This window comes from Ciconia boyciana, chromosome 19 (assembly GCF_034638445.1).
Source record: "Ciconia boyciana chromosome 19, ASM3463844v1, whole genome shotgun sequence".
NCBI classification, from domain to species: Eukaryota; Metazoa; Chordata; class Aves; order Ciconiiformes; family Ciconiidae; genus Ciconia; species Ciconia boyciana.
The window spans coordinates 1,610,856-1,717,347 of record NC_132952.1 but is presented as its reverse complement, the minus strand read 5'-3'; the positions used below and the strand labels follow the sequence as shown (position 1 = coordinate 1,717,347).

Sequence of the window (106,492 nt, the reverse complement as noted above, 5' to 3'; positions counted from 1 at the left end):
GCAGCAAGCTCTTTTGGGGCTTATTCTCAACCTTTTATTCCCTTATAGCTCCATATAAGGACTCCAAAGCTTAATGCATTAAACATTTCAACTCCTCCTCTTGTGCAACGTGGTTGTTTAGGGTTATTACAATACACAGTATCATTAAAATAAAGCATTTTCTTTAAAACGACCCAAATTTTTCATCTAGCCTCTCCGCTGGTGACTCATGGCCTCGGCTACCCCATTAGGGCAATGCCCAAATAAAGCCTAACAAGAGGAAATGTTTGTTCAGGTCGGTCCTTCCCATCATAACAACTCCCGAGGAGTGCAACGGGCAGAAATGGGTGCAGGGAAAACTGGTTATTTGGCAGGCAGGGAAGGGGAAAAAACACAAACAACAACAAAACAACAAGAGGCTTTCAGTGGAAATTAAAAGTTCTCGGTGTTTTGCTTGGACCTTGTGTTCCAGGAGAACTGGGGGGTTTTGGGCATGCAGCAAAGCTCCCACGGGAAACATTCCTATTGCTGGAAGATGTCGTCCACCAGAGAGAGCCAGCTCTCTCCGGGCCATCCCAGGAGGCTTCGCCTGCCTGCGAAGAGGGAAATTGGGTGAGATTAATCCTGCTGAACCTGGGCAGGAGGTCTCTGCCATGCTTGGGGATGGAGGCGGCAGCTAAGATGGAGGAAAAAGGCAGCACAGGGATGGAGAGCGCATCGACAGCCCCGTTGCCGCAAGGTTCATCCTCATAGCAAGGGGGACATGGGGTGACGTGGTCACGTTAGCGATGCAATGGGCAGGAGAGGGCTGGAGCCAGGAGAAGCCCAGTTTTGCGAGCGGCAGGAGCCCTTGCAAGCCAAAAATGTCAAAGCAAGCTCGGTGGAGCTAGAAGGACTGGTCCCCACCGCTGTACCGAGCTGCACGTCCTCAGCCAGAGGAGCAGCAACCTTCCCCTGCAAGATCAAACCAGCTGCTTTAAACATCTCCCAGCCAGTCTACATTAAAGGGCTGCTTCCGACTTTAATTGCAGCAGAAAAAAAACCAACAGCACCGTGTCTCGTACGCGAACACGGCTTTAATAAGATCGTGAGAGCCTGCCGGGGCAGCCAGGGTGCTCGAGTGGGGAATGCTAGCAGCATTTCCAGGCTCTCCAGGACCTCACCTTGCTTGAGATTTTAGATAAAATCCTGTTTCCCGAAACCCAGCATGAGCCAAACTCCTGATGTTCACAGATGTGAATTTTGTTGGTTCTCAAGCCTTCCCGGGGGAGCACAAGCCTTCACGCACCCCTAAAACCCTTTGAGCTGGGGCGAAGCAGAGCTGGCACAGGGGGTGAGGAGCTCATTGCATCCTCCGAGGAAGAGTCTTGGCCACGGCAGCATCTCTAGCGAAGAGAGCTGCAAGTTGGATTTCCCACTCGTGGCTGCTGGTCACACTGGTTTGGACTGGGCACGGTGCTGAGCTTGCCGCCTGCTGTGATTTTAGCATCGCATCCTGCTTGGCTGGTTTGAGCCCTGTGCCGGACAGGGAACACACCTTAATCCCCACGGGGTCAGGTTGGTACAGTCTGTAATCTGGAGGGAGGTGGAGGATGGTGGTTTCAGGCTCCCAGCAAGCATGAGGGCTTCAGCAGAGGGTTTGAGAGCACGTGCTTCTCCAAACCCACCCAGGATCACACCTATCCAGAAAGGATGGAGACACGGTGCTGAAACCTCATCTTCATTTTGGGTTTGGGGTGGTTTTTTTCAGCAAGTTTAGTCACGGCACATTTTGAGCCGCCACGGTCACTGTGGATGCTCGCTCAAGCCCTAAACACCTCGTCTTCATTGGGTGGTACCTACACTCACCTCTTCTTCCTCCTCCACCTGCTATTAGCACCGACATGCCCGTGCACAGGGAGAATGACAATTTTAAGTCATCTAGCCCATTCAGAGCTGAGTGTTTCTTCCTAATAACACCTTGTCCCAAGAAGTTGCTATTAAGATCCCTGGTACACGACAGATGGGATCCTGCCTCTCCATCAGATTGAGTGAGCTTGGTCAGCCTTGTTTTTTAGGGCTCACTTCATCTTTTTCCCCAATTTCAGCCTGTTTCTAGCCATGATGGAGCAAGACCCAACTCCTCAGTGCTTCCCCAGGAAACCCACTAATAGCCCAGACTCCCTCGGGATGTTTCTTCTCACCCATCCTGCACCACCATTCTGTCAAGGAAAGTTTGATAATCTCTCTAAGCCAATAATTACGCCTTATTTATTACTCTGCATACGTAGTTGCAGGCAGGAACTTTTAAGAGCCATGCCAGCCTAATTACTTGCAAGAAGGCAAGGCATCGAGCCAGTTATCAAGTCCCGCTCGGGATTACATGAGGGTTTATTTTCTTTAGGTGCGTAGCTGTAACAACATGGCAGGAGCATCCCAGGCGGGCACCAAGTCTCCTCCCAGGGACCTGCCTTACCCGTCCCGCTTGGAAGCCAGGGAAGAAGGGCAGGAAAATGGTTTGGTCCAGTAAAAAAATGCTTTTAAAGCCAGTAAAACCTGAGAGAGGTTTTACTGGCTTTACAAAACAGCACTTGTCAGAGCTGGCTTTGCAACCCCCTTCTCTTAGGCGAGAAGGCATCAAGAATCCCCCTCCATCCTTTCTTCTCCCCAAAATAAAGGTGTCTGCCTGCTGGGACTTCATACCTGGCAATCCAAGAGCAAAGCACATCATAAAACTGCTTTTTCCTCTGGGGCTGGAGCCACGCACGCACCCCACGCTCACCCTGCCCACACTCTCCCCCAGCTTTGCATTAAATTTGCTGCCCTATAAATATCTCCCTCACTGGGGGTGCTGGATGCCTCCCCCAGGAGAGCAATAAAGCCACGAGTGGGCTCAGCTTCACCCAAGCTCCTTCATCCTTGCCGGTGGGTTGGTTTCACCTCCTCGAAGCTGCCTACCTCTTCCAAAATAAAGCCAGCACAGGCAGGAATGGGCAGGAATGGGCAGCGCCTCGTGGCTCGATTGGGACGGGCACCTGTTTGCACCTCCTAAACGCGAAAGGTCAGCTTGAAAGGACTCCGTGAGGGGAACATTTCCCTCCTACTCTTCGCAATAAGGCACATGCCTGCAGGAAGAGAGCTGCAAAACCACCCCAAAACCCCTCACCAAGCACCCATGGAGCTTAAAACCCCCTTGTACCCACCGGCTCGGTCCTCCTCGGGGAGGAGATGCTGGGCGATGCGCACGTGAAAACCCTCAGGAATCAGCTCGCCGAGGTTGTTTGCAAGCTCCAGCGCTGGGATCTGTTCCCAGGTCCTCGAAATTAGGGCAGGCAGAGATCCATCAGCAGCAGGGAAGTTTATGCAGAGCAGCTCCTAATCCAGCAGATCTGATTTTAAAAAAAACAGAGAACTCCTCTGACCAGATTGACTATAGCAATGAAACCACAAGCCTCCAGACATCTGCATGTGTGTATACTTGTATATCTATATCTATATACACGTCCTGTGATGGTTTACCATGTCTGATCTTCCACCTGATAGCACAGAGCAGAGCCTGCATCGTGAATAGCACTTTTGCCTCCTGAAAAATCCCATTCTTGCAGCCTAAACCAAGGTTTATTTAGCAACTGGTGGGGGGAATCGCCCAGGCTTTTGCTGCGACGGTGACAGACAGGTCCTCACACTTGTCCCCAGCACTGGACACAGATACGGAGAGGGTGCCTCAGCCACCTCTCCACAGTGCAATTGCCCCTCTCCTTCCTCCCCAAATGAGACATCGCAACGGGTGGGTGCTTTGCCAAAGCCTCTGCAAGAAGGATTTAGTATTTTCCTCACTGCCAGCATAGCTGCAGGTCCATGAAGACCTCCAGAGGCTTGCAAAGGCCCCAAGAAGCTTTGAAAGACCTCTAAGGCTTGCAAAGAACCAGGAAGCTTACAAGGACCCTGCATGGCTTGCAAAGAACCCCAAAGTTTTTCAGAGTCTCCAAGAAGCTTGCAAAGACTCCGAGAAGCTTTGAGAGACCCCAGAAGGCTTGCAAAGATCCCCAAAGGCTTGCAAAGACCCTGCATGGCTTGCAAAGACCAAACTTGGTTTCCAAAAACCCTAGGAAGCTTGCAAAGGCCCCATCCTCCTTCCATGCCAATCCTTCAAAGACAGGGACCTGTGCAGTGGTGGGAAAATGGGCTCTGCCAGCCCCCTGGGCAGCCAGGGCCACCCAAAAAAACCCCACAGCCACCCAAAAATCCTCAAAGCCACCAGGCTTTCAATCCTATATTTGCTAGCGGGTAACACCTGCTCCTAAGGGTCCACAGGTTTCCATCTGCCTGGTAAGCGCCAGGGGCTTTTACCTATACCAGCACCATCACGTCAGCTGGACCATAGGGGTTATAAATATATTTGCATATAGATGTATAAAACAAAACCTGTGACCAGCCAGAAACACTCCAGCTGATTTTAAAAAACACAAGCGATGTGGTGACCTTGGGGTCTTTCTGTAAGATGGGAGCGATTTGGGGTTGGGGGTTTTTTTTGAAGAAAAGGAGGATTTAAATAGCACGTGTTTTCCCTACTGATAACTAAATTACTAAATCCTCAGGTGCGGGAATTGAGAAGTGACAACGGTAAAAGAGAAGCTGCTTTTTGCTCATTTTCTTCCAAGCTGATGGGTTTACACCTCTATTTCCCCAGCCCACAGGTCTCAGGAGAGCACAGGGAGGTGAGGCCACGTGGCCCATGCAATGCCAGCTGCTGGCTCTGCTTTGGGGTAAAAAGAGGGAAAAGAAGTCACAAACAGTGAGAACTGTTCTGGAGAACAGAGCCTGCTTGTGCAAACACAATGTAGTTTTGGTTTCGGGGGGGTTTTTTTCTTCTTTTTAAATTACTCCACTTTCTGGTTCCTCTTTCACCAGTGTTTCTTACTACTGGTGGTTTAGACAGGGGTTAAACAGAACCGTGATGCTTCTCAGAAGAAGGAACATTCTCCGGTTGCCAGCAGGTCAGCTCCTGGGTTGGGGTGTCTAATCCGGGGGTCATTTAACCAAGCCCCCGGCATGTTTCACACAGCAGCGGTGCCACCCTGACCACGATGCTCTACGAAAGGCACAGTCTGGGAGCAAAGTGGTTTATATTTTCTTATATTCCTCAGGGAGAACGTATACAGCCTTTAATAAAATCTCCCCAGTGCCACAAATCTCATTTTTGCACGTGCACAAAAGCAGCAAAATTGCCTTTTTTGTGTGTGTGTTCCCAAGTGGTTGCTCAGCAACACAAAGTCCTCGCTCGCATTTGCTCAGGTCATGGCAAAAAACAAAACAAAACAAAACAGGGTCTACTTCAGATGGGAAACTGGATTTGAGCTTATTTCCTATGCCCCAGCCACAGAGGAAAGAGCGCACTAAAAAAGAAAAGCCCGAAAGGGATATAAATAGGGAACATCAACCTGAACGTTTCTGCTCCTCACTAATTGCTTGTGGCTTCCAAAATCTGGGGCAGAAGTTTGGTTTTTAAAATGAATATTTAGCTTGATGTTAATAAATAATGCAAATGCCTGCGTGGGCAGCAATTGCTACTGACGTGCTCCGCTGCAGCGCGGTGTGGCAAGTGGCAGGTTCACCATGCAAAACCACCTCTGATTTCCCCTCATGGCAACTCGCTCCACAGCTTCCCTCTGAAAATAAGCAGGGGAAAAAAAAAAAGGAGTGTCCTGCTCTAGCCTAAGGGCTGGCAAATTGTATTTCTTCCTCCCAAGAGCAGCCAGAGCTTTCCCCTAGAGAGCAAAAACGAGAGGATACCCCACAGATGCAAACGCCGGCCGAAACCCAAAGCGCTGCAAAATCACCTCCCCGTTGGGCTGCTCGTCCCCGTTGGGGGTCAGGGAGCTGCTGGAGGGACGGGGAGTTGGGGACAGCTGGGGGAGCTCCTTGCATAGGGCTGGGAGCCGGCTGGGCTTCGGGCCAGCCACCCCCCCTCTCCATCCCTTCCCTCGGAGATCATTTTCATGGAGGTTTAGAGGGTCCAATCCAACCGCCGCCTCCCTTCGGACTGGGGTGGGGGCTGCAAATTTGTCATCCCAAACTTTGCAAGCTCCAGAAGCTGATTGATTTGCTCTAGGCCCAGTCGAGGAGGAGGGAGGCGTGCCGGGGAGGAAGGAGAAGCAGCTGGGTGCTGCTGGGGGGCTCAGTGCCACCTGGAGCGGCGAGGAAGGGCACGCGTGCCCATCGTCGGGGCGTCGGGGCTGCTGCGCGGGGAGATGCCAGGGGACCGCACGCTCCGGCTGCAGCATGGGAACCGCATCGAGGCCCTGTGTGTGCTGGGAACCCGCATCTCTGCCGACGTCTACGGGTGAGTGCGGCACCCCAACGCTCCCCTTCCTCCCTCCATTTCTGCGCTTCCACCTTTCTCCTCGCCTTTACCCCCCTGTCTCTCCTTTTGCAAATCCCCCCTCCTCATTTTTCCTTCTGCTCCCCCAAAACCTACAGCCCCCACGCTGTGATTTAATGCAATTTGTGGGCAAAATCCTCCCTGGGCTTTGCAAATCTGCACAAGTCCCAGGAAAGCTTTGAGCATCCACGTTAGCACGATATGGTTATTTACCCCGGGTCTGCAACGGCGATGGATTCAATCCATTTGCGGTCAACAGACCCAGTGTCATCTCAGAAAGCTGCTGGAGAGCGGAGGGGTGAGCAGGAGCCACGGGGATGGACTGCAAAGAAGGGGATGCAAGTGGGAGAGGGAAGGAAAACAAAACCTAGTGACCAAGAAGTGTCCTGGGAAAGCATGCAAGTCCCCACAACACCAGCCCTGCACTCCTAAAGCCAACCTGACGCTGCACCGCACGATAATTATTCCCCCAAAGGAAAAAGTTTAAAAGCTCATTTCATGGTTAATTCTGGTCTTTGCTGCTTTTGCACATCTCGCCCTCAATATTCAAGCCAAGCAGCGCAGTTACAACTCATCTGGCATCTCTCCGGGTCAAATATCCTCCCGGTGGGATTCCCAAAACCCAGAAACAAGGAAACCAAACCAGTTTTTCCATGCATAATTAAATGTAATTTAACAATTTAAGAAACACCCAGGCAGCAGCAAACAAGTGTTCAGATTTCCTCTCCCCCACCCCATGTGGGTTTGGCCGGGCTACCAGCTTCCAGAAACCCAATAAATGATGCTGTAACAGTGATATGGGTGTCGGGAGCACGCATGCTCAAAGGGAGCCTGCACCTTGGGAGCTGTAAGCATCCCAAAAATAATAACCCTGGAAAGATGGGGAAATTAGGGACGAGGAGCCAGGAGAAGGGAAGGGGATACAGGGAGCAGCTGGAGAAAAGCAAGGGTACATAATACTGGGAGCAGTGCAACACCAGCTGCTTCAGGGTTGGAGAAAATCACCGTGAAAATTAGAGTTTCCCATGGTAAAGTCTCTCAGCTGGGTTGCCACACCATTAGGATGAGCTGTTAAATACTGGGTTTGCCTCAGCTGGAAAATAAACAGGGATTCCTCCATTGAAGTGCAAGCCCGAGTTGGGTTCCAGTGGTGCTGAGTGCTTTGGCTGTGATTATTGTAGATCGTAATCTGCACCAATAGCTACAAAATAGACTCATTTTGCTAAAATAGCATGTTCTGTTCTAAAAAAAAAAAATTAAAAAAAGACACTTCAAGTGCTCCCAGGCAGGGAGGAAAAGGCAGAAAGGTGAGCATGGAGACGCCAGCGTGCCCAGTCTTGGCTGTGCTTTGGGCAGTGAAATTAATTACAGTGAGAACCGGGTGTTTTCGGTGCAAACCTCTAAAAATACAGCGTATTTTTGGCAGGGCGGCCCCGGCCGGGGCAGTCTCCTTTGGTGTGAAGCACACAGAGGGGGTGAGTGTGGAGGTGGCGTGCCGGGGCCAAGCAGAGGTCGCATCAGCTCCCACCAGCGGGACGCGGTGGCCGCTGGACGAGGGGACGGTCCTGAGGTTCAGCATGAGCCGGGCCAGCGTCGAGGTCAACGATAACAAGGTAAGAAGTGGGGTCCTGGGGTGTGGGACCTCCATGGGGGGAGAGCATTCTTCCCCAACCAGGGATCTGGGGGTTTGCAGGTAACAGTCAGCTTCTACACAGAGGGAGGGCAGCCCATCAACCAAGCCGGGGTCTTCCTCACCGGCATCGGTGAGTACGGAGGCTTCTGCAACGCAGCAGTCCCTCTTCAACCCTTCGGTCCCTTGGAGTGGGGTGTTTTGATGTGGGAGCAGAGATGGACCCAGGTTTGCTGGGTCTGGGGGGCTTCTGCACCCACCCAACCCTGCCGTACCCTGGCTGATGGTGGGGTCTGTCCATCCAGGGATCTCTCTGGACGTCGATGCAGATCGGGATGGCGTGGTGGAGAAGAACAACCCCAACAAGGTAATTCAGCCTCTTCCACTGCACAGAAAGTCCACAGGCTTGCAAGAGCCTGAGCTTGCTAAGCCCCAGCGGGGTGTTTTAGGCAAGCTGGACCTGGGGTCCTGAGGGACATGGGGCCATCCTGCTCGTCAGCTGCGACAAGGAGAGCCCCTTCACTCCAGCATTGGACTGCAACGACGAAAGGGTATTCAGCAAAGAAGGTAACACAGCTTCAAAAAAAATCATATAAAGCAAAAAATGCTCCGTTATTCCCTCTCTTTAACCTTTTTGGAGGTGAAATTTTGCTTGGGAACCGGCTGCCCATGAGCTGCTCTCCACCAAGCTGCTGAGTAAGCTTCCCACATGGGAATTTTCTTTTTTAATACCATGCAAACTAATTGCGGTCAAGCAGGGGCATGAAGCATGGCCAGAAAAATAGCAGAGGTGCCACTGACAGCAGAGCTTGGCCCAGGGATTCTTCACACGGGTGAGAGGAGCTCAGGGCAAGGCATGCGGCCGGCAGCCAGGAATACACCCGCCTGTTCCTGGAAAACTAAAACCACACGGAGCCGATGCCCATCAGCTTTTTGAGGCCAAGGACCAGCTGTGCAGGAAAAAAAAAGGCATTTGTTTCAAGGCACAAGCCACAAGCTTTGCTAGCAGGACTGCACGTTGTTTTTCCAGCTTGCAAAGGCTGATAGCAAGGGAAGAGCAGATTTCTTGGCGTGGGAGATGCAAATCCCAGGAGGGAGCATGCAAGCCGGTCAGAGCTGCATGGTGCAATCACCCATCACCCAATATTTTTTTTTTGTTTACACCCCAGATTTGCTGGACATGTCTCGGATGGTCTTGAGGACCGAAGGGCCACAGCACCTGCCCCGGGGGTATGAAATCGTTCTCTATATTCCTGTCTCGGATGCCGACAAAATTGGGGTCTTTTATATGCAGAGTAAGTCCTTCCCCACCTTCTCCTCTGCCCCTTCCTCCTCATTTGTGGTGCTTGCGAGATCCCTGCAAGCTCTTTTCTTTCCGTCTCTGACCTTGTCCTTTCCATGCTCTTCGAATAGAGCTCCTGAAGCAAATCATGCCCTCAGCATCCCTTCTCCAAATTTTTCCAGCATTGAATATTCTCTCTTCTCAATCAATTGGAAAACTTTGGAGACTAACAAGCAGAGGCACAGGACCATAAAGCCATTTATCCAAGGTCATCGAGCAAAGGAGTAGCAAAAAGAAAGCAAGCCACATGTCCTGACACCCAGATGCTTTATACATGATGGCAACATGCTCTACAACACATTTTCCCCTCCTTGTTCCTTGCTGTGGGCACAGTGATTTATTCCCCGGGACCAAAAGCCCTCAGCCAGCCCAGAAACGTGCCATTAAGTAGCTTGGTCTTGTCCCTCCATGCAGAGGCAGTCTGTCAGCAGGAGGGTTGGTGGCATTGTCATCCCACGGCAGGTCAGAGGGGGCTGCAAGGGCAGAAACCCCATGAAAACATCTTCTCAATGACTGCTCCATCCAAGGAAAGGCTGAGACATTTTCCCCCACCCTTTTTGTGTACGACTGCAAAACTGCAAGCCCCTCAGCTCCTGTTTTAAGGTACTTCTGTCAGACGAAGTCGTATCTACCCACAGAAGCAGAGAAGCTGCAGCACAGAGGGGTTGTGGTACCTCCTTGCACGCAAGCAAAATAGGTTAGAAACCACCACAGAAACTTTGGAAATTGCCCACCTTCCCCCTTCTCTTCTTGCAGACCCCTTCTTCGGACAGCGCTACGTCCACGTGCTGGGCCGGAGGAAGCTGTACCACACTGTGCAGTACACCGGTGGGGCTGCTGAGCTCGACTTCTTCATCGAGGGGCTCCGCTTTCCTGATGACACCTTCTCTGGGCTGGTCTCCATCCATATCAGCCTCCTGGAGACCCTGGCTGAGGTCTGGGGGCTCCAGGGAAAGGGTGCAGGTGGGAGGTACAACAAGGGGTGCAACAGCCTGAGGGGCATGGAGAAGGGGATGGGGATTGAATGGAGAGCAGTCCCCATTAATTTACTCCCAAAGTGACCTCAAGGGTAGGGTATTTGGGGAAAATAGTGGTGAACAGTGTGTAGAAAGTCCCCAATTTCTGCTTGCCTCCCCCAGGGTATCCCCCATACACCAATCTTCACCGACACAGTCGTGTTCAGGGTAGCACCGTGGATCATGACCCCCAACACTTTGGCACCAGTGAACGTCTTCGTCTGCAGGTAAAGGCCAAGGGATGATGCCTTCCCAGCCAAATCAACATCAGCCCCACAGTCTCCTCGGAGGTCACCAAGACAGGCTGGGGAGGTGATGGGCAGAGGGAAAGGCAGCTGCCTGGGGGGGATATCCGTCCTCCAGCAGCCCTTCAGCCCCTTCCCTCCTGCCATCTGCTTTCCCAGCATGAAGGACAACTACCTCTTCATCAAGGAGATAAAAAACCTGGTGAACAAGGCAGGCTGTGAGCTGAAGGTCTGCTTCGGTTACACCAACCGAGGGGACCGCTGGATGCAGGTAGGTGGGCACTGGAGAGGGGGGCGAAGCTTTCCTTCCCTGCTGATGTGCCCCATGTGGGTTTTTCTCACTTCTTTAGGACGAGATTGAGTTTGGCTACACCCATGCTCCCCACAAAAGCTTCCCAGTGGTGCTGGACTCCCCTCGAGATGGAGGGCTGGAGCAATTCCCCATCAAGGAGCTGCTGGTAAGAGCAGGACAGTCACTTGCATTGCCTGAGGAGCAGCTTGCAGGTTTTTATGCTTAGCCTATTTCACCGCTCCTAAAACCCTACTTGCACTTGGCTCCTTGGAAGCCCTACAATGAATTGCCTGAAAAATGAGATTCTAACATATCTGCATGCAACTGCATGGAGATATTAACCCATCCACTTCCAGCTGGGAGGACACCAACAGCCTCACCCCCCTCAAACCAAGGATCAGATTTTAAAACACATCCCAGCCATCTGGAAAACCTTTTATCCAGAAGGTGCTGGATGAGAGGGGCAAGGAGGACCTCATGCCTCTGGGAACGAAGGACTCCTGCCAAGCTCTGGGACAGGAGTGAATTTCTTCACCCTGGATATCCGAGCAATGGGTTGTTTTTTCATTTCCTCCTCTGCGCCTGTGAATGCACAGCAGTTCCCGAGCAGGAGAGGAAAGGAAAGCGAGAGGGGGCAATTTACTTGCTCAGAAGAGAGCAAGATGCAGCCAGCTGCCAAAGCCATCCCTGTGAGGCTTCCCTGCCAAGGCAAAGGGCCAGCCACATGCAGGGTGTGCAAAGAAAGCTGCCTGGGAGAGCAGTGACCCTGGCCAGGGCGTTTTGGGAGAGCCCAGCAAAGACAAGCATGGGAAAAAAGATGGACTGAATGATCCCTTTGAGATATCACCATGCAAAAAGGGCAGGACCATCCCCAGGTGGCCACCAAATCTCTGCCCATACACCCAGCCAGGCCCTGGCAGCAGCCTCAGCCCTGGTCTTCTCCCCCACAGTAATGGGAGAAGAGGACAGTTCACTTTTTGGCTGCACGTCACTTTGGGGAAGGTTAAGAGCTTTCAAAAGCATTGAAATACATCATTTCTCATGCCTGGAATGAGTACATGCAGTCCCAGGTTCATCAGGCAGGATGGGAATAGCACACTGATCTGCTCCTTCGCAAATACGCCAGGCAACCGCTCCTATCTGCCCTCTTTAGGAATCGCTTTGCCTCATATTTAGAGAAGCAATTTCAGCCTTTGGAGCTGCTAACACATTATACTCCAATTTCTACTTTGAAGCTCCCCTAATCCCCACTCCTATCTTTCCAATCTCATTTTCCAGCTAGGAAAATTTAGCCAAACGCAACACGCACAGGTCCTCCTCTGACCCCCAGCCAAGCCCTAAGCCCCTGGAACCCCACGCCAGGGAAAAAGGAGATGAGAGGGAATTAGCCCCTCAAAATCACTCTGGAACTGATAGGACTTGGATGCGACCCGCAAACCTGGGATGAGCCAGCGCCTTGACAGCTGAAACCGTACCGGCTCCGTGGTTTATTAAACTGAAATAAGCTGAGAGCAGGTGTCTCATGCTCAATCCCTCCCGCAGCACCCAGGGAAAGGATCTTTAGATCTCCAGATATGCACCTCAAAAATGCATGGGGAGCCTTGGGGAAAGGCAGCAGCAGCTCCCTGCTTCTCCAAACACCCTCAATTTAAAAAAGCAACTTCTAGATCATAACCATGCACCCTCAGGTCTCCCTGCTCATTTTTACTGACCTGTATAAACATACAGGTTTACCCCTAAGGAAACCCAACACTAATGAGTGATTGGCATTTAATGCAAACCCAACAGATACCTGATCTTGTTCCAGGGGCTGTCATGAGCTCCAAGCCCATGTTGACTTGAACCAGAGAGCGAGGACAGGTTCAAGGCAGGATTTTTGTCCCACCACTGCCATTTTTGCCCTGTTTTTAACATTGCAATCTCTCCCTTGGGCATTTGACCCTGGCACATCATAACCAAGGGTTAATTACCCCTGCATGCACAACACCTTAAACCCCAGATATATTAAGTCCTGAAAATCAGGGCTTAAATAGGATTTAAGTGAAGTACAGCCCTTTGGGTTTACCCTCAGGGGCTGAAGTTCATCTCACTCAACAAGAGCCATCCAGAAACTCAGCTTCGGGGCTATCCCAGCACTTAATTAGCTTAATGTGGACACTTAAACATTGGCTGCAGGATAGCAGAGGAGATCTCTCCCCAGCTCAGTGCCCCGGCACTTGCCATTTCTTATGGAGCCCAGATGACCGAGAGACCTTTATCCCCCTGCCTTTCCTTTAGCCTCTCCCCATCCATGGACAGGCTTCACTCTTGATATTTTTACCCACTGGAGCAGGTCTGAGCCCAGCAGGAGGGATAAAACCAAAGGCACAGAGGCAGGCGGCACTCGGGGCAAAGCCCACAGTGATTTCTCTTTCCCCAGGGCCCCGACTTTGGCTATGTGAGCAGAGAGCCCCTCTCCGAAGCCATCACCAGTCTCGACTCCTTCGGCAACCTGGAGGTCAGCCCACCTGTGACCGTGGCAGGGAAGGAATATCCTCTGGGGAGGATCCTCATCGGCAGCAGCTTCCCCATGTAAGAAATGGGAAACCCATGTGTATGGGAGCAAAGGAACCACAATTACCCCTAAATATCATTTTAAAAAATCACATTAAGGGCCTTACTAGCCATTCCCTGGCCAGCTGCAAATCTGGTACTCTACAGAGTGGGTACACCCAATCTCTGCCTTCACATTTGCACCCTCCTTTCTTTCCTCCACCTTGATAGCAATTTATGTATATGTACATATTGCTGCAGAAATACTTATCGCCTTTATTCCCTCTCTCGGGGTACTCTGCCCCCAGATCTGCAGGGAGGAGGATGACCAGAATGGTGCGGGATTTCCTCTACGCCCAGCGAGTGCAGGCTCCCGTGGAGCTCTACTCCGACTGGCTGTCCGTGGGCCACGTCAATGAGTTCATCACTTTTGTGCCCACCTCTGACGCAAAGGTACCCCAAAACCCCATGCTGCTCCGAGGTTTCTCTTCTGAGAAGAGCTAATCCCATTAGGGCAGCTGTAGGGAAAACCCCAAAGCTCCTTTTCTTGACGGTCCCAGCCAGTTATTTGCTTGGGTTCTCACCCCGTCCCCAAAATGAGGGCTCTGAACACAAAAAGGGACTTTCTTAGCTAATAATCAATACAGATAGAAGAAAAAAAGATGCCTGCAAAGGTAGTCCACGAAATTTAAACCTCAATATGGACATAGGCTGTCCAGGGCTCACAGCTGCTCAGCATCTCCCAGATGTTTTCAGAAGCTAGCTCGCTCTTCTATCCTGGTTTTTACTGCTTCTGACACAAGACTTTTCACCCCAGGAAACCATGTCTTGACCTGGATGGTTGAGAAAAGGAGTACTTATGCACACACACACACCACAAACCCTCCACACAGTGCTTTTGCCCCCCCTGGGGCTGGGCTAAGCCCTCCTAAGAGATGCCATCAAGACTGCAGCAAGCAGCCTCCTACACTCCACCGAGGAGACCATTTCTCCAAGCCAGGACACACGTAGGGCTCAGACCTTAGAAATTCACAGTTCCCAGTTTTCCATAGCATTAGCTGAATGCTGATTTTTGGCCTTTTCTGGGAAAGTCAGAGCATGATTATTCACTTGCTCCATCCTCCCCGCTACATCGCAACACCAGCCCAGAAACAAAAAATAGCAGCCTAGCTAGCAGCACTGCATTAAAGAAGGCACTAAATAACAGCAAAGATGTCTAATTTTAAGCGTTTAAGCTCAGGTTTCTTGCAAAAATAAGCCCCTGAGGTCCTCCAAGGCTTCAGATAAGCCACTTTCTGTGACCGCTCTCCCTCGTGTCTTGCCCCAGCGATTTCGGATGCTGATGGCCAGCCCCGCGGCGTGCTACAGGCTCTTTCGGGAGAAGCAGAAGGAGGGCCAGGGCGAAGCCACCATGTTCAAAGGCAAGGGGACAGCGGGCAGCTTCAGCCGAGCTTTGATGTCGGCTGAGACAGCCGGAGCCGCCCCACAGAGCAGCCGGCCCGAGGGCGGCAGCACCTGACCGACATGCGGGTATCGGGGGGACGTGGGGACCTTTTCCCACCCGGTTGCCCTTCACGGCTGGCAAGCGGGATGCCTGCCCACCATACCCAGCCTCCTCAAGCCCTATTTTGGGAAAGCGAGTGGGACGGGAGGGATAAAGCCCTCTGCACGGAGAGGATGCTTGCTTGGTGGGATGGAGCATCCCCGTGAATGCCAGCAGAGCTCCAGCACGGAGTGGGGACAACTGGGGGGGGCTCTTGTGTCACCCCAAATTAGCACTGTTTTTTCTCGCTTGCCCTTCCCTCCCTGAAGCAATGACGTTTGGGCACCCTTTAATTGTGGTTTTGAACATCATCCATCCACAATGGGGTTGGGGGAAGATCTCCATACCTCCACAGGTCCCTCTGGGTCACTGCCGCCTGCCCGGGACCCCGCCATCCCAAAACAAGGGGTGGAGGTGGTAGCTCTGGTTTTATGGAGCTGAGTGGAAAAATTTAGGAGCTAACAACTCCTGTGGGCAGGAGGGTGGATGATAGGACCTTTCCAATGCTCTTTCCAACGGGCAGAGGTTTTCCTCCCACCCAGTTTCCCAATAAACTAAGAATTGGGACTCCCAGCAATCTGAACCTCAGGGAATCAGGATTTGGGTTGGGTTTTTTTCCCATCTCTGTGCCCTGTTTTAAGCCGGGCTCCTACCAGTGCCGCTTCATTTTGACAAGGGTTTGCATTTGCAGGGTACTCGGGGACAGACACAAAACGGGTCACCATTAACAAGGTCCTTTCCAACAACATCCTGGTGCAGCAGAACCAGTATGTGCAGGTAATAACCAATATTTCTGGTAATAATCCATATTTCTTGCAATAACCACCCCAGGGTGGTGCAAACCCTTAAGGGGAGGTGTTGCATTTCGGCTCTCCTCCTGCGTGAGATGGTTTTGGGGACCGTGCCCACCTGTGTCCCCCCTCAACCTGCTCTTCTCCATCCCCTCCAGTGCTGCATCGACTGGAACAGGGATGTCCTCAAGAAGGAGCTGGGGTTGATGGAGGAGGACATTGTCGACCTGCCGGCCCTCTTCAAGCTTGACAAGCAGGGCAAAGCCGTGCCATACTTCCCCAACATGGTGAGAGGGGTCCCCGCTCCTTGGGTCCTCCCCAAAAAACAGCTTATTCAGCCCGGATGAGTCCCCAGAGTTGTCCCAAAAAAGCACAGTATTTACAGCTGCCCAGAAAAAGAAAGTATCTCCAGCCAGGCTCAGATAAGCCTGGGTCTATCACAACTTTGTGGCTTCATGTTGCTTGCGGTTGGGTTAAACAACGCCGTTTTGAGGTGAACACTTTTCAAAGCAGTGAAATTGCAAGGCGTGGGGCACATTTTAATGATAAAAGGGGGAAAATGATGATGGATGTGGAGGCCTGGGGGAGGGCAGCTCCAAAAAGCAGTGTCAATGCTTCATTTTGGGGTGAGGCTGGTGGAGGAGGGTGACCGGCGGCTTTCCTTCGGCTTTATCGATCGGAGAAGCCTGTCCTGACGCTACCGGGTTCCCCTTGTGTCACCCCACAGGTCACCATGATCGTCCTGGCCAAGGACCTGGGCATCCCCAAACCCTTCGGCCCCTTGGTGGGGGGCGAATGCTGCCTGGAGCGGCAGACCCGCTCCCTCCTGGAGCCGCTGGGCCTGCGCTGCCGCTTCCTCGAGGACGTGGCCTCCTACCACGGCAGGCTCGGGGAGGTCCGCTGCGGCACCAACGTCCAGCGGCGGCCCTTTGCCTTCAGATGGTGGAACGTAACGCCATAGCAGGGCCCCCGTCCCCCTCCGCCCCCGGCGGCTTTCTCGGCGTGTGTTGCTTGCGATTCAGTTAATAAATGAATTTGCTGTGAGGAAAGAGGCGGGAAGTTCAATAATAAGGTGTGATAATCGTGAGAGAAAGGGAGAGAAGCCCTCGGGGATGGTGAGGTGGGGGGGGGACGCCATTTCGGCCCTCAGCACCTGCCATTTTGCCTTGACCAGTGTTGGGGCAGGCGGGAGGGCCTGGGCACCTCCCCTGCAGAAAGAATTTGTCTGGGAATTAATGGGGAGGGCCGCACTGGTCTCCCCTCTCCCCAAAAAGGGGGGGGGGAATCCAGGCGGATGGCCCCGCCATCCCACCTTGTGCCGCAGAGCCTACCACTCTCAACATGGCTCCTCCCCTGCGGCCGCCGCCACACTCAAGATGGCGTCCTGCAGAGCCCCGCCCCTCCTTCCTCTTCAAGCTGCGCTCTATGGTCGCGCTGGGGGCTCCTTCCGCTTCCGGGGGGGAGCGGTGTCGGAACTGCGCAACGCCAAGATGGCGGCGGCCGTAGTGGGAGTCTCCTTGAGGCGCGGCGTCCCCGCGCAGTTCCTGCGGGCCGGCCCGCGGCCGGTGAGGGGTCTGGAGCCGCCCCGGTCGGACAGCTGGGCGGGGGGCCCTCGGGGGAGGCGTGGTGCGAGGGGTTGAGGGCTTCGGGGGGAGATGGTGGGCTGGAGGGGGTGTAAAGGGAGTTGGGGGGTGAGGAGGGCTGAGATGGGGGGCCTGGTGGGCAGGAGAGGCTGTGTGAGATTTGGGGTGGGCAAGATGGGAGGGGGCTGGGGGGCAGGAGGGGGTGCAGAAGGGCCTGGGGGGCAGGAGAGGGTCCAGGGTGCAGTACAGGATGGGAAGAGGCTTCAGAGTGGGTAAGAGAAGGGGAGGTGGGCTGGGGGGGTAAGGGGATGTGTGAGAGGGATGCTGGGGAGGGTTTGAGAGCAAAAAGGAGAGGAAAGGTGTCTGGGACAGGTTTAGGGGGAGATAGGGGTTGACAGGAGACTCTGGGGTGCAGGAGATCCAAAAGGGGGCTGCAAAGAGATGTGGGAACAGGAGGAATAGGGATGCGGGGTAATTTGAGGAGAGGTGAGTAGGGGCAGGTGGTCTGGAGGGGGAAGAAGCTGCTGGGGGAATACTGGGAGGATGTGGTTTGTTGGCCTGGAGCTGGGTAGAGATGTGGCTGGGAGCTTCTGAGGGGAGTTTTGGGACAGGAGGAGTCTTCAGGGCTGTGGAGGAAGGAGTGTCAGCAGACACTGCAGGAGCACCTGGGGGTTTCTCCTTAGTTTTAGGATTATCTCCTCTGCCTTGTGGAGGAGGGAGCCCCAGGACAGAGATGGTTGCATGCGCCAGGGTACACTGCTGGGAGGATTTTCCAAAACCTGTACGAGTGCCCCAGTATAAAGCAGTGATGGGTCCTGCAGCTCTCAGCCTGAAGCATGCGGCTTCAGCTCATTTTGTTGCCTGGCTAAAAGCCACCCGAAGGGACCTAAGGGCTGTCCTGCTGTTGTTCGAATACAGATGTGTCGGGGAGCGCAGACGGCAGCTGCGGCAGCACCCCGTATCAAGAAGTTTGCTATCTACAGATGGGATCCCGATAAGCCTGGGGATAAGCCCCGCATGCAGACGTATGAAGTGGATTTGAATAAGTGAGTATGCCCCATTAGGGAGAGGCTTTGCTGCCAGGCAGGTGTGCTGGGGCTGCGTGTGCACACAGGTTATCTGACAAGTGATAACAGGGGGTGGTTGAGGAGCACTTGAGCTGACAGCTAAAGGTGTCAGCAGTCTCCTTAAGCTCCAGGAACTGTTAAAACCTTGTTGGAGTGGCCAGGAATGTGGTGCCTCCGCTGTGCTACAGAGCACCTTGTCCTCAGCACAGGTGAAATCAGTGTTATTTCCTGATAAAGCAAATCTTACTATGATCACATAGGATTATTTTCCCCTTCCTCACCTGTCGGTGCTAAGTGTGGTAAATAAAGGCAAATAAAACCGTACTGTGAATGCCCGTGTCTCAATAGCTGTCAGCAGTAAAATGGTCACTTTGTTTTGTGACTTCCGTGAGGTTTTACCTGGGCCCCTGAGTTGTATTGAAGACTTGAATGTGTTTGTGGCTTTAATAAGCTTTATTTATGTGCTAAATTTTGGGGCGTGTTCCAAAAGCAAACTGTTTTACCTGTAGCTCATGGTCCCAGGCCTGGGAGATAAGGTGGAAGCTTTATTCACTCTTCTCATAGTTTTCTTAACACTTAGTTACTTCTGGTTTTTAGGTCATGTTAAACTTCTAGTAACCGCCTGCACACTTTGGTGTAGCTATCACCAAGAAAGCTCTTACTTCTCCGTGATTCTTTGGAGGGGTGCAGTCTTCCCTCTGGTGCAGAAACCTTCATGTGGGCACGTGTGCCTTGACTTCCCTGAGCTCCAGTTGCTGCTGTGATCTTGCCAGAGGAATTCACCTCGAGCCCTTTCTGAAAGCTTCAGATACAAAGACACGCAGCTCCCTACTTAAGAAGCACATGACAGAGAACTCCAATTTTTGTGTGACTTGCACCAGTTAGTAATTTTTGGGTGTTGCCTTGTCTGCCGTGTCTAAAATTACATAAGTTGTCCAAGACTGTTTGTTTTTGTGTGCAGCACTGTCTCTTGTGACTAATGAGGACAGGCAGACTTGTTAAAACCTGACCCAAAAGGAGAGAACCGGTGGCAAGGCATTCAGTTTTCAGTTGTGCTGTCTGAACCCTCTCTGGCTGAGCCAAACCTTCAAGGTATCAGCAAAAGAAAGGGCTTCTGTCCCACCCTGACCCTGGGGTGTGCTGAGGTGAATGGGTTGTGCTGCTGATCAAGATATCTCTATCTTGTTGCCTAGAATTGGCAAAAAAAAGTATATTTTTAATGGTAGTTGACCAAAGTCCTTTTAGGTGCTGCTTAGTTGGAGTGCCAGAGATCAAGCACTGAGGCTGGGGGTGAATTACACAGGTTCACTGACTTTTTCTGTTATAGATGTGGGCCCATGGTGCTCGATGCTCTGATCAAGATTAAAAATGAGTTGGACTCCACTCTGACCTTCCGCAGATCATGTAGGGAAGGTAAGAAGGATTTTCCAGCCTGCTAAACTGAAGATTGCCCTCAAAGACTGTTCGTTGCTGACAGTGTTTGTGTAACTACTAGAAAACTTCAGGGTAGATGGCAGTGTACCGCTCTCCTCTGCCAGCTGCTGCATATGAAGTACCTCAATGAATCAAGTAGTAAAGTTAAAGCTCATATTCACAGGGCGTAATCGCACAACACGGAGCTATGAGCAATATGCTTAAACAGCCCCAGTCCTTCCTGTTTCTGTCCTAATCTTGTTCATCTTGCTGCCCTCCAGTGATGGACTGCGTAGGGAAATCTAGCAAGAGGGATTGCAACAGCAAAATTGAGGGGGCAGACGTGGCGAATGGGAATGAATTGCAGGGGCTGCTTTGTCTAGTGCTGCTGTGGAAATAAGAAAGGGTGTAACTGGAAGAGTACTTAGGACTTCTAGGAATAGCTTCAGGAATCTTTTTTTTGGCCCTTTGACTAAGCTAAATGATTGATTGAGGAAAAGGCCATCTGGTGGTTTTACATTGCAGAGCTACTGGCTGGTTCTCGTACAGGTACAAATCAGCATGTCTGTTTAACTGCATTAAAACTTCCCTGTCCAGGTGACTTTCCCTGTAAAAAATCCTAATTCCTGGGTAATGTTGGGAGGCTGAGCTTAAAATGATAGTTGTGGAAATACGGGAAGGGAGGATGCCTTTGTGGAATGACTTTTGATTTAATTAGGTGGGTTTGCAAGTATGAGAAATTTAGGTGCAATTGATGCCTAAAGATGTTTTGACTTGGATCTAAATGAAAAGCACGCTTTAATGCAGCTGTTTCCTGAAGAATCTGCATAGCAGGCAGAGGAATTTCATATGGTGTGGTTGTTCTCAGTGTCTGATATTTAGATAGCCAACACTGTTCCCAACCTGCTGGAATTAATTGCCCTGAATACTTTTCTTTGAGAACCTGAAGACAGATTTTCAAGCTGGACTGGTTCAATCTTGCCCCTTTTTCTACCACGCGGCAGCAAAAAAAATCCAATCGCGCGTTCCTGTTGCATGCTCGTGTGCCTTTGTCTGCAGTCCTGGTTCCCTCTCCAGTTGACTGGAAAATACGTGTAACCATTTCTCGAGTGGGAGGAATAACCTTGTTCAAGTGCCAGCCTTTATCTGGCAGCGAGGGGAAGAATTGCCAATGCATCAGGCGCTGGGGCGGGCTAGCTCGCCAGCATGAGGAGCAGTGGCATTTCTCTGACTCATATCAGTTGATATGTGTCAAATCCTCTGAAATTAGAGTTTTGCCCTTTCAACATTTGTCTTCTTTCTAATATGATGTTTTAGGCATCAGCCTGAATTGGATACCCGAGCTCCTGACCTGAGCAGTATCTATGACAGTTCTGCGGTGGTTTTTCTTGTAAACCTTGGCCTTTCCTGGGCTACATCTGATCCTTCTATTACTGGGAGATCATCAGTGGTGTCATTTAATCCATTTGTTAAGCTATTTATATGCTGTTTGTTCTGGTGAGTGTCTGTCCTCTCACCTTTGGCAGTTAATGAATGCAGTTTATGGCACCACTCTACCCTGCTGCAGAAGGCTCAGAAAGAAGCTTCTGTCTTGGGGACTTTGTTTTATGTTCCTGACCTTCAGGGATGCTTTTGACTGTAACTGTAGGGCTGATGAAGGGATGTGCCTGGTTCCCATGTTACAATCTTGGCGTTAGCTGCTTCGCATCAATACGAGCTTGTGCTTCAAACTTGTGAACAAAGCCGAATGTTTTCCCCACCCTAAGTAGCATGTAAAACTAATGAATGATGCGAAAGAGATGAAGTGTCCAAGCCACTTGTTTTTTGCTGTGGAAGAAAGTTCAACACTGAGAATGTGTTTAGGCTTTAATGAAAGTGACTCCTGTGTTTGTTCTTTATTTAAATAGCAACATGTTTGGCCCAATGGCAACTTCTGGCGTTTTCCTTGTCACGTACAGAGTTTCTTGAAGACAGCCTGGGGGCATGTTTGGGGCCAAGAGGATCTTCCTCAAGTAGGATAAGAGGGTAAATATCTAATGCTTTGTTCTTTTTTTTTCCCACTCAGGCATCTGCGGCTCTTGTGCTATGAACATTGCTGGCGGAAACACGCTGGCCTGTATCAAAAGAATTGACCCCGATCTCAACAAGATCACTAAAATCTACCCTCTCCCCCACATGTACGTGGTGAAGGACCTTGTTCCAGTGAGTATCTGCCTCTTGTCAGCTTGTGACCAAGGGTGACACCGTTCCAGGCAGTGTGGGCTTCAGATTGGGCTGGAAAGGATAACGTTGGGAGGTGCCAACAAGATCAGGTCTCCCAATTCACATGTTACACCTGCTGGTGTTTTCTGGCTTGGGTGGGTCTGAGCTTCACAGCGGTGAGTAAATCTGTCCCCATTTGGAGGAATGCGGCAGGTTGAGGTACAAAATGCCGCCTTCTGTTGGAGTGATAGCAGATACTCAATCTCTCGTGCATCGATTCAGCTTAGATGTGACCTTTTTACCTTTTGACTCCTAGGACTTGAGTAACTTCTATGCACAGTACAAATCCATCGAGCCTTACCTGAAGAAGAAGGATGAGTCAAAACAAGGCAAGGAGCAGTACCTGCAGTCCATAGAAGACCGTCAGAAACTGGTTACTGCTTCTTTTCTACCGTTTAAATCCCTTCCAGATAAGACCAGGGTTAAACATTAACATGCAGTAGCTTCTAGTTCCTTTAATGACAAAGCTGTCTGGTGCAAAACCCGACGTGGGTGGAATCTGCTCGCTGAAATGCAGTGTCATGGCATGCCTGTATTGCTAGGGGTAACGTTTGCTAATGAAATGCATTCGCGGTTGCGATGGGGACTCTGATCTCATTTCCACTGTCCGCACTGCGAAACTGTGTGTGTTTGTAAAAACATTGTGAAGGCCACAGGCTTGTAATATTCCAGTGGAGATAAGGCACTGCAGTTTCTGCTGGCATGTAGGCTGTCGGGCTCAGCGCTGGCTGTCTTGTCTAGCTGCAGCATGCTAAGCAACGCTCTCTTGTTGCTGCTTGCTGGGTTTTATGGCCCTAAAAACTAATGGCAAGAGCTAAACCCTTTTGGATGTGGAGACCCAAGCATGATGTGTTAGTGCACGTCTTTGGATGTCTGTCTTGAGCACCGCGTTATCTTTGAGGGGATTTTCTGGGAAAGTAGTGGTGTTGGTCCAAAGTTTCTGCATAAAGCTGAAGGGTGTCTGAGGAACCATTTCAGCAGCTGGGACATAATAGCTTTTTAAAAAGCTTATCGTGTGGGTAAGTTCTTGTCTGGATTTCCTTGGCTGCCACAGTAAGTATCATTAAATCAGCAGTTTCTCTTTTGTCTCTGACCTGACTTGATGGATCCATCGCTGACTTCATGGTTCAAAGCTCGGCCTGTCAATGCTCCACTGTGATTGTTGCTGCGGTGCTGTCACTGAGTAGGCGCAAAGTGGGCAGGCAGCCTAGATTTTGGCAAGTGGTGAGAGAGAGGTGACTATGAACAGCAAAGAGGAAGGCTGTTTGAAGGGGATTCAGTGAAAACGTGAGCTGCAGCCTAATTGTCTGCAGTGATCTTTGAAACTTCCATTAACGCGTGTTTGCTGTGAAGTTAACATCCAATGAACAGAGTGGTCGTGTGCCTGAGATGTCAGCAGCACCATGCAACTGGCGCTGTGACATCTAAACAACCACAGGACTTCACAGTCTGAAAGAATCTCTGTCCAAGGGCAATGGGTAGTTCTGCACCACTTCATAATGTTATCTGATCCATATGTAAGGGCTAAAGGGACTCTCCCTTCACATGGCTTTCATAAAGCGGCATCCTTGAAATCACTTTCTCATTCAAGTAGAAATAGGCAAACCTAAAAGTGGCTGCAAGAGCTGCCTGAATCTTTCTCACAATTAGTAAATTTGCTCGTTGTCTCATTGCTGAAGTTCGTTTGGCTTTGAGGGTGGCCTGTGTGCAGGAGAAACGTGGATACAAAGTCAGCTGAAAAACTCCCACCTTTTTCTTTAAATCATCAGTCATTTGAAATGTTACCATTAGAAATAAGACAAATGTAGAACAAGAAGGTAAGTAGCTTTGGCAAGTCTTTCCAAAAGCGTGTTAGAGCAGCCCATCTGATGCAGTAGACTTGCTACAAGCTCCCAGGAGTCTTTGCCATCAGGTATCTTTCTAAACTAAAATTAATGAGACCTTTGTCCCAAAAAGCAACTTTCAAATACATAATTTAAGCCAGACTGGACTCTGTCTTTTAGCCTGGGAGGGGCTGATTGAGCTAGGAGACTTGGGAGACTTCTGCTCCTCAGAGTTTGTGTCACTTCCCAGTAGGTCTAACTTTCTTTTCTTCAGTGCCTAAAAAAAAAAAAAGGCCTTAATCTCTACAAAAATGGTGAAATGGCTAAAGACTCGCACCATTCCTGTTCTGTAAGTGCTTGGGAATCCCCTCAAAGCACATGTTAAATGATGAGCTCTACTTCTCCCCTAGGCTGTTGGGCAGACTTTGCTCTCTTTTCACTTCCTTAACATAGCCTGGAGTTGTGAATCGGTTATGTATCTGTTCCTTTCCTCAGCCACTTCCTGGGGCAGGCTGGAAGGAAGGAATGCAGGAACATCAAGCAATTTTCACATTTTTCTTCAGTTTAATGCTTTTTCCTTTTGTCACAAAAAAACCTAGTTCATTATAGTGGTCAAGTTGGGAAGATTGCGTGCGTCTTGTTTCAGAGGACATGCATGTAAGAATTGCTTGCTTCAGCTTAAGGTTTTTGGAGCCACGCTGTTGTGGCAAGTCACTAGAGGGGAAGGTGGTGCGGGCAGCTCGTGTAAATCCCCGCTTTAAAAAAGGCTTCATCGTGGGTTTGACTGTGGTCTCCCACCCCCATGCAGGACGGACTCTACGAGTGTATCCTGTGCGCCTGCTGCAGCACCAGCTGTCCCAGTTACTGGTGGAATGGGGACAAGTACTTGGGTCCTGCGGTACTGATGCAGGTAAGGACAGATCCCGTTTGTCACGTGGGACTGCTGAGGGACTCCCCATCTAAAAGTAGTACAAATATTCGTGAGCACAGGTGGGATAGTACTGCATAGTCCAGATCCTGGACCAAAATTCCTGAGTTAGGTGTTGCTTTTAAAATCTCACACTGATTACACCACCTCAAAGAAGCACTTGGTGTGTCAAATGCCACTGACTTTCAGGCCTATCGCTGGATGATTGACTCCAGAGATGACTACACAGAGGAACGCCTGGCACAGCTTCAAGACCCATTTTCTCTGTACCGTTGTCACACTATCATGAATTGCACGAGGACTTGCCCTAAGGTACGTGTACGTCCTGCGTGTGTCCCTGCTGGGCTTACTGGCTTCTTTCCAAGCACCTTGTTTCAAATCAATAGGAAAATACTGGCTTAGGTTTTTGTTTTCCTCAAGCTTGCTTTGGCTTGTTTAGCCTTTTGAAGCACAATGAATTACCAGCAGTTTTGCTCGTGATAGTGACTGTACAAGAGGACATGGCAAAGTATATTACACATCGCAGGAACATCTCTTCCTCGTGAGCAAGGCTGCGACTTTGAGAACCTGTCTGTTTCCAAGATCTAGGAGTATGACTGTAGGGCACTGGTCGGGAGGGACACGGCCAGAAATGGTATGGGGAAGTTTGTCCTGCATAGTCTGATCAGTGGTGTGAGCCTTGTGAGTAATATGCTTAACCCCCACACAGTGCAACCTTAAACTCCGACCGTAGCAGCTATCCCTGATGTGTTGTGTGACTTGCGTAATGGAGAAAACTGCGGCAAGTTTTCAGCACTGTTGGGGGACCTGTTTTATGCTGACGTCCTGCGTCAGAGCATTTCCCAGATGGTCTGTTCTCTGGTATTTCTTTCAAGAACTGAGCAAGCTTTCCCAGATTAGAGCATGCCTCTTCCTCATCTTGCAATGACCGTGTGCCTGTTGTTGGGCAGATAACCAAGTTTTGCTTTCCTGCCAGCTGTGCTGTTTTCTAGCCAGCCTTTGCTTGCACCTGGTGGTGGAGTAATTCTTGAGCTGTGAAATAATATGAAGGCAAGTGTTTGAGTGGATCGCAGATGTGGGGGAAAAGGAGATCCTGGAGATCTGGGTTGACAGGTCAGGAGCACTGCATGCTGATTTTTTTTTTTTTTTGGTGGATTTTTCTAAAGTGATTCACTGCCTACAGATAATTCCCCCTTTGTATAGGGAGCTAGCTCATGATCTGGTGTGAACCATAGTTCAGCTAAAGGTGAAGGTTCAACTTGAAGATCTGGCTGTATGTAGGAACGTGTGTAGTGCAGGGAAATGGCACGCTGAGGCTTGGTCTCTCAAGTTTGAGACGCGTTTATGGTTAATAACACATTTCCACTCACATGCTCTAATCCTGGCTGTTGTCTCGATCGGCCCTGAAAGACTGCATGGTGAGCTGTGCACCGGGTAATTTCCTGTTCATTCTCTGTCCCGCAGTGCTGCTGCTGTAATCACAACGATACAGCAGGGCAGTTGTGATCCCCCTCTCATTCTGAGATTAGGCATGCTTGGTTTGGTAGCAGTGCTGCAGGATTAAGGGCATGACGCGTCTGTATTGTAGAAGTAACTTCTTTGGAAAGCTTAGCTGGCTTTTGTGTGAGGAGCGTTTTCGTTTTGTGAGTTAGTATTCTTGCTCACTTCCTTAATGTCTGCCAATACACAGCATTTTTTATTTCAGACAAGGAGGAAAACCACATCTCTTGTACCATCGCCGTCAAGCTTTTACAAGGCAGTTTCCTGCCTCCAGAAGTCATCTCGTAACGCTCGTAAAAGTGTTGAATTCAGTCCTGCTTGAGCTTTATTAAAAGTTCCTATCGCTCAGCCAGTCATTCTTCTCTTTGATCCTCGCGTTGCTGATTAAAACCAGTCCTCCACAGTCAAATGAGCGTTTTTCTTCAAGCAGTGGGAAGTGCTGCTGGTTCAGCCTCCAGGTAGAGGAGGTGAGCTCCAAGCTGGAGCACTGCGTCTCTACCCCGGGCTGGCTCGCTCTTCCCTTGTAAATTGAGGCTGGAGTGCAGCAAACCTGCAGCAGCACACCTTAACCGAGGGGCTGTGCGTTCCATAATGCCCAGCCTGCCTGGAGCAGGCTGTTTGGAGCTGCCCCTCGGTATCCTGTAACCTCCCAGCGTTTGAAAGGAAGCACAATATTAGGCTGGGCTGCAGCTTTTAGAAAAAAAGGGTGTCCTCTGCCAGCTGTTTTTATGAGTAGCAGCCTATCTGAGTTTACTGTGACTGAGATCGAGGCAAGGGGGGGGAGGATGCTCTAACATCCTCTTTTCCGGAGGAGCTAACTGAAACTTTTCCTTTTTAGGGTTTGAACCCTGGCAAAGCAATTGCTGAGATCAAGAAGATGATGGCAACTTACAAAGAGAAGGCGGCCGCTGCGTAATGCTGTTCCCTAACTGGAAGTGTAACACACAAACATGCTTTACCTGAAAGTCATTTACACCTGATTTAGCAAGAGAAGGTTCCAACAGGGAGTTTTGGTGTTTTTCTTATAGGTTTGCATGTACAATAAATACTGTAAAGAACAAATAAGAGTTGTTACTTTATTAACAGTATTGAACTGTTGCCTCTGCCTCGATTTTATAGAATCCCAAACCTCTCTGGTTTTGCAGTTTTGAGTGCGTGAGCAGCTGGGGTCACCTCTGAGGCTCTGCTGTGGGATGAGGATTTGAAAGTGGCCCCACAGCAGAGGTGAACAGAGACAGAATTTCTGTAATGACCTTGATCCCATGTCTTCAAAGCGAATGCGTGTGTGGGAAGAGACCTGCGAGCAGTAAGCCTTGTGGCGATTATCAAGAAGGCAATGGAAGTGGCTGGGAGAGGGGAGTGTTGGAAGAATCTCACCCTGCGCTGAAATCCCCTGGGCTCCTTGGTGAGGAGCAAAGCGAGGACCTGGCGCTCGCAGGGTGCGGGCATGTGGCAAAATACCGGTGGCAGTGCCACTAGGAAAGAGGTGTCTGGCCACTGCCCTGCTGGGGTGCTTATTTTTATTCCAAGTTCTAAAGTAGATATTTATTAGAACAGGGTTAAATCTTTCTCTTTGCTCTAGTACAAGTGTGTTTTAGCTCCAGATTTCTCAAACCCAGGATGTTTGTGGTAGGTTGTTGCTTGAAGCAGTCGTTCGCAGTCTTAGGGGGGTGGAGAGAATGGAAGGGTGTTCTGTTTTGCTGTGTAATAGATTCTTTTTGTTCAGATGTAGTAGAAATCTCTAGAAATGTCATGATGCTGCTTCTGAGACGTGGTGTGGTAACCAGGATGCTGCCAGTGGGCAGCAAAGGAGGTTGGGGTGGTGTAAAAACAGTTGTGTGCAGCTCTGGAAAGGCTTACCCCCCAGAATGACCCAGATTTTCCATACGTTTCTTTATCCTGCAGTAAGGGAGCCTTGTGAGTGTGTCGAAGCCAAGCTGATGTTGTGCTCTTAATTCTCCTTTACAGAAATACTTCTTTTCCTGGAGCTAACATCTTCATTCCTGAGAGCTTATGTGACGTGGACTTCCATAGGTCAGCTATTTAACACTTAAAATCCACGTGTGTCGGGCTGCTCTTCCATGTCACTGAATTGCCCCTATTTTCTGTGTCTCAAGTGAGCCGCGGTTGAGGACGGGTGAGCCCTGGGTGCGGGTCCTGTGATGGAGAAGACCCCGCTGCTGGTGTTAGACAGCAGGGGTGTGTGGTCAGTCCCGTGATACTGATATTTCTGTATCTGTTGCATCCCTGTGCTTCCTCAGCTCATCTCCCTGTTCAAATCCAAGGAGTTCCCATCAACGGGATGAATAAAAAGAGCTTCGTGATCCCCCTCCTCCCCTCCCACTATGCTTTCGTTAAAAAACATGGGGGTTTTTTAACACAAACTGGATTTTTTGGCCTTGTTTTATTTAAAAACTAGGCATGCTTGCTGAGAAGAGTTGGATGGAAACGCAGCAGGGTGCAGAGGAGCCGAGGGCAGCCCTTCGCTGCTTCGCCTGTTGCCACGCTGGCTGAGGTTTTTTCTGTTCTGATAACAAAATCCGCTTCACGGAGGAAGCACGGGCTTTACCCGAGGCACATCCCAAGCAAACGTTGGCTTTATCTCCCTTCCTGTGAAAGAAAACAAAACTCGTTTGTGCAAGGATGGGTACAGAGGGGAGAACGTTGGCTTTTTGGCTGCAGCTGAGCGTGGTGGTGGTGGGCAGGGGCAGCCCTTCGTGCAGGTGCTGGGTATTGCTGGCAGTGGTTGTGCAGCAACTGGAGCCCCAAAAAGCCGAGCTTTGGCTGGAGGGGTTGGTGTGAGGGTGTTACTGGGCTCTGCACCTGCTTATCGGTTCAAAATCCCCCTTGCTGCCACTTTCCAAGAGGGAGGGAGTCTTGCTGCAGCGGGAGCTGCGCACACCCCCCACCCCGGGGGAGTGTGCAGGGGTGTGCAGGAAGGGGGAGAAAAGGGGGGGTGCAGAGCCCTTTTTGGGGGCAGAACCCCCTGCATTTCCTTGCAGATGTGGGGGTGCAAAGCCCTTTTTGGGGGCAGAACCCCCTGCATTTCCTTGCAGATGTGGGGGTGCAGAGCCCTTTTTGGGGGCAGAGCCCCGAGCGTTTCCTTGCAGATGTGGGGGTGCAGAGCCCTTTTTGGGGGCAGAACCCCCTGCATTTCCTTGCAGATGTGGGAGTGCAGAGCCCTTTTTGGGGGCAGAGCCCCGAGCGTTTCCTTGCAGATGTGGGGGTGCAAAGCCCTTTTTGGGGGCAGAACCCCCTGCATTTCATTGCAGATGTGGAGGTGCGAAGCCCTTTTTGGGGCAGGACCCCGGGTATTTTGTTGGGGGGGGGTGCAGCCCCCCCTCGTGGGGCAGAGCCCTGCTCGGAGGGGGTGCAGAGCCCCGTGGGGATGGCAGCACCCGGGGCGGTTCCTTGCTCTTTTTTTTTTGGGGGGGGGGGGCTGGGGGGGGTGGGGGGTGGTGAAGGACTACAAGTCCCAGCAGCCCCCGCGCGCCGCCCTTCCGCCGCGCGCCGCGAGCTGGGTGCGCGCGGGGCTCCGGCCCCGGGGGGCCCCGCACCCCGGCCCACGGGTGACGCCCGCCATGAGCTCAGGTCAGGGGCCCACGCGTGGGGGGGGACAGGGTGTGCGGCGTGCACGGCCCCCGGCTCGCATCCGGCAGCTCCGGGGTTTGCGCTGCCTGCGTGGCCACAGGGGGTTTGCATCGTGCGTGGCCCCACGGTTGTGTTTTGCGTGACCCCCGGGGGTTGCATTGTGCGTGGCCCCTCGGTTGCATCGTGCACGGCCCCCCGGGGGTTGCGTTGTGCATGGCCCCACGGTTGCATTTTGCGTGGGCCCCGCGGGTTGCACTCATCCCCCCCTCAGCCGTGCCTGTGCGATGGGTTGTGCAGGACGGGGAGGCTGCACGCAAGGTGCGGGGGGGGGGGGGGGCAGCCTCGCTTTATTTTGCTTTATTTTGCTTTATTTCCCCTCCAGCAAGGTTTGCAGAAGGAGGAGCAGGGGACGGTGCCAAGCGGGGTGCTGCCCCCTCCCTGGATCGCAGATTTGGGGTGGGGAGCGCGGTGATGTCCCCCAGCACCCCTGCTCCCCTGCCTGCCCGGGGTGCTGTGGGTCTGGAAAATGCTCTGTGAGGCCGCGGCCACCCAGGTTCGTGCTTTTGCTGTCGCGGGATGCTGCAGCCTTTAGCCGAGCTTCGCTACGGCAGAACTGCCGTTTGCTTTGCATCCCGTCGGGACGCGAGCTCTCGGCCTCGCTCCCGCCGACATCGGTGTGTGAGACTCTGCGCTAAGGCGTGCGCCGATTAATCCGTGCGAAACGTGGGGAAACAAAACTTGGGCGTCGCTGTGGGATGCTCCGAGAGCACCGAACCCCACGGCTGAATCCCTGCAGCCCGCCGGGTGCTGCTTCCCTGCAAGCAGATTGCTCCGACTCGGCGTTTGGGGAGGCTCCGAGCTTGTCGGGGTCTGCGGCTGGAGCAAAGCATCCCTTTGCGGCGTCCTACAGTCGATATCGTGGAGACGGGGGTGGATGTTACGGTTGCAAAGGACCACGTTGCCTTTCTGACCCCATGAGCGGAGCAATCCCGGGGTTTTCTGGCACCGGTAAAGGATGTAACGCGATGTCGGGTAATGCGATGTCGAGCCTTGAATTGGCATCGCTGCTGACCGCAGCGTGGGCTTAAAGCTGAGGCCTTTGCAGGGTCGAGGCTGGCAGTGGGAAAAAGGCATCCCAGGCGTTCAGAAGAGGCTGAGAAATGCGATATCGCACTGGAGAAAGCATTCGAGGTGCCCTGCATCCCTCGCGTCGGCAGCGTTTCTCATTCCAGGGCATACGGAAGTGGCTCAGCCCGTGCGACCTTTGCCTGTTTCCTTTCAAATTTGCCCCGGTCGGTGCAAAGGAGTTTCTCGAAGGTGGCGCGGGGGCGAGAGAGGAAAAGCTTTGTGGTAGGAAAGGGAGGAGTGTGACCGCGCGGTGGCCGGCTGCCTGGCGGAGGGCTCTTTGTGTGCCCGGCCTCGGCTCCGCAGGGCTTGCCCGGCTGTGCCGTGGCCATGGTCCCTGCCACCGTGGTCCCTGTCACCGTGCTGACCCTGCTCAGAGCCCCTCAGACCCCCTTCGCTCATCTTTTGCTCCAGATCTGCAGCGTAGCAGCACTCGGGGGTTAAACCTCACTCCTTTTTTTCCCTGTGCTGCTTAATTTAAGGGTACCCAGGTTTAAGGCTGCCAGCCTGGGAGGGTGGCTCGAGAGGCAGGAGATGCTCTAATCCTGGCTGAACACACCAAAACAGGGATGGACTGCGAGGAGCACAGCCCTTCTCTCCCAAAGGGAGGTAGGAGCCCTCTATTTAACCAGAGTTTGGGGAAAATGTGGGGTTTGGAGTTAAACAACCTTTTTTCCCCCCCTTTTGCCAATGCTTGCCCAAGCAAGGATGCTCTCTGAAGCCACTGGGCGCTTTCTCCAGCTTGGCAGGTGGTTTTGGCGTACGGCGAGGTCTTGCAAAACCGGGCGCAGGAGAGGTCAGGGCGATGCCTGCCTGGGGTGGGGGAGAAACCCGCCTTGCCGGAAGGGTTTGACCGCCGTTGCCTCAGTCGGTGTCGTCAGCACGTGGCGAAGCAAACGCCGGCCGTGCTGCTGGCTTCCTCCCCACGAATGACCCTTCCCTACCAATCCAAACCAAAACCAGTTTGAGGTGGACAGGGCTGCTGGGAGGGCACCTCATGGACAAGGACTTTATTTTCTCGCCTATCTCGAGGGTTTGGTACATGAGAGCGATTCCCCGGGGTTACCGGCAACGGCAGAGCCTGAATCCCTGCCTTCCCCGTCCCCACCTTGTATCCAGCCCGTCTAGCCCTTTTGTTTCTTCCAGCCTTGGGGCGTTTTTCTGGCTGCGCTCCCCCTGCGGATGCCACGACGTCTGGGTAGGGGCAGGCTGCCTGGTAAAACACGTTTGCTCTGGTGGGCAGGGTGACGTGTTTCTCTCCAGTTGGCTCGCACGGACGAGTTTATGTTGGCTTGGTGGAAAGGGCAGGAGAATCGACACCATCTCATCTAAACCCCTGGCTGGGTCTGGGCTTGCAGCCGGCCGTGACATCTCCCATCCCAAACTAAAGCCTGAAGGCTGCTCTGAAAGATCCTCATGAGTTAAATCTTGGCCTACGTGACCCAAACGCCGTTTTCCTTTCCTTATCCCTCCTTCCATCCTTTTGTCTCCTCCTGATTTTTCATTTCTCTGTCTCCAAGGGCCTGGATTGACCTTGCCAGCCCCATCCCATCGACCAGACAGCACCAGACCTTGCTGGCTGGAGCAGAACCTCCCTGGGTGGACCTTCCTCTTCTTGCATGCAACCTCTAGCTCGCACGTGGGGATAGCTGGATGGGAGACGATGGAGGGATGGAAGGTGATGGAGGGAGGGAGGACACTGGTGGGGAAGCCCTGAGCATCCAGCAGGGACCACGAGAGCGGAGGGACATCTAAAAGTCCCCTTGGGGTTTGTTTGTTTTGAGAAAGGTGCCGGTAGAAGAGCTGTGGCTGCAAAATGAGCTTGTGGAGGTCTCTGGGACCAGCTTGCACCTGCTTTGGGGGTATGTGTGCTGCTGGGGAGAAAGGCTGCATCTCGGGGCAGAATCTCAGGGCGAGGACCGGCGCTGGCGTTCACAAACAGTCCCCAACCAGGGCTGGGGCTGCTTTGCGGAGGGGTGTTCAGTGCCGTGGGATGCGTGGGCTCGAGGTTTCCAGCTCCGCTTTCTGGTTGTCAGAGGGTACATCTTCCCCTGCTGGGACACGTGCTAGATGCCAGGGCGTCCTGAGCACCTTTCTCCCCGATTTTCCCCGAAACCTCAACAGCAGGGACGCGCGTGGTTCTCTGAAAGGTGCGAGACAGGGCACGAACTCGTCTCGGAGCCAGGCAGCTGCGGGGACTTCAGGCAGCGTTTTGGCTGTGCGAACCCGGCGTCAGCGGGGAATCGCGGCTCCCCTCTCCCCATTGCAAGCCGGGCTGGTGCATCGCCCACCCCTCCCTGAGTTTGCAGCCGCTCCCGGCTGTTATCCCCGCCTTAATCCCCCTTTAGCGGCAGAGAGAGAAGCAAATCTCTTCCCAGGGCTCTCCAGATGAGCTCAGGGGTAAAACCCCCCTACTTTGGGAGCCGGAGGAGGGACGGCCGGGTGCCCCTGCGCCGTGTTTGCCAACGAGGTGTGGCCGCTGCGCCACGATGCAAACTGGTAGCGCAGCTTCGTGGTGCTCTGCCCTCCCCTCCGCCGGGGCCCGATGCTTCCCGGACACGTCTGCCGGCAGGCAGGCGATGACGGCTGTACCGATCCCATCCCAACCGGGGACGGCTCCGCTTGCGCAACCGGTGGGGTAAGGCATGGTGAGTCAAGGCGAGAGCCCTTTCTCGCTCGCCATGTTTTGGGGAGCAGCCGGGATGGGAGCGGGAGGTGAGAAAACCCACGGCGACGGGGATGGGGTTGTGCAAGAGCCGCGGCTCTGCAGGACAGAGCCAGTTGCAGCCGGGCTGGTGCGCTCCTCCAAAAGATTTGCTGCTTACAGGATCAAGAAAGTCGTAATAATTTGGTTGTTGCTAATAATTTGGTTGTAATAATTTGGTTGTTCAGGCGGAGCGGTGGGCTCTGCTTCTTGCTACCCAGCCTGGTTTGGGGAGGTGCCAGAAAGCAAATTGGGTTGCTTTCAGGTTGTTTCGATACTTTCCCCCTCCTGCAAACCCTGCAGGGAAAAGCCTTTGTGCAAGGCACCCCCTCGCCCTCTCCTTTGTTCTGCTCTTCTGAAGGGCGGCACACGCTCCTCCTCGCCCTCCTGTGCCCGCTGCCGGCCTCCTTTAACCTGGAATCGATGCTTTTCGCAAGCAGCGGGGAGATCTGACGTCTCCCCTCCTCGCGGGCCCTTGGCGAGCTTTGCAGCCGTTTCTTTTGGCTCCTGGGAGGGCTTTTGTTTTAATAAACCATCCCCGGGGCTCGTACCCCCCTTCCCCAACCCAAAACTTCTCCCTTGGAGTGGCACCGGCCGCGTTTTGGGAGCTGGCTGCCCACTGGGTCGCTGGGCGAGATGGAGACCCTGTCCCCGGTGGTCATCAAAACCAGGGGATGATTTTAATTAATTGTTTTTGTCACCTGCAGACGAGCTTTGGGGTCAGACTGGGGAGCAGCAGGAATCCAGCTGGGGTGGCTTTTCCGGTGGCGGATGCGCGCCCGAGCTCCCACCCGGCGTATAAATCATTAAGCCTGTCTGGAAACCTGAACCTGGCCCAACCAGGAAATTATCTGCCGGCTCCAAGGGTGGGAACTGGCACCTTGGGTTGGCGTTTGTGCCACTAGTTATCTCCCCACTGCTGCTTTAAGATCCTGGAGTTGGGACGCCACGGTGTGTAATTCAGAGTGGATTTAGGGGATAAGGGGATTCAGCTTTGTGGGACGGAGGGTGATGATTAAAATCCCACCTGGGATGATTACGGTGATGCCTCCGGCAATCCCCGTCTCCCAGGCTGGGCATCGGGGTGCAGCGGAGACCGGTGGCAATCGGAGGTGCTGAGCCACGCTGGGCATCATTAAAACTGCAAAAAGCAAATTTTGTGGCCGCGTCCTCCGCGCAGGGGGAAACACAAGGAGCAAACAAGTGTGAAAAGTGGCTGGGAGAGCTCTCCCTGCACTTGACCTGGCTCCGCACCAGCCCTGCTCCCTTCCCCCGGCTGCTAAGCCGCTGGTTTTGTGCCAGCTTTTCTCCCTGGGCTCCTTTGGCATCGTTCGCCTGACCGTCACGTGCCGCGGGAGGGTGACCAGGCAGTGCTGGGGTGCCCCGTGCCCGCAGCGTCCCCCTGCACAGCGGCGGCGGCTCCGAGCAGCTCTGCCGGGAGCTGGGGTGGATGGCAGAGGGGACACCGAGTCCAGCCACCTTCTGGGACTGATCCGGGGATGTAATCGCTGCAGCTGGGACCCCATCACCATGGCATCTTCCAAATAACCCCTCGGATCAGCTCCCCTTATTTCCCCCCCCCCCCTTCTTTGACTTTGCAGACAGCAGCAGGCTGCTGGGGAACCAGCGGCCAGGGTACGGGACGCTGCAGCGAGACGCCGATAAATCCTGCATGGTAGGTCCGAGGGCTTCGCCGCGGGGAGGAAGGCGCGCTCGGGAAGGGTTGGCACAAAAGCCGTGTGTTATCTGCAACACCGGCACGAGACGGGGGTTTTCCAGCCCCAGAGCTACTTGGTTGTCACCTGCCTGGTGTTAAATCACACCAGGTTGCTCAGGGCTTTTATCAATTTAGGATTTAGATGCTTGATAATTATAATTTCAGTTTATTTTATAAATAAGCATCCCCGTAAAGGTGACCTCCTTTCTTCCAGGAGGTCACGGGCTACCAGACCAAGACGTGGCGGGTGGCCCTGTGCCACACTTGCTCCGTGCTGACGGCAGGGCTGCTCCTCGTCCTCTTCCACTGGAAGCCGAGCCTGGAGGTGCAGGCAAAGTGCAAGCCCTGTGCCCTTGGCCAGGCCGACTGGGTCATCATCAGAGTAAGTCCCCGGAGGGGTCCAGGGCACCCAAGGATCTGAGGTTGGGCTCTGCCACTGGCTTCCCAGAAGGGCCCTGGGCATGTTCCTTGCTGCTTGTCACCCTCCCCTCCCTAACTGTGTTTGACATCTCCTTTCACCAAGCAATGCGCTACCCCAAAGCCAAATTATTCCAGGAATAATTATTATTCCTGGAACAATTTTGCGCTTTCCCCTTCCTTAGCGGCCAGCCTGGCTTTGTATTTCTCTTTATTGTCCCTGAAACCCAGCCGTCACCTGGGACGGGTGGCCGGGGACTCCCTGCCTGCTTGCAGCACTGTCCCCGTTTGAAGGAGCAGGGGGGACACGCAGGGAGCTCCCCATTTCCCCCTGCTCAGACCCGTGCCTGTGTTTTAGGACCGATTCGGACAGTGCTTCACCACCCGCGTGCGCACGGAGGCGCTGGGCGAGGGCAGGTGAGCCGGGCTCATGGCCGTGGCCCCGCGGCCATGCCGGCGGGCAGGGGCTCGCGTCTGCTTTTGGCTTTGAGGGAGGGGGGCGTTTGCAGCAGCGCTGGTGGATGGGCAGGGACTGACCCCTGGTTTTCCACCCCGAGCAGCCTGGAGCATCACCCCGGGGCCAGGCTGGAGGACCGGAGGACCAGCATCGCCATCGGCGTGTCGGATGAGGAGGAGAGCCGGGACACCATCCAGCTCCATGAGAAGGAAGAGGTAATGCCAGCGACTCTTCCCACCTCCGCCCCGTAAATCCTCTCTCTTGGCGTGGGCTGCCCTCGTGTCCCGCTAACACCTTATTTTTTCCATCCTGCTCTGCTCAGAAGAATGTCTTGCGGTACTATCTCTTCGAGGGCATGCGCTACATCTGGATCGAACGGCGACAGGCATACTGCAAAGTCAGGTATTTCTCTGTCCCTTCTGCCACAGCAATCCTCTCTGCATCTCTCTGCTGCTCTCCTTCACCCCTCAGCCCCCCAGAATAATCCTGACCTGGCTGGAAGTCGCATAACCGCACCGGAGCTTTTCTCCACGCTGCAAAGCCTTTGGAGACCATCCCTGGGGCGCTGGGTCGGGGAAAGCTACGGCTCTCCCCCCAGGTTGTTGATGTTGCCCGTCTTTGTGGGCAGAGGAAACCGGGCGAAGTAGTTTGGCAGCTACCCCGTGCCGGATGGTGCCCACCGCGCTGTGCCGCTCGCCGCTCTCCGAACTGTGCCCCTTTTGTTCCCGCTCCTTGGCGGCCGCGAGCTGCGGCGGATGCCGAGGAACAAGATGCTCTCCCTTTCCCAAAGGGGGGTTTTTTTGTCACCAAGGACTTGGACGGGGTGTTTGTTCTGCTGGGCCAGAACGGTGCTGATTTTGACTCCGTTTCTCCATTTTTCTTTCCCCTGGGGCTTGCCAGCGTCTTGGATGAAGGCTGGACCTGCGCAGACCTCCACCTCTGCCAGGCTGGGCTCAACCAGCAAGACCACAACACCAGGTAGGGACCTTGCAGCTTCATGGGACACCCGGAGAGCGTGGATGAGGCCTTTCCAGGGGCTAGCACATTCTGGAGTACGTTGTTTTTCTTGCACCCAGACCTCAAAACAGAGGATTGCCGGTGTGCTGGGTTGCCCTGGCTTGGCTTCTCCACGTAACCGGGCTCCTGCGGAGGTCCAGGCAGCGTGAGGGTCCCTCGAGTTGGAAATGCAGCTTTTCCCTAGCAAGCATTTGCTTCCCTCTTGCTTTTTCTCTCCCCTTTGCAGAAGGAAGATCTACGGACTGAACCTCATCGAGGTGCCAGTCAAGTCCTACGCGAGGCTGTTGGTGGAGGAGGTGTGCATCTACAGGCCGTGCTTCAGAAGAGCGAGTTGTCCCGGGGCAGATCCTTCCCCTGCTCCCCATGTCCCTCACTGCAAGTGTTTTGTGGGCCCTTCCTCTCTGGTGGGGAGGAGAGGACTTTAGGAGAAGCAGCTTGGGCAGAGCTGGTAGAGCTGTGGAGGGGACCCGTCCTGCCTCTTAGCTCAGACAGGGGCATCCCCAGGTAGCTGCAGAGGTGGCTGAGCATCCTCAGGAGTAGCGACCGTAAGCAAAGCTGGGGAGGACGGAGGGTTTGTGAGAAGGCAGCTAGTCCATCGCCAGCCCCAGGGAAGGGCCAGCTTCTCCTCTGCGTAAGCAGTTGTCCCTCAAGGAACCTGGAGGTCTCACGATGGGCTGGAGGAAGCTCTCCCCCCCAAACCTGCTCTCTCTCCTTGTTCCCTTCCAGGTGCTCAATCCCTTCTACATCTTCCAAGTGTTCAGCATCGTGCTGTGGGTCTGCGATGCCTATTACTACTACGCTGCCTGCATCTTCCTCATCTCCACCATCTCCTTAGGGTTGTCCCTCTACGAGACAAGGAAGGTTGGTGGTGGGTGTATTTGGGACAAGCAGCTCTAGTGGAGTAGCCTGTTTCCTGATGCTGTTTGACCTCTGTGCTGATGCTGAACTCCCTCTGAGCCCAGCTGGGCGAGGACAGCCCATACTCCAACGGTGGGGCAGGTTTCCTTGTCCTTCGTCCGCAGTCCCGAGCCTTCGAGACCTGTTTTACACGGATGCTTTGCTGTGCTTTTTTGGGCTGCCCTTGGGTGGCTGCTAACCGCTCCCTCCCTTGCAGCAAAGCGCCACGCTGCAAAACATGGCCAGGATGTCGGTCAGTGTCCGAGTCCGTCGCCCCAGCGGAGGTGAGCGTGATGCCCGCGACGGGCAAAGGCTCCAGGCACGAAGCCGTTCCGTTCAGGACGGTGCCGGGGTGACGTGTCTGAGCACGGCCGCGCTCTTTTCCAGAGGAGACGGTGGTGAGCTCCGCAGACCTGGTGCCGGGCGATTGCATCAGCCTCCCTGCGGACGGGATGCTGGTCCCTTGCGATGCCGCGCTGCTGACGGGCGAGTGCATGGTCAACGAGAGCATGCTGACGGGTGAGAGCCCCGGCACCCAGTGGGCTGCACGCCTCCGCCGCCCCGGCTTTCGCTGGGGATTTTGGGGGAGAGGACGAGCCTCGTGTCTCAGTGGCCCTACGGCAGCCCCTTCCCATCCAGGCCGGTTGGATCCTGGCCACCCAGGGTGATAAACCTCCCTCCATGATGTTCCTCACCGCAGGAGAGAGCGTGCCGGTGATGAAAACCCCTCTCCCGGCCGGCAGCCAGGCAGCCGGCACCATCTATTCCCCCGAGGAGCACAGGCGGCACACGTTGTTCTGCGGGACGCAGGTCATCCAAGCCAGGTCCTACGTGGGCAGAGAAGCGCTGGCCGTGGTGACCCGCACAGGTAACGGCATTGAAGGGAAAACTAGGATTAAGTCACGTCCTTTGGAGCGGTGACTTTGCACGTGCCTACCTTCTGCCCCTCTCCCACAGGGTTTTGCACGGCCAAAGGGGATCTCATCAGCTCCATCCTCTACCCCAAACCCGTGAGCTTCAAGTTCTACAAGGATGCTGTGAAGTTCGTCCTGTTCCTCGCCGTCCTGGGTACGTCTGAGCGTGGAGGCATGGCCGGGAGCAGCCGAACTCCTCTGAAATGGTTGAACCCACCCTTCGTCTGTTTTGCTTTGTAACCGAGCCCATTCTCCCTCCCACGCAGCTTTTATCGGCACGCTGTACAGCATCCTCATCTTGGTTAAAAACCAGGTAGGGTTGTTGGAGCTGGTGAATCCTCGAGCACAGGCTGGTGCTGCGGGTGGAGATGGGTGAGGGCTGTCGGGATGCCCACCCCTCTTCCTCCTCGCCTGCCAGGTCCCCGTGAAGCAAATCATCATCCGTGCCCTCGACCTCGTCACTGTCATCGTGCCCCCCGCTCTCCCGGCTGCCATGACGGTGGGCACCATCTACGCCCAGAACAGGCTGAAGAAACACGGCATCTTCTGCATCAGCCCTCCCCGTATCAACCTCTGCGGGAAGATCCGCCTGGTTTGCTTCGACAAGGTGAGTCTTGGGCAGTGCCGTGGGACCGCGGTTTCCAGGACTCGGGGGACTGGCCTGGACCCACCACGCTCTCCCCGCAGACGGGAACCCTGACGGAGGAAGGTCTGGATGTCTGGGGGGTGGTGCCACTGGAGAACAACCACTTCATGCCCATCGTCCACGAGCCCCGCTGCCTGCCCGCCGGTCCCTTGCTCTACTCCCTGGCCGCCTGCCACACCATCTCGCTGCTGCGGGCACAACCCATTGGGGATCCCGTGGACCTCAAGATGGTGGAGTCCACCGGCTGGGTAGGACAAGCAGCGGGCAAGGCTGTGTATCTATAAAGAGGGAGGTGGCAGGCGTCTTGCTCTGCCACGAGCGGGGGTGTTTGAAACCGTCCGTGGGCTGCTATGGGGTGGATGGGGCTTGGGGCTTGCAAGGCAGGGCTTTGCCATCTCAGCATCTGCCTTGGTTTCAGCGCCTGGAGATGATGGAGGAGGAGGAAGGTGAGCTGCCCGCCTTCCAGCACTTTGGGACGAAGGTCTTGGCTGTGATGAAACCTCCGCCCGAGGAAGAACAGCCACGAGACAGGGTAGGTCTCGTGGACCGGAGTGGCTCAGGTTCCCCAAGTCACTGGGTCTGCTCCCTCAAAGGGTGCTTGTGCTTCACAGCCCCTGGAGAGCTTGTACCTCCCGGAGTTCCTGCCCGGCCCTGACACCCGCTCCCTCTCCTCCGCAGAAGCACCGGTCGCCCGTGGGGATCCTCCGGCGTTTCCCCTTCTCCTCCTCCTTGCAGAGGATGAGCGTCCTGGTGAAGCTGCCTGGCGAAGCCTCGGCCCGTGTCTGCGTCAAGGGTGCGCCGGAGATGGTGGCCAGCCTTTGCAGGAAGGAAACGGGTACGTGCCGGGGGACGGCGGTTTGCTATCGCTCCCCAGCTGAGAAGCGGCTGGTCCTGCTGCTCCGACGTTTGTCTGCATCCCTGCAGCTCATCGCCACAGGGGGTTATCCTCGGTGATGCTGCGGGGCGGCTCCCAGAGGGACGGGGCTTTGGCTTAGCTCCAGTCACGTGGGGGGAAGGAAACAGGAGCCAGAAGACAGGGAAGGGGCTGGGAGTCTGGATGAGCATCCAGAGCCCTTCAGTCCTTTGGGAGCTTGAGCCCCGGCCCCCCTTGCCGGGTCGACGCAGCCCGGGTGCGTTCAGGACCCGTTCTGACCTGGCTTTTCCCCTCCCGGCTGGCAGTGCCCCTGGATTTCTCCCAGACGCTGCGACACTACACCACGGATGGCTTCCGCGTCTTGGGTCTGGCTTGCAAACCCCTGAGCACAGTGACCACCTTCGAGGAGGCCCTGCAGCTCCCCAGGTTGGTGCCAACAACTTCTTTCTCCATTTTAGATCTCCTTTGCTCTGAGGGTTTCACGGGATGCTTTGCTTGCCCCGTCCTAGCAGCCTGCAAGGAATTAAACCCTACCCCATACTAAGGCGGCTGCTGGCTGCCCCCCAGATGGATTTTTAGCTGTTTATACCAATTGATCCACTCTGCCTCCTGTTGAAGACGGTTGTTGAACGGCTCGTTGTATCCCACCAGGGACTCTGTGGAGAGCAGCTTGACCTTCCTGGGGTTCCTCGTCATGAAAAACGTCCTCAAGCCAGAGTCCGCGCCCGTGATTCACCTCCTGAGGAACGCCAACATCCGCCCCGTCATGGTGACAGGTGACCCTGCGGAGGGGAACGGGAACGCCAACGCCGGGCTCGGGGAAGAGATGGGACACGGATGACCCTTGACGTTGTGCGAGGGGTGAAGGGTTTCTCCACCAGCAATCGGTGGCCTGAAGCAGCTGGGCGTCACGGCGAGGACTCCTGGACCCTGTTTTTGTGCATCCCCGCTACTCGTTTGCATTGCCTTGCCGGGGGGCTCACAGCAGGCAAGGTGTGGAGGGGTGCAGGCTGCTTTTTCATGGATGCACGTGAACCCACAGACCTGGAGCAGGCGGCTTAAACAGCAAAACCGCTCACTGTCTCAGCGCTGATCACATAAATATCGATGTTTCGTGGGCAGCCTGAGCTGCACAGCTAACGGGGGGGACGTAGGAGTCGCCTTGGGGTGTTTTGCAGCAAGGCAAGCAGCGCTGCCAGGGTTTGAAGCTGCTGCCTTTCTTTGGGGGAGGGCAGAAAGGAGATTTTGGAGCTCTCCCCCCTTTGGTGAAGCAAAGGGACCCCCAACGTGGCTGTAGTGGCTGGGAGAGGAGATGCGTCGGGTTTGAGCTGCTCTTCTTGGCTTGCAGCCGTGCGAGCCCCTGCCAGCGCTGGCCGGCAAACGCCGCTCGTGGTTACTCAGCCCCGCTGCCTCTCGCTGCAGGAGACAACATGCTGACGGCCGTCAACGTGGCCAAGGGCTGCCGCATGGTGGAGCCGAAAGAGCGGGTGATCTTCGTCAACGCCTCCCCACCCAGCCACGACAAACCCGCCGCCCTGAAATTCACCCTCGCCGAGCACTCCCAGGGCGAAGAGCAGCCGGAGGTGAGTCCCCGGGCGACGTTTCGGTGGGTTTTGTAAAGCCCGAACTGCCAGTCACCTTGCAGGACTCTCTTTTCCCAGCATCGTTACCCTTAGAGGCAATTATGGGTGCGACTCTGCCCCTTATTAAATGCCTCCTTTAGGAGAAGATAACCTGCTCCTGTTTCTCCCCGGGAGCACACCAGGCTGGAGCTGATGCTCCAGACGCCCTCATCGGATGCAGCCTGCACCGTGCTGCTCAGGTCCTGCTCCAGGCTTGGCACGAAGGGCTCGGTCAGACAAGCTTTTTATCCAAAATACCATCATTTATATGCCTGACATTGAGGTTTCGGGGAAGCTGCTCTACCTCCTGCTCCATGTGGGTTGAGGATGCCGGTTCAGACCCTTGCCCAGGGGCTCAGCAGGGATTTGAGCGCGAGTCGAAGCCCTGCTGCAGAAAAAGGAGTTGTTTTCCTTGGCAGGGTCTGCACCAGCGGGACGGCTGCTTCCTCCAGCCGCAGCCCTGCCACTTCGCGCTGAACGGCAAATCCTTCGCTGTGGTTTGCGAGCACTTCGCCGACCTGCTGCCGAGGGTGAGTCCGACGGCAGGGAATCCTGCGGCAAGGTTCACCTCGCCGGGGCTTTTTGCTGCAGCCTCACAGCTCCAAAACAAAATGCCCCGAGGGGTTTTTTTTCCCGGTGCAAGATACCCTCTGCCCTGCTGAGCTGGTAAAGCTCAAAATACCCAGGTACGCAGGGATGCAGGGTGCTGTGACACGAACACGGAGCCTTCCCTTCTTTGCAGATCCTCATCCGAGCCACTGTGTTCGCCCGCATGTCGCCTGACCAGAAGGCTCATCTGGTGTGCAGCCTGCAAGAGCTCAAGTAAGCCCCTCCAGCCCCAAGGGATGGGGGACGGAGGAGGGCAAGGGGGTTAGTCCTCTGCCCCGAGACACCTCTTGTGTGCCGGAGTGGTCGGCAGCTGCGAAATCGCATCCTGCCCTCTCCCAGATGTGGGGTTATGCTAAATACAGGGGTGCAGCCTTGAAGACCCAGGGTTTTTCCCCCATCCTCTCATGAAATACCGCATCCCTTCTCGCCGCAGCTACTGTGTGGGGATGTGCGGGGACGGCGCCAACGACTGCGGAGCTCTGAAGGCAGCTGACGTGGGCATCTCGCTGTCGGAGGCGGAGGCGTCGGTGGCCTCGCCGTTCACCTCCCGCATGGCCAACATCGAGTGCGTGCCCACCGTCATCCGGTGAGCTGGTGGGAGCCATGTGGTGGGGGATAAAAACCAAGGTGGGGGTCTCACGAGTGCCTCTGTCCCCTCTTTGGGACAGCTCGTGGAAGGGGTGTTGTGGCTGGTGGGTGAATCTCTCTTTCTCTCTGCAGGGAGGGCAGGTGCTCCCTGGTCACCTCCTTCAGCGTCTTTAAGTACATGGCCCTGTACAGCCTGGTGCAGTTCGTGTCCGTCCTGCTGCTCTACACGGTCAGTCCCGCGGGTGCCCGAATGCCTGCGATGCTCAGGGATGCCTTCAGGTCACCTTGTCACGGCTGGGTTTTAACCCGTGACCCTTTCCCAGCCCCTCCACGGGTCCTCGCAGCTGCGAGCGAGTGGTTTCTCCTTCCCAGATCAACACCAACCTGAGCGACTTCCAGTTCCTCTTCTTCGACCTGATCATCACCACCACTGTGGCAGTGCTGATGGGTCGGACCGGTCCTGCCCAGGAGCTGGGAGCGGAGCGTCCCCAAGGGACGTTGATCAGTGTCCTCGTGCTGGGCAGCCTGCTGCTCCAGACGGCTCTGCTCATCACCGTGCAAGTCCTCGGCTACTTCGTCACGGTCTCGCAGAGCTGGTAAGGGGCCTGGCTTCACGTGGGTTTAGCGATGGGAACAGCGCAGAGGATTGCAGCGAAGCCCGGGTGCTTGTCCTTGGTCTTGGCCACCGCCAGCTGGCATCAAGGACGCGTCCAGCCACCTTGCAGCGAATGGCTCATGGAGAACAAGGGGTCGGCGTTTAGACCCTCTCCTTGCCTCTCGCTTCGTCTGACCCCCTGCCTTCTCCCCTGCCTGGCTCAGGTACGTGCCGCTTAACAGCACGGTGATGGCTCCCCAAAACCTGCCCAACTATGAGAACACGGTCCTCTTCTGTGTCACGGGCTTCCAGTACCTCATCCTGGCCGTCGCCATGTCCAAGGGGTACCCATTTCGGGAGCCGCTCTACACCAACGGTGAGGATGATGCCGGCCACGTGGATGAAGAGAGACATCAAACCTTCATCCTTCTCCTGAACCCTCTTCCTTCTCACCCTCAGTGCTCTTCTTGGTAGTCCTCATCATCCTTTTTGGCCTCATGATATGGTTGACCCTCTACCCTCTGGGCTTCCCCAAAACCCTGCTGAAGCTGCAGGGCATCGACGACTTCAGTTTCAAGCTGCTGCTGCTGGGGATCGCCGCCCTCAACTTCTTTGCCGCCTTCGTGCTGGAGGTAGGTCAGCCCAGGGTGGTCGCTGGGCACGAGGGACGCCTGTCGTCCTTTTGGGTCTGTCTGAGCAACCCCTTTTCCAGGAGCCGTGGGCACGGAGGGAGCAGGGCTCACCTTGGCATCGGCTCTGCCCTTTCCTTGAGGTCCACAGCCTCCCCAAAACCTGTTCTCCCCCCCCATCTTTGCTGCAGACTGCCCTGGACCACGGCTTGCTCAGCTGCCTCCGCAAGCTGCGCCGAAAGAAAGCATCCAAGAAGCTTTTCAAGAGGCTGGAGAAGGAGCTGAGCCAGCAGCAGCCGTCCTGGCCGCCGCTTAACGAACCGCTCTTCGCTACACCCAAGATGTCCATCGCCGTGAGATAGCACGCGTCGGGCTTCCCTCCTGCCTGCTCTGCAGGCAAGGGCTGCCTACCGGCCCTTGGATGCTGTCGTTTATTTATTTATCCTGGTGAATCGAGGCATGCGGCGGGCAGCCTCCTGCGGGGAGACCCTCAACATCGCAGTCGTGGATCCGCACGTACCGGTCCCGCAGCTGTGGCCGAGAGGAGGAGGTGCTGGAGAAGCAACCTGGGGGAGAAGGTCCAGAAGAAGAGGAGAAATGGTCCAGCTCAGCGCTTGCTCCAGGACCTCTCCCGCTCCCCTGCCGGCCTCGGACCCGTCTCCCCGCGCTGGGCACTGGTACTGTTTTGTGGGGGGATGCCACCTCCCTTTTCCTCTCCTGGCTGGTCAAAACCACCGAGAAGAGGGTCCCTGATCTTCTCATGGCGAGGGCACCCTCCCCAGCCTCGTGTCTCTGCTCACTGTGAAAAAAACCCCCTCCGCCTTCCCCCGCAGCCGCCCTAGATGTGTAGGAACTGTTTACAGACCGCCCCGTCCCCAGCTTGCCAAGGATGCTGCTCCATCCCCAACGCCCAGGGACCAGCCACAGGCACCCTCTCCGCTTGCAATGCTCCTGCAGAGCACTTCTGCTTTTGGACGGGACCTTTGTAGCATTTAAAAAACCCAAATCTCTTTATTTTTTAACTCTGCTCCAGTGCATCGAGGCGTAAATGCAGTCGGGAGAGTGACATACCGCTTTTGGTTTCCGTATGGTGCTGTCGTGAGTGTTGTCTAATAAATTAACACTATTTTCTTGACCGCTTGCTTGTGCTGCCTGGCGTGGATGGACTGCTTGGGGCCGGATGGCATTGACGGCGCGGGTGAGTATCGGATGGAGTAGGGGAGCAGGTGAAAGAGGTTTTAGGGTCACCTCGTTCCCCATCTGGGCTGGAAGATGCTGTCCTCGATGCCCCAAAGCAAAGAGTGAACCCAGGGACGGCACCGCTGGGAGTTCAGCAGCCCAAACTGAGCGTCAGCGAGTGAATAACCCCTGAGCCTGTTTCCAGCTGGAATTTCCTAGAAAATGATAATAATTGCTGGAAAAACTCAGGTGTCCTCGCCAAGACTGCAAAACCTCGCTCCTTCAACGGAGGAGAAGCCGGTAGATGGAGATGCCGCATCCCGAAAGGGGAAGAGCCGATCCCCGGGGAGGGGGATGCGCTGTCTGCATCGCCCTCCAAGGGTTTTTCGGTCGCCTCCGAGCCCGGCTCTTGGATTGAAGGCTGGTTCTTGCGGGGACTCGCCTGCATGGAAAGTCTAAACCCCTCCGAGCGCCAGCGGCGCCTCTCTGCCCTCCGGGAGCTGGGGATTAGATCAGGAAATGAGGCACAAGCAGAGGTAAGAGGTTTCCTGAAATCCTAGCCAAGGCTTGAGTTATTAAACCAGGCTTCCTGAGCTTAAAAAAAAAAAAAAAAAACAACACACACAACCCTCGGAGATTTTTGCCTGTGCTTGGCAATTTTAAAAGCAAAAGGGACCCGGGTCCCTTTGCACCTCGGTTTCCCCACCACCACCCCCAGCGTGTTTTGCTTGGCTGGTTTTTGCAGGGTGTTCCCAGCCTCAGGGGGTTTTGCAAAGTCCGTTTAATTATTAACAGGCAGCTCCTGCCCTTAGCTGGAGGTTAACAGGGCTGGGGACGAGGACGATGCTGGATTTCGGAGCAGGCAGGAGCTTTCTGGGAGCAGCTATTAGATGTGTTTGGAGCGGTTTGGGTGGTTTTCTCCATCCTTCAGACTGGAAAACCAGGCTTGATAAGAGATGGGAGCACCTTAAAAACCCCTCTGCTTCTCCTCCTAGCCTGAAACGGTGTCTTCTCCTCGGTTTTGGAGCAGTCAGACCCCCTCCTGGCTGCAGAAATGCTCATACCTTCGCGCAACTGGTTTGGGCTTGGTGCAGTGGGGCGCAATGGGGCGCAATCCTGCCCCAAGGGTGAAAAACCTCCGCCGTCTCCTCCCCGTTGCTCATCCCTGTCCCCGTGCATGCCGCCGGCCGTCTCCAGAGAGTTTCTCCCTCCATCCCAGCCCTCGAGCACCCTCCATTTGCTCCATTGCTGGTTTTGAACATGCCTAAAATTTGCAGGCTTTTAACCCCCAGTGTCGGGCTCGGCGTTACCGCCAGGCTCGGGGTTTTAGGGGAGCATCCCCAGCCTCGCCGGGATGCAGCCAGCGTCCTGTGTCCTCCGGAAAGCCGCCAGCGAGCCGGGGGAAAGAGGGCCCCACGGTCAGCAATGCTGGCTCCGCCGCCGTGCAGGGGCTGCAGATCTGCTCCAGCATCCTCAGCCTGGGTGGGAAAAAAGGGGATTTTTTTTTTTTTCTTGCCTCCATCCTGGATTAAAGCTTTAAATCTGCTGTGGGGTTGCAGCATCCTCGCTGCTCGGGGAGCAGATGGAGCGCTGATGCCAAGCTTGGAGTCAGGAGGGGTGATTGGGATCCCAGGATCCCAAAGTTTTGGGGGTTTATCCGAGATCATAGAGCAATGCCCTGACACGATCCTTTCATCTCGCCCTCCAGCAGCACAAAACCCAGCCTAAACCGCGCTGGCGTGCTCGGCGCTGCACAAAATCCTCCTCTCCCTTCGCTTTTACAATCAATTTAAAATTCATCCGGCTGGAAAAAAAACCAAAACAAACCGTAGCCCTGACAACCAATGCATCGATATGCGCTTATTGATTTTTTAAAATTATTATTATTTTTTCCCCCTAGCAGGCAGCAGTTCGGGAGGAGGAAGGGGCCGGCTCAGGTGTGGCATTAGGACCCAGCGGAGCCCCCATGTTGGAGGTAGGAGTGTGGGGTTTTTTTAACTCTCATTTCGGAGTTTTTGAAAGCAGAGAGAAGAGACCAAGGCGGTGGGCAAGGGCAGGACCAGCTCTAACACCCGAGCGGTAAGGACCAGGGCAGAGACCCCCGCCCAGCCCCCTGCACCCCCGGGCGGGATGCTGGGGACCCCCCCGGCAGATGGGGCTGAACCCCATCTTTGGGGCTCTGCAGAGTGGCCTTAAAAACTCCCTCGGCCGGGGCAGGCGAGCTCGCAAAAGCTGTTTTCAACCTTTTAATCTTATAAAAAGAAAACCCACCTTATTTTTGGGGTGCTGAAGAGCCCGCGGCCGCGGGGGGGGACCCCATCTTTGCAGCCTGACAGCTGTTCTAGTAGGTTTTTAACCACTTCAAGAAGTCTAAAAATACCCTAACGTCTGAAGGAAGCCGTATTTTTTTTTTTCCATCCTGGAAAGAGGCTGTAGGACAGGGATATTTTAATATTTCTATTTATCCCCCCCCTGGGGGGGGCCGGGACCCTAACGAAAATGCAATGTGTGAAAATGGGGATGGGGGAAAGAAGTTTTTTACCTTTGGTTGGGGGCCAAAAAAAATTTGAGTCCTTTCATATTCCCTTTGTTCTCCCACTCTCTGGCAACTGGAGAGCTTAAAAAAAAAAAAAAAAAAAAAAAAAAAGAAAAGAAAGGAAAAAGGGAAAAAAAATAGCTGGGGGAGGGGGGAAAGGCTGGGGGAAGGTGGGGTTTAGCAGAATGAAAGGGAGAGACTGTGGTGTTCTTTCTTCGGGGTTGATTGTTCCCAGATGTGCAGTTGCAAAAACATCTGGCGCGGTTGGAGTCGCCGGACCCCTGCACGGAGGGGAGAGGAGCTCGGGGGGGCACCTCGGTCCCTCCCGGGCACCTCACCGGGTTGCTTTGGTGGTAGGAGAAGCCAAAGGTGGGGAAGGAGGAGGAGGAGGATGGAGGATGGAGGATGGAGGTGGCCCCGTCCCCTCTTTGCAGACCTTGGGTTTAAGGACGATGTCACGGCGACCCTCAGCATCGCTCCCGGCTGGGTTTGGAGGTGGCGGCGGGCGCTTCGGTGTCCTCCGTCGGGAGGAGAAGACATTGGCATCGCCATCGGGGGAAGACGTGACCCGTCTGTCCCCGTTCCACAGCCAAACCCTGCGAGCTCGGTCCAAGATCTCCAAGTCTGGGGGGAATTCAGGGGGAATTAGACCTCGAGAGAAGCCTTGGGCGCTTGCAGATTGCTTTGGGGAAAAAACGGGGCTGGCAGGGCAGGTTAATCCTGAGACGTGCGGTCGTGTCCTTGGGATCGCTGGAGCAATGGGAGGACGGCTTGGGATGCCTCCGGAGGTGGGTGTCCACCTGGCCCCAAGCTGTCCCGGGTGGGATACGAGCCGCCGGGTCAGGGTGATTTGGGGCCGCAGGACACTGGCGCTGGCATCCCACAGGATCCTGGCATCTGGAGAACCAACAAAGGTCGGGACGGGCGTCTACAGCCCCTTTCTGCCACCTCGAGGTAGCCCCAAACCCCCCAGCCCCCTGTAGCAGCCCTGTCCTGCCCAGGACCCAGGGTCTCCCAAACCCAAGGTCTGCCAGCAGCCGCTAAGGCTCGATAAAGCCTCCCGGAGCGCTGCCAAGCGCCCGCCAAGCCCAGAGCCGCACGTTGATCTGGCTCATCCCCGCGCAATCCCTTTTATCCCAAAACACACTTGGCCTCGGTTAAACCCGGGTCTGGGTCTTCCTTCGCCATGGGAAGCAGATGGGGCTTGCAGGGACCCGGGTCCCACCAAAGTGCGGCCGTGGGTTGGTGATGGAGCGCTGCTGGGCGCTTCGTTTGGGACCACCAAACTCTGACTGTTGGCTGAGCTTGGTTACCTGATCCCAGCTCAGGCAGGGACCAACTTTCTGGCTTTCCCAAAGCTGGGGAGCGTCTGGAAGTCAGTTGTCAACTCCAGTACCTGCCAGCCTGGGGATGGAGGAGGATGTGGTGCCTAGAAGATGTAACTATGGTGGTGGTGCAAGGGCATGATTGCTAGAAGATGCAACACTTTGGTGATGGTGAGGACATGGTGGCTAGAAGGTGCTATGCCTTGGTGATGGTGAGGACATGGTGGCTAGAAGGTGCTACACTTTGGTGATGGTGCAGGATGTGGTCACTGGAAGGTGCTGCACTTTGGTGATGGTGCAGGACGAGGTCCCTAGAAGATGCTGCACTTGGTGATCTTGAGGACATGGTGGCTATAAGGTACAACGCTATGGGGATGGCGCAAGACGTGGCTCCTAGAAGGTGCTGTACTATGGGAATGGTGCAGGACACGGTCCCTAGAAGGTGCTATGTTTTGGTGATGGTGAGGACATGGTAGCTAGAAGGGGCAACACTATGGTGATGGTGCAGGATGTGGTCACTGGAAGGTGCTGCACTTTGGTGATGGTGCAGGACAAGGTCCCTAGAAGATCCTACGCTTGGCGGTCTTGAAGACATGGTGGCTATAAGGTACAGCACTATGGTGATGGCGCAAGACGTGGTCCCTAGGAGGTGCTACGCTTTGGTGATCTTGAGGACATGGTGGCTAGAAGGTGCAACACTATGGGGATGGTGCAGGACGTGGTCCCTAGAAGGGGCAATGCTTTGGTGATGGTGAGGACATGGTCGCTGGAAGGTGCCACGCTCTGCTGATGGTGCCGTCAGTCCCATTGACCCCCCCTTCCCCAGTGTGGTCTTAAACCCAGCAAGGCCCGTGCTGTGCTGGGGCTGGAGCTGTGTTCCCATCCTGGGTGCTGCACCCAGCTGTGGCTGAGCCGGGAGCCGGGGTGGGTGCCCGGGTGCCTCCTGGCCGGGGGGGCTGATGTTCCCCCTCAGCAGGGCCGAGGTACCAATGGGTTCGGCTTATCTCCACCCGTGCCTCAGTTTCCCTGCTCCGGCAGCAGAGCCGGGGGTGCCAGGAGGGGTTCCCCATCCCTGCGGCATCTCGGCGTGCCGGGAATGCCGACGTGCTTTACCCCGACAGCCAAACGCGTTCGGTTGAATTTCGAAGGAGTTTTTTGGGAGAATTTCTCTTTTTTCCCCCAGTTTTCCCCCTGGAGCTGGCTTGGGACGAGGGGGAAGGGCAGCCGGCGTCCCTGCCAGCCCGCGCTGGGGAAGGGGGCCCGGCTCACCGGCGGCACAGCGGCCTTGGCCCGTCTCCCCGCCGGGGAAAGCAGACGCTCGACATGCAAATCGCCGCTTGGAAAGCGCCAAGGAGCCGCGAGAGCCCGAGGCTGCCAAACCCCAGCGCCGGCGCGGGATTTTTCTTGAAAGCAGTTTTTCCCGCCCCAAATCTCCACATCCCCTTGGATTTAGGGGATGCCCGAGCAAACGCAGCATCCCCCGGCGGCAGGGACCCCCAAAATAAGCCCTTAGCCAAGGAGCGGGGCTGAAAACGCCGGGAAAGGAGCCCCAGACCTCCGGCTCGTGGGTCTGTTATCGCCGGGGGTGTCCGGATCTCTTCCCCCATGGCGGTGATTCAGACATCCCAGCATTTCTCATCCCCGTCCTGCCCACGGGATATTTCAGGGCTTGGTCCTTGCGATTCCCCCAGGAGCGCGCGGTTGGGGGCGGGAAGCCCAGCCTGCCTTTTTTGGGGAAGTTTCTTTATTTTTTAGGGTTTTGGGGTTTGGTTTTTTTTTTGAGCCAGCCCCTGGGGCATCTCAGGCAGAGACGCGAGGGGCATCGTGCTGGGGGGGGGCAGGGAGGGGCTGCTGCAGGGGATGGGGAACCGAGGGGTTTGGGGGTCGGCGGTCCCCCTCCGCTAACCCCCCTGTGTTTCCCTCCGCCCCATCCAGACTCCTCCGGCTGCATCCCGGCCCGCGCTGCTCCTCCATCGCTGCCGTCAGGATGAGAGCGGTGGGGCTCTTCTTGCTGTGTCTGCCAGGTGAGTGCCCCCCCCTCGGGGGTCCCCAAGGCGAGGTGACACCCCGTTAAAGCCCAGGAGCTGGCCACCACCCCCAGTGATGCTTGGGTGCCTGCAAGCATCACCTCATCGCCTGTTATACCCCAAAATTAACCCCAAACCCCAGCGTAGGCTCGTATTTAGGCTGGGACCGGCTCTAGGTTGGGGGGTGCGGAGGGTGCGAGGGGTCTGGCACCAAGCGAATCCCTCCTGCTTTGGGGACGTCGAGGTGGCACCATGGGGTGGCACCAAATTGGCACCTCGAGACCGGGACGACATCCAGAAAAATTAAATTTGTAATCCCCTGGGGGGCTGGCAAAGGCGGGATGGAAACGAGGAGGGAGGTGACAGACCCGGGAGCCTGGAGCCAGGAAAACTTCGGGCAAAACCAGCTCGGCACGAAGGCGAGCGAACAGATGGAAAACATTAAGCAGGCGAGGCTGAGGGAGCCCGGGGAAGGGGGGCAGCGCGGGGGGTAGCGGGCAGAAAAGATAAGTCCTCTCCCGCAATCGTTCCCGGCAGCGCTTTGCCCGCGGATGCCGCCTCTTGCAAGGATGCGGAGGGATGCGGCGGCTGGGTGGACCGCGGGGCATCGCGGCCTGTCCTGGGGATGGGTCCCTGCTGCGCCCCGGGGACGGGGGGTGACCTGATCCCCCCCCGAAGCATCCTGCCTGCGTGATCACGTCGGCTCGTTCAGTTTGAACCCCGTTTGCCCCCCTGGATCCTCGGCGGGTTTGCTCCCGGGGTGTCCGCAAGGGATGCGGGGGACGCCCTGGTCCCCCGGGTACCGGGAGCGTCGCTGGGGTCAGCTGGGTGCCGGCCCCTTCTCCGGGTGGGGTTGTGGTACCCGGGTGCCGCAAGACATCGGGGTCGTCTGGGATCACCCCCGGCTGCACCCGGGTGACGTGGGAATCCTGGGCCGGTGCCGGTCCCCCGTCAGCGAGCATCCCGCTTTCCTCTCCCTCCGCTTCTCCGGGCGGCGTGCCCCTGCTTGAGGACGGCTATGGGACGGTATTTTGGAGGACGATGTGAAGCTGGAGAGGGGGATGCGGAGCAGGGAACCCCCAGTCCCCGGGCCGGGGGTGGCCGTGCCCCTTACGGCGATGCCTCTCCCCCCGCTCTGTCTCCCCAGCAGCGCTCCTGGTCCAGGGACAGTACAGCAGGTTTGAAGGCATCACCTACCCCGAGCCGGTGCAATATTCCCAGTACGACCAGCAATCAGGTTAGAGCACCCTGAACTGCGAGGGGCTTCGCCCACCTCTCTCCCCGCTCTTTTTCCTTCCTTATTTTGCTTTTTCTGGCCAAATACACATCGGTCTGATGCCTCTTTCTGCTTTGATACTCTTTGCTCCATCCTTTTTCCCCTGCCACTCAGATTTCCAGCCTCCTCCTAACACCTTCCCTTATACACGTGCCTCTCCTTTCCCCTTCCTCACGATGCTCATTATTTATTAAGCCTTTATCAAGCTTATAAAAACCCTGGTGGGATGTTGCCCAGGTTCACTCCTGGGGTGGCTGGAGGGTGTTTTCCCATCACTCAGACCGGCTGCAAAATTTTGGGGAGCTCATTGCCAAGTCCTGGCCCCGATGGGGTGTGTTTTCTCCCTAAAACCCATCCTCAGCCTCTGCTCTGTTCTCTGTTTAATTCCCCAGAAATTCAGGATTACTACGACTATCACGGTAAGTGGTTCCCCTGCGGGATGGGGGGGGGGTGTCAGGTTTTTGGGGTGTGCCCGCACTGTCTCTCTCCTTGCAGATGTCACCCCCCGTGCCCCCGAGGAGCAGTTTCGGTACCAGTCCCAGCAGCAATCCCAGCAGGAAATCGTGCCGGCCCCGACCCCAGGTGGGTGGCAGCCGCCGGCCCCCTCCCCACCCCACCCCAGGGCTCGGGGTCTCCATCCCTCCCTGCACCCTTAGCCCAGGTGTGCCCCCCCCGGAGCAGCTTCACAGGCGCCAGCGTAAGGATGCTCCAGCCCTAAAGCCCGGGGAGAGGGCAGCGAGATGCTTGTGCTCCATCCCTAAATTTGCTCCCCCCACATTTTGCTCTCCCCCCACAGCTGCTGCCCCCGAGACCGAGCCCACGGAGCCAGGACCCCTCGGTGAGTGCTTGTCCCCGCTCCTCCGTCCCCGGGGGGGTTCATCCTCCCTTGCAGCCCGGCCGGGGTGAGGATGTGCCGCCGTGCTCACGCCCAGGGCGAAAATTACGGTGGGGGGAAGGCGTCGAGTGGATGCTGAGCCCATCCCCGGGGCGTCAGGCCTCCCCCCGTGGATTTCCCAGACCAGCTGCCTTTTCTCCTTGCAGACTGCCGGGAGGAGCAATACCCCTGCACCAGGCTCTACTCCGTGCACAAGCCCTGCAAGCAGTGCCTGAACGAGATCTGCTTTTACAGGCGAGCGAGGGGGAGCTTCCCCAAAGCCCCCCGTATTTTGGGGACCCCCTCTGCTTTTGCACTAAACCCCCCATCTTTTTTTATCCCCCCTCCACATCCAGCCTCCGCCGGGTTTACGTGATCAACAAAGAGATCTGCGTCCGCACCGTGTGCGCCCACGAAGAGCTGCTGCGAGGTAAGGGGTGGGGGGGGGTGCACCCAAATTCGGGTCATCCCCATTCGGGTCACCCCTTTTCCCATGGTGGGGGGGGGGGGCCGGGAAATCCCAGTGACCAAACGTTGCTCCGGGCATCGCTCCGCAACCAGCAGACTAAACTGGGATCCCATTTTGGGGGGGCTGAGCAGCATCGTGCAGCACCGTCATGTCCCCGTCCCCGTGGGGGGGGGGGTCCCTGGCTGCTTCTCCCTGTTTTTCCTACACCCACGGATTATTTCTTTCCCGCTATCCCCGCAGCCGATCTCTGCCGCGACAAGTTTTCCAAGTGCGGGGTGATGGCCACCAGCGGGCTCTGCCAAACCGTGGTCGCATCCTGCGCCCGCAGCTGCGGCGGATGCTGAGCTGGAGGGGACCCCCCTTCGCCGGCCGCGTCCCGGGATCCCAACCCCTTCCCGTCCTCCTCTCCCGGTACCCATCCCGCTCCAGATCCTCACCGTGGTGCTAAAGAAACCGTGCATGAAAGAGCATAAAAAAAAAAAAGTCCATTTTTTGTGCACATAATAATTAAAAAAAGGGGGGGTTATTATTTTTATTACTTACTTTATTATATTGTAAAGGGGGGGCGGCACAGCCGCCCCGTTTTCTACGTAGAGTATCCAAGAGATAAAGCGTAAGGGTCGCTGTGGCTCCCGACTCGTTTTTTTGGGGGGGATTCTGATTTTTTTGGGGGGATTCTGATTTTTTGGGGGGAATTCTGACTTTTGGGGGGCAGACGTCTGATTTTTTGGGGTGTTTTCCAATTTCTCAGGGGGGTTTCCGATGATTTGGGTGATTCCCAGCCATCCGGCCCTGGGCACAGGAGGACGGGCTGGGGGTGATGATTTTGGGGTGCTTTAGGGTGTTTTGGGGCTTGTAAAATGTCTGATTTGGGGGGGTTCTTATAGACAAAAAGTGCGGTAGATAGGTGTTTGGGGCAAATTTCAGAGTCTCTTATAGAAAATAATGGGTGGTTTGGGGTTTGATTTTGGGCTGTTGCCCGGTTCCCCTATAGAGAAGGGTGGAGGGTCCTGCTGGGGTCCTGCGGAGTGTAGGTGTTTAGGGGTCGGGTTCCCCTATAGAAAGGAGGGTGGAGGTTGGGTTTGGTTCACTTATAGGAAATAGGGTGGGCTTTAGGGGTTCGGCTTGGGGAGTTTCTCCAGGTCTCTTACCAGAAATTGTGTAGTACAGCTCTCGTATATAGCGTGCAGCGCTCTTATATAGCATGTAGCTCACACAGCACGTATTTCTCTTATATAGCATGTAGCTCACTTGTATAGTGTGCAGTTCTCTTACATAGCATGTAGCTCATATAGGATACAGTTCTCATATAGTGTGTGGTTCTCTTATATAGCATGGAGCTCATATAGGTGTAGTTCTCTTATATAGCGTGCAGCTCTCATATACTGTGCAGCTCTCTTATACAGCATGTACAGCATCCAGCTCTTTTATATAGCTCTTATATACTGTGCAGCTCTCTTATATACTGTGCAGTTTTCTTATACAGTGTATAGCTCTCCTATACAGCATGTACAGCTCTCATATAGCATGCAGTTCTCATATAGCATGCAGTTCTCTTGTATAGTGTGCAACCCATATAGCGTACAGCTCTCCGTATCTAGTTCTCTTATATAGTGTGCAGTCCTCATATAGTATGCAGCTTTCTTATATAGCGTGTAGTTCTCTTCTATAATGTGCAGCTCTCTTGATATAGTAAATACTCATATATAGTGTGCAGCTCTATATTGTGCATACTCTTACATAGGGTGCAGCTCTCTTACGTAGTGTGTAGTTCTCTTACAGCATGCAGCTCTCTATAGTGTGTAGCTCATATAGGGCGCAATTCTCTTCTCTCGTATACAGTCCCATAGCGTTTAGCTCTCTATATTGTGCAGTTCCCTTATATAGTGCGTAGCGCAGTTTTTATATAATGTGCAGCTCTCTTTATAGTCTGTATTCTCTTACAGGTGTGCAGTTCTCTTCTACAGCATAGTGTTTATTCTATAGCATAGTGTTTATTCTACAGCACAGAGTTTATTCTATAGCGCAGTGTTTAGCGTTGGGCAATTTCCCAGTTCTCTTATAGAAAACAGCCTGATGCGTTGGGGTTTGGGGGATTTTCTCCCCTTCTCGGGGGTTTCAGCTTCGGGTGACTGCCTGGAACTTATAGAAAATAGTCTGCGGGTGTTTGGCGTTGAGTTTTCCCTGTCGTCCTCCCCCATCGCAGCCCATCCCCTCCCCTCCCCGTGCTCCTGGCCGCGGGGACAGGAGGGATTCGTCCTTCCCTTGGGGCTCAGCCCCCCCCAAAAGGCTTAAAACAAGGGGAGGGAGGGCAGCAGCGCCCCAAAAGGCTGATGCTTAGGGGCTCCGGTGCATCCCCGCAGCTCTCCTCCAAAGCGGTGGTGGTAATAATAATAATAAATTATTATTTATTACTATTTATTAGTAGTATTATTTATTATTATTATTATTCAGGGATCTCAATCAATCCTGGTGGCCCAATGGACACCCGTTTGGGCATCCCCAAAATGCCACCCCCCCAAAAAGAAAACCCTCATGGGCTGCCAGTTTGGGTTAATCCACGTTTAATAGTGCCGGGACTGACAAGGGCCGGGGCCGCGCTCGAAGCCACCACCTCGACACCCACGTTTTTTCAGCTTGGCTCAGCCCCGCGACCTCGGGCTGCCCCGTAGCACCAGTAAAAACCTCAAACTCCAAAAATAGCGATATAAAAAACCCCTGCTATTTGCCAAAAAAACCCAAATCCCACCAAACTAGAGTAGTTTTTTGTTAGAAAAAGGGGAAAAATTAGGATCCGGTGAGCGTCGGGGCTTGCAAGGGCTGGAGGAGCATCGCGTATCGGGGGGGAAATAAATCAGGTGGCTTGGCCAGTGCTGAGACAGGGCTCTCCTGGGGCTAAAAAAAAGGAGTATTGCCAAAGTTTTTGTTAAAAATTGCAGTAGAAAAATAGGAAAAACCACCCGTCAGGCCCCAACCTGTATCAAAAATACAGGAGTGTCATCGTCTCATGGGTAAAGTGCAGCTTTTTGCTTGAGAAAAGGGAACGATGAGACAAACACGGGTGGGTTTTTTGAGCACGGGGTTGGGGACGGCTCCCCCCTCACCCGTGAGCTGAGTTGTGCCGGTCTCTGCTGGTGTTGCGGAGGGGCCCTAAATGCTGGTGGGGTGACGGCGGAGCTCCTGCCCCTTCAGCAGCGCGATCTGTAAAGGGGGGGAGCCGGGAGGGGACACGTGTGTCACCCCCCCGGGGCGTCCCCCCCGACCCCGGGGTGTCCCCCCGCTCACCTGCTCCTCCAGGCCGCGGACGCGGTGGCGATGGACGCGCTCGCGAGCCTCCAGCGCCCGCTGGGCTTGGAGCTGGGCGATGCGCAGGCGGTCCAGCTCCCGCTGCAGCTCCGGCGACGGCCCGGGGCTCGGCGGAGACGGGTGCTCCAGCGCCGACACCTGTGCCTGGGCAGGCAGGGGTGGCTGTCACCCCAAAACTGGGCGTTGGCGGTCCCCGGGCTGGGAGGAGACCCCAAAGAGCCCAGCGCCCTCCCAGCGCAAGCACCAGCATCCCTACAGACTGGGATGAGCCCAGCGCCCTCCCAGTACAAGCACCAAGCATCTTCCCTGAACTGGTACGAGCCCCAAAAAAGAGCTCGCCACCATACTGGTGCAAGCAACAGCATCTCCTCAAGCTGGGGAGCACCCCAAAAGGAGCCCAGCACCCTCCTGGTGTAAGTGCCAGCATCCCCCCAGCAACTGCGAACGGGGACAAGCCCAGAAACGAGCCCAACGCCATCCCGGTGCAAGCACCAGCATCTTCCCCAAACCGGTATGAGCCCAGCACCGGCCTCTCCCCAAGCTGGGATTAGTCCCAGGAGGAGCCCGGCAGCACCCCAGGGCAGTGACCAGCACCCCAGGGCAAGCACCAGCACCCCAGGGCAAGCACCAGCACCCCTCCCAGCTGGGACGAGCCCACGAGGACCCCAGCACCGCCCTGCCGCAGGCAAAGGCCGCAGCAAGCAGGCGGGCGGCACCCCTGGGTGCTGCACCCATCCCGCCCGGGCGAGCGCGGGCCACCCACCTGCAGCAGCCGGATGCGCTGCCGTGCCTCCGCCAGCTCCCGCTCGGCCGTGCCCAGCGAGCCGTCCAGCCGGCCCTTCTCCGCCGAGAGCCGCAGCGAGTCCTCCTGCGCCCGCAGCTTCTCCCGCTCCACCTGCCCCGCCGCGGCGGGGAGAGAGGGAGACAGGAGCGGGGTGCTGGGGCGAGCGCCTTACGCCCCCGCACCCCTCCGCCAGCGGGGGCAACATACATGTGCAAAAGCATGTCAATGTATATCTACAGCATGTATCTATAATGTGTACAATGTATATCTATAACATGTAAAATGTGTATCTGTAACGTCAAATATATCTCTAACATGTAAAATATATATCTATGATGTAAAATATGTCTATAACGTAAAATATATAACATGTAAAACATATCTATAACATGTAAAATCTATAAGATGTAAAATATATATCTATAACGTAAAATATATCTATAAGATGTAAAATATATATCTATAACGTAAAATATATCTATAACGTAAAATATATATCTATAACATGTAAAATATATCTATAATGTAAAATGTATATCTATAAGATGTAAAATATATATCTATAACGTAAAATATATCTATAACGTAAAATATATATCTATAACATGTAAAATATATATCTATAACGTAAAATATATCTATAACGTAAAATGTATATCTATAAGATGTAAAATATATATCTATAACGTAAAATGTATCTATAACATGTAAAATATATATCTATAGCATGTAAAATGTATATCTATAACATGTAAAATGTATCTATAACATGTAAAATATGTAAGAGGTAAAATATATATCTATAACGTAAAATATATCTATAACATGTAAAACGTATATATAACATGTAAAATATATATCTATGATGTGAAATGTATCTATAATGTAAAATATATCTATAACATGTAAAATGTATATATATAAGATGTAAAATATATAAGATGTAAAATATATCTCTCTAACGTAAAATAGATATATAACATGCAAAGTATATTTAACATGTAAAATATATATCTATAACATGTAAAAAATTCTATATTTTACATACCATATATAGTATATATGAAATATTGATGTAAAATATATATTTTACTTATAAAATACATAACAAAATACATATTTGCGTTATATATTCTATATGTATTATGGAATTTATATGCATTATAGAATTTATATGTATTATGGAATTTATATGCATTATAGAATTTATATGTATTATAGAATTTATATGCATTATAGAATTTATATGTATTATAGAATTTATAACATATAGAATTACATATATTCTATATGTAAAATACAGATTTACATATAGAATATATAACAAAATATATAACGTAAAATATATACTTATGCATAAAGGTCGTGTTGACAGATAAAGCTCATGTGTGCACATAAAATGCATGACATAAAATAGACCTTTTACAGGCAGAAGATGCATTGCATGTACTACATCTATTTGCGCCCATTAAAGATGCAGCTGTAGGGGCGTTCGGCCCCGCTGCGCGGTGGAGCAGCGCGCACCACGGGCGCTAAGGCCGCCGCATGCCTGGAAGCCAACAGCGCTGCCCAGCAGCCGCCCCTCGGGCTCCGCGCCCGCTCCGCGCCCGCTCCGCGCCCGCTCCGCGCCCGGCGCCGGCCGCGGGCACCTCCCGGCTGCGCTCCGGCGGCCCCAGGGCGGCGGCCCCGGCGCACCCCGGGGTGCCAGCAGCGGCCTCACCTTCTCCAGGGCCTCCTTCAGGGCGCTCCTGTCCTTCCCGAGGCGCAGCGCGGCGCGCTCGGCCTCCCGCTGCTGGCCCTGCGTGCGGGCCAGGGCGCGCTGCAGGCTGCCCACCCGCTCCTGCAGCGCCTGCGCCGGGGTGCGGGTCAGCCACGGCCCCCCCCGGGCAGGGGGACGGGGCTACTGGGGGGGCAGAGGGTGCCGGGGGGCCAAAGGGTGCGGCATGGGGGGAGGAAAAGGGTGCTGCGGCTATGGGGGGCATAGGGTGGGGCAAGGGGGACACAAAGGGTGCTGGGGCTATATGGGGGGCCATAGGGTGGTGCAAGGGGGGGGCAAAGGGTGCTGCATGGGGGGACAATAGGGTGCTGGGGCTATATGGGGGGGGCCATAGGGTGGTGCAAGGGGGACACAAAGGGTGCTGCAGCTATATGGGGGGAGCCATAGGGTGGTGCAAGGGGGGACACAAAGGGTGCTGCGGCTATGGGGGGGGCATAGGGTGGTGCAAGGGGGACACAAAGGGTGCTGGGGCTATATGGGGGGGCCATAGGGTGGTGCAAGGAGGGGGGGCAAAGGGTGCTGCATGGGGGGACAATAGGGTGCTGGGGCTATATGGGGGGCCATAGGGTGGTGCAAGGGGGGACAAAGGGTGCTGGGGCTATATGGGGGGGCCATAGCGTGGTGCAAGGAGGGGGGCAAGGGTGCTGCATGGGGGGACAATAGGGTGCTGGGGCTATATGGGGGGCCATAGGGTGGTGCAAGGGGGGGCAAAGGGTGCTGCATGGGGGACAATAGGGTGCTGGGGCTATATGGGGGGGCCATAGGGTGGTGCAAGGGCAGGGGGGAAGGGTGCTGCATGGGGGGGAGGAAAAGGGTGCTGCAGCTATATGGGGGGGGGCATAGGGTGGTGCAAGGGGGAACACAAAGGGTGCTGCGGCTATATGGGGGGCCATAGGGTGGTGCAAGGGAGGGGGGCAAAGGATGCTGCATGGGGGGGGAGCAAAGGGTGCTGCGGCTATGGGGGGGGCATAGGGTGGTGCAAGGGGGGGACAAAGGGTGCTGGGGCTATATGGGGGAGCCATAGGGTGGTGCAAGGGCGGGGGGAAGGGTGCTGCATGGGGGGAGGAAAAGGGTGCTGCAGCTATATGGGGGGGCATAGGGTGGTGCAAGGGGGACACAAAGGGTGCTGCGGCTGTGGGGGGCCATAGCGTGGTGCAGAGGGGGAGCAAAGGGTGCTGCATGGGGGGACAATAGGGTGCTGGGGCTATATGGGGGGCCATAGGGTGGTGCAAGGGGGGGGACAAAGGGTGCTGGGGCTATATGGGGGCCATAGGGTGGTGCAAGGGCGGGGGGAAGGGTGCTGCATGGGGGGGAGGAAAAGGGTGCTGCAGCTATGTGGGGGGCATAGGGTGGTGCAAGGGGGACACAAAGGGTGCTGCGGCTATGGGGGGCATAGGGTGGTGCAAGGGGGACACAAAGGGTGCTGGGGCTATATGGGGGGGCCATAGGGTGGTGCAAGGGAGGCAAAGGGTGCTGCATGGGGGGACAATAGGGTGCTGCGGCTATATGGGGGCCATAGGGTGATGCAAGGGGGGCAAAGGGTGCTGCATGGGGGGGAGCAAAAGGGTGCTGCGGCTATGGGGGGGCATAGGGTGGTGCAAGGGGACACACAAAGGGTGCTGCGGCTATATGGGGGCCATAGGGTGGTGCAAGGGAGGGGGCAAAGGGTGCTGCATGGGGGAAGCAAAAGGGTGCTGCGGCTATGGGGGGGCCATAGGGTGGTGCAAGGGGGGGACAAAGGGTGCTGGGGCTATATGGGGGGGCCATAGGGTGGTGCAAGGGGAGGCAAAGGGTGCTGCATGGGGAGACAATAGGGTGCTGCGGCTATATGGGGGTCCGTAGGGTGATGCAAAGAGGGGGGGGAGGGGAAAAGGGTGCTGCATGGAGGAGGGTGCTGGGGCTATATGGGGGTCCATAGGGTGATGCAAGGGAGGGAGCAAAGGGTGCTGCACGGGGGACAATAGGGTCCTGGTGCAATATGAGGGGTCCCTAGGGTGATGCAAGGCGGGGGGAGGATGCTGCATGGGGGGAGCAAAGGCGTGCAGGGTGCTGCACAGGGGCAACAGGGCGCTGGGGGCAGAGGGAAGAGGGTGCAGGGGGCTGCAGGGGGGCAAAAGTCGTTGATGGGGTGGGCAAAGGGTTCTGCATGGGTGCAGAGGGTGCCCAGGAGGGGCAAAAGGGTGCACCAGGTGGGGCAAAAGGGCTCAGGGTGCTGCCCGGGGGCAAAGGACAGCGAATCTGGGGAGCCCCACCGCCACCCCCCGCCAGCGTGGGGTGCGCCCACCTCCCCTCACCTCCTGCTGCTGCCGGACCTGCGCTTCCAGCTCCTCCTTGCTGCGCTGCAGGGCCTCCTGCTCCTCCCGCAGCCCCCGCAGCTGCTCCCGCAGCGTCCCCTTCTCCTCCCGCGCCTCCGCCAGCGCCTGCCGAGCCACCTCCAGCCCCTCCTGGGATGGGGGACGCCCACGGTGACCCCCCAAGCAAAGGCACCCTGGTGTCACCTCACCCTAGGGTGCCTGCTCCCACCTGCAGTGCCCGGCGGTCCAGCTCGCCGGCGGCCAGGGCGCTTTGGAGCTGCAGCAGCCGCTCGTGGACCGCGGGGCCATCGGCCAACGCCGCCGTCGTGCTCCGTGCGTCGTCCTTCGAGCCGCTCTCCGCCAACGCTGCGCTCAACCGCTCCATCGCCAGCTGCAAAGCGCTGGCGCGCTGCTCGCTCTCCGCTAGCTACGCCCCAAAAACCGATAGCGAAATTAAATATTATCATTTAAAAAAAGAAAAAAAAAATCCATGCAATGGGGATTTAGAGGAATTTGTGCCGTTACCTGTTTCTGGAGCAGCTCGGCACGGTCTTGCATCACCCGCGCCTCCGCTTGCCGCTCACCCAAGGCCAGCCGTGCCCGCTGCAGCTCGCCCTCCAGCACCCGCTGCTGCAGCTCCAGGCGGGTGCTCCGGCTTTCCGCCGCCTCCAGCCGCTGCTTGGCATCCTCCAGGTCGGCCTCGCCAGCCCGCACCGCGCTCATCCTCTCCTGCGAGGCATCGGACGGCTGCCGTGGAGCAGTCAGGGATGGGGATGGGGCAGGATCTGGCCGCCCCGTGGCGATGCCCACCTGGGCGGCTCGACGCTCGCCCTCAGCGGCGTGCAGGCTGCGTTCCAGCGCCGTCACCTTCTCCCGCAGCGCCCGCCGCTCCCGCTCGCCCTGTCGCAGCGTCTCCTCCTGCAGCAGCAGCATGGCCTGGGCGCTGCTCAGCTCCCCACCACCACCGCGACGCCCTGCCGGAGCCACCCCGATGTTACCCACCTCACCGTGGCGTTCACTGGTTTTACTGGGGCTTATGGGGGGATGCACAGGGGCTTTACCCATTTTATTGGGGTTTACAGGGGATGCACGGGGGCTTTTACCAGTTTTACTGGGGATTACGGGGAAGGCAGGGGTCTTGTATCAGTTTTACTGGGGTTCATGGGGCAAGCACAGGGGGTTTACCAGATTTATTGGGGTTCATGGGGGATACATGGGGAGTATTAATGGTTTTACTGGGCTTTACAAGGGATGCACGGGGCATTTACCAGTTTTCCTGGGTTTACAGGGGATCTGGGGGGGTTTACTGGGGCTTATGCAGTCCACACAAGGGAGTTACCAGTTTTACTGGGAATTATGAGGTGTGCACAGGCTGTTTACCAGTTTTGCTGGAATTTACAGGGGATCCATGGGGGGGGGGGTGTGTACCAGTTTTACTGGGGTTTATGGGGGATGCAGGGGGGCTTTTACTAGGTTGTTGGTTTTTTTTTCCAAGGGATCCATGAGTGTTTTACCGGTTTTACTGGGGTTTACAGGGGATGCACAGGGGCTTTTACCAGTTTTACTGGGATTCATGGGTCTGCACAGGGGTTTACCAGTTTTACTGGGGCTTATGGGAGATGCACAGGGGCTTTACCCATTTTACTGGGGTTTACAGGGGATGTAAGGGGGCTTTTACCAGTTTTACTGGGGTTTACAGGGGATCCATAGGAGCTTTTACCAGTTTTACTGGGCTTTACTGGGTATGCATGGGGGTTTTACTGGGGTTCACGGGGCTTGCATGGGAGATTTTACCAATTTTACCAGGATTTAGAGGCTGTGCATGGGGGAAATCCCGCCGAGCACCCTGCAGTGCCAGGCAGCATCGTCACCACCCCCGTGCCTCAGTTTCCCCAAAAGCCCCCGCTCGCCGGTGAGGCTCCAGCACAGGACAAATACAAATCACCCTGACTCCCACAATTTGGGGGAATGCACCCCAACCCCCCCCATCACCTTCCTCGCTCTCAGCCATCAGCTTCTGGAGCTGCTGTGCCTGGGCACCGGCGTTGTCCCGCTCCTCCTCTGCCTCTGCCAGCCGCCGGCCCAGGCTGCCCACCTGCACCCGCAGCTCCTCCTGGGGCGAAAAAACGGGGCGAGAAAGGGGCTTTTTGGGGATGATGGGGAGGAGAGGGGAAGGGGGGCCGTACCCGCTCCCGCTGCGTGTCCTGCAGCTCGCGCAGGAAATCCCGCAGGGCTGCCCGCACCGCCTCGGGCTCGGTCGCTGCATCGGGGTCTGGGGATGAGCCGGGGCTCCCCGACCCCTCAGGTCCTCCACCTGTATGGGGACAAACTGGGTGACACTGGGACAATGGGGTGCAGCACCCAAGGGAGGACTGCAAGCTGCGGCGGGATGCGCTGCAGTGGGATGCACCCATGGGATATGGGGTATGGGGGACCCCTGGGGTGCAGGGGACGGAGCAATGGGGTGATGGGGGACCCCCAGGGATGGAGCAATGGGGTATGGGGGCCCCAGAGATGCAGGGGACACAGCAACAGGGAGATGGGGTGCAGGGGACGGAGCAATGGGGTGATGGGGGACCCCCAGGGATGGAGTAATGGGGTATGGGGGACCCCCAGGAATGGAGCAATGGGGTATGGGGGACCCCAGGGAAGCAGGGGACAGAGCAATGAGGTGACGGGGATGCACGGGCTGGAGCAACAGGGTATGGTGACCCCCCCCAGGGATGCAGGGGACGGAGCAACAGGGTGATGGGGTGCAAGGGATGGAGCAATGGGACATGGGGGACCCCCGGGGATTCAGGGGATGGAGCACCGCAGGGGGATGCATCCCCTTCCCCTAAGCAAGGGACAGGGCACCGGGGGTCCCCAGGGACTCTCACCCTTGCCCGGGGAGCCGGCCCGTGCCCGGCCGATGCCCATGGTACGGCGTAGGGCGGACTGGATGCCGCCCAGGCGGGTTTCGGCAGCCCGGCGCAGTGCCTCGCCGCGGGCCAGCTCGGCTTCCAGCCCCTGTGCCCGACCCTCGGCCGCGCTCAGGCGCAGGCTCAGCTCGGACACTTCGCCCCGCGCCGCCTCCACCTTCAGCTGCAGGTTGCGGGCATCGGCCAGCAGCTTCTTCTCGTTGCCGCGAGCCTCCTCCAAGCTGCGGGCCAGGTCCTTCTCCCGCTGCCGAAATTCGCCCTCCACCTCCGACAGCCGCCGCTGCAGGTGCTGGAGCTGGGGGGGGGGGCAGAAAAGGGGGTGATGGGGACAGCTGGGGTGCAGGGCGCAGAGAGACGGGGTGATGGGGATGCAGAGGATGGAGCAATGGGGTGATGGGGACCCCCCAGGGATGGAGCAATGGGGTGATGGGGTGCAAGGGATGGAGCACAGGGCGATGGAGACGCAAGGGATGGAGAAACGGGGTGATGGGGGACCCCAGGGATGGAGCAATGGGGTATGGGGGACCCCAGGGATGCAGGGGACACAGCAACGGGGTGATGAGGACCCCCAGGGATGCAGGGGAGAGAGCGGTGGGGTGATGGGGACACCCAGGGACACCAGGCACAGAGCAAGGGGACGATGGGGATGCAAGGGACCCCCAGGGATGCAGCGCAGAGAGCGGTGGGGCGATGGGGACGTAGGGGACCGAGCAGTGAGGTGACGGGGGCATCCAGGGACATGGCATCAAGCAACGGAGTAGCAGGGACACCCAGGGACGCAGGATACTCGTGATGGGGCGATGGGGCTGCTTGGGGACAACAGGCACCGAGCTACGGGGAGAGGGGACAGGGACACCTAGGTACACAGGGTACCGCGCTGCGGGGCGATGGGGACACTTCGGATGTGGGGCACCGAGCAACAGGGCGCTGGGGACGCTGGGGGACCCCCCCACCTCCTTCCTGGCAGCCTCCGTGCCGGCCTCGCTCTCCGCCACCTTCTGCCTGAGGCCGAAGGCTTCGCGGCGGCTCTCCTCCTCCCGCTGCTCCTCCAGGGCCACGCGTGCCTGCAGCTCGCCCACCTCCTTGCTTCTCTTGCTGTTCTCGCTGTCCAGGTCCTTCACCTGCCCAAGAAAGAGATGGGGTCAGCTTGGTGGCACCCTAAATGGGCGAAGGGGGGTTCGCCGCCATCCTCCTCCTCACCTGCCGGCGCAGCTCCTGCAGCTCGCGGCGGGCGTCGAGGCGGGCGCGCTCCAGCTCCCGCAGGGTTGTCCGCAGCTGTGTCACCTCCCGGTCTGCTGCCGCCCGCCCGTCCTCCACCAGCGCCAGCCGCTGCTCCTTCTCCTCATTGGCACGCTTCAGGCTGCGGGAGGGGGAGAAGGGGCTGGCAGCTCCCCCCCGGGGGCATCGCCCTGGCCGCGAGCATCTCCCCATCCCCGGCATCGCCCCGAGCATCCCCCCGACCCTGAGCATCCCCCTCCAAGGCATTCCACCACCCCGTGTATCTCCCAATTTGAGCATCCCCTTGTCCTGAGCATCACCCTGACCCCAGCCATCGCCCTCCAAGGCGCTGCACCGCCCCACGTAAGTCCCACCTTGGGCATCACCCTTGTCCCAAGCATCCCACCACCCCGTGCACCTCCCAGCCTGAGCATCCTCCTGTCCCGAGCATCGCCCTGACCCCGAGCATCCAAAACATCGCGCTACCCCCTGCGGCCCCCGACCCCGAGCATCACCTGATGCGCTCGCCCTCGGCACGCCGCAGCGCAGCCCGCAGCTCCTCGTTGGAGTGCCGCAGGGCCTCCTTCTCCCTCGCCTCGTCCCCCAGGGCCCGGCGTGCCTCCTGCGCCTGCCGCCGCTGCGCTTCCCAGCTCTCCCGGTTCTCCCGGGCCTCCCGCTGTGCCTGCAGCAGCTCCCGCCGCCCCGCTGCCCGCGCCTCCGCCACCAGCCGCAGCTGCGCCCGCGCCTCCTCTGCCTGCAGCCGGGGTGGCCGGGGTTTAGGGGGGACATCTGGGGGCAAGGGAAGGGGTCTGGGGAGGGGTTCACCTCCCGCAGGGCACCGTCCCGCTGCTTGGCCGCTGCCGTCGCTCGCTCGCGGAGGGTCTTCGCCTCCCGCTCGTGGGCCGCTGCCGTCTCCTCCGCCTGCGCCCGCAGGGTGCGCAGCTCCGCAGCCAGGTTCTGGGGGGGGTACGGAGCTCTGAGCCCCCCGCAGTGTGGGGGTCCCGGGGGCGGGGGGGCATTGCAATGGGGATGGTGCAGGGATGGCGATAGGTGTGGTAGCCGAGCATCCCCGTCACCGGGGGGCTTGCAATGGGGAGATGGGGGGCTTGCAATTGGGGGCTGCAAGAAGGGGGTCATTAGGGAGGGATGCAAGGGGGTGTAGTGGAGGGGCTCGCAAGGTGGGGGTGAGCCTCAGGCACTGGGGGTTGCAATGGGGGTGCCCAGGCATTGAGGGTTTGCAATGGGGGGCACAGGGGTGCCCAGGCATGGGGGTTTGCAATGGGGGGCACAGGGGTGCCCAGGCATGGGGGTTTGCAATGGGGGTGCCCAGGCATGGGGGTTTGCAATGGGGGGCATAGGGGACTCCTGGGCATACAATGGAGGTGAACGCTTGGGCACGGGGGCTTGCAGCTGGGGGGGAACAACCCTCAGGCACTGGGGCTTGCAATGCCGGGGGACACCCAGGCACGAGAGCTTGCAATGGGGGGGGCCATGGGGGGTTGCAATGGGGGAGCCATAGGGGATGCCCATGCATGGGGAGTTGCAATGGGGGGGACACGGGGGACACCCAGGCATGGGGGTTGCAAGGGGGGGGGCGATGCTTAGGCATCGGGCTTTGCAATGGGGAGGGACGCCCGGGCGTGGGGGCTTGCGGTGGGGGACACACGGGGCTCTGTGCCATTCTGGGGGGGTCCCAGAACCCCCACCCACCTGCTCCTTCTCCTGGTGACCGGTGACCTCGCGCCGCTGCTGCTCCAGCTCGGCCGTGGCCTCGGCCAGGCTCCGCTGCAGCCCCCCCAGCGTCTCCGCCAGCGCCGCCCTCTCCTCCTCCTGCAGCGCCAGCGCCTGGGGGTACACGGCTCAGCGGGGGGGGACACCGGAGCTGGGACGGGGGGGACACCGGGGGACACCCACCCGCTGCTTCTCACTCTCGCGCTGCCGCTGCGTCGCCGCCAGCTCGGCCGCCAGCTCCTCCTGCTTCTGTGTCAGCTGGCTCCGCTCGGCCTCCAGCTCCTCCTGCTCCCCCCAAAAATCACCAGTGAACCCCAAAAGTCACCATCGCATCCCAAGAATCAGCATTGCACCCCAACAATCAGCATCGCACCCCAAGAATCAGCATCACACCCCAAAAATCAGTATTTCACCCCAAGAATCAGCATCGCACCCTAAGAATCAACACTGCTCCCCAACAATCAGCATTGCGCCCCAAAAAATAAGCATCACACCCCAAAATCAGTATCACACCCCAAAAAACAGCATCCCCCCCCCCGGTGCCCACCTTCTCACGCTGGAGGCGGTCAAGCTCGTCGCGGTGCGCGTCGCGGGCGCTCTGCAGGGCCACCGTCACCGCCGCCGTCTCGGCCGCTGCCACCGCTTGCTGCCGGGCCTGCAGCTCCCGCTCCCGCTCCAGCCGCGCGGCACCCAGCTCCGCTGCGGGGACCCCCCCTTCATCAGTGGGGACCCCCCCGGGAGGGCAGTGTGCGTGTGGGTTAAGTGACATGGGCAGGGACATGGATGGGACGCAGTGGCGGAGGGTTTGTTGTGACCCTGCTGCAAGTGGAATGGGATGGATGGGGATGGAGATGAGGAGGGATGGGGATGAAGATGGGGATGGACATGAGGAGGGATGGGGATGAGGATGAAGATGGGGATGGATGGGGACGGAGAGGGATAGATGGGAATGGGGATAAGGATGAAGATGGGGATGGATGGGAATGAGGATGAAGATGGGGATGAGGATAAAGATGGAGATGAGGATGAAGATGGGGATGAGGATGAAGACGGGGATGAAAACAGGGATGGGGATGAAAATGGGCATGGGGATGAAGATGAGGGTGGACAGCGATAGATGAAGATGGGGATGAAGATGAGGGTGGATGGGGATGCGAACGGAAGGGGATGGGGATAAGGATGGGTGGGGACGGCCAGGGTGACGGGGACAGACCGGGGGCCGGGGACGGACCCCTCACCCTCCAGCGCCTCCTTGGCCTGGAGCAGGGCCCGGCCCTCGGCCTCCAGCTGCTGGTTGCGGGCGTCGAGCTGGGCCAGCTGCTGCTGCAGCTGGAAGATGCTGCTCTCCAGCCCCTCCTTCTCCGACCTGCCGAAACGCTGCCAGCCATGCTGCCGAAACCCAGGGTCCGGGGCGGGGCAGACACCCTCACACCCCCGCCGACACCCACCTGAGCCCGGCCGCCTCCTGGGCCCGATCCTGGCCGTGGCGCTGGGCGGCTGCGAGCTGGACAGCCAGGCTGGCCCCCTCCTTGGCCAGCCCCTCGCGGGCCCGGCCGAGCCGCAGCAGCTCCTCCCGCAGCCGCTCCTGCTCCCCCCGAGCCTGCGCCAGCGCCTCGCCCGCCGCGCTCTGCTCCTGCACCGCCTGCCCGGGCCGGGGTGTCGGCACGTCCCCACCGCCCAGTACCCCGCCCGGCCTCCCAGTTGCCCCACGCATCCACCACGGTCCTCCCAGTTGCCCCATGCATCCTCCCAGTTGCCCCACGCATCCCCCATGGTCCTCCCAGTTAGTTCATGCATCCTCCCAGTTACCCTGTGCACCCTCCCCATCCCTCCCAGTTGCCCCACGCACCCTCCCAGTTGCCCCACGCAGCCTCCTAACTTCCCTGCCCACCCTCCCCATGCATCCTCCCCGACCCTTCCAGTTACCCCATGCAGCCTGCCCACTTCTCCCAGTTACCCTGTGCACGCTCCCCATCCCCCTCATTTGCCCCCTGCACCCTCCCAGTTGCCCTGTGCACCCTCCTCACCCCTCCCAGTTGCCCCATGCACTCTGCCAGTTACCCTGTGCGTGCTCCCCACCACTCCCAGCTGCCTCCTGCACCTTCCCCATCCCTCCCAGTTGCTTCGTGCATCCTCCCCACTCCTCCCAGTTCCCCCTGCACCATCCCAGTTGCCCCATGCACCCTCCCAGTTACCCCTGGCACTCTTCCCGCCCCTTCCAGTTGCCCCATGCACCATCCCAGTTTCCCCCTGCACCCTCCCAGTTACCCCTGGCACCCTTCGCACCCCTCCCAGTTACCCTGTGCATCCTCTCTACCCCTCCCAACTGCCCCTGCACCCTCCATAACCCTCCCAGTTACCCCCTGCACCCCCCACTTGCCTCATGCACCCTCCCCGCCCCTCCCAGTTGCCCCCTGCACCATCCCAGTTGCCCCCTGCACCCTCCCACTTGCCTCGTGCAACCTCCCGCCCCTCCCGGTTGCCCCCTGAACCATCCCAGTTGCCCCCTGCACTCTCCCCACCCCTCCCAGTTGCCCCCTGCACCATCCCAGTTGCCCCATGCACCCTCCCCACCCCTCCCAGTTGCCCCCTGCACCATCCCAGTTGCCCCATGCACCCTCCCCACCCCTCCCAGTTGCCCCCTGCACCATCCCAGTTGCCCCATGCACCCTCCATACCCCTTCCAGTTGCCCCCTGCACCCTCCCACTTGCCTCGTGCATCCTCCCCGCCCCTCCCAGTTGCCCCATGCACCATCCCAGTTGCCCCCTGCACCCTCCCAGTTACCCCTGGCACCCTCCCCACCCCTTCCAGTTGCCCCATGCACCATCCCAGTTGCCCCATGCACCCTCCCAGTTGACCCCTGCACCCTCCCCACCCCTCCCAGTTGCTCCCTGCACCATCCCAGTTGCCCCATGCACCCTCCAAACCCCTTCCAGTTGCCCCCTGCACCCTCCCACTTGCCTCGTGCATCCTCCCCGCCCCTCCCAGTTGCCCCATGCACCATCCCAGTTGCCCCTGGCACCCTCCCCACCCCTTCCAGTTGCCCCATGCACCATCCCAGTTGCCCCTGCACCCTCCCACTTGCCTCGTGCACCCTCCCCGCCCCTCCCGGTTGCCCCCTGAACCATCCCAGTTGCCCCCTGCACTCTCCCCCCCCTCCCAGTTGCTCCCTGCACCATCCCAGTTGCCCCCTGCACCCTCCAAACCCCTTCCAGTTGCCCCCTGCACCCTCCCACTTGCCTCGTGCATCCTCCCCGCCCCTCCCAGTTGCCCCATGCACCATCCCAGTTGCCCCCTGCACCCTCCCCACCCCTCCCAGTTGCCCCATGCACCATCCCAGTTGCCCCCTGCACCCTCCCCACCCCTCCCAGTCGCCCCCGCCCCTCCCCATCACCCACCTGCCCCAGGTGCTGGCGCAGGCGCAGGTGCTGGCCCCGCAGCACCCGCAGCTCTGCCCGCAGGCCCCGGCAGCCCTCCTCGGCCGCCCTGCGTGCCCGCTCCAGGCCCTGCCGCTCGGCCGCCCCGGCCCGTCGCCCCCGCTCCAGCCGCCCCCGCAGCAGCGCCAGCTCCCGCCCCAGCTCCCGCAGCCGCCCCCGGCCGCTCTCCTGCTCCTCTTCCAGCCGGGCCAGGGCCCGGCTCAGCTCCGTCTTCTCCCGCGCCAGCCCGGCCGCCAGCTCGCTCGTCTTGGCCAGGGCGTCCCGCAGCCGGGCCTCCTCTGCCTGCGCCGCCCGCTGCGCTGCTGCCAGCTCCCCGCAGCTCCCCTGCGCCTGCCGGGCGGCCCGGGCGTGAGGAGGGTCGGCCGGACTCCGCGCAACGCCTGCGCCGCTGCAGCGCCCGCTGCGCGGGGGCACCCGGCGCGTGGGGATGCGCCCGCTGCGCGGGGGTTGCACCCGCTGCAGAGGTTGCGCGTCTTGCTTAGAGGTTGCACCCGCTGCATGGGGATGCACCCGCTGCATGGGGGGGTAAGCTTGCTGCATGGGATTGCACCCGCTGCATGGGGATGCACCCGCTGCATGGGGATGCACCCGCTGCATGGGGTTGCACCCGCTGCATGGGGTTGCGCCTCTTGCTTAGAGGTTGCACCCGCTGCATGGGGTTGCACCCGCCGCGTGGGAGAGGTTGCACCCGCTGCAGAAGGGGCTAAGCCTGATGCACGGAGGGTTTGCACCTCCTGCATGTGGGGAGGTTGCACCCGCTGCATGGGGTGCACCCACTGCATGGGGATGCACCCGCTGCATGGGGATGCACCCGCTGCATGGGGATGCACCCGCTGCATGGGGTTGCACCCGCTGCATGGGGTTGCGCCTCTTGCTTAGAGGTTGCACCCGCTGCACGGGGTTGCACCCACCGCGTGGGAGAGGTTGCACCCGCTGCAGAAGGGGCTAAGCCTGATGCACGGAGGGTTTGCACCTCCTGCATGTGGGGAGGTTGCACCCGCTGCACGGGGATGCACCCGCTGCACGGGGGGTACAGCCAGCGCAGAGGGGCGAGCCTGCTGCATGGGGTGCACCCACTGCACGAGGGTGCGAGGGGGGATGGGGGCACCCACCTTGCCCAGCGCCTCGGCCAGCGCCTCCCGCTCGCCCCGGGCCACCTCGGCCTCCAGCGCTGCCCGGCTCAGCGCCTCCCGCGCCTCCAGCAGCTCCCGCTGCACCCCTGCCCGCTGCGCCTCCAGCTCCTCCACCTGCTGCTGGCTGCCGGCACCCGTGGGAGGCACCGGGGGGGGGGGTTGCAGCACCCACTGTTTTGCAGCACCCACTTGGGGCAGGGGTTGCAGCACCCACTGTTTTGCAGCACCCATTTGGGGCGGGGGGTGCAGCACCCACTTGGGGGTGGCAGCACCCACTGAAGTTTTGCACCCCACCCGTTGGAGGGGTGGCAGCACCCACCTGGGGGGGAGGGCTTCAGGGGACCCACCGAGATTCTGCAGCACCCATTTGCTGTGGGGGTGCAGCACCCAATTTGGGGGGGAGGGGCAAGGTGGCAGCACCCAGATTTGGGGGGAGGTTGCAGGGGACCCACCGCGATTTTGCAGCACCCACTCGGGGACGGGGATGCCGCAGCACCCCCTCTCATCGCGCGGCACCCGCCGCGGCGCAGCACCCCGGGGGCGGCAGCGCCCACCCGCGTCCCCCCGCGCCCCCACCTGCGCTCCAGCTGCTGCCGGGCGGCCTCGGCGGCGCGGGCGGCCTCGTCCCGGGCGTCCTCCAGCCCCGCGCCCCGGCGCTGCAGCTGCGCCCGCTCCTGCTGCAGGGCACCCGCCCGCTGCTGCTCCCCTGCCAGCGCCTCCTCCGCCCGCAGCCGCTCCCTGCCGGACAGACGGACGCGGGTGGGCGGGGGGAGGGATGGGGGACAGACGGACAAGGGTGGGCAGGCAGACAAGGATGGGGGAACAGACGGACACGGGTGGGCAGGGGGAGAGGGATGGGGGGACAGACGGACGCGGGTGGGCAGGGGAGGGATGGGGGACAGACGGACGCGGGTGGGCGGGGGGGAGGGATGGGGGACAGACGGACACGGGTGGGCAGGCAGACAAGGGCGGGGGACAGACGGACACGGGTGGGCAGGGGGAGAGGGATGGGGGACAGACGGACGCGGGTGGGCAGGCGGACAGGGGCGGGGGACAGACGGACAAGGGTGGGCAGGGGGAGGGATGGGGGACAGACGGACGCGGGTGGGCAGGGGAGGAGGGATGGGGGACAGACGGACACGGGTGGGCAGGGGGAGGGATGGGGGACAGACGGACACGGGTGAGCAGGGGGAGGGATGGGGGACAGACGGACACGAGTGGGCAGGGGGGGAGGGATGGGGGACAGACGGACACGGGTGGGCAGGCAGACAGGGGCGGGGGACAGACGGACACGGGTGGGCAGGGGGAGGGATGGGGGACAGACGGACGCGGGTGGGCGGGGGGAGGGATGGGGGAACAGACGGACGCGGGTGGGCAGGGGGAGGGATGGGGGACAGACGGACGCGGGTGGGCAGGGGGAGGGATGGGGGACAGACGGACACGGGTGGGCAGGGGGAGGGATGGGGGACAGACGGACACGGGTGGGCGGGGGGAGGGATGGGGGACAGACGGACGCGGGTGGGCAGGAGGGAGGGGTGGGGGACAGACGGACAAGGGTGGGCAGGCAGACAAGGATGGGGGAACAGACGGACACGGGTGGGCAGGCAGACAGGGGCGGGGGACAGACGGACACGGGTGGGCAGGGGGGAGGGATGGGGGGACAGACGGACGCCGGTGGGCAGGGGGAGGGATGGGGGGACAGACGGACGCGGGTGGGCAGGCGGACAGGGGCGGGGGACAGACGGACGCGGGTGGGCAGGGGGAGAGGGATGGGGCGACAGACGGACACGGGTGGGCAGGTGGACAGGGCCGGGGGAACAGACGGACGCGGGTGGGCGGGGGGAGGGATGGGGGGACAGACGGACACGGGTGGGCAGGCGGACACGGGTGGGCAGATGGATGGACAATGGACACAGGTGGGCAGATGGACAGACAGACGGATGTTGGTGGGCAGACGGATGGACAGATGTGGGGGGCTGCGCCGGGATGGAGGGATGTGCAGGGATGCACGTGGATGGACAGACATACAGACATAAACGTATAGGGATGGATGGACAGGTGGACAGGCCAGGATAGAGGGGGATGGATGGACATGCAGGCACACACAGGGACGGACAGACAGACGGGTCAGGGCGCACAGGGACGAACAGACGCAAGGATGCAGAGGGACAGACAGAGACGCGGACACGAGCACAGGGACAGCCAGAGCTCGGGACGGACGGACGGACGGACGGCGGGTACCTGCGCAGGACCTCAGCCTCGGCGCGCAGGCGGGCGACCTCGCACCGGGCCTCATCCTGCGCCCGCCGGCAGCCCCCGGCCTCGGCGCCGAGCTGCTCCAGCTGCTGCTCCAGGGTCCCCAGCCGCCTCTCGCTGTCCCCCAGCTCCCGCCGCAGGCTCCCGGCCACCTCCCGGCTGGCCTCCGCCTGGCCCCGGGCGTCCTGGGGAGCGGGACAAGGGGGGGGTCAGCCTTCATCATCGTCGTCGTCGTCATCATCCTCCCGCAGCCCCCCCCCGGCGCTCACCTGCAGCTGGAGGCGGCGGCGGCGCAGGGCGGCGTGCACGGCGGCGGCGGCGGCGCTGGGCGAGAGGCTGCGGTGAGGGGATGCGGGGGGACACGAGGGGGAATCCGGGGGTGGCGGTGGCTGCTCGGGGTCATCTGCCAGCACCGCCTGCGAGGGGACGGGGAGAGGGCCCTGCGTCACCGAGGGGAAACCGAGGCGGGGGGGAAACTGAGGCAGGGGAGGGGGGAAACTGAGGCAGGGGAGGGGGGAAACTGAGGCAGGGGACGGGACCCCCCCCCTAGCTGCAGGGTGGGGGGGAGCGGGGAGTCCCAGCACCTGGGTGATGTCCTGCAGCGTCTGACGGAGCAGCTCCACCTCCGAGCGCAAGGCCTCCACCTCCGCTGGCGACGGCTCCTGGGCGCGCGAGGCCTCCTGCAAAGCCCACCAGTGCGGCGTCGGGCATGGCCGGTGGGCTTCACGCCCTGGCGTGCGTCGTGCATTGCACCCCTGCATGCATCGCATCCCGGCGGGCATCACACTTTAGCACGCACCATACATCACACCCCTGCAGGCATCACACCCTGGGGTGCGTCGTGCATTGCACCCCAGCATGCACCGCGCCCCGGTGTGCGTCACACCCTGGCACGCATCGTGGCTCAGCGTGCATCATATATCACACCCCGCCGTGCATCGCCTGCCACGCGGCATCAGAATTTGGCGTGCGTCACGCCCTGGTGCGCGTCGTATCCTGGTGCGCACGGCACTGCAGCACGCATCATCCATTGCACCCCGGGGTGCAGCCCAGCCCAATGTGCATCGCATCCAAGCATGCACCGCGCTCTAGCATGCACCGTGCATCGCACCCCAGTGTGCATCACAGCTCCGCGTGCATCGTGCATCGTGCTCCTGCATGCATCGTGCTCCTGCATGCATCGCATCCTGGCGTGCATCGTGCAGCATGCTCTCGCATGCATCACAGCTTGGTGTGCATTTAACCCCCGACTTTGGTGTGCATCGTGCTCTGGTGTGCATCATCCATTGCACCCCGGGGTGCAGCCCAGCCCAATGTGCATTGCATCCAAGCATGCACCGCGCTCTAGCATGCACCGTGCATCACACCCCAGTGTGCATCACAGCTCTGCATGCATCGTGTATTGTACTCCTGCATGCATCGTGCCCTGGCGTGCATCGTGCATCGTACTCCTGCATGCATCGTGCCCTGGCGTGCATCGTGCATCGTGCTCCTGCATGCATCGCGCCCTGGTGTGCATTGTACTCCTGCATGCATCACGCCCTGGCGTGCATCGTGCATCGTGCTCCTGCATGCTTCGCACCCTGGTGTGCATTGTGCTCCTGCATGCATCACACCCTGGCGTGCATCGTACTCCTGCATGCATCGCGCCCTGGTGTGCATCGTATTCCTGCATGCATTGCGCCCTGGCGTGTAGCATGCAGCATGCTCTCGCATGCATCACGGCTTGGTGTGCATTGCACCCCCAGCTTTGGTGTGCACCGTGCTCTGGTGTGCATCATGCACTGCACCCCGCCGCGCATCCCGGCCCACTGCGCATCCTGGCTGGGCACGCATCCTGCCCCGGTGCGCATCGTGCATTGCGGCTTGGCACGCGCCCTACCCTGGTCTGCATCGTGCATCGTGCATCGCACCCCGCCACGCAGCGCGGCTCGGCACGCATCCTGCCCCGCCAAGCCCCGCGCGTCGCATCCCGCCCCGACGCGCGCCGTGCGCTGCGCCCCGGCGTGCACCACAGCTGAGCACGCACCCTGGCCCAGCGTCCGTCCTTGCAGCCCCAGGCTCAGCACGCGTCCCACCCCGAAACTCCCCGCGCCCTGCGCTCACCAGGTTTTGCAGCTGCAGGGTCAGTGCCTCCACCGCCCGCTCCTTCTCCCCATCCTCGGCCCGCAGGCGCTCCAGGGCCGCCGCCAGCTCTGCCAGCCTGCGGCAGCGAGACACCGGGCAGCAGCGGGTCCCCCCGCCCGCGTCCCCTGCGACCCCCGCCCCCCAAAACTCCCCGTACCTGGTGCCGAGGGCAGCTTTCTCCAGGTCGGTGTCCCGCGCCCGCGTTGCCAGCTGCTCCTCCAGCTGCGCCAGCCGCATCGCCTGCTTCTCCCGCTCGGCGCCCGCCTGGCTCTCGGCCAGCCGCAGGTTGGCAGCCAGGTGAAGGCAGGCGGTGTGGGCAGCCCTGCCCACCCGTGACACCTCGTGGCTCAGCTCCGATAGATCCCTGCATTGGGAGACGCGGGATTGCACCCGGCCATCCCTGGGGACCTGCAGGGACACCCTCCGGGGTCCCCCTGACCTCTCGGTGGTGGTTTTCATCTCCCCGAAGTGACGCCTGAAGGCCACCACCTGCCTCCAGAGGGTCAGGAGCCGGCTGTGCTCGTTGCTGAAGTAGGCGTTGAAGGACTGCCCGTGGGACAGAGCGGCCGTCGGCCCCGGCCGGGTGCCCGCTGGGTGCCAGACCGTGGCGGCGGGGGTCCCTCCCCACGCGGCCACCTCTGCCTTGCAGCCCCCCAGGCAGCATCCCCGCCTCCCCCGGCCCCCCCATCCCTCTCCCTTTGGTCCCCGCATCTCCGAGCAACACCCCCCGTGTCCGCACCCGTCGCTCCCGCTGTCCTCCACAGCCAGCAGCCCCCCCACCCCAATTCCCTTCCACCCTGCACGGAGAGGGACGGGGGAGGCATCCCTCTGCCTCGCATCGCCCTCCCGTCACGTGCCACGTCCCCCGTATCCCCAAATTCTTCTCCCTGCCACATCCCCCCTGGCCCCGCATCCCTCCCGGTGGCCCTGCGTCCCTCCCTGCCGGCCCCGCATCCCTTTCCATGCCGCACCCCTGCATCCCTCTGCCCTGCATCGCCCTCCCGTCACGTGCCACATCCCCTGCACCCCTAAATTCTTCTCCGTGCAACATCTCCCGTGGCCCCGCATCCCTCCTGGTGGCCCTGCGTCCCTCCCCACAGCCCCACAGCCCTTTCCGTGCCGCATCGCCCCATCCGTCTGCCTCGCGTCCCTCTCCCCGCCACCCCCTCTCCTGCTCCCTGCCGCATCCCCGGGCCCCCCCACATCCCTGGGGCCCCCCAAACCTCCTCCTCGCGCCTCCACTCCGCCTCCCGCTGCTCCAGCTCGTCCCGCGCCCGCGCCCAGTCGGCCGTCAGCTTGCGGATGTCCTCGCTCAGCGCCGCGTTGGCCACGTTGGCTTGTTCCAGCTGCTCCCGCAGCATCGAGTTCACCTGCACCAGGCTGCTGCTCCTGGGGTGGGGGAGTCACACGGGGCTGGAGCGTCGCCCCGGGGGGGGTCCCGCAGCTCCCTGGGGACCCCCGCTCACCTCTGCTGCTCCTCTTCCAGCCGGATCAGGGCATTCTCCAGCTCGTTGCTGCTCTCCTCCTCCGGCTGCGAGCCGCTCGCATCCAGCTGGCTCTGCGGGGACATCAGCCCGCTCACCATCAGCCCAATTTCGGGGGGGTTCGGGGCAGGGGGACCCCCCAAAACCATCCCTCACCGTCAGCCTCTCCTGCTCCAGCTCCGTCGCCTTCTCCAGCAGCTGCTGCTCCACTTCGCCGCATTTCTTCTTATACTGCAACACCTGGGCGGAGGGGTCAGGGTAGGTGACACCGGGGCGGGGTGGAGGGGGTCCCCAAAATGTCCCCGTGTCCCCTGGGAAGGATTTACCTTGGCTTGGAGCTTCTGCACCAGCTGGGCTTGCCGCTGCTGGCCCTCCTGGTACGCCTGCAGCTTGCGCTTGTAGGCGGCTTGTTCCTCCTCCAGCAGCCGCCGCAGCTCGATGTTGTGCTGCGCCAAGCTCCGGCTCTCCGCCGCCTCCCGCTCGCCCGTCTCCAGCCGCAGGGTTTGCTCCAGCTGGATGGGACGTGGGGGATCCCGGGGTACCCCACCCACCCATCGGGGTGCTAAACCCCCCCCAGCACCCACCCGGCGTCCTCCGACTTCACACGCAACACCCCATCCCAGATTGCTTCGGGGCGGTCCTACGGCAAACCCTCACACGGCCGAAGCTGAGACCTCCCCCAAATTTTGCATCACCCCCCTCTTTGCGTGCACAGGAAATTTTGGGGGGTGCTTTTGAAAATTACCCAACTTTGAATCTGGGGGTTCAGCGAAGCCGCATCCTGGTTTGCACCAGGCTGGCTGATGGATAAAGGACGCAGCGGTGGTGATTTGCCTTGGCGTATTTTAATGATATTTGCCTTTTTTTTTTTTTTTTTAAATAACCAGGCACAAACAGAGGGGCTGCCCCCCAAAAATCCCAGCAGCCCCTCGATTCGGGTCTCCTCAGGAGCCGCGTTCAGCATCCGGCCACGGCCCAAAGCCGTTTTCTTCCCCCGTTGCCACAGCGAAGGGATGCAAAAGCGAGGGATGCTGACGGGGGGGTCCCCGCTTCCCAAAAAGCCGCAGGATAAATAAAATAGGGATAGGGAGGCTTTGTGCATCCCGCGGGACAAGCCCCGGCAAGCCGGGACGGGTCCGGGCAAGCCGGGCGTGCGGCAGCGAAGCTCCCACGGCCGAGGCATTGCAAGACGCCGCAGCATCTCCCTGGCCGAGCGCAGGGACTGCAAAGGTTACGGCTTGCATCGCCCTGATTTTGGGGTTAAAATGGGGGGGTTTGGGTTAACCCAGTTGGTGACTTACCCGCTCGCTGATGGCGTTGTACTTGATGGCCAACTCATCGCGCTCGGCCCGGCTCTGAGCCAGCAAGTCCTCGACGCGCGACAGCTCCTGCTGCAGGATGCGGTTCTCCTCCTGGAGGGACAGCAGCGAGGACATGGCCCCCGCGACGGCCGCTGCGGGACGGGACGGGACGGGGCTCAGGGCGGCTCCGGAAAGCAGCGAGATGGGGATGCGGCCCGGGATGGGGATCCGGGATGGGGATCTGGCCGTGGGATGGGGATCCGGGATGGGGATCTGGCCCAGGATCAGGATCTGGCCCTGGGATGGGGATCCGGCCCGGGATGGGGATCAGGCCCCAGGATGGGGATCCGGGATGGGGATCCAGCCCGGGATGGGGATCCAGCCGGGGATAGGGATCTGGCCCCGGGATGGGGATCCGGCCCTGGGATGGGGATCCGGCCCCGAAATGGGGGTCCGGGATGGGGATCTGGCCCTGGGATAGGGATCTGGCCCTGGGATGGGGATCCAGCCCGGGATGGGGATCCGACCCTGAGATGGGGCTCCGGCCCCGAGATGGGGATCCGGGATGGGGATCTGGCCCTGAGATAGGGATCTGGCCCAGGATGGGGATCCAGCCTGGGATAGGGACCCAGCCCCAGGATGGCAATCTGGGATGGGGATCCGGCCCCGGGATGGGGATCCGGGATGGGGATGTGGCCCTGGGATAGGGATCTGGCCCAGGATGGGGATCCGGGATGGGGATCTGGCCCAGGATCAGGATCTGGCCCCGGGATGGGGATCTGGCCCCGGGATGGGGATCCAGCCCTGGGATGGGGATCCGGGATGGGGATCTGGCCCAGGGATGGGGATCCGGCCCTGGGATGGGGATCTGGCCCGGGATGGGGATCCGGGATGGGGATCTGGCCCAGGATCAGGATCTGGCCCTGGGATGGGGATCCGGCCCGGGATGGGGATCAGGCCCCAGGATGGGGATCCGGGATGGGGATCCAGCCCGGGATGGGGATCCAGCCGGGGATAGGGATCTGGCCCCGGGATGGGGATCCGGCCCTGGGATGGGGCTCCGGCCCCGAAATGGGGGTCCGGGATGGGGATCTGGCCCTGGGATGGGGATCCGGCCCTGGGATGGGGATCTGGCCCCGGGATGGGGATCTGGCCCGGGATGGGGATCTGGCCCCAGGATGGGGATCCGGGATGGGGATCTGGCCCAGGATCGGGATCTGGCCCAGGATCTGGATCTGGCCCCGGGATAGGGATCTGGCCCTGGGATGGGGATCCGCCCCGGGATGGGGATCCAGCCCCAGGATGGGGATCCGGCCCAGGATGGGGATCTGTCCTGGCATGGGGATCCAGCCCCAGGATGGGGATTCGGGATGGGGATCTGGCCCCGGGATGGGGATCTGTCCCGGGATGGGGATCCAGGCTGGGATGGGGATCCGGCCCTGGGATGGGGATCTGGCCCTGGGATGGGGATCTGGCCCTGAGATAGGGATCTGGCCCAGGATGGGGATCCGGGATGGGGATCTGGCCCAGGATCAGGATCTGGCCCCGGGATGGGGATCTGGCCCTGGGATGGGGATCCAGCCCCAGGATGGGGATCCGGGATGGGGATCTGGCCCTGGGATGGGGATCCAGCCCCAGGATGGGGATCCGGGATGGGGATCTGGCCCTGGGATGGGGATCCGACCCCGAGATGGGTCTCCGGCCGCAAGATGGGGATCCGGGATGGGGATCTGGCCCTGAGATAGGGATCCGGCCCAGGATGAGGATCCAGCCTGGGATAGGGATCCAGCCCCAGGATGGCAATCTGGGATGGGGATCTGGCCCCGGGATGGGGATCCAGGATGGGGATCTGGCCCTGGGATGGGGATGTGGCCCTGGGATAGGGATCCGGCCCAGGATGGGGATCCGGCCCCGGGATGGCGATCTGGCCCCGGGATGGCGATCTGTCCTGGGATGGGGATCCGGCCCCAGGATGGGGATTCGGGATGGGGATCCGGCCCCGGGATGGGGCCAAGGTGCCCTTTAGCAGCCAAGAGCTGCTTTGTTCTTTCAGCAGGGAGGGCGCCTGGGCTGAGCTTTCCCCACGCGCTCGGCCGAGGCCACAAAAAGCATTTTCCCCCCCAGCTGCCAACGCCGCAGCCTGTGCAACTCAGACGTGCTGAGCGACGCGGTTCGCAGCAGCAAAACTGCTGCAGATATGCGTTCGCAATTGCAAGACCCTTGGAAATTTGTGTTTGCCATGGCCAAACGGCTGCAGATTTGAAGTTGCAGTCGCGAGACCGCTGGAAATTTACGGTTGCAACCACAAAAGCACTGCAAATTTGTAGCTGCGATCGCAAGAGTGATTACACCAGTTTTGGGCAGATTTGTGTTTGCAATTGCAAGGCCGCTGCAAATTTGTAGCTGCGATCACGAAACCGCTGCAGAATTACATTTGCAATTGCAAGACCACTACAGATTTGCAGCTGCAATCACAAGAGCACCGCAGATTTATACTTGCAACTGCAAAATCTCTGCAAATTTGTGTTTGTAATCACGAGAGCGCTGCAGGTTTATAGTTACAATCACAAAACCGCTGCAATTGCAAGACCGCTGCAAATTTGCAGTTGCAATCGCAAAACCGTTACAGAATTGCTTGCAATTGCAAGACCGCTACAGATTCATAGTTGCAATCTCAAGGCTGCTGCAGATTTGCAGTTGTGATCACAAGATTGCTGCAGATTTATAGTTACAGTCACAACACCGCTGCAGGCTTGCAGGTACGATCACAAGGCCACTGCAAATTTGCAGCTGCAATTGCAAGACCACTGCCAATTTGCAGTTATGATCGCAAAACCACTGCAAATTCGTGTTTGCCACCGGGAAATCGCTGCAGATTTGTAGTTACAGTCACAAGACCACTGCAGATTTGCAGCTACAATTGCAAGACCACTGCCAATTTGCAGTTATGATCGCAAAACCACTGCAAATTCGTGTTTGCCACCGGGAAATCGCTGCAGATTTGTAGTTACAGTCACAAGACCACTGCAAATTTGCAGCTGCAATTGCAAGAGCGCTGCCAATTTGCAGTTATGATCACAGAACTGCTGCAAATCCATATTTGCCATGAGGAAACTGCTGCACATTTGCAGGTACGATCACAAGACCACTGCAAATTTGCAGCTGCAATTGCAAGAGTGCTGCCAATTTGCAGTTATGATCACAGAACTGCTGCAAATTCATGTTTGCCACTGGGAAATCGCTGCAGATTTATAGTTACAGTCACAAGACCACTGCAGATTTGCAGCTACAATTGCAAGAGTGCTGCCAATTTGCAGTTATGATCACAAAACCGCTGCAAATTCGTGTTTGCCACTGGGAAATCGCTGCAGATTTGTAGTTACAGTCACAAGACCACTGCAGATTTGCAGCTGCAATTGCAAGAGCACTGCAAATTTGCAGTTATGATTGCAAGAACGCTGGAAATTTGCAGTTATGATCACAAACCCGCTGCATATTTGTGTTTGCCATCGGGAAATCACTGCAGATTTGCAGTTGCAATCACGAAAGTGCTGATTTGCAGCTGCAGTCACAAAACTGCTGCAGGTTTACGTTTGCAACCGCAAAACCTCCGCAAATTCGTGTCTGCGATCGCGCTGGCACTACAGATCCGTAGCTGCAATCCCAGAAGCGCTGCAGAGTCGCAATTCGCCATCACAAAAGTGCCATTTGCACTTGCAAAACCCCCCGCAAAAGTGCCATTTGCGATCGCAAACCCGCCGCTGCTCCCCCCTGCCGTGGCTCCGTGGCCGTTCCCGCGAGAGCAGCCACCGGTTCCCACTGTGGGGGGGACCCACCTCCACCACAGCCTCGGCCGTGGGCTCCGCTTCACTCATGGGCTCCCCGGAGGGGTCCGCCGAGCCCTGCGCACCCCTTTGCTGCGGCCTCCTCGCCCCCGAGCCCCTCGCTGGGATTTTTGGGGAGGGTTCCCTTTCGGTTCGTCGCCTGCGAGCGGAAAGCGGATGCGTGGTTGGGATTATCCCGAAATCCTCGCCTTCCCCTCCCGGCGTGACGGCGGGACCGGGGACCCTCCTCTTCCTGGCCACCTCGGGGGTCCCGACGCCTCCGGCAAGGCCGCCAGCAGCAACGTTTTAGCATCCACCACCAAAAATATCACCGAATATTCCCCCAGCCACCCGAGCAGGGCTTTGTAAATAAAAACAACCAACGAGGCTCTTGGCGAGAGGCGAACGAGCAAAATAAAGGAAAATACAAAAAAATAGCAGTGCCCGGCCCTTCCCCCTGCCCCAAATCAGTGGAAATTGCTTACTTTGCTGCGCCGTCCCCCCCCAGGCAGGATGGTGCTGGCTCCCGCGGGGGAAAGGAACTGCTTGGAGAGAGTAAGCCAAGCCTTTCGTTAAGCCCTGGCCCTCGTTAAGCTCATTAAAGGCCAGGGGTTTGCTCGGGCAGGAAAAGCCTCGGGGTGGAGCGTGCCAGGGTTGCCACGGGGCAAAGCGGCATTAAACCCCCCCGGGGATGCGTCGCCCCTGTGCCGGAGCCTCCGCAGCCACCCCAGGGCAGCAAATTTTACCCCCTGGGGTAATTAGAGCCTTTCTGCCCCCACCCCAGCAGGGAAAGCCGCCGGTAAGTCCCCAACCCGAGCTCAAAATCCCCCGTACCGGGGGCTGGAGGCATCCCCGCTCCCGAAATAAATCACAGATCCGACCCCGAGCCACCCTCCGGGGAGGGTCGGCGTCTCCCAGCCCCTCTGGTCCCAGCCCTTTCTCCTACCCGAGAGCCGCAGATGAGCAGCGAGAGGGAGACAGCGCCGGGGCGAGCGGACGGGATCAAGGATTTAGGGCGTCTTGGGTCCCTCCGGCCAAGCAGGAGCTGCCTCGAGGCTCCCCCCGGGCTTTGGGGATGCAAGAAACCTCATTTTCTCCTTCCCCCCCATTTCTTTCCTTACCTTCCCCTCCCAGAGTCCTTCACAACCATAAAACCACTGCTAAGCAACAAGCGTCTGTTGTGCTTCGCTGTCCGACAGTCTCCTCGACACCAGCAAGGAGGGGGAACCACAAAAGCTCATCACAGCCCCTCCGAGCCCACACGGGGGGGTAAAAAAAAAAAAAAATCACGTTTGGCATCAAAACCATTTTATTATTCGCTTTGAAGTGTTACATCTCTCACCTGGGTTTGCGCGCTTGCTGCCAGGCAAAGTTAAGCTCCGAAACCAAAACGCTCGTCATCCACTTGGAAATAGAAATAATAAAAACCCGAGGCACTGAAAAAAAATAAGCAGGACTTTGTACACTGAAAGGCCTTAATATAAATAGCTAAGAAAATATTTATTTGTTTAAGGAGGAATCTCAACCCCAGCTCTGTCAAAGAGACCGACTCCATTCTGTCCTTCATTGCAGATATCACTTAATAAAATGTCCGCAGAAAGAAGTAAAAATCTGTCTTCAAAATACAGGAGGAAAAAAAAAAAAAAACAACTTCCCAGAGCAAGAAATCAGGGATTTCAGCATCAAAACGCAGCGGTCCGGCTCCCCACCTCCCGCACCATAGAGTTAAGTGCTCAGAAAAAATTGGGGCAACGCTCGGTGTCTCGACAGGGAGTTCATCTGGATTTTGCAGGCGAGATGTCTCCAGGAGGATGCTCCCCGCCAAGGGAAGGATTTATCCAGCCCAAATACGCGAGGAGAAAGCAGAGAAGTCTCCAAGGAGACTCTACCGCATAAACCTTTACCGAAAATTACTTTAATTGGGGCAGCGCCGCGAGCGAGAGTCCTCCTGCTCTGAGCACTCGCTCACCCTCTCGTTATTAAGGAGAGCGGTGAAGCTGATGGCTTTTTTTGCAGAAAGGAGAAGCCTCAGGTTTGCTGCGATCCAAGTAGAAAATAAAAGGCCCCCCCAACGCGGAGGGTGCTGGTGTGGAGTGTTTTAAGGCACGTGTTTGTTTGCTCTCTGGCACTTAGTTCAGCATTTTGATGCTGGGGGGGGATTTAAGGGCAGGAGCGGGGCGTCCCGAAGCCCCTGCTTTGGTCCTGAAGGAATCGCAGTGATCCCAGCGCCCGCGTGGGTGCAGTTCAGAACTGAACCCAGCCTGCGTTCGCCTGAGTCTGGTTAGAAGCCGACCTGGAGAGAGAGAAAAAGAGGGGAAAAAAGAGGGTTTAGACCCTGAAAGGGACTGCGGCACGCAGGGAGGGAGCTGGGCAGCCGCAAAGGGGTCTTCCAGGGTCGCCCCAAAACTCTCCCCACTGCACAGAGCAGCCCGGAGCAGCAGAGGAAGACGGGGCATGCTGCTGGCGCTGGGAGGAAGAGGAAGGCAGCGCCCACGGACCTGCACTGAACTCGGGGAGTTTGCAACACGCGCTGTCAGAGCTGCTTTTAAATCCCAAAGGGGTGTTTGGATGGAGCGGTGCCCCCGCCCCAGCAGGGGTTTGCAGCAAAACCAGCGGGATTTGGTCTGGATGGGGGTTTTCTAACGCTGCGGGGATCACTCGTGCCGCAAAACCAGCAGGATTTGGGGGTTTTCTAACACTGCGGGGATCACTCGTGCCGCGCACAAACCCCACACATTCTCACCCCGAAGCTTTGGCAAAGTCTCCCCAGACATCGGCGGCAGCAGCAGAGGGAGCAGCAGCGGGCTGCGGCCAGGACAAGAGGGAGTCTGTCGGCAGCCGGGAAAGTCAGGAAGAGAGAAAACAAACATCAAGAGTTATTTCCCACTCTTATTCCCAGATTCCCCCTCTGTTTTCCCAACTTAGAATCATAGAATCGTTTGGGTTGGAAAAGGCCTTTAAGATCATCAAGTCCAGCCGTTAACCCAGCACTGCCAAGTTCACCACTAAACCACATCCCTAAGCACCACATCTACACGGCTTTTAAATCCCTCCAGGGATGGCGACTCCACCACTTCCCTGGGCAGCCTGGTCCAGCGCTGGACAACCCTTTCGGTGAAGAAATCTTTCCTAATATCCAGTCTAAACTTCTCCTGGCACAACCTGAGGCCATTTCCTCTCGTCCTATCACTTGTGACCTGGGAGAAGAGACCGACCCCACCTCTCTCCAGCCTCCTTTCAGGCAGTTGTAGAGAGCGATGAGGTCTCCCCTCAGCCTCCTTTTCTCCAGGCTGAACAACCCCAGGTCCCTCAGCCGCTCCCCATCAGCCTTGTGCTCCAGACCCTTCCCCAGCTCCGGTGCCCTTCTCTGGACACGCTCCAGCCCCTCCATGTCTCTCTGGGAGTGAGGGGCCCAACACTGAACACAGCAGTCAAGGTGCGGCCTCACCAGTGCCGAGTGCAGGGGCACGGTCACTGCCCTGCTCCTGCTGGCCACGCTATGGCTGATACAAGCCAGGATACTGTTTTATATAACTTTGATGGATAAAACTGACTCTAAAGAGCTTTACAGTCGTCGCTGCGTGACCACGGACCTGTGATGGGGGTGCCTGGGAGCTGGGCGGGCACGGAGAGTGAAGAGGGCCGCTCTCCGGAAGGACAAACCGGAGCGGAAGATTTTCCTCCAGGAGGTGGTGGGAGCAAGCTCAGGCCCCCAGGACCCACAGGACGCGGCCTAGTGTTCCCCGTTGCTCCTTCTTTTTTCTTCATGTTCTGAAAGAAGAGAGGGAAATTTGGGTGGTATCACGTTTAAATCCAGAGCTGGAGCGCGATTCCTCCCAGCCACGGCTCGCACAAAGCCAAATTGCTTTATCCTGGGGAAAAAAACTGCTGTGCTGCGACGTCCCACTGCTGGAGGAGCAAGAGGGGTCAAACCAAGGACGTTTTTTACCTGCAAATCCCCACCATGAACCTACAGACCCGGTTCTGTAACTGGGAACTGTAATACAGCCCCTCTGGAAATCACTGCACGCAGCGTTATCATGAAGGGCTCTGCACCGGGCTTCCCCCCGCACGGGGGTTTCAAGGCAAAGCCGCTACTTCCTCTTGTGCCACCCAAGGGAAAGGTCAGGAGTGGATTTAGCTGGAAAAGCCCCTCACCGCAATGTTGAGTTTGATGGTTTGCCCCTCCTTGAAGCCCAGATCCAGTTTGGGTCCCTGATCGGGGTTCTCGGCCTGTTTGGCCAGCTCGCTCTGCTGCCTCACCCATCTGCAGGAATTAAATAAGCAGAAAAGGACACGTCGAGGACCAGCCCGAGGCTCTCCCAGACAAATTCTGCCCGAGATCATCCCCTCTGCCTGGCAGCAGCTCTTTACAGGCAGTGGATGCGATGTGAAACCTTGCCTGACAGAGTGACACAACGTGGGCAGCGCCAGGGGAATGATTCCTACCAGCGGCTGTCAGTGCTCGAGCCGCAGGGATCCTCCAGCCAGCAGCGCATTCCATCCTGCCCCAAAGCCCCACCACCGGCCAGCAGCTGGAGCAGCATCCCAGTCCCTCAGGAGCAGCCCCTTACCGATGGCACGTGAAGAGCAGGAAAGAAATTAGGGAATTTGCCCAATTTTGGACTGGGAAGCCCAGTTTGGGATCCTAGTAATACAGGCTAGGAAATATTTGAGAGAGGGAGAGCGGCGTGCACAAAGGCTGAGCAGGGAAACAGGCGTTTCCACCGCTTTACACCACGCTTGCCTGCTCAAGCGCAACAGGAGCTCACAGCTTCCTCTCCCCCGTTTCTGGTGGACACCCGCAAAAAAAGTCGAGCTGAGAAGACACAGGGAGAGGCACGAACTCACTTAAAATGGTCTTGGAGAGCCACGTTGAAGTCAAAAGCATCCCCTCGGTCAACAAAGCCAACTCCAATGAAAGCTCGACGGCCTGGGGAAGGAGGAAGAGCAAGTCCTGGGATCGCAGCGGAGGAAGAGGGAGGGGATGCCCCGTCCCGCACACTCCCGTGCCCACCGCCTCCTCCAGCTGGAGCTGGGACTCTGGAGACCGGAGATATGGGACTGGAGATACCTTTAGCTTGCTGGTTGTACATACAGGCTTAGTAAAACCAGCTTTTAAATTAATATAAGCAAGTCAAAGCAGAGGTTGGCATCATGGTGGTGATCCTGCACACCGAGGCGTCCTCACGCTAACGCCGAGCAGCAAAATTAAACTGTTTTTATTCCTGGTGAAGGACAGAGCGTGGCTGGCGCGTGGGAATGAGATAATTAATCCCTTTGCCACCGTATGCAGGGAATATTCAGCCCACAAAAGCAGGAATCCTTCACAGATAAGAGCAGTGAGGGCACTGAAGACTTTCTGAGGTGATTCCCCCCAGCCCGTCCCCCCATATCATGAGGTACCATTCCCATCTTCGATCCGGATGACAAAATATCTGCTGGAGTCCGTCACGCTCTCCACAGCGATGCCAGGGAACTGCTCCACTGGCGCCTGGGCAAAAAGCTCTCCTGAAAAAGAGAAACGGGAGTGGGTTAACGGCAGGGTGTAGCGTCTCTGTGCCATCTTCCTCCCCACGAAGAGGCACGGAGCCGTCGCCTTCCCTCCTCCTTACCCGAGGTCTTGTCCTCCAGCTTAATGAACGCGATCTTGCCCTTGGCCGTGATCCGCAGCCTGCCGCTCCACGCTGGCTGGTCCAGCTGCCACTCTGCAGCTCTGGAGAAAGAGGAAACGGCGACCGATGTCTGAACCGCCTCTCACGTGCCAGACAACGCCACCGACCTATTTTATTAATGCCCCCGTAACACGTCGCGGAGCCCGTCTGCTCGACTCCCCTCATTAACAGCACCGACGCAGCGCAAGCGAGAACCCGCTTGCACCCACGCTCGCTGCAGAACGAGGTAGGTTCGTCGCAACGCCTCTCGTTTCACCCAAAACCAGCTGGCCCCCTGCAAAACCAGGCGTCAGGTCCCAGCGGGGACCAGGCAATAATTGCACAAGAGGTTTCGCTTCCCTTTCCGCAGGATCTCCAGCTCGAAAGCAGTTTCTCAGAGGTGCTGAGCTGCGTTGCTACAGCCTGGCTCTGCCAGGACAGCCTTTAGCGCGGGCTGGGGACTGGCAGGAGAGGAGCCCCAAAAACACACGGGGGAATGGAGATGCCCCCCTGGGGGCGTGGGGCCGGGATGGGGGCAGAGATACCTCACGGCGGGGGACAGGACCCACACACCTTATGGGGAGAGGACCCCACGGGGAGGGGGCAACCCCCACCCCCATGACAGGAGGGACAGACTCCCTGTGGGGAGGGAGGGGACAGACGCCATGTAACTCAAGGCGGGGGACAGAGGCACCCCACAGCGGGACAGGGCCCAGGGGAGAGGGGCAGGCCCCACCTGTAGCCGCGGTTGGAGGCCCGCGGCGGCACCCGGTAGACGTGCACCGCCGGCTTCACACACAGCACCGCCTCGTACTCCTCCTCCTCCGCTGCCATGGCCGCCATCGCGGCGGAACTCCGCCCGCCGCCGCTCTGGCCTCCGCCTCGATGGTACGGCCCGCCTCTATGGCACCGCCCCCTTCCCCCGGCGGGGCGAAGGGGAGGGGAGGGAGGGGAGGTGCTTCCGCACCCCGCCGCCGCGGCGGCGCCCCCTGGTGGGTGGGAGGCGCCAGTGCAGGGAGGCGGAGGGGAACTGGTCCCAGCAGGCTGCTGGAACTGGGAACCGGTAACGCGGCCGCGGGGAGCGGCTGCACGGTGCCCACGGTGCCCCCAGCGCCCAGCCCGGGCCCTGTCAGGACCTCTCCTCCCCACTGAGCGGCTCCCCGTCACCAGAAATCCCTGGTTTTCCCCCGATTTCACATTAAAAATAATATTAAAAATAAGAATGAAAAGGGAGGCAGCACCTGCGGGAGGTGCCAGCGCACCCTGACCCCCCATCGCCTCGGCCGGAGGCACCCCGACAGCCTCTGCCCACTTCTCTGGCGGTTACCGAGCAGGAGGCCAGCACATCGCAAAAAAAATAAAATACATTCAATAAAATAAAAATCACTTCTTTTATGCTCCACAGCGAGAGGCGGCACGGTCACAGCTCACACCCGGGTCTGGAATCATCTTCGAGTCCCATCTTCCCTCCGAGCACTGCCACTTCCCACCCTCCTCAGACCACATCTCCCCAGCCACCCTAAAAACGGGAGAAAATGTTCCCTTTTTGGGTAAATACCAGCACAATTACGGCCAAACGCTCCCAGATTTTACCTTCCTGATGAATTTTTAAGCATCTACTCGCTCTAGGAGCTGCCACCGAAACGAGAGACAGGGATAGAGGAGGGAAAAAATAAAAAAAAAAGTCGTTAAAAGTTTAAAGACATTTATTTAAAATACAATTTATAAAACGTTTTCTCTTCGGCGCACGTTTTGGGGTGAAAACACGCGGTACCGTGTTCATCCTCCACCTTCCAGGACGAAGGGGCTTCCCGCAGGAACGCCGCCGAGCCCTGCCTGCGGGCGGGACGTATCCTGGTCACCGGGATGGAGGAGCCGGGTGATTTCGGTGCCGGAAACGGAGATTTCAGTGCCGGAGGAGGCAGCGACTTTAACACTGGCCAGCTACACCAGGAACCGGGTGGATTTGCAGGTTTTTTGGCCATTAAAAGCTAGTTTTAGTAATAATTAAGGAAAGGCGCGGTGACTACGGTTATTGCTGATGTCCTTCTCCCCTCCCGCTCCCCCCGGGACCCATCCTGACCACCAGCCTGCGGGGAGGTGGGATAAATATAAGACCTCCCCCCCCCCCAAAAAAAAAAAAAAGCACTGGCAGTTGGGGATGCCCAGGGGACATCTGCCTGCCCGGCCCCACCTCACCACCCTCCTCGGTGCTTTAATCAGCTTTAATCAGCTAATTAACGCTCTAGCGGATTCTTTTTATACACAGGTAGTTTTATTTTACCGGTATTTTTTTTTTTTAAGCCGTATTTCCATACACGTCTTTTTGTACGGTCGCTTCCCTTCGGGTAGAAGACTTAGTTAAGATTTGCTTGTTTACCCTTGAACCTACTGAGCACAAAGCGGCAGGGAAGGCTGCACCCATACAGAATAATCCGCCGATAACCAGAAATGGTTTTCTAGGTACCGTCCCCTCCAAGAAGAGCATGTAGTGTTCATCTAATCCCTCAATATTAAGGTAGGTCAGCTTCATCCGGGGGGGAGCATCCACGTTCTTGCAGACCACCAGCCTCCCTGTCCTCTTCCCAGGAGCCGGAGGAGGAAAATCCCTTCCCTGAAGCCTCGCGGGGAGCCAGCTGCCGCCAGGAAGAGGGAGGAATCATCCAGGCTTTATCCAAGGTGGGTTTTGTTCCCGACGTCTGTGATTTCCAGAGGCAAACGCAGCTCGTACCGTGACCGAGAGATCGATCGGTGCCTTCGCTCCGACATTAAGCCGCTCAGGTTCGGACCCGCAGGACATCCCGCTCCTCGGCGTTACGCCAGCCGCTTGACGAGCACGGGCCATATGGAGCAGGGCTCCTCCCCACATATTTATTTCATGGAGCGGAGCGGTGCCGGCTATTCTCCTCCTCGCAACGGAGCCCTAATTCTTCGCCACCTGGCTCTCTCTGCCGCAAACAGCGGCGGGGCAGCAGGCATTTTCACGGGATCCGTCTACATTCCCTTCTCCCCAAATACAAAAAGAAAAAAAGAAAAAAACAAGTGTATTTTAAGCTTTTCCTCAAAGCCAGCAGAAAATACTAGCCAAGCTTTAACAGGTGCAAGACGTAAACTAGGTTGTCGGACTCAGCCAGCTCCCAAGGCGATCGGAAAGGCCAGGTATCCAGGAGTCCGCTTCCACGTGCTTGTCAGCAGTAGAAACAGAGAACGAGAAGCAAGAGCTTGCCAAACCCGAGCCATTAAAGTCGCAGAAATTCATTGAAACTCCTTTTCGAACACTTAACTACCTCTCTCAATTAAAACAAACAGTTAAAACCCTTCCCATGCACTCCATTGATCTGATATACAGAAAACAAACAGAAAAAAAATAAAATAAGAGATCCTTTGAAACAGAACTTGCTCTTAAAGTGATGAGGACAACATGCGCGTCTGGGGAGGCTTCCCATATTTTTTTTTTTTCCTTAAATCCCAGGTTATGAGTACAACAAACATTATTGCTGGCGCTAGCTTCAACCCAAGTGGCACACACACGACTCCCTGCACCCGTCCGAGTCTTTTATAACCCCCTCCCCTCGTCCCCTTTCCTTTTACAGCGACTTGGGGACAGCCCTTCTCGGTTTGCCGGTCACAGTGGGTGGAGAGGGGAGGTCACAGTGCGTGGGGTTGAAGGTCACAGTGGGCAGAGCAAAGGGGATCACAGTGCAAATAAACCAGGTAGTTCCCTTTGCTCAAGTCCGTTTGTCCGCCACGGCAGTGCGACCCGTGGCGGCGGACCCTGCCTTCCGCAGCAGCATCTCTCCCCCGCGTTTATCTGCGTTGTTTGAAGCCTTGTGAGCCATCGGGACCCAGGGGTTGCCTAATCACATTATTGGGCTGCCTGGTGTCCTCCGGCTGGGAGATCCTCGGCGGCCTGCAAGGAGAAAGGAGATCAGAGGCGGAGGCAACGTGGCTGCGTCACGCCGTACGCCTTCAACAAATACTCCCGCCTCGGTGGGAAGTCACTGCCATGGGACAATCGTCACACGTTGCTCCCTGGGATGGGGAACACGACCAAAAAATCAAACTAGCACTTCATTTCTTTCCAAAGAGTAGCTGAGACCCACGCTGCAAATAAAAAGGGGAGCACGGTGCCTTCAAATAACCTGCATTCTTATGCTCGACTCTCCCGCCCGCACGTGGTGGCTCCCTTAAGTCAAAAACCTCAGGGAAGACAAGGATATGTCCTGCCAGGATAACCCTGGTTGCCTGCACTCCTCTCTACACTCCCAGCACATTCTTCCAAGGGTCTAAGAGAACCTTTACAGCCTTATCAGGCACTTGCACTTCCCTTAACTCCCATGTATTTGAGATTTATGATGCCCTGCTTGCTAACAAGGCACTCCTTTCTCCTTGCCAGCCTCACTTTACTCTTCAAGGAGCTCATCCCCCTCCTTCTGATAGGAACGTGTTTGCAAGGAGCACAGGCAAAGCTGCCGCAGCACGAAAGGCTGCTCTCACCTATCTAGAATGGGTTTCTCCTGCTCTTCTTCGGGGCTCGCGCTGCCCAATATTCGTTTCCTGGCTTCTGCGTACTCCGCCTCCCTTTGCGCCAAGGATTTCACGGGGAAGGCCGGTCTGCTGGCGGAGTTGGGATTGCTAAGCACGCCGTTGGTCGTCGGCCTCTTCAAGATGCGGATCTGCGGGGGAGGACCTGCAGGAAGGCTGTCGTCCTGAATCACGATCGGCACTTTAGGAGGAGATTTTGACTTTCTACTGTTTAAAAGAAAAACATTTGGTTGGTACTTGTTTTCTATGGCGAGCGTGTTTTTCGCTCTGCATGTGAATTCCTCCCAGTCAGATGTCATTCCCGTGATTAAGAGGCAGTCTGGAATAATTAAAGACCTTGTTATATTTGTAACCCTGAACTACAGCAGCAAGCAGGTTCACAGGAGATTAGCTCAGGAAGGGACAGAAAACCAGTCCCTGCTGCGTTCAACATCTTTAAACTCGACCGAAGGAAAGGAAAGCAGACACTGGGCAAAAGTTTTAGCACTTCTATTTGAAGCTATGGGTATAAGCACCTTGATTCCATTCCCTGCAAGGACTTTTTGGGCTCCTCTCACCAGGATACCCGGCCTTTCACTTCAACCCTGCCATTTCACTTCTCAGAGCCAGCCCTGGCCCCCATCTCACCATTTGATTTTTTTTTTTTTAATATGGTTCCTTCTCTGTGCGGAAGTCCCAGAGAAGTAATACCATGACTCTAAGTGGCCTACTAAGAATCAAAGGGGGGAAAAAAACAACAACAAAAGACTTGTCAGAAGTGATTAGAAATATTTCTGCTAGAAGACAATAACACACACACCCCCGCCCCAACCCAAAGTAAGCAGGAAAAGAAAGTCTCACTGACGCAAGGCACAGCAAGCCAATTTAGGGCCATGAGTTGGGATTACCTGACTCACCCATTTCTTCCTTTGAGTGTCTTTTTCTTAAATGGCTTCCCCATAGCTGTAGCTACATCCAGTCTGGAAGACCCGGCTCTGAAATAAAATCACTCTCAAGAAGCTTTCCGCTACCCTGCTACGGATCGAAAGGGCCATCTAGTGGCACGATTACAGAGATTCCCTATTTCTGAACTCAAACCCAGCACGCTCTGCTCACTGTGAAGCTGTTTCCCCACTGTTCCCGCTCCCCAGGCCTTCGGATGTCCAACGGCACCTCAGGAAAATAAGGTTTTTTACCAAACCGCGCAGCATCGTTACCTTTCCTTCTGCGTGATCTTCAGCTTCTTTTCCAACCGTCTGTCTATTTCCTACAAAAGAAAGATAAAAATAAAAACCTGAAGGCTCGCCTTGGAGATTGGAGTTTGAGCCTGTCTGCGCAGACATTTCATTTCACTCTTCCGTACAGCAATACTACAAAGAGGGCAGAGAGCGCGTGTGTCTCCATCTGAGGATGACTTGCAAATCAAGAGGCAGAGAAAAGCAAAACCACCACGTATATTCTACCGTAGCCATTAATACACCTACAGCAGGCTGTGGATTTTGCGTATCACGGTGAAAGGGCAGCCGCAAGGCGCTCATCTTTCATTTTAAGGACTTCGGCTGGCAAGAAAGCTCTATTAAGGGTAAAGAGCCACGGGAATACGCAGCAAGGTATTCCCAGATCCGAGCAGGAACCGGCACCAAACCTCTTGGGCAGAGAAGCAGCAGCAGTCGGCTGGGGCAATCCACATCAGTCCACACGCTTGATTTCAGGGGGCAGCTCAGCACCAGAGCCTGCAGCCATTCAGAGGACTAGCCGGCAGGTCCGCATTCCTGCTGCTTGCTGCAATAACCCTCCTTCACCAAAACGTCCCTGCCCTACTCACCATGCACCCAAGGACTCGCCGGAGCAGAGCCGAGCCTTATTGCGCTTCTCCTTCCCTTTGCAACATAGCTGCCGAGTCATCAATCGGCGGAAAGACGTATTAATCACCCCTGAATGCCAACAGAATGTGGCTTTAAGCATGTCAACTTCTGTCCAAGGCTTGCATCTACCTTAGCAAAGATGTTTACGTTTTGCAATTGGAGCAATTACACAGAGAAACCTTGCTAAATAGAAAAATAAAGCCAGCCTTCTGCCCCAGTCTCTCTTTAGGTAACCTTCCCCAACCTCGCTGATACCTTTACATTCTCACAACTGCTGATGCTATTAAAAGAGCCTCCGAAACAGCGATGTGTTTTATTTAATCATCAATGAAGAGGGGAAAAAAACCAAACTACCTGAGAGTGTCCTAGTTTCGCCAGCCGATAACTGGCAATACTGAAGGAAATTCCAAGCTTCTGGCAGGACGCAGCTGCTCTACTTTTCAGGCTGGTTTGCTTAACTACGCTGAAAGCTTGCTGCCAGCGGAGGCTACCCTGCTGTCAAAAACCACAGCAGGCGCAACCCGGTAAAGAAACTGGTTTGCACGGCAATTCCCTAATGCCCCAGTAAGCAGGGAATGAACGCAAGTTGCTACAAGATGCCAAACCACGGCATTTGCTCTTGGTCACGCAGCTACCCAGGCCAACAGCCCACGGTAGCCTCCATCTAGAAGGGAATAGTTATAAAACTATTTTAGGAAGACAAACGGTGGGTGGGAGGTTGAATTTTCTCAAACTCTGTACTGGGAGGCAACGGGTGATTTGTAAGGACAAAACCAGCCAGGGGCTTGACGTGGCATTGAGCTGAAGGCCAGGTCACAGCTAGAGCCTCCCACTGAGGGCAAACACACCTGCAGTTTCCTTCAAGAGGACTGGGAGGAAAATCCCATCCCAATGCTGCTCAGGAGGATGAAGAAAATATGCATCAACTGCCTGCAAAGACAGAATAACGGCTGTCCGGGAACAGGCAGCAGGGAAACGGATATCCCGGCAAGGATGGAGACCTTGTAGAGCGGCTGGTGGCAAACAATGACAGTCCAGTTAAGGGGAAAGGGTTAGCTCATCTGCCTGCATCACGCCAGAAGAGGTTATATCCGGCTATAGAGAGTCTTTAAAACACTTTTTCAAACTCAAATAGTTAACCGTGGCTCCCCAGGGCCTCCTGGAAGCGGTGGACTGGAAGGAAGCATCCTTAAATATCCCTTATTAAATACTTCAGCGCGTGGGGGAGAGGGATGACAGGAAGACGGGGCGGAGAGGGGGGGAAAGCACACTCAAGAGCATCTCAAATCATTTCACTTAGCGTTCAGCGCTGCGCAGCGACTACGAAGCCAGCTGCGACTCAGAACCACAGTGCTGAACCACTCAGCTAGGGCAGACAAGCTCGACAGCCCACACCGAGGACCGTGGGGCACAAAAGTATGACGAGCCACACGGTAGCCACAAGGAAGGCTCCATTCTGCTCTCACCTCTCTCCTTCCTGGCAGAGGAGAGATGGCTTTGACAAAAGCCACATTTCTACATTCCTGGTGGCTTTGCAGGTCAGTCCTGGGGCTAAAGTCGCGGTCCATACATCAGACTATGAGATCCTGTAATTGCAAAGCGTCAGTTCGACCTCAGCAACTGAAAAACACTCTGATTAATGTGACTGTCACACTGACTCTGAGCGCTGCTGGACAGCTCTTCACGCCCTCACACATGCCAGACTTCCTCCGACTGCATCCTCTGACGCCAGAACCTGCAGCTTCCCCTACCAGGAAAAAAAAATAAATCAAACAGCTCTAATTTGCTCAACACATGCAAACTTACTCAAAAGAATCCTTCAAACTCTGCCATTGTGACACCCCTCCCCAAACGAGCCCTTTACAGTCTGTTTCACTACTTCTTACTCATCTGCAGACCACTTCTTGCAAAATACTCGCTATTTTCACCTCTCATCCCTCCGTAATTGCCAGCAGTCGCTAAGCGAACACGCACGGTCCAGGTTCATAAGCCACCACACACAGGCTCAACAGCTGCTCCACGCCTGGGGAGCTCCTCACCAAGGAGCAAAGTAACAGGCAGCTAAAATATCCTCCAAGTTGTAACATCAGCGGCTGTTAGAACCACTATGTACTCTCCAAAACAAGAGGCTTCCTCCACACGTAGAAATCCTGGCAGAATAATATAAAACAGTCATCCCCACCAAATATACACGTATCACTCTCACCCCATCCAAACAACTGTTAGTCTTACACAGTCCTCATAATTCCCAGCACTGCCGAGGGATTCCAGCTGCCCCCAGACATTCACTGAACTCTTGGGTAGAAAAAGTTTTCCTTTGTGTTCAAAGTGGATAGCTAGCACAAAAAGGCAGCTCCCCACCTCACACACCTCTTGATGTGTTAGAAGTTCACACACACCTCTTGACGTGTTAGAAGTTGTGTTTTCTTTTTCAATGCAGGGATTGACCCCATCTTTTCTCAGCAAAAGCTACAGCACTGCAAACTCTTGGTGTTTAATACTACTATGTTTGGAATTGCAGGTATGGAGACGTTTGAACATGGAGAGCGTTGCCAGTTCAAATGGGCAGCCCTTAATCACCCGCAAAAACAACCCAAGACATTTGCAGCCTCATACAGCTAGCAGTTCGTGACCGGGATAACACTGCACGAATTTACAAGCTTGAGAAGCAGAAACACCTTGACATGTCTTATTCTTAAAAAAAAAAAAAAAATCCCTGCTGCTGCTCTCCACAGACCTGTTCATCTCCTGATGTCATTCTCTTTCCACTGCTATGTCACATTGCCACCGAGCTGTGTGGGTAACAAGATAAAATTAGGACCTGACTTACAGGGCAAGTGCCAGAAGCGCTACAACAACCCAAAGGCACGAGCTCACAGGAGAGGCAATTAGATTTGGCATTCGAGGACATCACGCTGCACGTACCCAGTAGCTGGGCAGGTCGCACCGTACAAAACCCAGTTATTAATCTTCTTAGGAGGCTCTCCTAGCTTTCATTTCCCAAAGAAATGTATTTATGTAATCAAAAACTAAGCCTCATTTACACCCCCGTTCAAAACACCCTCCCCAAAGATTAGTAAAGAATTTCAACAAACTATTTTTAGTGCTATTATGTCTAGATACTAAAAAGAACCCAAACAAACAGCATGAAGAAGATACTGTTCTTTGACATTTAAGCTGCATTTGTAGATGAGGACGTAATGGAAACTGAACTCCAGCCCCATCATAGCCATCCTTCCTACCCTTTAACCCTGAGAAAAACAGCAAGGCATGAAAGGATCAAGAAAATACCTCTTGGAAAGCAGTTAGACACAGACACTGAGACACAAACCTGCTGCTTAGATCCAACACTCCTATGGTCTGTCATCCTAAATAAGAACCCCACCAATATAGCTGATAATTTTGTGATGTTATTGGCGACTTTTGGTCACCAGTATAGATGTTCCCCCCCGACACCCCAGAAACGTGCCCTTCAGGAAGGGATGCCCCTGTGGAGGTCGGCTCCTATGGATCACGGTTTCACAGGGGGTCTAGGCACATTCCCAAGCAAAGCCAGTTCTCCAGCGTATTGCAAAGCGTAAGCAGGGAGAGGCCCGAGCCAGCCCTAGCTGTTGTCTAAAGAACTTTGTTGGAATAACTGTAATGCGTCAGACACGTATAAAGAATTATCCTGCACATCATTGCCAGCAAAGACTCTCTAAACAGACTAAATAACAGCAGCTCCAAGCTCTGCTGCTATGGGGGAAAGGAATAACAAGATAACTGCCGGCTATTTTTTATTTCAAGTTTAGTGAGTAACCACAACTGAATGTTGGAAGGAAGGCAGAGACTTGGGCTTCCTGCAAATCCCTTACGCTAGGAGGCTATTTCCCCCTCTACCTCCAGAGTTAGGTTACTTTGCAGAAATCGAGAGGAGATACCTACCAGCCCTCCTGCCAGAGCACAGGACAGTCACCGATAAAGGAAGCTGTGCTCTCCTAGATATTTGATAACATTTCAAATATGCCGCTCTAGAAAACCATTAACCACATTCTTTGATGTATTTACTGGAGATTGCTCCCAAACACAACCTTCTACCCTGGCTCACTCAAATAACATGTAAGATCAAACCCAGAAAGAGGGAATTTAGGCTAGAGTTGCATCGTCCCACGCCAACCCTAAAAACAAAGCCACATCTGCTTATTAAAAGCACCATCAGATACTCTGGCATTTTATAAAGGACAGGAGATAAACTTCAAGGCCTGGTTAATGTTCTCTTCTTCAGGAAAAAAAAAAAGGTTTTAACATCTGAGGTTACCAAAGCTGTTCATGGGTACACAACAACTTACAGCTGCAGATATCTGACTCACCGCTTCACTGAAAACACCGTCAAGTAAGAGCAGAAGTAGATAAACCTAAGCTATCTCCAAGCTGACTCCTCGTTAGCAACCTATTTCTTTTCTCTGAAGATAAATTAATCTTCTATTAATTACTGGAACATTCCAATTCCTGAGGCTATTGGGAATCAGACTGCTCCATTAATTAATTCTCCAAGTTACTCCGCTTACGTTAAGTCCTGGCAGTGGACCGTACCCAAGAAAGCCGCAGATGCTTTTAAGCTGCGCTGGTGTTTACATCTTCCATAGGTAGATAACGCTTCTCGGTAGCTAGGATATTAAGAAACAAGACACGAGAGTATTTTTGGGAACAAGCCTGGCAGGCGCCACACGGTATTCCCAGCACAGACATGTTATGGAGGGAGGGAAAGCATCTGGGGGGGCTGCAGCAACTTCTCCCTCCCCACCTTTCACACCTCCTGTGGCAGGCAGGTCGCACAGATGCTCCTGGGAGATCCAGATTGGGACTATATTTACACCCCTTATCAATCTAGAAAAAAAAGAGGCTAAAACCTAGCAAAGTGTTAGGTTTTTCCTAATTTCCATGGTATTTAGCAAAGGCATCGGTACATCCCTTAATCCAGAGGATCACCCTTGCCTTCTGCACCCACGTCCCTGCACGGGGTCAATTACCACATCCAGATGCTCGTCAAGGTCTGCGAGAGCAGGTACAAAACAGAGACCGCTCCCGAGTGACCCGGGCAGGGCCACGCAGGACTTGCTGCAATATCCCAACACCAATACTCGCTTCACAGTATTAAGGTGCCTGTTCGTTCCCAACCTACGAGCACCACTTTTCTCATCAAATAAACTACCTCTGCCTAAGCAACGCTGAGCAGCGGGAACAGAAACTTTCATTTCCCAGTTTCAAGATTTTTTTTGACCAATTACAAGCACCTAAAGCAAATATTCAGTAGAAGTTTTACAAAAATCATTTTGGTCCATGAAGTCAAAATCCATCCTCACAGCCCTGACATCAAAAAGCAGCAGTCACCCTCACAGGTTTCCTCCAGGGTACAGTTCCTGCGTGCCAAAACCCCGCTAACTCGTCCTCTGATCGCACAAGTCGTTAGCAGACCGGAGGTCACAGCGTTACACTCCAAAATATTTCCCTTTTGACTTCTCTGTACTTTGATCATATTTAGCAACTCAAAGCAATACCAGACAAAAACCTTGATTCAGCCCTTTATAACCAGTGAGTGTCCTGCCTTTGCTGGAGGGTGAAATCCAAGGCGGGCAGCCCTCTCTGCCGCTCGCACATTGACCAATTTGGAGATGACAGAAATGAGGGGGTTTTTTTGCAAACCTCAGGTGAACGGTCCTCACCAAGCACCGTGATGCAAGCAGGTGACAATCCCCGTCCCCACACACGAGGGACAAAGTTCAGTCACCCACGTTTGGCTGCTCACATCCTCCCCAGGCAGTCGTTTATCAGATGATGGGGGGAGTTTCTCTTTCTGGTGGCAATCAGTGAAGCAAGGCATAGTCTAACCAAGGGACCTAGACTCTGGACTGTGGCAGGGTAAGCTTTAAGCACCAGCGAGGAGGTTGTAGGCAGCAGCTGGGAGCTAACTGCCCTGCAAACTGTCCATCAGCAAACTGAAGTGGGAAAAAAAAAAAAGACACACAAGGAGATCACTTCTTTTAAACTATTGTGGGTTGCCAGACTAGTATTTTTATCTACACGAATTCTGACTTAAGTTACAAATTAAGACGACACTCAAATTCTAGTTGGCGAAGGAATAAGCAATCAATCCGGCTAAAGAGTGCCAATTCAGGGCTGCGAATTACCTGTGACCCTGGACACGGGGCTCCCACTCCAGTTTTGGAGCCCAGCTTCCCACCTGACGTTAAATTATTAGTTTAACCAGGTAAATAGGTTCGAGTGTCACAAATAGACCTCTCATTTGTGATTTCCCTCTTCCCTAAAGCCAGCTAGGCCACACAAAAGAAAAACGAGCCATGCATTAAGTCATATTAGTGTTTACTAACCCAGACTGGGTCTTTGAAGCCTGGTGCTTCAATCCGTACTCGTAACTTAGACAACTCGCTCGTTACTCACACGCCAGTTTTCCATCTGTAACTCACGGACAAGCAAAACCCTCCCCATTTCACAGACATTTCGAAGATTTAATTAGATAGCAATTAGATAAGACAGATCTAGAGGCCTCACAGAGTTCTGCTGCACCAGCATTAACACCGCTGTGCCTGCAGGACTCCTGGGGTAGGCGAAGCTGCTGGAGCAGAGGGCATCTGCTTGGCATATGGTCACTCGGGAGGTGGCACATACCCAGGGAGCTGCTCCTTTTCCTGGCAAGCACTGCGTAATTCTGATGACACAGAAGACTAAAAGACAAACAGAAGCCACGTTAAAGACCAAAAAAAAACCTGCTTGAGGATCTGTTTTACAGCTACTTGACTGATCAAACCAAAGCAGAAAGTCTGTGTCAGGTTTTTTGGGGTTTTCCCTCAACCTAATGAGATTTTAGTGCTGCCCGTTTTGGAAGGCAGATCTGCAAGAGATAAATGAAGTGACATAATTATAACTTGGAGACCACAGCATCTCTGGTCAGCCCACAACTGCCTCTTGCGGAGAACTACCTTCTTTAAGATCTGGAGTAGAAGTTCGCAGCCTAACACTAAAACCTACACACACAAAAGAGGACCAGCACTGAAAATCTGATGTACTTTCTGTCCTAAGGAACACCCTCTGGCTGGAATATTAAAAAAAGTTACATGCCGAGAAGCAGGCAATGTATGTCAGAAGCCTGCTGTGGATCTCCTGCTACATCACTACTGCTTCCTCAGAGATGTGCTGAAGGGTCTAAAAAAATAACAACCCAGGTTTTAAATTGTGTAAAGTATTAGAATAGTATGTGTTTAAAGCTGCTCCTTGGTGTCTCTTATGTTTTATTGCATATTCCTCTTGAGTACTGACCAAGGCTGTCATGTCTTGTACCTTTACGCTGGGATCCGTCTCATGCCACCTCAGACCCACGCCAAATAAGATTTATGTAGAAGAAGAAAATAACGGGAATTCGTTAAGCCAAAAAAAAAAACAACCTGCGATGACAGGACCAGGCCAGCTCTTACCGCTTTTCCTGCGCATGGTTTTTCCTCTCACACCTTCAACAGAAGACCCACCTCCTTAGGGCAGTTCCCAGGCTCCCCTGCCCGACAACTGCACCAGGGTTTCAGGCACAGAGAACAGCAGGTGCACCCGAAATCTCTTTCAACTGCTAACCAGTGAGTCAGTCACGCTGCCTGCTCTACAGCGGAGCCTCTTCCTGCCCTCTCTTCCTCTTTTCTCAACCCGTCTATCTCCAGTAGCTTTGATTTCTGTAGCAGCATGGAGAGTCTGCAGTCCCCGATTGCAGCAGCATCCGTTCAGTCCACAAAAAATGAGGTTGGGCTCTCCTCCACTCCATCTCACTTAGCTTTTCATTTCCTGCAGCCATCAGCAGCAGCAGAGGGTCTCTTTCCTGCTGGGCAGGGTTTGGAAATGACCTTTCTAAACCACGACAGATGCCAGAAGGCAGCTCCCATCTCTTCTCTTACATAAGAAGAACTCCTACCACAGACAGCTCGCTTTTCTTGTTGTTCCAACTGCTTTTGCAGACATCCAAAGCCCCGACAACTGCAAAAGCAGCTGCAAGCGTGGCGGCAGCTCCTCAAGAAATCTCTCTGCTCAGCAGCACAAGCACCACTGAGTTTATGAACACAAATTCTCAGCCGTTTGGACTAGAAAAGGATGTAAGAAAGGACAGGTGACAGAGATTTTTCCTTCTACGGGCTTTAAAAGAACACCTAAAAGGTACAAGCTGAAAGGACAAAAAGGAAAGACAACCGATGGCTGGGATTCGAGCAGCCCTACAATTTTAAACCATTACTCAAGGCCACAGCTATCATCAGCTCCCGAGACACAAGCTATGTCCCTTCATGGAACAATTTAACAAGCGCCAGAATTAACTCTGCCGCCCGGCGCAAGGCTTCCTCTGATTGCAGTCTCACGGCATTGGCAAGAGGAGAGGGCGAGCGCTTCGCTTACGCTGCCAGCCTGCCGCTGGCATCTCTCATGCCTCTTGGCGAGGGCATTGAGTTACAGGCTCTATTTTGCTACCCTTTTTCTGGCCAGCCGTAACCCAATCTCCTGACCAGAATCAAATTCTGGTCTTCTCACTAAGTCATTGTTACGAAGCCCTTCTGCCCTCTGATCATTAACAAGCCCCCTGAATTTATTAAAACAGGAGTTCACCGGGCAGAGACGGCTTCCTTTCTCTCGTCGCACTGTTGCGAATACCCCACAGATCACCCGCCCACGCTCCTGCTAAAATAATGATTTTATTTTGCAAGCACAACACGCAGAAGTGCTTCGGAGTCTCTCAGCATGAGAGACGTGACAAAAACTCCAGCTATCGAGCTGGCTATTAAAAGCAGGCGAGAACTTCAGCTACAACACTGGAAGCTGCACCAAGCCACGCTAAGGCTCCCCACGTTTCGTCCTAAGGAAGAAGCACGTTCATCTCGAGCAAGGGGGAGAAAGGGCTTTTGATGTGAACCCCCAGCTCCCCCGCTACACCCTGCGAGACGCAGCTCACCCGCCTCTCCCGAGGCCCAGCGAGGGCTAACGTGACCCCGGGGAGTCACGTTTTGTCAGAGCCCCTCAGCAGAGGGAGCAAGCTACCCGCCATCCCCCCAGCACCTACCGCATGCTCCCCGGCAGCAGGGGACTTTGTTCCGGGCTCGGCTACGACCCGCACTGACCAGCCGCTACCGCCCTGCCCGCAGCCCCACAAGGCCGGGGCGAGAGAGGGGTGGCTTTGGAGACCAGTAGAAAATGGGGGCGAAAAGACGGGCAGGGAGGGGCTCCCTGCGGCAGCCCCGGTACCGGGGGATGGACAGGAGACAAGCAAGAGGAGCTGGGGCCGGGCTGCAGCCCCCCTCGACCAAGCAAGGCCACGGTCCCTTTAAGAGGCCTAGCAAGCGCTGCGGGCCCGATGCCCCGCCGGCCGCGCCCCACCGCCTCTTCAAGCGCCGCCGCGCCGCCTCCCTCTCTCCCCCCGCCGCTCCCGGCCCGCCAGCGCCGCCCCAAACAGCCACCCTCACCCCGCTGTCGGCCGCCTCCTCCCAGCTCTCGGCGACCTCCTCATCTTCCATTTTAATTCCCCTCCGCCGCCGCCGCCGCCAGCCCGCGCCCCGCGCATGCGCGCGCCGCCCGCCGCTCCCACGCGCCTGCGCCGCCACCGCCTACCGGCGTGCGCCCGGCGCGCCTGCGCACCGCAGGGAAAGGGCGGGAGGCGTGCAAGGAGAGCGCATGCGCCCTGGCCCCCTGCGGGCGGCCACGTGCGGCGGGGCGGGCACGCGGCGGGGGGCGCAGCGCGCCCGCGCCCCCTGGCGGGCGGGAGGACCGGCCAACGAGCCGCGGTGGGGGCACGGGCGTGTGTGACACTTGCACACTCACGCTTGCACACTCAGACCCCCCCAGGCAGGCAGCGCATTTGTCACCAGCACACGCCAAGCCCCAGCAGCGCACGAAAGGCGTCAGCAGCACGAACAGTTCCACGCTCAAACAGCTTGGCGGTTTTGGGGCATTTTTCTTTAATTTAGGGGTTATTGACCAAAGCAGCCACTCTATTTTTAGCAAATCTTGTCCATTAACCCGGCCGCTCACTGCAGCGTCCCTCCTGCAGGCATCGAGGCGTCCGCGTGTCCTTCCATCGCCCCCATTTGTATCACTTTTCATCTAAGCCCTCAGCTACTCCTAAATCTCCCGAGGGGCAGGAAGGGACCACTTCAGCGCCAACCAGCCAGATTTCCCAAAAATAAAACTAATTTATTAGGTTTATCTCGTTTGTAGCCGGGATATTCACCACACCAATGTATTACTTTGAGCTTTGAGCGATACAGAGGTATCTGGGGTGAGGGCTGCATTTAATTTTGCTCGCTGCAAAATTAAACGCTCCTTCCAGCATCCTAAAAAAATCAAACGTTCGGACAGGGACTTACAGAAACTGCCCTTAAATCCTTAAACTTTCCCCCAAACACCCCACCCGAGAGCGGCAGCTTGCCGGCAGATGGCGACCG

At 56.6% G+C, this 106,492-nt stretch overlaps 7 protein-coding genes across 20 annotated transcripts; 4 read left to right on the top strand and 3 right to left on the bottom strand.

Annotated features, from left to right (window-relative positions):
* Positions 1-6,209: 6,209 nt before the first annotated feature.
* Positions 6,210-16,692, top strand: LOC140661537 (protein-arginine deiminase type-2-like). Its single transcript, XM_072883852.1, has 16 exons — positions 6,210-6,301; positions 7,767-7,953; positions 8,034-8,103; positions 8,276-8,337; positions 8,420-8,537; positions 9,140-9,265; positions 10,069-10,247; positions 10,452-10,555; positions 10,733-10,844; positions 10,924-11,031; positions 13,285-13,436; positions 13,706-13,850; positions 14,725-14,818; positions 15,632-15,717; positions 15,890-16,018; positions 16,459-16,692. The coding sequence occupies exons 1-16, from the start codon at positions 6,210-6,212 to the stop codon at positions 16,690-16,692; spliced, it is 1,998 nt and encodes a 665-aa protein (XP_072739953.1).
* A 492-nt stretch (positions 16,693-17,184) lies between these two features.
* On the top strand, positions 17,185-27,366 carry SDHB (succinate dehydrogenase complex iron sulfur subunit B). Its single transcript, XM_072884050.1, has 8 exons — positions 17,185-17,296; positions 18,233-18,360; positions 19,709-19,794; positions 21,860-21,996; positions 22,313-22,429; positions 24,688-24,789; positions 24,997-25,119; positions 27,146-27,366. The coding sequence occupies exons 1-8, from the start codon at positions 17,222-17,224 to the stop codon at positions 27,221-27,223; spliced, it is 846 nt and encodes a 281-aa protein (XP_072740151.1). The 5' UTR covers positions 17,185-17,221; the 3' UTR covers positions 27,224-27,366.
* Positions 27,367-29,805: 2,439 nt separating this feature from the next.
* ATP13A2 (ATPase cation transporting 13A2) lies at positions 29,806-45,844 on the top strand. 8 transcript variants are annotated; one of them, XM_072883821.1, is made up of 30 exons: positions 29,806-29,898; positions 35,329-35,402; positions 35,659-35,826; positions 36,220-36,278; positions 36,422-36,533; positions 36,641-36,720; positions 37,219-37,296; positions 37,562-37,631; positions 38,062-38,196; positions 38,450-38,516; positions 38,620-38,751; positions 38,933-39,100; positions 39,190-39,300; positions 39,413-39,459; positions 39,565-39,753; positions 39,834-40,040; positions 40,211-40,324; positions 40,471-40,627; positions 40,972-41,092; positions 41,318-41,442; positions 42,089-42,249; positions 42,390-42,604; positions 42,683-42,818; positions 43,031-43,110; positions 43,331-43,483; positions 43,618-43,714; positions 43,858-44,081; positions 44,305-44,456; positions 44,540-44,712; positions 44,901-45,844. In XM_072883821.1, exons 1-30 carry the CDS (start codon positions 29,889-29,891, stop codon positions 45,069-45,071), a joined length of 3,786 nt encoding a protein of 1,261 aa, XP_072739922.1. In that variant the 5' UTR covers positions 29,806-29,888; the 3' UTR covers positions 45,072-45,844. The 8 variants fall into 8 exon arrangements, with proteins under 8 accessions (XP_072739922.1, XP_072739926.1, XP_072739923.1 ...); XM_072883820.1 differs by lacking the exon at positions 29,806-29,898 and adding an exon at positions 30,295-31,632 and having other exon boundaries at positions 36,644-36,720; XM_072883819.1 differs by lacking the exon at positions 29,806-29,898 and adding an exon at positions 30,296-31,632.
* MFAP2 (microfibril associated protein 2) lies at positions 45,163-55,017 on the top strand. The gene is made up of 11 exons (XM_072883827.1): positions 45,163-45,386; positions 46,138-46,424; positions 47,789-47,967; positions 51,685-51,773; positions 52,924-53,013; positions 53,445-53,471; positions 53,548-53,634; positions 53,849-53,890; positions 54,094-54,181; positions 54,283-54,356; positions 54,636-55,017. Exons 2-11 carry the CDS (start codon positions 46,335-46,337, stop codon positions 54,737-54,739), a joined length of 870 nt encoding a protein of 289 aa, XP_072739928.1. The 5' UTR covers positions 45,163-45,386; positions 46,138-46,334; the 3' UTR covers positions 54,740-55,017.
* Positions 55,018-56,215: 1,198 nt separating this feature from the next.
* Positions 56,216-84,503, bottom strand: CROCC (ciliary rootlet coiled-coil, rootletin). The gene is made up of 36 exons (XM_072884176.1): positions 84,475-84,503; positions 80,166-80,317; positions 79,191-79,376; positions 79,021-79,104; positions 78,847-78,938; positions 78,604-78,769; positions 77,820-77,926; positions 77,538-77,744; positions 77,360-77,456; positions 75,838-75,933; positions 75,523-75,669; positions 75,239-75,438; positions 73,574-73,735; positions 72,977-73,121; positions 71,826-72,194; positions 69,875-70,068; positions 69,665-69,792; positions 68,974-69,125; positions 68,610-68,711; positions 68,406-68,540; positions 67,521-67,652; positions 67,211-67,449; positions 66,678-66,837; positions 66,431-66,598; positions 65,436-65,772; positions 64,743-64,870; positions 64,549-64,669; positions 63,367-63,530; positions 63,082-63,285; positions 62,786-62,983; positions 62,557-62,706; positions 60,206-60,334; positions 58,465-58,596; positions 57,681-57,863; positions 57,500-57,596; positions 56,216-57,290 (listed from the first exon to the last, which is right to left on the bottom strand). The coding sequence occupies exons 2-35, from the start codon at positions 80,298-80,300 to the stop codon at positions 57,546-57,548; spliced, it is 5,400 nt and encodes a 1,799-aa protein (XP_072740277.1). The 5' UTR covers positions 80,301-80,317; positions 84,475-84,503; the 3' UTR covers positions 56,216-57,290; positions 57,500-57,545.
* A 1,020-nt stretch (positions 84,504-85,523) lies between these two features.
* On the bottom strand, positions 85,524-90,524 carry NECAP2 (NECAP endocytosis associated 2). Its single transcript, XM_072884177.1, has 8 exons — positions 90,380-90,524; positions 89,605-89,705; positions 89,396-89,500; positions 88,841-88,922; positions 88,148-88,256; positions 87,583-87,760; positions 86,733-86,817; positions 85,524-86,282 (listed from the first exon to the last, which is right to left on the bottom strand). Exons 1-8 carry the CDS (start codon positions 90,484-90,486, stop codon positions 86,234-86,236), a joined length of 816 nt encoding a protein of 271 aa, XP_072740278.1. The 5' UTR covers positions 90,487-90,524; the 3' UTR covers positions 85,524-86,233.
* A 2,545-nt stretch (positions 90,525-93,069) lies between these two features.
* SZRD1 (SUZ RNA binding domain containing 1) lies at positions 93,070-105,623 on the bottom strand. 7 transcript variants are annotated; one of them, XM_072883980.1, is made up of 6 exons: positions 103,502-103,532; positions 102,699-102,754; positions 95,385-95,434; positions 95,085-95,162; positions 94,141-94,395; positions 93,070-93,553 (listed from the first exon to the last, which is right to left on the bottom strand). In XM_072883980.1, exons 1-6 carry the CDS (start codon positions 103,515-103,517, stop codon positions 93,451-93,453), a joined length of 558 nt encoding a protein of 185 aa, XP_072740081.1. In that variant the 5' UTR covers positions 103,518-103,532; the 3' UTR covers positions 93,070-93,450. The 7 variants fall into 7 exon arrangements, with proteins under 7 accessions (XP_072740081.1, XP_072740082.1, XP_072740083.1 ...); XM_072883981.1 differs by having other exon boundaries at positions 94,141-94,392; XM_072883982.1 differs by lacking the exons at positions 102,699-102,754; positions 103,502-103,532 and adding an exon at positions 105,515-105,623.
* Between the last annotated feature and the right edge of the window lie 869 nt (positions 105,624-106,492).

Bases quoted from the DNA above. Each gene is read 5' to 3' on its own strand.
- LOC140661537 (XM_072883852.1), top strand. From the start codon at position 6,210: ATGCCAGGGGACCGCACGCTCCGGCTGCAGCATGGGAACCGCATCGAG. The intron at 8,338-8,419 runs GTAATTCAGCCT...GGGGTGTTTTAG, and splicing joins AGAAGAACAACCCCAACAAG to GCAAGCTGGACCTGGGGTCC. The intron at 11,032-13,284 runs GTAAGAGCAGGA...CTCTTTCCCCAG, and splicing joins TCCCCATCAAGGAGCTGCTG to GGCCCCGACTTTGGCTATGT.
- SDHB (XM_072884050.1), top strand. From the start codon at position 17,222: ATGGCGGCGGCCGTAGTGGGAGTCTCCTTGAGGCGCGGCGTCCCCGCG. The intron at 22,430-24,687 runs GTTACTGCTTCT...ACCCCCATGCAG, and splicing joins TAGAAGACCGTCAGAAACTG to GACGGACTCTACGAGTGTAT. The intron at 24,790-24,996 runs GTAAGGACAGAT...ACTGACTTTCAG, and splicing joins GTCCTGCGGTACTGATGCAG to GCCTATCGCTGGATGATTGA.
- ATP13A2 (XM_072883819.1), top strand. From the start codon at position 31,593: ATGGACTGCGAGGAGCACAGCCCTTCTCTCCCAAAGGGAG. The intron at 41,093-41,317 runs GTTGGTGCCAAC...GTATCCCACCAG, and splicing joins GAGGCCCTGCAGCTCCCCAG to GGACTCTGTGGAGAGCAGCT. The intron at 42,605-42,682 runs GTGGGTTGAGGA...GCCCTGCTGCAG, and splicing joins TGCTCTACCTCCTGCTCCAT to AAAAAGGAGTTGTTTTCCTT.
- MFAP2 (XM_072883827.1), top strand. From the start codon at position 46,335: ATGGAAAGTCTAAACCCCTCCGAGCGCCAGCGGCGCCTCTCTGCCCTC. The intron at 46,425-47,788 runs GTAAGAGGTTTC...TTTTCCCCCTAG, and splicing joins GAAATGAGGCACAAGCAGAG to CAGGCAGCAGTTCGGGAGGA. The intron at 53,635-53,848 runs GTGGGTGGCAGC...CTCCCCCCACAG, and splicing joins CGTGCCGGCCCCGACCCCAG to CTGCTGCCCCCGAGACCGAG.
- CROCC (XM_072884176.1), bottom strand. From the start codon at position 80,300: ATGTCCTCGCTGCTGTCCCTCCAGGAGGAGAACCGCATCCTGCAGCAG. The intron at 68,712-68,973 runs GTGGGCACCGGG...TGGGGGGAGCAG, and splicing joins ACCGCCTCCAGCGTGAGAAG to GAGGAGCTGGAGGCCGAGCG. The intron at 63,531-64,548 runs GTGATGGGGGGG...TGGCTCCGGCAG, and splicing joins GATGGCTGAGAGCGAGGAAG to GGCGTCGCGGTGGTGGTGGG.
- NECAP2 (XM_072884177.1), bottom strand. From the start codon at position 90,486: ATGGCGGCCATGGCAGCGGAGGAGGAGGAGTACGAGGCGGTGCTGTGT. The intron at 89,706-90,379 runs GTGGGGCCTGCC...CTCTTTCTCCAG, and splicing joins GCCTCCAACCGCGGCTACAG to AGCTGCAGAGTGGCAGCTGG. The intron at 87,761-88,147 runs GTGAGGGGCTTT...CTCTTCTTTCAG, and splicing joins CCATCAAACTCAACATTGCG to AACATGAAGAAAAAAGAAGG.
- SZRD1 (XM_072883980.1), bottom strand. The intron at 95,163-95,384 runs GTAACGATGCTG...ATTTTATTTCAG, and splicing joins AAGATCACGCAGAAGGAAAG to AGCCGGGTCTTCCAGACTGG. The intron at 93,554-94,140 runs GTGAGAGCAGCC...TTCTCCTTGCAG, and splicing joins GAGAAACCCATTCTAGATAG to GCCGCCGAGGATCTCCCAGC.